General features: G+C 40.1%; 2 protein-coding genes across 2 annotated transcripts; one reads left to right on the top strand and one right to left on the bottom strand.

Moving 5' to 3' along the window:
* Positions 1-317: 317 nt before the first annotated feature.
* On the bottom strand, positions 318-108,400 carry syt7b (synaptotagmin VIIb). The gene is made up of 12 exons (XM_073463844.1): positions 108,367-108,400; positions 108,140-108,280; positions 55,480-55,583; positions 46,257-46,336; positions 44,453-44,593; positions 26,874-26,996; positions 8,824-8,947; positions 3,452-3,719; positions 3,181-3,350; positions 2,760-2,874; positions 2,371-2,570; positions 318-422 (listed from the first exon to the last, which is right to left on the bottom strand). Exons 1-12 carry the CDS (start codon positions 108,398-108,400, stop codon positions 318-320), a joined length of 1,605 nt encoding a protein of 534 aa, XP_073319945.1.
* A 7,288-nt stretch (positions 108,401-115,688) lies between these two features.
* Positions 115,689-120,506, top strand: LOC140994276 (uncharacterized). Its single transcript, XM_073463843.1, has 8 exons — positions 115,689-115,757; positions 115,956-116,054; positions 116,198-116,336; positions 116,636-116,797; positions 117,421-117,428; positions 119,318-119,416; positions 119,552-119,690; positions 120,031-120,506. The coding sequence occupies exons 2-8, from the start codon at positions 115,967-115,969 to the stop codon at positions 120,146-120,148; spliced, it is 753 nt and encodes a 250-aa protein (XP_073319944.1). The 5' UTR covers positions 115,689-115,757; positions 115,956-115,966; the 3' UTR covers positions 120,149-120,506.
* Positions 120,507-121,871: the final 1,365 nt, after the last annotated feature.

The following is a 121,871-nucleotide window of genomic DNA, read 5'->3' as shown; positions in this document are numbered from 1 at the left end:
GATTGAGGGGTATCTTGAAAAAAAAAGGAGGGCACAAGAAGGAAGTAGGTAAAGACATCAAAGACATTTTTAAGTTCAGACAAAAGGGATGAGAGGGGGTCATGTGGGAATGAGAACTTGACAAGGGTGAAATTTAAGGATGGTGTCACGAGGACTGAGGGCAGAGGATATCAAAGAGGCCTGAGAACAAAGAGATGACACACATTATCTGCAGCCCGAGACCCCGGTTATAGCGGGTAGGGGATATGTGGGGGTGAGAGGCTGATGCTGAATTCTGAGGAGAGAAAACACCGTGGGCAGGTCGGCCACTGGCTTCCTCAGGCCTTGAGAGCATGCCACTGGGACACGGCAGTGCGGGGACGACCCATCATGTCTTTCCAGTGTTTTACTTCCGCAGGGCCACTCTTCCATGAAAGATAAATCTGTGTGAGAGAGAGAGAGTCAGTGTAACACATGTAATGCCGCACAGAGATTGATGTTATATTTACAAAAAACAAAAAAACAGTGGGGTATTAAGTAAAGAAAAAAAAACTGACTGCGAGTCTTAACGCTAGCCCTGCTTTCAACACTAAGCCTGCCACTCTAATCGGAATTTAACTGAAATCCAGAGCGGAAAAAGAGCCTTTAGAGGAGGAGATTTCACTCTGAGAAAGGCTAATGCTGACGCTAATGAAGATCAGGCACTGAGTCTTAAAGTAATTCTCATGTAGAGAGAAACTCGTGAAATACTGTACAAGATTTCACTGTCCTCTGACCAGCTTCAAGTTATTTCTGGATGGGGGTATAATAGGCGACATATTATTACTGCTGTGTGTAGGCAGATAATATTATGGTTCAGAGTAGCACCTGTAATTATTCTCGATGTGAATGAATGACAAGGAGCATAATAGCTCATCCATGTAGCGCACAGATTATTCTTAGAGTGTCTGAAGGAAAATGGACAGAAATGATGAAATTATAAATTGTTAGAGTTCTATTCTCCATTGTACCTTATCTGTGCTTATAGAGACGTGGTTTGAAATAAACAAATCATGCACAAAGAATTGGGTCAGCTGTGGTTATAGTCAAGGTGAGTACTGATACATGAACCACTAATGGGATAAAATTGATGTGTATGAAATAATGAAATAGCGGAAACTGAGGCGATGTTTTATTTTACGGGTCTGCAAGTTCCTAATCATTTCCTCTGAAGTTTCCCGAAACGAACAAATTAATTTGGCAACAATAATAGCTGAAGCGGAGACATGTTGAGTTGGTAGACTTCTAAAAAATTAATTCTAATTAATTGTTGAGCTAGCTTAGCCGCAACTCTTCCAGTCTGTGCACAGAAGGTCAACAGAACATGCAAAAATGGGACAGTGTACAGGAAACCACACAGTTGAACATATTGGAATGATTAATTAATAAAATTCATTATTAATAAAAGAATAATGAATGAAATAGAGAAACTCTATGCTGACCGCAGCTAACTAAACTCTAATTAATTAAAACAGCTCTCAGAACTTGACTCTGTTCCCCATTATAAGAACCAAATGAGTCTTTCTCTTCAGGAAAATGAAATAACAGACTTTTAACTAACCAATACAAAAACACACAGCCCAGTTGGCAGGATATAATGTTAGCGGTTAATGTTTGTAAACCACAGATATGTCCAAGGTTGACAGTTGTACCAAAGGTGGCATATCACGTTCACATTATGTGCTTATTAGCCACCATTCATATTCAAGAAGACCTGGGGACATACCAGCCTTCTTTGTGGCAACAAAACTGGATGTTTTTCACAGGAAGTTGGACCAACTCCATCTGTGATTATGGCAGAAATTTACTTAGCAAACGTTTAACAGTGACCAGCAAGTTAAATATTAAGGTTAATTTGCCTCGGTTCATTTGGACTTGCCAATCTTCTCCAAGGGGGAATAGATGTGTTTTTCTTAGAGACAACCATGTAAATAACAGCTGAATCATTACTGAAATGTTCAGGCAGCAAATGAACAATAATATAATGTGCCCAATATCAAAATCCAAAAGGCATATTCCAGTTGGGGGGGTTTTGGACCGGACTTGCTACATTTAGTAAAAACAGAAAATGTACACTATATATGAGAGCATGCACCTGCATTTGCTTTTGTAATTAGTCATTGGTGTAGTCTGAAGAAATTCAATTTGTTTGATCTCAAAATTAAGTGTTTTCAATTCTCCTCATTTGTATTTATTCATAGACAATGCAGAAGATTGGTCTGTGTGTTCCAGCAGGGGTCAGTAGAGACTGGCTCAGTGATCAGTTGCTGATGGTCTGTCACAGGGTCAGAAGAAGAAGAAGAAGAAGAAGGAGGAGGAGGAGGAAGTAGAGAAGAAGAGGGAAGGGGATACCTTTCCAATGACATCATTGCGACTGAGCCTGTCCTTGTCCATGACGGTGATAATTATGGTGGTCTCCCTCAGCACGTGGGCAGGCACGTCGAAGGGGAAGGACTCGTTGAAAACAGGGTTGAGGCAGCGCTTCATCACCACCGTCTTCTTCTTCTCCACACGCTTGTCCTTGTGCATCAACCACACTTTTACATAGGGGTCTGAGGAGAGGGAAATGTGGCAGTTTGCATGCTGTTTGCAATATCTTATTCCTGTTCAATGCATGTGTGCTATCATGGATTTTATGTCATTTGCTAGCGGTTGGAAAAAAAACAAACAGTTTTCTCATTTTCATTTTGAAGCAGAAGGGCAGCAATGAAAGGACATGCAAGATGAAGGAGCATCTATACCAGAAGTGCCTCCGATGTCCATGGCTTTGAGGTTGCGGGCTTTGATGATGCTCACAGTGATGGTGTTGGCTGTGGGGTTGTAGCACAGAGACACCAGCAGATCCCCTCGACTCCCCTAGAGAAATTACACACAACAACAGCTGAATTTATTTATTTTTTATCCCCTCTTTCACATTTCTCTCTGTTCTATTGCTTACTGTGTGTTTTTGGCTGCCTCTGTTCTCCCCGTCTACCTGTCAGCCTCTCCATATTCCCTTCTATCTCTTCTCCCACCAGCATGCTGCCACATCTCCCCCGGGAGCATCAAGGCAGCCAGGAATGACATCACCCATTACATTCTGTCCCAGCTTCTCTTTCCCCTCCTCCCTCTCCTCCCTGTTCATCTTCTTTCCTTCCTTCCCCGCCCCCCTGCCTTACTCACGCTGCCATCGCTGCATGGTTTCAGCTCCTTCCAGAAAGTCTGCATGTTGGCCAGGTCCAGTTTGTTGAGGGGGATGGACACCTCTCCTATGGGGTCGTTCCTGCTGAAGCGGTCGTAGTCGAGAACCTGCAGGTAGAGAGTCCTCTGGACCACCTTCTCATAGGGGAAGCCTAAGGAAGAAATTGACAAAAAAAAACTGTGATAAGTCACAGTGATTAAAATACATAAAGGTGTGGTGCCTGCATGTTTTAAAACAGCCCCTCTGTCGAACCTTCAAACAGGAAGGTCTCATTCCAGTGGGGGTTCAGATTCTTCCTCTTGACCTTGGTCTCCAGTTTGTGCTTCTTGTCTGGCAGCAGGTAGAGTTTGACAAACGGATCAGAGGTGCCGGAAAAGTCCTTAGCAGGCAAATCCTGGCCCTTGAGAATTTTGACAGTGAGGGTGGAGTCCTGAAAACTGTATCCAACACTGAACTGAATACGACCCAGCTTCTCACACACTGGACCCTCATGATCGTCTTCCTCCGAGCCTGGAGACAGCTAAAAGATACAGGAGGAAGAGGAGATACATGTTATTTATTTTTTTGTTGTATTATTGATTTGTTATGGGTTTATTACTCATTTTGAAACAAGATAAGATATACAGCTGGGGGTGATGTAGTGTAGTGATATGCAAACCAGGTTTTGAAGAGCACCTTGAAGGAGAATAAGAGTTCTTGTTACAATGACTTAGAAACAGAAGGTAAGAGCAAACCACATTTCACTTGAGTTTAGTGCACTCTTACATGGGGCACTATGTAGTTTTGGAGAAGAAACTCAGAATGTTAATATTTACATTATTAATGAGGTTATAACACAAACTCATAAATATTTGTCTTTTCCATAACTGTATACACAAGCTGTTCTCAGAGGAAAATAGGGTCCACAGAACACTGTTTGAAGCTAGAAAGGTGGCAGGGTCCGCCAAATATAAACAAAATAAAACAGTATGAAATTGTGTTGTCCTTTAAGGTCAGTTTCTTTATTGGGTTTATTCAGTCATTAAAACAAAGGGAGTGTGTTTATTTAGTTTGTTTACACATTTAAAAAAATCAGTCAGTGAAGATCTTTTTTCTTCTGATTAAAATGTCTTGCTCCTTTAGGATGACAAAAAAAGAGATGTCAGTATACTAAGAGGGGTTTCCAATATTTAGTCTACTTTCTATGATACATCTAAATGAGGTGGACAAAACATTAATAACACCTCAGTAAAAACACCTGAACAAGTAAGACTGAACAATCAACAGCACCGAAAGCTGCAGCAAAATAATCACAACTCAAGATCAGCTTACTAATTTGTTCTAGAGCAGGGGTGCCAAAACTGAAACTTAATGATGGGCCACGAGCTGAAAGAAAGCACCTACTGTATTGTATTGTTAAGTTATAAAATGATACTTCCTGCGCACAGTGTCACTCTGCCAGCCAAGCTCAGATTATGAAACATAATTAATAATAAAGGACCCTAAATTACTAAAGAGCACTTTTATCACACAAAAGTAAAACAGCATAAATTATTATACATTTCGCAAGTTAATTTTTCATTATTTTACATCTGGCAGGCCAAACTGAGCCTTATGTGGCCCCACCTTTGGCATGCCTGTTTTAGAGCCTTTGACCACATCACACGCTCCTCATCAGCTGACTGAGTTTGGTCAGTTTCAGTAGAACGGCAGACGTTCAACCTGTCCATGATTCTCAGCACCTCCAGGACTCATCCGTGTGGATTTACTGTAAAAGTTGAGCTTGATAGCCACAATGATGCCATTTAATCTGAGTGTCCATATTCTTAGTGTTAAATGTGTGCACTGTATCCGTCATATACATCTTTATATATATATATATATATATATATATATATATAAATATATATATATATATATATATATATATATATATATATATATATATATATATATATATATATATATATATATATACATATATATATATATAGAGATACTGGGAGCAATTTGGGGTTCAGTATCTTGCCCAAGGACACTTTGATATGTAGACTGCAGGGGCTGGGGATTGAACCACCGATCCTCCGATTGGTGGACAAGGCTACAGTCTTACAATGCCATGTATGGCTTGTTATAAATGCAATAAAATGCAGTTATGCAAGATTACATCTGTCAGTGATGAGGCAAAATGACGGCGATTCCTTAGTTTCTACAATCTCAATATATTGCTATATTGCTCACTAGAGAGTGTCTAGCAGTTAATGAGGAAGGGATTTCAGACACAGCACTAGAGTTGTTAAGAATCATGGACAGTTTGATCGACTACGGTTAAAAAAAGACAAACTCAATACCTTGATGAGGACCATGTGATACAGTCGAGAGCTCCAGAGCAATACAAGTGAGTGGACAATGAGTTGAGATAGTTTGGTCCGCTGCTGTTTCCAAGGTCAAGAATACACTGATACAGTCTCAACAAAAACTGACCATTATAACTTTCATGAAGGTAGGTTTTATTCAGGATTGTTGTATTAACTACAGTTTACTAGTTTACCTAATGAGCTGGGGTGTATAAAGGTATACAAAAGCTCCATATTGACAGCATGTCCACACACTTATTAAACACTTCCAACAGAGCTGACAGGTCGCATCACACTAAATAGAAATCTTGGACTCCAGTCCACAGGGGGCACTAATTCTGCATTTCAACATTGAAAAACCCTGCTCCTTACTGGCAAGCTAGCATAATGTTATATCACATGGCCGCTGTCTGCTGCAGGATAGAGGCAGAAAGCATCCATGGCTGTGTGCAGATGAGAGTCAGATAATCTGTTGGTAGACAGATCCTCTGACTGATGGTGACGTGGCCTGGAGGGAGTGAGAGAAATCCAGTTTAAAAAGTGCTATCTGATGGTGGAGGAGCCAGAGGCATTACTCAAGGAGCAGTTCCAGAAATTTAATATCCAATTCCATATTCTCTCACATATTTCTGACGGTGCTGCTCAGCCTCATTCTCCATGCTGAATATGATCACTTTTCATTATGCCGTCCTCCAACTAACAACTGGCCTAAATTGCTTTTCCCTATTTTCTGCATTGGCCGCTTTCTCTTTATTTCCCACCAAGAGTTCTCCTTTCTCATTCGATTCCTAAATTCTGCTCTCTAATTTCTTTTTCTGAAACCAAAACAACTCACGTGCACTAGATGCAAATTCTCTAGGAGCACAAAAGACTGGCAGAATACATCTGAGGAATCAACTTTAAAGTATAGAGTCAGATATGTCTTATCCCTTCGTGCTATTGATAAACATTGTTGTCCAGAAAACTCAAAAATTAACCACGTGGCTGACATATTCTTTCATTACAATAAAATATGAGCACTTTGAGTCAATCCCACATACACCATCCTGCTGCTGTAATTATTCAATAACCAACAAAATGTGTATTCATCCACAGCTGAAAGTAGTCCCCCGCAAATTCACTACTTACTCTTGTTTGAGCGATGTTTGCCGAAGGCTACAGGTCCCTGCTGTTGAAGGGAATTATTTAGCCTTTTTTGAAAAATGAAAATATATTTTACAACTAGTTTTTAAAGATTTAGAGATGGGAACAAACGGCCTTGGCTGGTTGGCTGATTTTGTTTTTTTTCTATTTGGTGATAGTGACAAACGGAATACCCTCCACCTTATCAAACAAAGAAAGCACACATAAGCTCTGCAAATGTGTGGATGTGTTAAGCAAAGACACACTCACACCACTATTCATGGCTCTGTGAGCATCACAAAAAAAATGAAAGCGGTGTCAGAGTACATCCTGATAAGAACCATGTGATGCTGACAAGACCCGCTCCTCCCCCAGTCGCTATCACCTGAGACGCTTCAGAGGGTTGGATGTATATATACTCTGATGCTCAGCATCCTTTTTTCTCATTATCGTGTGTGAAATAAAGTCTGCCATTGCTTTTTACAGCAGCACGAGTGGCACAAAAGTACTGTATGGGTATTTTCAGCATGAAAGGAGGGTTGTGTAATATATAGACGCCTTTGGCAAAACTGTCCAGAATGAGTATTATCATTAGGCACCACCACTGTGAATTCCACAGACACACCACGAGACCCACATAATTACACACTGCTCATACCCATCGCTGCCATATTCTCGCACAGCACCCACAGCACTGCTTGTTCTCTCACAGCTAATTACAGAACCTCGCCAAAATAAGGCGCACAGCCCCTCCCATCCCAGTGTCTCACTTCAGGGTGATGATTACTGTATGTTTCAGATACTGTATGGCAATAACTAGCTGTGATGGTCCACAGGTGGGTGAGCGGAGCTGAGTGGGATGAAGACAGTACTTTGTGAGGAGGAAACACTTCTCTTCGGACTTCGCTCAATTGAACTGATGTGTGTAGGCTCTCTTTTCTCACTGTCTTCTACAGAACCAACACAACAGTGTATAATTAACAGTAGGTGGTAGACATATACATGTAGATGCAAAGGATAAGTCTGGTTATCACAACTTTGATCTTATTTTTGTAGCCAGTGAATGCAGTCTCAACTTGTTAGTGTGACACCACTTGATTGTTTTAAGGAGACCTCGGGACACCCATGTTTGTGGTGATGAAAACAGGTAATTTAAGCCAAAACACAATCTTTTCCTAACCCCAAGCACAGAGTTGTCACAAGATCAAATTGAAAATTAAACCTAAAGAAACATAAAGTTGCAAAATATCCGTGGATTGCAGAAATGTACACTGCACACTACAGTTACTCTGGTGATTGGGTTGCAGGCTCATGATGGAAAATCTACAGTTCAGACTTGTCAAGGCACTAACCATTAAAAAATGGTAAAACAGATTTGGCTGAAAAGTCTCGGCTCTTTGAATGGGCTCTTAAAGAATATGATCATAAATCACCATTAGCAAAATGAACGACCTGGGGTGGAGGAGAGAGCTGCGGCAAACAATGTTGGCACGAGTGTATCAGCAGTGTAGCAGTGATAAGTGTAAGGTCATAATGGCTGCGCTGTACACCTGCACGAACACGGCTGGATGTTACTTGCCACAGAGCTGTGAATGAGACAGTCATTGTGAGGCATGTATGAAACTGATTTCCCATTATAGTACTGTGACTTTAGTGCTTGGCCTGAGCTAAAGCTTCATTTTCTATGAATATTGGGCGAACCCCATCTGCTGAAACAGGATTAGGATTAGGTGCTGTAAGTCAAAAACTACGAAACAAATACATAAAGAACATAAGCAGCAATATGTACTGCTAAATGTCATTGAGGCTAATACAATCTGCTTTTATACCAATGTTTATGATGGTGATTAATTGAAAGTAAAGTCCTATTTTGAGGTTTTTTAGATTATTTCATCAATCCGTTTGACTCATCTTCGACATCTTTGTATCAAGGCCTGCATGTAACTTTCATCTTGGATTAGAAAAGATGATCTGGAAGCACCATTCAAGTCTTTTAGCCATCTCATTTATTATGATTTAAAAGGCTTCGCTGACAGCAGTGCTCCTGCTCTTAATATAGATGAGTTCAGCAATGCGGGAAAGAGACAGAGCAGGATGAGTTAGTGGTGTGTCAATAAAATAAGTCTCGTGGAGCTGCAGATATACTGTGTTGATATTGTGTGTTACCATGAGCATGTCACTGGTGACTGAGTTGGCCAAGTCAGAAACAGAGGAGTTGGCATCGTGGCGGCGTCCGGTCTCGTCTGGGGTTTGACCTCTGGGGCTGCTGCCTGGTTTGTTACCTGGAGTCCTGTTAAAACACACACACACAAATACACACACATTCACATAAACATGGCGATATATGCTGAAAATGACCCTGTGAGCAAGGAGAGGTCTTTAAAGAAATGTTTTCCCCAAGTTTGTTTTGGAAGAGGTCAACAACACATATTGGATGAACTGGAACACCGATTGTGATTACAGGCCTCCAACATCAGTACCTGACATCTCTAGTAGTCTCGTGGCTGAATGGGAGCAATATGTTCCAAAACGTTGTGGAAGAGTTCATTTTAAAATCGTGGCTGTCTTGATGGATTGCTGCAGCCTGCATGGCGAGGACTGTTTGACAGAAGGAGGCATATAAGTCGCCTACTTTTCAGTAACCATCCCTAGCCAGGCTGTTCGTTCTCTAAGAATGTAGAAACAGGGTCAAACTTTCTACAACAACGAGAAAAAGGCTGGTTGTGTTCTTTAAGCTCTGCAGTATTAGTTTTGATAAAGCAGTACTTTATTTCTGTGATTCACTGTAGTCATAATAATACCTGTAATTTTTGGGAAGTACACTTATTTTTTTGCCAAGAGTTGAATGATACTATGGTTGCCACTTTCATGTCTGTAGGCTAAATATGTCGCTGGAGCCAGCAGCCGGTTAGCTTAGCTTAGCATGAAGGCTGGAAACAGAGGAAAGTCAAGTCCCCATGAACAGTGCCAGGAGTAGATGCCAATTTGACATAGTAGCCAAGCTGTGTAATTACAACATCACGTGACGCACACCAGCTCAAAAAGACTTTTTCCCACAAGCTCACATTATGAAAGAAGCGGCAGTAATAAAGTAAGTAAGTGAATCTTTTAGAGCATCACAACTACTGTGAAATGACTCGTTTCACTTTTAGAATTTGGTCCATTCGGTCCAATAACATTTGGAAAGTCTAGAAGAGCAGCAACATTCAATTGTTGTATTCCCATTCAAGTTAGCAGAGGGCTAAACCAGAAGTTAGCTGCTCGACCAGCAGGGGTCTCTTGTGTTCTAATCAGCTAGCCAGGCCTGCCCTGTCTCTTAATACCACTTTGACCTGGGGCTTTAGTCTGATAGATTAGTTCAGGCCATCCCAGGGCTCCAAACTCCCAGTCCGAGCAAGAACAGAACTGCGAACTGCATAGCTAACTAAGCTATCTGGCTAACAGCAGTTAGCAGTAACTTTGGTGATATGCTGCCCCCTATGTCTTTGGAGTATGCGTTTGACAGGAGGCAAAGTCTTACATATTGCACCTTTAATAATACATTTCCCAAAATGGTGAAATATCACTTTAATGATTTGGGATCAAGTTGTTCAAATGTCCACATACTTCTGGCAGTGCCAAGCAACAGAGGCTGTAATGAACCCTGCTGCTGGACTGCAACACTAATAAACATGCAAACCATCATCTCGAAACAATTTATTATAATTTAAACTGTCCATTTACAAAACTATCAGCTAAAACCAAATTTACACCATGAGGCCTTTGGAAAGAAACAATAATACCTGCGACTGATGATCCATGAAACAAAAACATTAAAAAAGGAAAAGACTACATTTAGTAAAGGGTAAAAATTGCTCATGGTTCATATTATGTAACAATTTGGTGAACAGGGAAAATACAAAGATCTAATGCCAGTCTAGGCATATTGACAAATAAGACTAATGAGCACTTATTGCTCTGAGAGAGACAGGACCAGGAGAAAAAACAGAAAGAGTCAGAGAGACAGAAACAGTGAGCGAGGGAGCAGGTGAGCTGTGAAACACAAAGGTAAAAGCAGAGGTGAGATTAGATGACGGTATTGTGGGAAAGATGATCCGAGAAGCAAAGATAAATTTGAAGACTTATCAGTGCACAGAGGTTGAGAAAAAGTGAAGGAGAGGATTTGTCTTTGTTAAGACTCAGAGGATTAAAAGAATGAACAAAGTGAGGTTACTGACTCAAATTAATGTGAGACTGAGACATCGCCAGACAACCACAATAACACACACAAGCGTTATCTGAAAGAGAACTGAGGAGAGTAGGGAGATAAAAGCCTGGAAACGAAACAGAACAGATTTGGTTCTGGGGTAAAGAGTCAGATGCTTTAAAGCAGAGAGGAGAGGAAGCAAACTGACACATTGCATGAGCAAACTAAATAGAAGGAGGCTGGAGAAGGGGGGAAGAGAGATGGACAGGGTTTGTACAGCAAAGAGACAAGCGAGAGTGAGCAGAGAAACAGAGAGGAGGAGAAAAGGATATGGTGTGGAAGAGAAAAGAATTGATTCGTCACTCTGCGTTTATTTCCTGTGATCTGCAGGTCAGAGCAGCAACAATGCAGTGCGGACTTAATTTTAAAATGTAATGGTTTCTGTTTCAGAGGTTTGACGAATGCAGCTCGCTGTTTTATGTATCTGCTGATAACGACATCTGAAACATTATTTCTCTGACAGGTCAAAGTGACGTATGCAGAGGAAGCTATAAATGTTCAGCTTCTAATATCAACTGCTAACAAAGCAGGGAACGATGTGTTATACTTGAAAATAATTACATAACACATGGCAGTCACGCACATAACACCTGGCGGTCTCGCTGTGACTTGACTCCCACCTGAACTGTGGTATTCTGTGTATGAGGACCTACTGTTTTACCTAATTTAGCTCTTTTGCTAAAAAACACGTACACTCTGTATTATACCTGATCACTTAACCAAGCATGGCAGGGCAGTTTACATGTGCCTTTCTTGCAGGCAGCCTTCAAGAACCAAAATATTAATTTATAACTTATATCTAATGATTATTTACAATGATTTACAACAATTTGAAAGCTCCTTGCACTACAGCAGACGGCAAACTTGAAGAGCAATATATTTTAGGTCAAAGCAGCCACATCAACTACAGTCAACAACAGCAAGGAGATGAAGAGGGAGATAAATTCCCCAGTTTCCCTGATAAAATCGCACATTTTTGTGAATTGTTGAGTTAGGACAAAATTGATAAGCTTTGTATAACATTCAAATGTGAAAAATCCTTAATTATTTGGGCCTTCTTCTAAAATCGGCATATGTTACACAATAAATTCTTTCTTTCTTTGTGCAAAGAGTATCTTGGAAGTAAGGTACGATCAAAGTGGTCACTCGAGATGCTGGAGACAACTATCGTAGCGGGAACAACCACAGAAGCAGTTTTCAGTATTTTCCCAGGTGTGTATATTTCTGTCTGCGGATGGATTTTTGTCGGTGTGACAACGTCACATCTGTGCAAGATGCAGTCATTAAAGGGAGGGAGCAAGGGAGCCAGAAGCAGGAGTGTTACCCTCAACTTTTATGTCCTAGCCCCGACTGACCTACCAAAGACACTGTTTTTTTTAAAAATGATTATGTCTTTGGCCTTTTTTCATGGCTTTATTTTGATAGTTTAGCTGAAAAGAGACAGGAAACGGGATGAGAGAGGGGGTGACATGTAGCAAAATCTAGTTTACTATCATCATCACCTTTCATTAATTACGGTGTTCTATCCCTGTTTTTATATTCATTTTATTTCTTTTTTTATGTAAGGCACTTGGTTATTATCATTATTATTATTTGTTGTTGCTGTTGCTGTTAGTTATGTCTGTAAATTATTCTGTTTTTGCAGGGATACTAACTGAAGGCTGACTGAATCAGTAATTCTGAAGGTCAAAGCGTTCAACCTTACTGGTGTCCTCAAGGATGAGATTATGCCCCAGTGCAGCCCTGTATTTTAAATTCATTTTCTCCAAAATGAAAATCAGTATGCAAACACTTAAAACATGCTTGTAATCCACCAGTATTTTGGCAACTTTATGCTTTCAAACATATGTCTTCCATGTGTGGGAATAAATGATTCACATAATCCTTTTCACAATGGTTATGCCTGGTTGGTTGTTTATCTTCCAGGTAGATTTATGGTACAGCAGCCACCACCTGAAGTTAAAAACTTTTTTGTCCAGATAAGAATAAATGTGTTTCTAGCCCCTCCAAACAGCAGCTCAGCTACATGGAGGACTCTTTAGAGGCATTCCCCACTTTGACTATAGCGAACATAATATATGCCTGTCAGCTGGGTTTCTATCCAAAGAGTCTATAAACACTTACTTGTAGGAGGTGTTGGCTCAGTGACAGCCCATTGAACCCTAGTAAATCAACAGCCAACACACAAGACAGAGACCACATGAATCTTGAAAAATCAACCTTACACAGACACAGCCGGGAATTTTCTCCATTATTTACAATGGAGATCTCAGTTCATTCTACTGAGCTACTGTGAATATTTCACTATAAATCATCTCAGTCATGCAATACCTTCACACATTGCATAAGAAAACTGTTGTAATTAATGCCGGCCTGCGTGTTCAGGTATTGTGCATCTTTCTTCCTACCTGTAAACATATTCATGCCTCCGTCTGCTAACCAGAAAGTATATTTTTTAATTAAATATTAGCTAAAATTTGTGACGACTGTCAGTAAAAGTAACCACATGAAAGCTAGAGAGATTGTTTGAGTCCAGAAAGATAAATCAGCTTAATAAAACAGTTATTTCAACACCCTCCATTCCTAAATGATATGTTTTAGACAAGTAGAGTTGTTGTGTCTGTTTGTCATAGTCACCACAAATTCATGCATGGTCAAATGAAAAGCAAACAAGCCTGGAGGTTATGAGACCACCCAAGTAGGGTGTGGTAGTGAGATGAATTCATCCATGCATGCAAATATGCATATTTATGCACCAATGTGGCAATAGAGAGAAGAAAATACATATAAAGGCCACATTATACAATACTGATTCCCGTGTTTTGGTTAATTCCGCCTCTTTCTAGGTTATGGCAGCAATGGAAGCAAAACAAAAAAAACTAGAAATATCATTAAAACACTAACTGTAAGGGGGAACAGGTTTATGCAGAAAGGGAGAATGTACCTTTAATAAATACAAAATTACTAGAGTGTGTCTTTAAATTATGCAGTGTGGGGGAATAGCAAAGACATCTTAAATCGGAAACTTTTTCAATGGAGTTTGGTACGTTTTACTTCAGGGTGCTATTGAACCAAATTGTCTTTTACATTTGTTGTGAAAGCCAGTGATGCAGTCTATGGGTGTTAGTGTCCACCTGCTCACATGCACAACTGACACGTAGAAGCTGTGGTTGCAAATCTACCTCAAAAGCACTGTTACTGTGCACTTCATGCTTTGGGCAAAAAGGCAGCTCTTATTGAAAATGTGGGAATGAATTGTATCTTGTACGCATGCAATAGTATGTCGATTGCACAATATGGTAAAACGTGGCCTCGATATGTTGTTTGTTTCTCTCTATGGCCACTCCAGGCCTCCATACATATTTACTCACTGCACACACACGCACAAACAAACACACACTAGGGCTGCAGCAGGGCGCTGGTGCTGCGTAATATCTCAAACAGACATGATAACGTCTTTCAAATTAGCTTTTTGTTCAGAGATATAAAGAAAACGTGTTGCAGAAATATTCCTGTGAGGGATTATTCTTTTTCCACTCGATAAATTCCCACTGAATTATTCTCACTGCATTAATTCAATGACAAAATAGGACATAAACTAAACATTTAAGCCATAATCAGAAAGTAAAAAATAGTGCAGATGTGTCATGGTGCATTGATAAACTTTATAATATTCCCAAACAGAAGGAGAAAATATCTGTAGCTGTGAGTTGCCCCTTTTCTGCCTGCTAGTGACTATCTCGTCTAAAACACAACACCAGTTACATAATTCATTCTTTAGAGGTTGTTGTAACCATGACTACTGAAATGTGTGCTCCCACTTCAGGTTGTACTCACTACCATCATGTATTTTACTCGGGGGTTGCAGTAACCATGGTAACAGGAGCCTTCAAAAGAGGACAGTAAAATCCAAGGAAGTTCCACAGAGAGGGGCATATATTGAAAATAGCAAAAAGCCCACAGGGCGAAGGGACCAAACATTGAGAAAGCCTTTGAAACACACTCCTGGAACACACTTTTTTTTTTACTTTTCTCATATACCTACACTTCTCGAACCTCAGGTGACCCTGCAAACACACCACAGCACATACCACTGGGTACGTGTGAGCTCAGGCAGAAAATGGCTGATTCATAAATGCCAAAAAAAAAAAAAAAAAAGGGCAGAAAGACCTCCAGCCACGATACTCACAGCGAGCAACTGCAGAAATGAGCAGTTCACATTCTTTCCTCTGTATATCTGGATTATCAGACTGACACAAGAGGTCGATGGTGTATGGACAATGCTAATGACAAGTCTGTAAAAGAAGACAAATGATCACACACACACGTGCAATCCTCCTCGAGGTCGAGGGCAACGTCCCTGGAGAACATTTCGATCTGATGTATTGAAACTCAAAACTCTGAATTTTGACCTCGTGGCCTCAATCTGGGAAAAAAGCAGTCGTTACATCCCAGGGGAAAACGCAGAATCTTATCTCCTCCTATGTCACGCGCAAGATGTCTTTTGGAAAGTCTGTTCAGCACTGATTAAGAAGACTATATGCTTTACTCATCCATTTGATATCATGTAAGTAATTACAGGAGAAGAGATTAGTGTCAAAACCAAATCTTAACTCTCTGGACCATATTGTCCTTATGCGTGCCTCTGCATAGCGCCGACACTTGCAACTATGGGATGCCTGTTGTGCACCCACATCTAGCTGCCATCTGTTTGCTTAGAGATGCTTAGAGAAAGTATCTGGATGCACACTTTAGGAAGCAGACGTGGAGTTTATATTTTCTAACTGGTCTGAAGTGTAAGAAATACCAAACGCTTAGCAATACAACATTCAGCAGAATAATTATCTGTCTTTAATTATCATTCATATCATTATCATTTATTCATCTGAATAGAATATTAAAGTTGTTTCAATTACTTGTAAAATGAATAAATCAGATGCTTTTTAGTTATTTGACAAATGTTTGCACTGTGCAATGAGACCCTGTCTCTTATAACCGTTCCTGTTCTGTGTCCCTGCATCAGTCCTGTTCCTCGTGTTCCTCATGCTTCTTTGGTTTGAACCCTTTTAGTTTTGTAATTCTTTGACTTTGACTTTGGATTATTAGCTTATTATTAAAGCTTGCTTTATGTTTCAACTTGCCTGCCTTTTTGTGTCTTGTGTTTGGGTTCCTTTTGTTCAACCATGACACCCTGTTTGTTTGAGAATTGATTTTAAGATCTTATTGGTTGGCTGGCCTGGTTTCAGATTGTATTTCAGACCTTTAAACTTTGTTATGAACCTGTACGCACTTTGAGTTTTAGCTATCAGGGCCCCAGGGCTCTGGATTTACCTGCCTGAGGAAATAAAGGTCAGAGTCAGTGTCGTCTTTTAAGTCTCTTCTAAAAGCTTACTTTTATTGGAAAGCATATCTTGATTTTATCTTATTTGCCTGCATATTTTTATTGGTTTGTTTGTTGCTTATTATTTTAGATTCTACTTTTGTCCTTTTATATTTTATCACTTTATTTTATTTTATCTATGTAAAGCACTTTGTACTTTGGTTTGATAAGTGCTCTACAAGTAATGTTTATTATTATTATATTATTTATTACATGGCAATATGCATTTAAAATAGCCAACGTGTTGCGACTGACATGTTGGTCACAACATTTTTAACTCATTTTTGACCCATGCAATGAACCCTTCACAAGCTTGAATAAGCAGTGCCACCTGGGTTACATTACATACATACAGTACTAACTATCAGCATGAGGAGGAAAAGGTAATAAACATCATTCCTACAACTCATTTCATGGCTTTGTCAAGGGAACTAATCACTTGGTGAAGATCATGGTTTTGGTGTATTACAAAAAATCAACAGTAACTTGAAGTATGAGACAGAATGTGTTATTATTAACTTTTAACTGAGACCACAATCTTGTTCTAACTCTACCCAATGTGCTTTTGTTGCCTGAAGACTCCATGTGCAACACAAAGAAATCAGAGTCTACACTGCACTGTTATTTCATGACAATACGTTTTTTGTGTTGTTACACTCGTCCCTGAATTGTCATTGGAAAATGTTCTTGTAACTGTTGAATTCTTCCAGAAGACAAACATTGTCTGCTGGAGTGAACAGAGATAAGTGGTTTGACTTGGTGCTCGTTCAAAAACAATCTATGTTTACCCCGAATTCACAGCAACTTTGCCCTACTTTAGAATGTCAAGAGCTAATCTATCTAAAAATCAATGCGTTTCATCTAAGCTGTAAAAAGTCTGTCTTTGTGAAACCGACCCCAAAGTCCTGTCTTTCCAACAACCATCATCCACCCCAAATACCTCCTTACGACTTACTTTCGGTATAAACACAAAAAACGTTGCCAGTGAACACAAACCGAGCAGCAAAAACATTTCTTGTCAAAACAAATCATGCTGATACATGCTTGCGGTTCAGCTGTCCACTGTGTACGAGCTGACTAAATACTGATCACCCACAGAAAACTCAGCTTGTAATATAAGTGTATGAGAGTGCGGGAGCTATTATTGTTGGTATATTACCCTCTATCAGTCTCAGTTATCATTCTCTAAAGCCATGCCAAAATAATTAAGTTAACCTGCCTTAGGATATGAGATAAGTTTTAAAGTGACAAAGATTTATTGCATTTATTTTCATAGCCAGCTTTATATGAGGAAAACAATATGAAATAATATTGACTTTATCATTTTGGTGAATTAAACAAGCAAGAAACAGAGCCGAGACTGGGTGAGTATTAAACTGTGATGTGTTTCTAAAAGCTTGATACTCGCAGCTAGTACAGACTTCTAAACTTAAACCTACTGACTGATGTACCCGCTGATCCCAAAGGTAAACTTTTTGTCATATCTCACAGGTGCTTTGTTTTATCTGTCCAATTTTTCATGACTTTGTCAGTCAGTTTGTTCCTGGCGACTTAATTTTATTGTTTTATGTTTCTGTTTTTAATTGGTGCTTTTGAAAATACCAATGTATCAGGGTCCTGGGGGACGCCAGTCAAAAGCACCCTATTCCATCTACGTAGTTTAAACAGATGGAGCCAATTATTGAGTTCATGTTTGCCACTGGTCCCAATTTAAATATCACACAAAAATGTCAAAATGACCCCGGTTGGTTTTACCATATGATTATAACACGAATAACATTTACTTGAAGTTACTGAAAACTAAATCATACCAGAGCAGTATGGGATGGTATGTAAATAAGCTTTAAAATACACAATATGTAACTTCTGCCGTCAGGGGGCGCTCTATCGAAACAAAATGAAAGGTGTTTGTTGTGTGTGTGGAGGGCAGAGAGTCAGGTGTAGAGCCAGAGCTTCTGGAGGAATAAAAATGGAAGTCAAATCAGATCTGCTCTGAGTGGAACGGCTTACTGACGAGAGAAGAGCCTGGAGATTTGGGGTCGACCGACATGGCTCTTTCAGGGCCAATACTGACAGGATTTTTAGAAATCAAGGAGACTGAAAACCGATATATGGGACTGATATAAAATTGCAGTAAAAATGAAACTCTGTCAAAATTTCTGCTACTTTATATTTCCTTTCCACTTTATTTGACACATTCAGTTACTAGTTACCTTGCCGATTCAGATTATTCTGTGTATAGGCTATTAATTAATTAGTGTTACGCATCAGATATTGTTGTGGACGGGACATTGTGTAAGAGGATAATGCATTGACGCCAAAGTAGCACATTTTCAAATTAGTTTATTTCATCTGCATTCTGACAGAAAAATCACTGATACCCGTAATCGGAAAATGTAACCCTGTTAATCGGTCTACCCCCACTAGAGATCACATTTTTAACTTTTGGGATTAAAAAGTGGATTTATCTTCCTTCCAGTCTATCAACCTGACTGCAGCAGCAATCCGCGGAGATGACCTCCATTGTCGGGTGTTTATTTACTGTAATGTTGACTGCTGACTGGAGCTGGTGGAAAAATGTCCTTTGCTCATGAATGTAATGTTACAGAAAGGAAAGTGTAGAAGAGAGAGAACCAGAGTCTCTGGTGAGTGCTGAGATCAGTGAGAGTTGACCTGAATTCAAACACACAGACACACATACACCCTCAATGTGTGCTGTTGCTCGCCAACGTTAGCTTACGGCTAATGTACAGTAAAGTAATCTGGCTATTTGGGGCAGATAAAAACTGTGCGAGTAATGTGAATAAACACAAATGATCCCGCGGACAAACTGGCTTCCTGGTGGGGAAACACACCATTAAACAGCCACCAGTGCTGATGAAAATCTATCTACTGTCTCAAGCGTAATGCCCATGAACAAGATAATGTCCTAAAGTTTAATACATGTTTCATTTAGTCTTGGTGCTGACTTTCCTACCCCAGGGGCTGCGACGGACAAGCAAATGAGACGCACCATAAACTTTTTAAACGTACATTATTTTTGGAACAATCCTTTTTGACATTGCAATGCATAAGTCCCACATATTACATCTTTCAGTAATCATGTTGATCTGGAATGTATATATTTTATTTTGTAAGGAAATTAACTGTCACTCTCATAAAATAATAATAATAATCATTTTTCTTTTTCTGATGACACTATCATAAAACAAATAATGTTTTGAGAGGAAATAAGTCAACATTTTGCTGCGATTGTTGTTTCTTACAGCAGTCCTTGGGTCCCCAGGGACCCCTAGTTGTCTTTCTACATAATGTGTTGGTAGTATGAGGGGTTAAAGCTCATATAGGGATGTCACAGAAAGCTCACTGGTGTGTGAGCAAATTAATATACCAATGCATGAAAACTGTCCACATCTTGGCCGAGCTGACAGTCATCTATGCTGACAGAGGAGCGCTGACATCATCCCATCGCCACGCCAGTCAACAACCTCAGGGAATGGTGGATTAGGTGAATATGGAAATCATTGAATGAAAAAGAAGAAAGAAGAGGAGACAAACTGGCATAAAAAAGATCAAAATGAGAAAAAAAGGTTTAACAGATGCAATTAAGTAAAGCGTTGGAGGAGATGAGAGAGGTGGAGAGGGAATGAAGCAGAGATGGGGAGACAAAGTCTTATTGAGAAACAAAATGAGAGCTCCAGAGGGTAGAGGGGAAATTGATGAGAGGATGCGGAGAGGAATGGGAAGCGGCGGGCGAGGGAGGGAAAGTGGATGGACGGATGAGAACATGAGGGATGAGGGTTAGCAGCAGGGTCTGGATAGGAAGTGTGTCTCCATAAACATACTGTATCTGGGTCTTGCTGATCATACAATAGCCCGAGGAGACGGTGAAACACAATATAGGTCCCGTGTCCCATGATGGATGAGGGGCCAGGCTCCAGTGTCAGCCCACTCAGCGCTCCCCACCAACAGGGACAAATCACTGGGCCACCTCCCCCATCAACACGTTGGTTAATACAACTAATGGAGCCATCTACAGTGTTCGACTGGCTCGATGCTCCTTGAATAGACTTCTACTTGTTCTGGAGATTTATCCACTGGGAGTTGCTGTTTTTGTAAATCACACTCCGTGTATAAATAACGCGTGGTGATGTCATATCCTTTACAAAAATAGAGATAAAAGTCAATAGAATTTGTTAAATGACTTGAAAAAACACCGTTTTTTCTTTCTTCCACCAATCACTGTCACCTTTGCTGTGACGTCCTCCTCACTTTCCTTTCATGGGCTCTCTCAAATCAGCTCCCTGCTCGTAGCCACAAGCAGCAACCAGGGAAATGGTGAATGAGCTCCAGACTTAGATCTGACAGGTTTTTTTTAAAAAAGATGCCTCGTTTGTGCTGACCTACATTGCTTTTTCCTTCCAATCATCTTTCCCCCCGGGCCACTGCCTGCTCCAGGGGCTGCCATGGGGACCAGGGGCCGGCCTGGAGAGTCATTAAGAAGTTTGACTCACTGTGATTGCTGGCTCGGACACACAATCGAAAAAGTCAGATATGCCAGATGATGAAGGGTGGCAACAGCTTCCTGCTTGATTAATACTGTACACTGTGGCGCTGTGCAACTCAGCGAGTGCAGTATAACGTTACCACTGCCAAGATTAGAGCTCTGACTCCCACCAAGGCCACCAGCAATGTGCATTTCCACCAGGTGCAACAACATCGCACTTGGTTGTTGCGATGTCATTTGATGCACATTTTTATCTGCTACATAATTAACAACTAGTCTCGCATAGCCAGACCTATCTGGCTGTGTCACTCCTGGAGAAAGGTCTAGCAACACCAATGCTCATTCTGGCATTGGTGGGAAAAACATCATTTATCAATCACAATCCCTTGGGGAGCGTTTTACCCAGGATACAGCGATGGTGCACGTGCTGTTATGACAATGTAATTGTGGGTTAAAAAATCCCAAACACGAAACATACTACTGAAGAAGAAAGCAGATAACATTGCTGGGAGAGAGAAAACAGAAAGGCGAGCAAGCCCCTGTCTCATTGAGTCTCATTCTCAGGCAGTGAAATACTGACGACTGTGGAGGGGCAGAGAAAAAGACTAAACCAAAACAAATAATAAACAATGATCATTTCAATAAATACCTAGAAACAACAAGATAGCACAGCAAAGGGGATGAATTCTCAAAGAAAGGCGACACACAGTAAACAGCATCATATGCAGTGATAATGCCTGACAAACGTTGTTTTATTATAGTTTTAAAAACATTATAATTTATAACTGATGATAGTACGTCAGCGCTTATTTTTGATATTTTTAGTTGTCACATATTCTCCATACATGCATGTGTTTCTGCTGTGCAAAGCTTACTTTTCATTGACTGTTTCGACTTCTGCAATTTATTTCTCTCTTATTCCTCGTGACATTTCTGAAACATGATGTCTGTGAGGTTTGTCTCTTTCCTTCCCACCGGAGCGTTCAGTTTCTCAAGCGTACATTTTTTGTGGCAACGTGGTGCACGTTTCTCATTTAAAGGTTACGAATGGTCAACCACACTGAAGAGCAAATGTACCAGTCGGGCTTTATATTTACACTTTTCCCCAGTGTTGACAATATAATATATACACCAATATATACAGTGTGGAAGACCTCAGTATCGGTGAATTATCAACTTTGTGCTATTTGAACATCCCATTATTGACAGCCTGTGTGAGCTCAGTGTATTCTTGGTTTGTATTGAATGGAAGCGGGCTTTGACATGCTCCATTTCAGAAACCGCTGCACGTTTTTACAGCTTTTAAAAACTCTGTGCCGAGTGGAGGTTGTCCGTGTCCAGTAAGCTCTTTTGGGTTTATTCATATTTATTTCCCTGTTGCGTCTCTGTGTGTGGCGAATCTCTGAGCTCATTAAGATGCAGCCCCTACATGCGACAGCAGCTTTCTGAGATGATAATAACACAAACAGCTTCAGCGCTTCCATCATAGTTATCTGCAGGTGGGTGATTATGTCCGGTCCACCGCAGGGCTTTGGCCGGACTACCACAGTGACCCAAACTGACTTACATAACAAGAAGCTCCACAGAAGAGATTAGAGGGCCTTTGACTTACAACACTGAGTGAAAAAACACTGGCTTTGTCTGGAGATAACAGATCAGCGAGAAACAAAAATGTGTCCTCTGACAATAATATAATTAACTGTAATCACAGCTGCATTGGTGTCTTATGAGATTTTATCTCTAAGATGTAATTAGTACAAGACAGGTTTTATAGGCTCCAAATCACAGATTAACATTAAACTTCTTTCACAACACACGGCTGATAATGAACTAATATTAAATAGTAAATTTGTTCCGGGATGATTTTACTGTCACATCACCCTCAGCTCATATGCGTTCAGCTGTCATTGACTAAAACCGGCTCTTCTGCAAGTATTCAGTTTTTAGGTTTTAGATGAGTGACAGGCGGTAAAAATAGATCATATCTCGATGCTGCTTTGCAAGCTTTGATGAGCAGTTCTTAGCGTCTGAGTGCGCACCACAACAGTATCTGCCTGTATATCACAGACCTGCAGTAAGAAAAGACAACTCATACATCTCTTTTTTATTTAAACAGATTCTCCTTTGAACAAGGGAAACAACACCACTGTTTTATGAGATAATTATGATTCAAGTGAAAGAATACACGTTCCCGAACAGCTGTGATATAGATTAGTGACAAATGATTTCATCCAAGAGTGATGAACTGACAAAGAATTATCACCAGCTCTGCAGTTCCCCTCGGCTCTATGGAGCTTTCTAGCCTCTCTTCACTCATTGTTTCAATTCAAACCAATTGCCAGAATAAATGTTTGCGATGTATGTTTCTGCAAACCATTGATATGTTGTGACAACACTGTGTTTATGATCTAGTTAGGTTTAGGCACAAAAACATCTTGTTAGGGTTAGGAAAAATTCAGGATTGGGCATAAAATACCTGTTTTTGTTGCCACAAACACGGCTGGAAATAGTCCCGTGGGCTCCTTAAAAATATTTTATCACATTAAAGTAGAGAAGGTGGACCCACGTTCACGAGAGGGCAGGGAGTGCAGCAGATTCAATTTTATTCATGGTCACAGCAACACAAGGAACAGGCAAACACGAAGAAACATCAGGGAAACACAAGGCTCAGGGATACTCAACCGCAGGAACGGGAAACAGCGACAGCAGGATCACAGAAACTCAGCAGATGACTTGACAATGACTGAACAAAAGACCGGACTTAAATACAAACTAAATTAATGAAGGGGATGAGGTGCAGGTGGAGGGAGGCGAAGAAACACAGGTGAGCGTAATGAGAATAAACAGTAGAAACAGGAAAGGGGCTGATATGCTGGCAAAAAAACTGAAGAGGGAAGGGCTAATGAAAGAGATGCAGATTAAGCAAGGCAGGAAGACACACATCTGAACAGCACAATGCATCCGGTCAATTTTCAAAATAAAACACTCTGTGCAGACTTGGGATCTACCGTGCAACAAAGTTGAAAATATTAACAATAAACATACTTAAAAAACACTGTTGCTAGAGATGAAGGTAGAGCATCCTAGTTTTAAAACTTAGGGCCACTGACCAAGTTGGTGTGTTGGATAAGTTGGGAGTGAGAACATGTTGGTATCTTCTCAGCCAGTTAGGGACAAGCTGGTCAACACCTAAAAATAGCTAAATATATTGCTGAGGAGTTGGTGGTGACATTCATCAGGTGTTGTTCTGTGACAGATGGTTGTGAACATGTTCACCATAACAACGTTAATGTTTTGTTTACAGTTTGTTCTGCAGCCCCGAGGTGGACAAAAACACGTATCAGCTTTAATTATAAATGTCTAAATATCTAAAAGCTGTTGCATAAGGCCAATGTGCAGCACGGTCTGCTTGTTTACTGTCCATATTTAGAAGGATTGGCTGAACAAATATAGATTTGACCCAACACTCAGCGTACACAGCTTTTGCTTTCATTCTATTATTTCTCTATTATCAGATTTGGTGTTTGTAGATATTTGTGCTCCGAGCTGTATTTGATTTCATTAATAAACCAACAGATTCTCAAACCTCTACGGGCGTTATCTATTTTTATCTCGTAGCATATTTCTCTAGAAAGCGGAGTGCAAAGGCTTCCCACTCTTTCTGTCTCCCTTTCACTGTCTGACAGCGTCTTGTCTTGTCACATATATTCTTGGCCGGATCATCCTGTTCCATCGTTTTCAGTCCGCTGGGCTCCATGAAAACGGCCGGGAGCAGGCCAGCAGACGGGCCCAGGGATCTTAGGGTGTAACCACAGAGACAGAGAGATGAGAGAGACGGACAGAGATGATGATGGAGAGCTGTTATTAGTTGTGGAAGGACACTAGACGACTTGGCCCACGTGACCCCTCAGGGTAGAGGCTCACTGGCTCGCTGTGATTAGAGTTAGGTGCCTGACAGACCTCCAGACAGTGAGCGGGAGAGAGGATGATTGGGGGGGACAAGAGGTAAGCAGGTCCCCTCATCCCCTGACTGACCCTTTAAATTCAATTTTAAAGGCATAAAAAAGGTCATAATTGATGCAATAACATCAAAAACAAGACAAATGTGTCTCTCTAATGATATGTTCTTTTCCTCCAAGACATACTATTTTTCATCAACCGCAAATTCACAGATGACCTAGTTAGAGCAGCACACTTGAATGCACTGCAGAGAACTTTGTACATTTCAAGACATTTAAAGCTATTTTCTGAAAAAGGCAGAACCCTCAACAAAAATGCAACTAAAGCCATATTAGTGATCAGCCTACCAGTAATAAAACATAAGGTTAAGCACTCCAAATCCCTTAAACACTGCAATGTGATGAGAGGGAAGCCACTTCAGTCCTTTTGTTCACCAACGGAGAGATCGTGTTAGTCGCTGACAGCCGCTCGGAGATCACTGCTAGATGAGAGGTTAGCATATTTTTAGACGAGCGTTTCATGTGAGGAACCTTTCGTCTAAGTAATGAGGGTGCCCTTCTCCTGTGCCTACGACTCCCAGATCAAACAGTGAAGAGCTGCAGACAAGCAGACTTACAAAGGTCTGGAAGGAGAACACAGAGGACATGAAAAAAAAAGGGTCAAGAGGACCCAAAACGTGAAGTTGGATAGAAAATGTGGTGAAATGCAAAATAACAATTTGAGGAAACATAAAGCAAAACAAACAGAAGGAAAAGGACCGAGCAAGAGTTCTAGTTTGGTGCTGGAAGTCACTGAACAACATAATGGTCACATATGGACATATAAAGCAGGGCTATAGCTGCCACAGAGAACACCAAGGTCATGTTTTTTGTTTTGTTCACAGGAATGTGGAGGATTGAATGAACTGCGGAGGAGTTTACATATAATTTCATCAACGGTACATGACACGTGGTTGGTTTTCAAAGACTGAATGTGATTTTTTTTAAAAACTTAATCTAAGAAATGGAAAAAATCCTCCACCAGAATATAATTCCATTTAAAGAGTCCCCCTCCAGTCAAATGTTTTTCCTCCTGTTCCTGCAGTTGAATGTTTCAGCGTCACTGTGTAGAGTGATGTATATGCAGAGTTTGACACTACAATGGTGTTTTCACATTTGTCGCTTAAAGTTTAAATTTTCTCTGTACTCATTGAAAATCTGATTTAAAGAGGCCGGCCTATCAATATTCAGAGTAGAACAGTTTGATGTGGAAACCTGAAACCTTCACTGAGAATGGACTTTGTTTTAGTAAAGTAGGCGTCATCTCCTCTGAAATAGTAAGACTTCTGAAATGACACATACTTACATAATCATAGATTCAGGATTTTTTATTGAGGTAGAAGGAGTACATGTAATTGTAAGGATTTTAATAAGATTATGGAACGTTTTGTGGAAAAGCCTTATCAGAAACACATTATCATTCAAAGTACAGTGTAGACCTTGTGGGTTGCTCTGGGAAAATTTGGACTGATGATGTGAATGAAATATTTGAGTATATTTTAACTTCTTTACTGATTATTTTCAAATATCTGTGAAAAGTGACAAAAATTAAAGAGCACAGGCAAACAGTGTTCAAGATTCATCGTCATATGCTCCTGTCTCTTTAAGGCTCCCCTCCCAAATACCCAGTCTGCTCTGATTGGTCAGCTCACACATGCCTGAGCCAGCACCGCTTACATCAACAGCTGTGCTAAATCAGTTCTTAAAGTAAACTAGTCAGAGGCATCAATGTGTGGCTCTGAGACGTGGAGTGATGTCAAAAAGTCACAGATTTAAAGGCGGAACTACTGGCGAGGCAGACTTTGACCTTTTTAACTTTCGAGTTCCTGGTCTGTGTTGCTTTTAATAATGATCCTTTGAGTAGAATAAATGAGATTTTAAGCAGCTAAGATTTATTAAGTTTTTTAAGGGGGGGGGCATTACATTTACTTCACCCTCTCAGACTACGAACTATTGATCTTACAGGTCATCCTACAGTGTAAATCAGAAAATCAACACAACAGAGATAAATGATCCTGCAACACTTTACGTCATTATCTATGTCAAAGTTTCTAACACCATCCTTCTCCCTCTTTCTCTCTTTACCTCTTTTCTGGAGTGGTATCGTTCTCTTTGCTCGCCGGTGCTTCCTGTAGATCTGGGAGGTTTGCAAAGTCGTCCTGTTCAGCGAGCCCGATTGCTAGAGACAGAACAACCATCTTCCCCTCACTGGACACACAGACAAACAAGACATCACAAGAGCACACAGGTATGACGACAAATAGGCACGGTGACACAAGATACGCAACAAAACACACACAGGCAGTGACAGAGACGCAAACAGCACGCATTCAATTCGTGTACAAAGAGAGAGTGGGAGAGAGGTCTCAGTCAACACTTCACATTACAGCGCATCTTCACCTGTGTGCTACTGGGGGAGTTGAGAATACAATACAGACTTTATCAATCTAACACTGTAGTAACACCTTACTGCATGCATTTTGGAGTTTTAGTATTTCAATTGTTAAAGGGGAATTCCTGCATTTATAAACATGGGTCCTACATTTACATGTTTTGGTGTGTAACTGATTAATACTTACAAAAAGTTTTGCAGTCAGTCCAGTAGATTACCTCGGTTGGCAGCCGCGACATGGCTGCTATGTAATCCTTTGGGGCAACTGTGACTGTCAAGTTACGTCAACTAAAACTGCTGTTTTTGCCACTGGCAGGCTGTGGTTGTTACTCTAAGTGTCTGACAATATTACAGAAGCAATTTCAGCAAAGATAGACCTTTTTCTTTATTGTTTTGTAATCAGAACCAGTCCCACTGGAGAATTCTCGCTCTGAAATCTTGCAGGTTGTTGCAAGAAGACAACCGTGGAAAAGTGAGTCAGAGTTGGAGAGAAGAGTGTTTGCTGTTGCCACTGACAGGCTGAGGTTGTTATTCCTGTCAACATTACGGAAATGATCACTGCGGAAGTGTACGACCTTTTTGTAGCCAGAAACACAAGTCTTGTCAAGGAGAAGTCTCGCTCTGAAATTTTGCGAGGGGAGCGGTTACAGTCGCTGCCTCATCTAGATTGTCAAAATCAGTCAAGCAGTCAGCCATTACTTTGGAAATACATTTTTGATGGCAATTTCTGTCGGTAAACTCCAAACTCTTCTCTCCAACTCTGACTCTGACTCACATTTCCACGGTCATCCTCCCGCAGCAACTCACTGCTTGCGAGATCTCAGAGCGAGACTTGTGTTTCTGGTTACAAAAAGGATCTTATTATGTAACAACAAGGTCTCTCTGTGTAGGAATCATTTCCATGTTGTCAGACACTTAGAATAACAACCTCAGCTTGTCAGCGGCAAACACAACCACTTTTTAGTGGATGTTACTTTGACAGTCGTAGTTGTCCCAAAGGATTGCATTGCAGCAGTGTTGCAGCTGCCAGCCGAGGCGATCTACTGGACTGATGCCAAACCCTTTGGTAAATTCGATTATTTACACACAAAAATGTGTAAATATGGCGTTCAGATTGAAAAACACCAGAATTCCACTTTAATATAATTGAAAATTACCACTTACAAAACCTGTCAATCATTGGATTTTGTGCACAACAAACCATAATACCAAACAGTAACTTACAAAGGCAGCTTACAGTATACGGATTTGAATTTGACTTTACAACAGATGTTCATGGGGATTTTGCTTTATATATACAGTATATACACAATTTGATGTGCATATTTTAACACCTACATTATGTAAATATATGAAAGGCAACTAGCAAGTATGAAAATAAACTTTTACATGGTGAGTATGGTTTCACTTTATGGCTGGTAAATTCATATATTGTCATTGTCATTGTCATCATCAGTGCTGTCCTTTACACAATAATCACTGCAGCACCCTCAGCTGTCTGCCTCATTTCTTGTAAAAGCAAAATTCACTTCATTAGAGGTCAGAAGAAAAATAGATCTGTTGTGGAGATCTAAAAGACAGGTTTTTTTATCTTTACCATTCTTGTAACAGACTGTGAGGTTCAGAGTGTGCTATTAAAAGCCGTCCAGCCTTTGAATTACTACAAAGTCTAATTCTCACATTTTGGATAATGTGTTGTGCCTATGATTACTTAATGTACCGTATGCTGTCACATTAGCATGAGCAGTTTGTACTGGAGGAACAGGTGATTTTGGTGCCAGTTTATTTCTCACACCCAGGGTTGATTCTTCCTTTAGATATTTAAAGCTGACCTGATGTTATATGGATAAAATTACAGTTACTCAGGCACTTACAATATCAATTGTTTTATAGGATAAAGGATCTAATGAAAACACATAATCATTGGCTGCAGCAACGTTTTACATACAACCTCTTCAAAACACACTCATTGTTACAATATATGAGGTTATATAATGCATCAGGGAACAGTGTGTATCCCAAGCTCAGGGATGCATTCAATATCTTATGAGTGTTTTCTTTTATAATTCACTGTTAGTAGGCATAGAAATGTGTTTGTCTGAAATTAGTATCATTAGCAGAGAGGCTGAGAACCACTGATGCCTCCATGGCTTTATCATCTCCTGTTATCTGCTTCCTAGAAAAAAATGTTTAAAAATAGAAAAGCAAAGAGCCTGAAAGAAGAGCTTGGATTGTTTCCGAGAGAGAAAATAGGAGCAATTGAAAATGACATGCAGAAAAATAAACTTGCAAAAACAAAAATGCAAAAGAAATCCATGAAAATTGAGGTGACCTTAACAAAAACCTGCAACAAAGACACATTTCACGTTGATTTTCTGCTGTTATTCTCCCTCTTAATGTGCCCGAAGTCATTTAAATAATGTCTCACTGCTGCACCGTGAATTCAACAGGCCGTGCTAACACTGACCTTAACTAATGAACATTTGCCCACATGACCTTCCAACTCACAGTCACAAATGACAGCCCACATGAAGGCACATACTGAACACTGCCCTGACTTCTCTGCCTCTACAATGCTCTTTCACAGCCTCTAACCTAGTGTGCTCATTCAAGGACAACCCTCGTGTGTTTTCTTTAATTCCTCAAGGCAATTCTGACACATTTTTTTTTCTCTTTTCTTGCCTCCCTTAAAGGATAAGTTCACCCAAAAATGAAAATTCAGTCATTACACTCAGCTTCACAGCAAAACAGAGCTGCAGCATTCTCCTAAACAAATAAAGTAGATTTTAGGGAGGGGACATTTTACGGGTTTTGCGCTAATGCTTTTAGCGTCGTAGCCACAGTAATGATTTTGACTTAAAAAAGGGTGTAAATAATGTCTTTTCAAATCAATCAGGGATCTTGGGACTTCCTGACACTTGGATAATGCCAGACAAGCTGTATGGAGCCATTTTATGGTTTTTGGTTTTGTTTTGTTCAGTTGTTTAGGAGAATATTTCAACGCTGTTTTGCTGTGAAGCTCCAGAAATGTTTTGTGGACCATGAAACTTCCCCTGACTTTCCATCGGCATGAGTAGATAATGATATAATTTTTGGGTGATATGTTGACTTTACCAGGTTATGTCAGTGAAATTCAAACGTTCTGAGGCACACCAAAGAGCAAGCCAAATTCTCAACAGAGAGAAAAAAAGGATTTTTTTGGGTATGGAATTAGCCTCTGTGTTAGAAAACGAATGGATACAAACTATGAAGTAAATTAAAAACTCATTAATTACTTGTTGCAATAAATCAAATGATTAATTTGTATTATCTAAAATATCTGTATGTAAAAGCTTGATATGAAAAGGTGATCAAAACCTCATTCAACACGTAGGTTGTAAGAATGTAAAAATGTTTAAATCCTGCAGAGTTAAGCTCGACGCTATAGCAGGAACTGAATACAAATGTGGACCTGTGCACACAGCAAACAACAATCAGCAGAATCAAAAGATTAAAAGAATGTTATGTCGTCCTTGTTTGCCTGTATGTTCGTTTCTTATCGGTTTCATCTGTTTCTCCTCAGTTTTCTTCCTCTCATCTCTCCATATCTCACTCTGATTTATTTTACCAGCCTGCGAGCTCTTTCTGCAGTGCATTCCCTCTCTAACAAGAGGCTGTTTGTTGGAGCAATATCGACAACAAGATGGAACACATTAGCACTTGAGAGACAGCGGACCACTGGGGATGTGTAAACAGTAGCAACATGATGCTCATCGATAAGGTGAATGGATCTGTATAGATGACCAAAAAAGACACGCGCACTCCAACAGGAGGGCCCTGTAATCATGACAACCTACGCTGGCTCTATTGATCTGAAATGTAAGCGGGGAGACTCAGTTTCCACACTGTGTGACAGCCGTGGAAGGTGAAACTGCTGCATTTGGTTGTTCACACCCCACTGATAACAAACACATGATATTCCCACTCCCCACAGTGTGTTTCCTCCCGCCTCAGGGCTAACGGCTGACGTATCTGGTCCGCTGAGATTCATGAGGACAGGAGACGATGGCCGATACCACCTCCGTATATACTACGAGCCTGGCCTTATTTGAATGATGATTCACATAGGCAGGGAGGTCACTGGCCTGGAGACACTGTTAATGGGGAGACACGCAAAAAGTACAGGAGTGTAGAGCTGCGTGTGTGGATGTGTGTGAATGTCTATGGAGGGGAGGGGTGGCGTTTACGTGAGGCTGCTTTGTGGAGCACATCATCTGTAATCTATCATTCAAGTCAAGCGGAGGAGGAGAGCTCTTCGTGCTTGGTATCTCAAACAATCGGTCGCCTTCGCACACTAGCAGCCGTCCTACTGAGTAGTGAATGAATTGGAAAATCATTGGCATATTTAAAACTGTTGACATCTTTGTTAGCTATGACAGAATATTTCTTTTGACCATGTTCGGTTTTGGGTCAAGGTTATTTTAATAAAGGTTACTGTTAATTTTTCTGTTATCAGTCTGGAGAGAGATCAAGTCTGTAGACTATATTAAAAAATGTTTTTGTTTTACTCAACAAACTAAATCTCTTTTTAGGAATTAGTATTCTAATAACTTTCCAATAAAGTGCAGATATTTAAAAGTACAGTATGTGATTTTGGAGAGAGATAGTGTTGAGTCTCATTCCCAGCTAGTCAAATACAGATGCTTTAAGAGATTTAATGATTGATGTTGTTCAGGCTAAACAACACTAAACAAAAAAACGTACACCAAACCTGTATTTGATGACCTGGTAATGAGACTCAACAATCATCTATCTTTCTTTCTCATCTAACCTTTAAGCTATTTTATACCTCTCCCATGGTGATGATAATAATAAATCACTACTGTATTGATGTACATAAATCTAGATACAAAAAAACAACATTAACAGGAATAACCTGACAACAGTCTCTCCATGTTACTGCGGCTATGATGATGCATATACCGCAGAGAAATTCCTCTTGCAAAGCTTGGTTATATGAAATCTTTTTAAATCCAGTTTAATAAATCCATTAATACGTAAGCATATTGTCAAAAACAAGTCTGTTTTTCTCTGACTTTACATTCCATTCCATACATTACAATATAAACAATACACATATAAATGATAATATTCAGAGGTTATACCTACACCTCTGCATTCAGCAGTGCTGGAATCTGTTTTAATCACATGTTTCGCAAACAAATTCACAGACACTTATATACAGTGACACACATAGAAATGTAAATAAGGACTAGAAGGCTTTCCAAAAATCACTATGCAGCGTACTCACAGAGGTTATAGTGTGCGTGAGAGAGGACAATATGACCCTCTGACGATGAACACAAGCTATACCCTGAAAATGATCTGAGTTTACCTGAATCAGTATCTCTGGCACAGCCTCAACAATATTTAGAGTTTTGCAAAGGTCGTGTTTATTGCAGGGCTGCTATACAGGATCACATCCACTTTACATATAGGCGCACATATTGTGCTGTTAATTAGATACAACTAGGCGAAACTCCAGCAGACTTAATCATCAAGCCTCCAATAAATCCTACCTTCATGAAGATTGACATTTCAGAGAGACTATTTATCTACTATAATTTTAGTCTAAGCTGCTAATGACTTTGTAAAATAAGATTCTGTTCTATTCTAAGCATAAAATGCGGTGCATTGTTATAGATCAAACTACCAAAGTGCATATTAAGTCGTATAAATGAGCTCCAACTTGACCAACGACACCATTAAGATGCTATTTAATGGTCCAGTGTCCAGGATTTAGGAGTGTCTATTGGAAGAAATGGAATATAATGTTCCTAATTACGTTTTCATTTGTCCTTAAACACCTGACACTAAGAATTGTTGCAGTTTTTTTGGGGGAATGAGCCTTTTATATTTACAGTGGGAGCAGGTCCTCTTCTCAGAGGTATTTCTACAGTAGCCCAGAGCGGACAAACCGAACACTGGCTCGAGAGTGGGCCTTTCACATTTTTTAGCAGCCACAGTAGCGGAGGGTGAAACGAGGGTGGTTCAGTTGGTTACAACCTGCAACTACGGCGCTAGATGCCACTAAATCCTCTCACACTGGACCTTTAAACTAGGGGCTATTTTTCTGCATAATGCTTTTATTTTTTTTGAGCTACTTTTACTTAAGTAAAGCATCTGAATACTCCTTCCAACACTGTCACAAACTACAGTGCAGCTTCCAAAATGGCAATAAAGTTCAATCACCACCTCCATGAACAGAAGGTAGGATTTATTGCAGGACTGTTGAATTAGACTGCAAAACATTTGTGTTCCTAATAAACTGGCAGGTGAGTCACGTTAAAATAACCGGAAAACCTGAAAATTAGGTCAGCAGTGCAGGATATATATAATCAGGGTGTTATGCATGCTGTGCCACTGATAATAAGGGCAGCATTCATTCAACAGGTTCATATTCAACAGTCTGATGTAACAGAGTAGAAAACTTACAAGAACGACTTGACATCCAGCCCTCTGTGGCGGATCTGCTCCACCATGTGATCCCAGCTGCCAGGATTTGACCTTGATCGGCCTGCCCCTCCTCCTCTGTACCTGGAGGCTCCAGCCGGACTCCCCCGGACCCCACGCGGGCCCCCACGATGGCCCCCGCCGCCTGGGCCCGTGTGCAGCTGGCCCAAGCTTTGTGAGGTGACCGGGGGGTCGTTAGGACCTGGCGGGGGCTGGTGAGTGAGGGGCTGCTGGAGGCTCTGCTGCCGGACCAGGGGCCGGGGGCGCGCCACAGCCGAGGACGGGATGTGCTCCAGGGTGGATGCAGTCGAGAGGGAAGCATCCCCAAAACTGAGCAGACACATGGGAGCGTCGAGGAAAGAGATGGATGAAACAAGGAAGACATCGGAGTTAGAGGTGACACGAGGGATACAGGAGAGGACGGGGCAGGTCGGAAGGATCAAGAAAATATGAAAGTGTGAAAAAAATTTGGGAACACATGATCATGTAAATATCAAATGGAAAGCGTTGCGGATAAAAATGGCAAAAATACAGCACAGATTGAAATGTGGGAACAGAGTGTTCGCAGTGAATATCAAAGGAAGAGAGGCTCAAGAAAGAACAAACAACCAAGAAGATCAGTGAAAGAGGGAGAGAGGAGGGAGAGAAAGAAGAACAGAGTTTTCAAAAAGATTCAGATTACAGTAAAACATCTGCATGAAAACAACTGTGTAGAGTTTCGAGCTGATGCTGCATGACAGTGTATGAGTGTTTGCTGGCATGCAGCATGTAAACATTCAATTATTCTTCTCCAAACTGGTGTAAAAACAAACCTCTGCTTAAGTGGGATTAGATTCAAGCTGAAGTCAAAGTATCATAGTCACTAACTTGAATTTGTGCTCGCGATCTGCGGCGCTAAATTGTTTCTGTACGTTACCTCTCTCCCTAATTAGCCATGACCTACTTCTACCTTCTCGCCTTGATGCCTTTCGCTTCCACCAGTCGATCTCTAAGGTCCTTTCGGCTCCTGCTCTGTTTTCCCTCCCCGCTCTTCCCCTTTACCTTCATGCTTCTGAGCTCAACTGCTCTCCATCTCCTGAGTCCATTCATCTTTTCTACACCCTCAGCCCTCACATCAATCTTTCTCCACACCATCTCCAATCGCTGTTCTTTAAGTCTGCAGTCTAATTACCGGTCTGCTACTCTTACAATCATGTAATAGTGCTTCACCCCTTATCCTCCCTTCAATCACTGCCCTGCCTGATAACTGTAAGCTTGTGCTAAACAGCTCTGTCTGAAAGCTAATGCTGTGAGGGAGGATTTACTGCCTGGACTTGAGTTGTGTTCGAGGCGCTCTTAAGCATTAACTCGGCTCTAACTCTGCTGGAGAGCCAGGAGACAAACTCCCCTGTGGTTTGTCTCAGCCATGCTGGATCAAGTAAATACAAGACAGAGCTCATATACATGCACTCATGCAGGCACGCTTTCTCTCATACACACTCACATATTGCACGCCATTAGGTATTTCCTGAGGATAGGCTTTGATCAGAATGTTTATTTACTTGTGCATAAAAATGAAACTGAATTAATGAATTAACGTATAAAAGTTAAAAGCTGGATTTCCGTTGAACAGAAGAGTTTTGAAGTGGGAGGAGGGCATTCTGGGGCATTTAGGGTTTCAGAAGTAAAATTCTCATCATATGTTTTTGCATAGATAACATTAGGCAACTGTTAGTTGGCGCACCTCCAAGGCTTGGATGGAGCTCCAATATGGATCATGAGAACAAAAGATGAGCAACTGCATTCAAAAAACATCTGGTTCTTTGATAAAATGCCAGCGGTACAAGCCTGTGTACATAAAAAACCTGACTGGAGAAGTTAACTATGAGGTGCATTTCAATAAAAAAATACCCAGGAGCTTAAAACTTTTAGGTGAGCTGCTAACTGAAAGTGCAAACTGAGGTCTCCACTTCACTTTAAAAGTTTGACAAATTAATTTTCAGCACAAAACAGTTCAACTTTGGGTTCCTTGGAAATTTTGGACGACTTGGGCAATTTTGACACAATGTTTTGTTTCCAAAAGCAACAAATAAGTGTTGCTGTTTCGCACTTCTTCGCCATAGAAACTGTACCCGAGGCTGTTGGGTTTTGTAGTAGAGCCACTCAACATCACAAACTCACAAAGACACAATTTCTCAGAAACATTTCAGTTCAGTGAAATAATTAATTTTCATTAACCTACACCTTTGTGAATCATCCAGGAGACTCTGTTGAGAAGCATTGAGGACATCATTAGAAGAAAACTGACAAAAAGTCACAGTGGGGGGAAAAAACTTCACAACCGAAAGCTCCTCACTCTGTATGAAAGATGTCATTGCTTTCTGTTATTGGTGGTTTTGTGCAGTATTCATCTTCATGCTCACAGAGCTATATATCTTCAGGGGTGTAACGATACATCTATTTAATGATCAAAAATCTATTACCGTTGATGCAAAATGAAAAACATTGACCCATATTGTTCCCTGGCACACAACAACAGCTTTATTGTCTAAGTGCACCTTCTTCCTAAACATTTAAATAGTGCTAGCGCCACACAGGTAATGGCAAGCAGCCAAAAAAAGACAAAGAGGATATTTACTCTCCTCTCAGCAGTGTGGAAATACTCTGGATTTTGAAGAAAAGACGAGTCAACAGAATAATGGGGCATCTCACTCAGCAGTCTCACTTCACTTACTTGTTGCTCTCGCTACGACAACATCAGCTGACCTGTTTCAACAATGCTAGGCCGAAAAAATGTGCCTGCAGGCTGAAACTGTGCTGTTTTGTCGTAAGATTCAGAGACTTCAACCAGTGGGGAGTAAGAAAAAGTTGAAATAAATAAAACATGTAATTTATAAGCTATGAGCAGAGAATTTGTTACAGTAATATGTGATATTTGTTTACATTTTGACAAGATCTCTTGTGAAAGGGCCTTTTCCCCTCCTTATGATGATATATCGTTCCTCTAGTGAAATCACGATACTGGTCAGGGCGGGTGGACAGAGGTGAAATGAAAAATAAGAGGAAATGCATAAAAGCGTGACATCACATTTAAAAGCAACTATTGTTCTTTGAACATGTGAGCATAGACACCGAACACTGCAGCTTCGGTACAGCCAAGTGTCCATATGAAGAATAAATCAAAAGGTCCAGTGACACACGTAGAAATCTGGATTCATGGTGGCTTTAGCCAGACATCTGGGAGCCAGTCCATGTGCTAAGTTCAGTGTCTTTTTAAATGTATTCATGAATGAATTTATTCAGAAAATCCAAGACGCCACAACACAGAGTCCGTTCCTCACTGTGATTTCCTTGATTCTTGTATCTTATTGTACATCTTTATTGTCTTCTGCATCTGTCTGTACAGTACCAGCAGCAGTCATTCATATGCCCGGAGCATGAGCGCTCTTTATCGGCTGTATCCTATTACTGACTTAGAGGGTTAATTTCACATTTCTTCGTGCTTGAAAGTCAATTAAGATGACTATAAACCTTGAATGATTTTGTAATTAAGGAAAATTGAGGAGGGTGAAAAACAAGGAGACAGAGTGAGAGAGAGAAAAAAAATTACCAACAGTGAAGAGTGAATGAGAGAGAGAGGGAGAGAGAGAGAGAGTGGAGGGGAGAGGTTAATGCCCAAAAATAGAAACCAATTCCAGAGGAGAAATGGAAATACAGGTAGATCTGAAAGGAGGGGTAGAAAGGCAGCAAAACAGAAGAGTGACAGAAGAGAATAATACGAGAGGAGAAGTGAAATTAAAATTCTATTTCACGTCTAATTGTCATATTGCTTAAAAGCCACGCACTGTATCATTATAAGATTTATTTAAAGCTTTATGAATATCAGTCAAACATGCCCAATGATTCATTCATTGTGTGTGGAGGTGGTGTATAATGTCACTTCAAAGGAAAAATATTAGTTCTGAAGGCAGAGTTTTGCTCCTTTGTTTCTCATGTGTCTTCAGTATCATGGACAGAATTATCAACACAAAACTGCCTGACAATTAACGGATGAGTGAATGAATGAATGGAAGGATGACTTTAACGGCTCTACTGTGCATCCACACTCAACTTTGTTCTAGATTTACTCATTGGACTGTTTACGCAACAGTTTGATTATCTGGGCTACGATTTACATATTGAGATCTTATATTTATTATTCAGTGGTGCTGCGGCTGCTGATATTTTCTAAAAGCACCAAGCTCTCCACATCCAACTCATACATATGGGACAGATTATTATTTGAGTTCAGAGCGTTTAGACAGTTTTGTTTGCAGCAGCTCGGCTCTGATCTCATCACTGCTTGAGAGAGGACGTTTAAAGCTCAGCACAGCTGGAGATCAGGAAGCGATGAGAGCAAACCTTTGGGTTATTTTGTCTTGCTGAATGTTTGTCTGCAGCCACTTGTTTACTTGTGCGATTTGAAGGTGGTGTTACTATAGGACTGTGTGAACTATCTGATATCAGTTGGGGTAAACCACATGGACTGAAGCCAAGGTTCCCAACAAAGGTGTCCCAAAACCAATTTGGGTGGTTCTGATGTGGTTAAAAACAATTTTTTTGTTAGATTTTTCTAGGCCAGTCGCCTGGATATAATGTTAGCAGTTAACGTTTCTGCAAACCACAGATGCATCCAAGGATGACATTTGTACCGAATTTGGTATATCATGTTCACATTATGTGCTTAAAGCCACCATTCACATCAGGGGGTGGAGGGGTTGGTAAGTGGCATTATTACAAGCCATAAAGGCTGCCAAACGGCTGACTGCAATTCTATTCACACCACTGGATATTTTTAAGGACACCATCCATTTTTGTGACTACCAAAACTGGCTACTTTTCACAGGAAGTCAGATCTTTTTATCCGTGATTGGATATAATAGAACATTCAGCCTGAACATATGTAAACTTGCAACAATGGGAAACATTCAGTTTGAACGTATATGTGGTTTTGAAGAAATGTACTTTTACTTGTACATTTATTGTGGAGATGGGGTTGACTTTTCCATGGTTTCAGAATTTTTATGTCCAGTGTTACTTTTCATTGAAACATGGGACTCTTACTTCTCTTTTGGCCATGATTTTGGCATGATGGACAGATCTAAATCCTACAGTGGTTAAATTCTACCTCAAAGTTCCTATGTACACAGGCTTGTACCTTCAACTTTTCATCAAGGAACCAGATACCAAAGAACCAGAGCAAAGAACAGCACTGAGGATATTTAGTTTCATGCTGATCCAAATGCTCAAACTTTGAATTACATAACATCATTTGTTGGAAAAATTATTGGGACTTTTATTTTAGGAATCAAGGGTCGCAAAACAGCTCAGAATAATTTGCAACTCAGTTACCATTCCTTGTCGTTTAGTATATGTTTTACCTTGTCAGCAGGCAGCTGGATTCGCAAGGTCACAAGATCAAGTGTGAATCCACCTTGCCAGGCTTCAAAATATGTGCTTGCAGTGGTTCGAACCGGTCAGCGTCCTTTGAGGAAGTAGTGGAAGCTTAGGTTTAGGTGAGGCGACTGTGAGAGGCAACCGTTCGTTCAAAAACCAGACTGGCGGCTCCTAAAGAGGTTAGCTTAGATGCTTCTATAGCATCAGTTAAATCAGTACTCATTAAAAGTTAGCCAGTGATAGACGGTGACAGACAGATGGTCATCCAATCATCTGCTATCAAGTAGTTTTTGAAAGTGCCTGCCCTTTTCCAAACAGCTTCCAAGGACGACTTGAGGATTCTGTTTAATAAACCATCTGGTGTGTCAGGATAAACAATCGGCTGATTATATTGAATATCAGCTGGCTCTAGTGATAACCAGCAGAGAATCTTTGTGATTGCTACTATCAATTTGACTGGCTGTTGTTTAAACATAATTGCATAAACAACGCACCTTCTCGGCTATTTGCAGAGGTTGGTACACTGTGAACTTTGGTTAAAATGAAGCTGCACGGTTTTGCACTGGCCTAATAAAACTGCTCTCCTGCTGTTTATGAAACCACCCACACTGATTTTAAGAAGCTGCTACTTCAGATGAGCAAGCACGCCATTTTTGAAGATTTTCTGTGAGCATCTGTTTCGTTTGAAATCCTCAAAAGTGTCACAGCCTTCAGTAAATTGGAGCCTGCAGTGGAACAGTATGACCGTGTGGATTCACTTTGTCTGAGAATGGCCTGACATCAGCTGGTGGAAGGTTGGCAGCTGACATAAAAATTGTTTTGTTGTGTGAGTGACGAAGCTCCCTGTAGCCGAGAGACTTCAACCAGCCGTTACTCATGCATCACAGGTACATTCCGCAAAGCAGCTGCTTTCTCTTGCAGACCTGCCTTGTGTTGTTTTCATCTGCATGGTGTCAAAAATAGCTTCTGTTGATGTCCATCTTTAACTGTACATGCAACAATGCCATTCATGGTGTTTTTACAAACTCCTCTTTGATATCCACACCATGCTGTCATCGTGCCCCTCATGCGTGCCCCCTGTCACCATGCGCCACTCACTTGCCAAACCGTAGGCCTCCGGCATGCATGTGGCTCTGGACCGTCTGCCAGCGCCCGGCCTTGCTGCCCCCCGTCACCATGCTCCGAACGCTGTCACTGCGACTGGGCCCTGCCCCAGTCCCAGAGCAAGCACCACCCCCGCCGTCACTGGCCCCCGGCGAGGGTCCAGCACCGCCCTGCCCACCCTTATCCACGGCCCCACTGGGGAGGAACAGTGGGGTGGATCGGAGACAAAGAAACACCGACAGACAGAAAGGAGAGGATACAAAGAAGAGAGAGAGAGACGTACAGACGAGAGACAGACGCACAGACGTACAGAGCCGGAGAGCAAAAATTCATCAGTAAAGTTAGTCACACCGGTGAGTAAGACACTTTGTGAGCTCTCGATCCAGCCACAAGTGTCCTGTATACAACAAAAACCAGGAGCAGCCACTGCTGGTCAGCCAGACAGTCACTGAAACAGCAGTGAAGAGGTCTGTGCTGGGATTTACTGTGAAGCCGTGTGAGTAAATTGGACAGCACAGTTGCTTTTTCTGAGGACACTTGGCTGAGAGAAAAACATAGCTTCCAAAGTACAAATGTTCTGTTCAAAGCTGCAAACAGTTGATGGCCAACAGATTACTTTCCTCAATGTATTGTAAAGCCCAATACACTCGTAGTGCAAAATATTAGCAAAGCAAAGAGGTAGAATACATTTGTCCTAGAGGGAACTTCTTCTTATTGCAGCTGCTTAGTCCGTTAAAAACAATTTTGTAAACATCTGAGGCGAGAAAATAGGCCACAGAGTATTGGGAGTTTGGATATGCAGCAGGTCTGGCTTACCACTCCACACGGGACAGCAATGACCAATCTGCTGTCTCTGTGAATTGGGCATAATAGCTGAGTAATGATGCAGATGCATCATCTTCAGATTCTAACCTGCAGATGCAGGTGATGATAACAGAGCACTAATGTCTCTGTAATCTCACAGCAACTCACCTGCAGCTCATGATGAAAACTCATTATCTAATGACTTTGTGTAAACAATTTTCCACAGTAAAGTCCCATGAATTATTTGTCATAATGCATCCTAACCCACCCCAGCAGACCTCGATTGAGAAGTCACAGAGACGAGTGCAAACACGACGTCGACTCCAACACAGGGACCTTCTACTGAGTGAGGACAAACCATACAACACACAGGTGCACACTGGAACAATGTCTTCAACAACATTCAGACATTTAGTGTAGGCTGACGGTAAAATGAATGACTTCTCACTGAACAATGAGATATTTTCCGGCTACCTTGCTACTACTACCACTCGCACATTTGTTTAATTTTATTCATCTCTTCTAATTCTTTGTTCATTTGAATTTTCTTTTGAGTTTTTAATGTCCTAATGCATTTTCTTTGGATTGCCTCTGATGTGTGTGTTTGAAATGTGATAAGCAAAGAAACTTGTCTTGCCCATATCTCCCATCCGCCCATATCTCGATAGTACGGAGAAAGAAATAATTGAATCACTGATTTGCTATTACACATCTCGGAATTGCCGTTATTATCATCATTAAATATCAGTCAACTATAAATCATTTTTCGATACCATGATGCAATGTAACCACACAACTCGCTGCTGATTCTAAATAGTTTTAACATCACTGCACAGATAAAGAATAAATGATAACCCTGTGGTTTTGAAAGAGTCAAGTCAGTTGTGTTTAGAGTGATGGACGTTAATATGAAACTGACGTTTTACCATCCAAACACTTAATTGCTGTACTGCACATGATGGACAAATTGGCATTATTAATGGGAAAGGGCTCATTAGACCAGACTCAGGACAGCCTTAAAGCACTTACAGTACTATGGGAACAGTGACAACAAATAAGCAGAAAACACAGAGCGAGTTGGGAAAAGGTGAAAGGAGCAAATACACGTAACGACTTCACACTCACCAAAAAACACAACACAACACTGAGAAAAGTAGAACAGAGACCGCCCCATTAAAAGAGCAGTTGAACATTTTGGGAAATACGCTTATTAGCTTTCTGGTGTAGAGTTAGATGAGAAGACTGATACCACTTTTACATCAGTCTGTTAAATATGAAGCTACAGCCAGTTACTGTTAAGCTTAGCGTAGCATAAAGACTGGAAAAATAACGAAACAGCTCTTTAAATGTAACAAAATTCTATTAATCCCTCTTAAACTAACTTGTTTGTTTAGTTGGTACAAAAATAACAGAGTTAAAAAAATAAATAATTCACTGTGAAAACTGTCACAGCTTTGCAACAATATGATTCGGTATGATACGATATGATACAATACGGCGCAATACCATACAATACAGTACGGTACAATCGATACGATACGTAACGATACGTAACGATACGTAACGATATGATACGTAACAATACCTAACGATACGTAACGATACGATGCATAACGATACGTTACGATATGATGCAATGCGATAGGATACGGCAGGATACGATAGGATATGATACTATAAGCTGTGCAACAATACGATTTGGTATGCTACAAAACGATACGATACAATATGGCACAAACCATACGATACAGTATGGTACGATCGATACAACATAATACAATACAATTCAATACAATATGATTTGAAATGGTACCATACAATACAATGTGATATGGTACAATATGATACGATATTGTACAATATGACACAATATGGTATGATATCATAGGATAGGGGATGATGCATTACGGTACGTGTTGTACAGTACAATGTGATACATTACAATACGATACGTTATGTTACATTACATTACGATACGATGCAATAAAATACGATACAACTTTATTGTCAGTTTACACTGGCATTCATTTTGCATTCATTGACAGTTCCATTACACATGGGTGACACATATGACACTTTTCACTGACTTTTATTTTGGGTCAGCTACAGACTGATACAAGCTACAAAAAGATTCTTCAGCCTGTTGTGTTTAAATGGAGGGATTTTAAATTGGCAAAAGTTTGTATTCTCTGTTTAAAACATTGAAAGGAGTCAGGAGAGATCCTGTTAGCAACTAGCCCAGGTTCAGGGTTCACACCAGAGCATCCCACCAGAAGTATGGATTAAATAAACAAAATTATCATCAAATTAAATTAGTTTATCCCTGTCCCCCAAGTCTTAAAGCTAAACTAAGAAGCTGCTGGCTGTAACTTTGTATTCAACAAAACAAAGTGAGAAACAGAAAATTGGTATTGATCTTCTCATTTTACTCTCTGCCAAAAAGAAAATGACTAAATTCACCCCAAAATGTCAAACAGTTCTTTTAAACTAACCTATTCAATTAAAAATCAACAGCAGTCAACCCTCTGTGGAAACCCTGATGTCTTAGGTAAGTCTACGTTTGAGTCAAGTCTGCCTCAGTGTCAGGAGAGAGCAGGAGATTTGAATGCTCTGAGTTGAAAGGCTGGCTCGTATAAAAAGGTTCACGTGAAACAGTGAGATCTGCTCTCTGAGGGTTGTCCATCTCCATGGTAACATTCCATGGGCTGCAGGTGAGAGGTAAAAAAGGGTCTGATGAGGCTAGCAGGGCTGTAGGGAATGGGGCTATCAAACCTTTAACACCGAGCAAAAGCGAAATAAAATGTTATTTCCCAGATTGTATGTTTTTGTGTTTGGAGTTTCGTCTTAAAGAAACATCTCTCTAGAATCCTCTTCTAATGGTTAAATGAATGTTTTTTGTTTTCTGATTTACAGTATCCGTTCATTTCATCTCACAGTTGTCAGACAAACACTGTCTTTCTGTCTTCCAATCATTTGGAAAATGGGTGTAATTTCTGTCAATGTTAGGGTAGTCCTATGTTTCGCAGTAATATTCAGGGATGGTGCTGCACATCTCCATCAGGTGCTGCATGGCCAGCAGTGCATACTAAATACCAACTCACTGTGGATATGCCTGAAAGCAAAAACATGAGGATTACCAGGGATGAGAGGAGACTTCTGTTTAAAGATATGTGGCCAGGCAGTGTTACAAAATGAGGCTTTCTGCCCCCCTTTAGGCTATTAAATACAACTTTTTCCCTGCTCAGGGTGATACAGTATATTGATCCACCTTTTCCTGTGATGAAGTATTTTCTGTGTTATTTGTCAGGATACTTATGTGCTCAAAAAGCCGAATTTAGTGTTTTAATTATCTAAAGATCTAAGATTTGTGGGAGTTTTCCAAGGTGTACACGAGCCCCTGTTCATTACAGCCCTGCCCAGATAGAGGGGTCCCTTACCAGCCATGACTGAGACTCACTTGGGCGTGAGGCGAGGGTCTCCGTAGGGTGCGTAGGGAGACATGTTTAAGAGGAACTCCTTGGGCGGGTAGGAGCTCCACCTCTGTTGCACGTTGCTGCTGTCATTGTTATTCCAAAAGTCTCTGTCTAGATCACTATGACCAGGGAGAGAGAGAGAGACAGAGCGGTGAGAGCAGGGAACAATCAGTAAAACAGAAGAATAACAATGCAGACGAGGTAATGATAAGTCAGGAAAAAAAACATCATAAAAAGAGCAAAGTTAGAATACTGTCTCATTAATCTAAAGGTCAGGGAGAGAGTGTTAACAGTTATGAAAGATGTGATAGTGTCAATGCCTGTGAAGTTATATTCTGCACAGTGAGCTGTTCTTTGAACATAGATACCGAATACATCTGTTCATTTAATACAAGGTGAGTGAAACATTACATTCAACACACGCTTCCACGGGATAAAAGTAGGGTTTAAAGATAAGTCCATTGTAATTTGTATGTCCAAAAACCTGATAGCAATGAAATGTTGGTGCGTGATAAAACACCGAGAATGGAGAGGAAAGAAGTGACCTGCACGTTTTATCGCTCTGTCAGGGATGACAAATAAAACAGAGGAGGTAAAAAAAAAAAGTCAGTTTAGAGCAAAAACAACAGGTTATTGAAGAAGCACACATTGAATATAAATTGAGAGAATAACATTTGGGAAACAGCAAGTTAAATACCAATAAAGAGTGAAATATATGACACATCATTAGCTGCACACCCTTCAGAACCACTAATCTATAATAATGTTAATAACAACATAAAATCAAGGTTCACCCCAGTCGCCAGGATAAAATGTTGGCAGTGAACTACTCATACCTTAACATTTGCACGTGTCATAGGCTACATATCATCTTGCCTTTTTTCTACAAAACATGTCATGTCAATGTGACATGACATGTTTATGATCTACCTTTCACATCTAAAAGAGGAGGGGATGGTAGTGGAGTTACATTTGTAAGTGGGAAACCACTGGATATTTTTAAAGAGACCTTGGGACAATTTTAGCCTTGTTTCAAGGCAACAAAAAACAAATATTTCTGACTGGAAGTTGGAACATCTCAAGCCATGTTTTTTGGTGACAAAATTGTGTGTTTTTAAGGAGACCTTAAGCAAAAACATGATCTTTTCCTAACCCTAACCAAGTGTTTTTTTAATTTAATCTAACCAGACCATAAGCACAGTGTTGTCACATGAAAAAATTGAAAACTGAACCTAAAGAACCTGTCAAGTTTCAACATATCCGTGTTTTTCATGTCTGATGTTTATTCTGGCGATTGGGTTGAAATATTACTGTCTAAAATCAAAGCACGACACCAATCGAAGACAGCAGCACAATTCAAGTACACAGGCATTTCAGAAAGTCAGTTATAGTTTTGAATGTTCTGAATTCACCAATCTGAACATACAGTATTCAACATATATTTATATATAACAGTTATGTTTTGTGTGTGACCACTGTGTTCAACTGTTGGAGTCATGCCTGGATATACATTTAATTTTGAGCTAAAGCTTATTTATCCATAATCCAACCTTTGATTTATACAAACAGAATATACTTTCCCCCGCTGTGTGTAAAATTCAGCCTCTCTAATAAATGAAAACTATATAACACTGTCTCAGGGCATCATGTCATGGTGGAAATTTCAGGCCACGTAGGGGGTGCTACAAGATTAGCTTTCAAATCAGAAACGGCTGTTAAAATGCAATACTATCACCACATCATAGATCATTTCCATATGCCTCCGTCTAAACCGTCCCTGACACCTACTTGATGGCTTTATTTTCCCCTCGACCTCTCACAGAATCTGGAGAGCTGGCAGCCTCCACCCCGGGCTTATTCCTCTTCCCCTGCAAAGACACGAGAGAGAGAGAGAGAGAGAGAGAGAGAGAGAGAGAGAGAGAGTGACAGATTTTAGAGCAATGTCTTGATCGTTGTGTACAAAAGCATTTTTGCAAGTGAAGTGCTCATTATAGAGGCTTGAGAACAGCATCAGGTTCCAAACATGTTGTAAAATAAGATAAATGAGGGAAGAGCAACAGCTGGTTGGATGCCAGGACCACAGCCTGCTGCTGAGGATCAAAACCTGACAAGGGACCACTTCACTACAATGAGATGCAAAAACACACTCTCACATGCACCAACATGTCACACACGAACAAAGGAAATGCACATGCTTAGACAATTCACTGAGCAAACTGGACATCAGACACACGATGAAATCAGGCACATTAAGACATATCTACACATAATTTGTATAAAAATATGATTTAAATATGAAAGACATGTAAAACTAAACATTTAGGAGACTGAAGTATATATGTAGCTGATGTGCTCCTCCTGGAAAATGTAACTTCATGTCAGGGCTGCTGCAGCTACAGATACCACTCAAGGCCACAAGAATATTTTGCAGTGAGCATGAAAGTTTCTAATGCCGGTGGTGATTGAAAAGACAACATAAAGAAGTCTCAGTAGTCTCTTTCCATTTAGAAACACACATCTATCAAAGCATCATCTTCAGCTCACCACAGCCGTTGTTGATGAAAAAAAAAAAAAGAATGTAAACAATATTCATGTCAAGATTCACTTTATTGTCCCACATTGCAGGAGGATTTGGATTGTGCTTCCCCCTTGCTGCAGCCATAAAAAAATATTCCAGATAGATATAAGACACACATAAGAGACAGGGTAAGACAGCTACCCTGAACAACAACGCAATTAAAACATACAGTATAAGTGAGTAAAGAGACAGAGAAAAAGCATATGAAACATACGATATCTGACATATGGCCTGACTCATATCAGGAGGTCGAGAGGACGGTGGTTGAGTTATAGGTGAGACGGCTGCCAAACGAGTAACCACAGTTCAAGACAGCATTTCAACATTTGTAAGTGTGACACCACTGGATATATTTAAGGAGACCATGGGACATTTTCCATTACTGAAGCAGGTCTTTTTAGCCAAAACATGAACTTTTCCTAACCCATACCAAGTGGTTTTTGTGCCAGTTGTCACAACATAAAATGGAAAACTGAAACTTAAGAAATGTAGTTCTGTAGTTTGAACATGGTTCAACCTGGTTTGCTGGAATGTACATTGCCAACATTTATACTGTGGTTAGGTTGCTGATATTCGATATCTTAGGGCCCATGTCCAAATAACATTTTTTTCTGAGTGCTATCTTTTTTCAGTTGTTCCCAATGAGGAGAGAGCGTATGTGGCACTGCGCCGATGCATGTTTTTTCAGAGCACTCCGCCTTGTTTGTGCGGCCGCTCCAAGTGCCTCTAATTGAAAATCTCTGAACTTTTCAGAAAGGCATTGGGGATGTCACTGTTGCTCTTTTTCAGCCAGCCAATCGTATAATAGATCAGGTGGGACTTGTCATCCGTCACCCTGTTAATCAAGAAAATGGAGGAGAAGCTTGTTCTGGTCGTGTCTGTTTATCATTAGCTTTATCAGACAGAAACTATCAAAACACAAACAGAAAAGGCCATTTTTGGGAGCAGATCTTCTGGACACTGAATGTTGCTGGTGATCCACTGTAAGCTGTGTAGTCAGCCGTCTGTTACCATAGCTTTAGCTAACGTCAATCAAAACCAATATGTACCACACAATTGCTTCAACCTAGTGCTCCCAATTGCACTGTCAGAGCTTTTCTACTTAAAAGAAACGTTATGTGGACAAGGGCCCTCACAGAAAAAAGTACAGATAGGCGCTACAACTAAAAAATCACCAATAAATAAGTCAATCGCCAATAAACTGGACTCAGACTAGACTGAATAACTATACCCCACCAACTATAATGAAAATGTTGTGGGTACGGTATCAATAACAGGACTGCCATTAAACCCTCATGTCAAGTAAAAATCCAGCTTAAGGAAACTGAAGAAATGACCCCAGACAAAAAGAAAAAAGGACACTTTTATGAATCAGAAATCCAAATACATTCTTCTCAAAGCAGACAAGAGACACTCCAGAGCTCATCTGGGGAGGAACAAGAAAATTCTAAACAAACCTACATTTCTTTTGAAATATACTATACAGCTTATTTTACCTACTCTCTGCAAACGTTTACCACTTAATGGATGGTGCTTTCAGCAGAGCAGTATACAGTCGTTAGTTATTGACCTCTACGTTTTTATTGAACTCTATATTTACAGAACTCTAGAGGGTGACAACACTGAGCTGAGTCACACGGATCCTCTACTCTTACATAATGTTTTTTTTTTCCATGGTAAACCCACAACAAGGACGTGAAGAGCACATAGGCCATATGTATAAGACCTCTCTTCATTTCTCAACCACACGAAGTGGAGTTTTATTCATAATCAAGGAATCAACATTCTGGACTTGATCCCGTTTGGACATCTCCGCTATATCACCATCTGTTGCTGCGGGTAATTATCAACCTCATCAACTTGACTGAGTTTTAATCACATATGTCATATTTTGACTAAATATGCAGCACTTTGCATATGACTCCTCCACATCAGCTATGAATGAGAAATATTACATCCTCTCAGACAGATTCAAATCTGAAAAACGGTGTGCCTGGACGACAGGAAACTGTTTTGGTCACATTTTGATGAGTTTTATATAATATCAATTTCAAATCTTGCGTAAGAGCTGTGTGATGAAAGGAGAATTATTTACTTTTTCTATTATGTAAGCCATTATTGGTTTCTTTCTTTTTATAGCACTGAGTAGCGTTGTTTCTACACCCTGAGAGTCCGGCTATAGTCTCGACTCTTTCAGGAGCTGCTGAAGGTGTGTCCTGGTTCCCTCCTACACTCTGTCACACACACAGTGGTATACTAACTCATTACTTCACTCTTTGAAGTGTCATTTTAACTCCTTCCCTCTTCGTCGAAACTGAGATTCTTCAGCTAGAAATTAGTTGCAAATAGCTTTCAACAAGGAATGATTATGCTCAATTAAAGCGAAGCCTTTGAATGTTAATTATCATCACAAGAAGGAGGAGAAAATTTGTCCTTTATCAGTGCTTTATACAAGGCTTCTGTTCTGCTGTCTGCTATCAGCATCTGATGGTGAATACAAGTCATGAGGGTCCGTTTTATAGTGGACTCACTTTAAAAATCCCCCTATTTTCACAAAACAGAGTAATGTGCACATCCTGTTATACAACTCGTGCTTTTCTTGCAGTTTAAGGTGTTAAGCCCCTGCCTCAGGGACACTAAGTAGACCTCGGTGTGCAGTCACATCTTCTCCCGAATATCTCTTTCATGCCATGCTGTAAGTGTTTCATATTCACAGGCTATTTTTAGCTCCCAGTCCACCATGACCTGCATGTCTTCGGACTAGACTGAAGAGAACAATACACACACACACGGAGAACATACAGATTTGAAAATCCCCCAGCTGAGCAGGGGGTTCAAACCAAGGACCATCCTGCTGTAAGGGCTAACGTCCATGTCATCATGCAGCCATGTGGGAGACAACATAAAGCCTGAGAACGAGGACAGTCTGACATCATGATTTGCCGAGCTGACTGGATTTGTGTTCCTTTAATTATTTACAGCATGAAGAGTCACAGAGGAGTGACTGTCTCTGAGCACAGATTTGCTAATAAAAAGTATAAACCCAATCATCAGATTATGACACCTTATAGGAAAAAGTGATTTTATGAATGACCTTTATGGAACCCTTAACAAAAGCTGTTAAAACAATAGAGAAAAAAACATTAAAAATTACACCTGAAGCAGCTTCTAAGGGGCACGAGAGGTTTAAAGACTCTTGGTGGAATCAGGCACTTCACATATGGAGGTCTATAATGCAACCTTATAAATATTTAAGAGCTGTATGAACAGCCTCGGCACAGATGGTTCCAGATGTACACGAAGAACACTAACAGCTTCTCGTTTCCTCACACCTAGACAGACAAAATAGGTCACTCGTCACTGTTGTCCACAATGACCCACATGACCAAAAACAACTCTGGCACATGTTTCTGATCGAACACCTCGATGGTAAAGGTTTAAAAATGTCAAGTGTCGTTGATGTGCACCACCCGCATTTTTGTGAATGTCAGGCTGCCTCTGCTTTTGCTGGAGGACAGTAAATAGTTGCAACAGCAGCAAGACAGTCAGGAAAACATAATGATACAGTCAGTTGTCTTTGGTGATTCAACAAACTACCAACGCTGTATATCTTCTTCTGGGGGCCATATCTCTATTTTATATGACCTCTAACATGAATCAGAAATACTTTATGATCCCCCTGGGGAAAATTGCGTATGTTACAGTTTCTCCCTCTAGAATAGAAAATGTGACACTATAGATATATAAAATAAGATTTAAATAGAGTAAGATGATAAAGTAAGAATAAAATATGTACTTAAAACTGATATATTGACAACTTTGTTTATATGTTTATCTATAGATATATTCATGTCAGCTTGCTGTTAGAGAGAAGAGAGAGTGAGAAAGCACAGCTGGTACCTGAGCATGGATACTGCAGAAAATGAGGATTGAAGCTATTTAAAATGTTCAGAATGAATATGTGTTGAGAACTTATTTTTATTACAACACTTATGTGCACAAGACCCATACTGCTGATTAGTTTTCTTTTCTTGCCCAGTGAATTTTAACAATATGTTATTGGGAGTTGTTGTTGTGCAATTAGGGGGAAACATTTTCAAACATCAGCAACAGCAAATGAGTATATCGGCATGTTGGATATAAAACAAAAGATTGTGCATCCCAATTAAAAATACTTGCATCGTTCAAAAGGGAAAACAAATGTTTTTTGCTAATGCAAACCTTTATCTGAATGGCTTTCCTATCAGAGGGCTTCTTTTCTTTTCTTGTTTGAAAGATTTGCTGCTCAATTTTAAACTCGATGATGAATGCAAGTTCTTGTTCTCATTAAAGGGTTTTAAGCAGCGTGCAACCCTGGAGGCTTTCAGACACAGCAGCAGCACTGTGCTGAATCTTTATGTGAATACAGCTTTCAGTGCTGACAGGTGGCCTCTTTATGAATCCTACTGTATCTGTCTCTAATGCATCCACAGTACTCTCTATTATTTATCATGTCACATCTATCACGTGACCAAATGTGTACCTACACAACATCCAGCCAACACCCTGCAAACACACACACGCACACACACGCACACACACACACACACACACACTGTACAGTGCATACACACAGGTAAGAATAATATTAGACTCAAGGACTCAGAGAAGGATAGGTTTCTAGCAGTGGAGAATATGCTATCAAGTGCAGCTCATCTATCATTAAACAGAATCATAAAATCTTGAGGAGGCTGGAGAGGAGAGGGTGGAGAAGGTACAATGTTGAGAGAGTGTGGGAGGATGTGAGAAACAGAAGGGAAGATCGAGAGGAGGGGGAGAAACAGGAGTACGACGACAGAGTAGGGCAAGTGAGAAAACAGAGAGAGAACAGGATAGAGGAGGGCTGAAACAGAATCAGGAATAATGAAGACGCCAAAGCTGAGCAGAGGAATGTGAATATGCCAAATGAGACGGACTGGAGATGTGAGAGGGAGAGACACATCATGTTTGCCTGACACCTGGATGTTCAACGGCGACCACCATCACCTTCTCCTCCCGCCTGTCTGTTAGCCCCTGTGGATGTTTCTGCTTCTGGCTCTCACCTCCCTCCTCCTCCTGCTCTGCTCCCTCTTCCACTCCCATAAAACAACCAATGGAATGAGACCAGTTCCAGACAGCTTCATCCCTCCTGCAGCAATGAATCGTTTGTCTTTTACAGCCAGAAATGTATCATTCATATTTATGTGAGTCATCAAAGCCAAAAAGTGATTTATCTCTTAAATTACACACACAAATACGGCTTTACCAACACAATCTTTGGAAATTATGTTGATATATGACTCATTTGTTTCCCCTGTTGCTTTTTGTAGAAAACATAATTGCTTCCTCGATTATGCTCTCTGGAAACATCAAGGCAACAAAAGTACTTTGGTTAAAGGGTAAGTTCACCTAAATATTACAGTCCAGTCACTATCTTTTCACCCCAATGCTGATGGAAAGTCAGGTGAAGTCCACAAAACATTTCTGGAGAAAACAACATAGCAGCATTCTCCTAAACAACTGAAGTAGATGGAGACTTGTTTTAAATCATAAAATGGCTCCATACAGCTCATCCAGTGTAATCCAAGTCTCTGGAAGCCACCGGATCCAAAATTGATTTGAAAAGACATTATTGTAAATTACATTTAGGATTTCCATTTTGTTCAATTACATATGTTCTACGTAAAGTATAGTATTTAATGCATAAGTAATAAGAAATAATTAAGTATTTCCATCATGTTGTTTGTTTAAATTAAGTTAATGCAATTTTTCAAGTATTCTGCATAAAAGTATTGCATAACGCATTACTTTTAAGTACAATTCTTGAAAAATTGCATTTTTAAATTCAATTGCTAACTTAATAGCTAAAGTTAGGCTATAAAGCTACATCACAGCTGCATTACTTCAATGTAACCACCACAACTCTTCCTATACTATAAATTGATCTGCAGGTTGTAAAGTTAAAGTTAGAATAGTTTGCAACTAAACTCTGCCTCTACAGACGGAATAGTGAGTAGATGAGACTCTTGTTTTTGGCATTATGTCCCCGACAGCCACTTCTTAGCAACAGCCTTTTTTATGACATGTTAAAACTAAATCTCTTAAGCTTGTGTGACCAACAGACCTTATCTCAGCTATCCAACTAAAAACCCATTCTTTGAGACGGGGGACCCGGAAGTGCAAAAATTCGAGATTATTTCTCGGTTTGGGACGCTTTTCTGTGTCTTACATGATGGGTCAATTAGAAATATTTACATGTAGCAATATCAAAATGCTTCTTCTGTGTGAGTTCATTAATATGTCTTAACTGTTTTCTGACATTTCAGATCCTAAAACAATTCCTCCGCACATGAACAGATGATGGAAATGATAAATAGTTGCGACCTCACTCCTGATCTTTTCATATTCTCACTTCTGGCACTTGCTTCTTTATTTTCTTTTTACCTGTAGGTGTTTATTTATTCAACCTTTAGGAGTGTAACACACAAAACAAACATAAGATAACAATATGGAAGTTGAAAGAAGGAGAGACAAGGACTACAAAGGGGAAACTACAGTTGCAGCAGAGATGAGAGAAGAGGAAAGGGACGATCCTGGGAAGAAAACTCAGTGACATTCTAACAAGGACATGGAGATAAAGTGACAAAGAGACGAATACAAACCAGACCATTCGGTATAAAAGGAGAAGGAGTGTGACACAAAGACAAAGACAGAGACTTAGATAACACAAGGGTAAACAAAGATAAGGGTTCGGTCGTCAGGTTTGGTGGGTTTTGTTACTCCAGAGCCAATGATAGCAATTTTGATTTTAAGGAGCATTAACAAATACATCTAGGGAGCGATTATAAATATTACAATAGAAAATAAGTCATTTGGTTCAGCTTGGCTCGGCTTTTTTCCTCTGAATAGCCCACTTCACGCTCAACTTGTGTGCGTTTGATCAACTGCTGTTGTGCAGTCACTCCTCAAACACAGAGAAAATAGAGATGAAAAAAGAGGAAAGAGGAAGGAAATCTGGACAGTGTGCAGGAAATGCCAGCAGATCAAAATGTATAGGAGGAATTACAGTTGCTCCAGCAGCAGCCAATGGCTCAGAGTGACGCTCATTAGCATATGAATCATTAGCATGGCACTGGAGGCCGGAGGCAAGCGGCCATGATGCACAAAGCTGCGAGCGCACAAAGCCGTGTTTACAGAGAGCACTAAGGTCTGTGATCATGTTTAACTGTCATGGCCAAACATGCAGCCTCTCTCTGGCTGCTGCGCCAGAGAGCACAGCAAGTAAAAAAAAGAAAAGAAAACGCTATTCAACAGCAGCACTACAGAGCAGGCAATCACTGTAGTTCATGGTCACAGGACCATAAACCCTGACTGTCAACACAACTGCAGTCCATCTTCAATGCAATGGTGTTCAGACACATGTTAGAAAAGAACATGGTGGACTATGAAATGTAAAGTTGTGAAGAAAGATGTGGTTTTAAGAGCCATTTTCCTTCAGTCAAAGAGATGTTGTTGATGTGTTTGAACCTCAGTATGTTTTTTTGGTGTCTGTAGCACTCAGTGTCAAAAACTTTAAAGTACCGAAAACTCACAGTGAATGTTTTGTTATTCTTTGATCATATACATCCTGATTTAAAACACCATTTTTCTATAGTTGACTATATTTTATGTATGCAAAGTTTTGTTTATGTTCTGTTTAGACATCATTCAATGTTTTGAGTCTTTTGATGAATGAACATAATGTTTATTCTTTTTTAAGTCAGGTATCAAATGAGCAGTGTTTTGGTATAGGAAGCAACTTAATGTTATACTACTTACGATGGGCAATATCTGGATTATTCAGTCAAGCATTAAATTAGTTAATAGTGGAAAATAGGTGCTAACTCTGATTTTAAAATGACTGAACAAGCTTGTTGTCGAACCCTCACTGGACAGGCAGAATTCTCTACATTGGTGTTCTTCAATCCCTGTCCTGCATGTTTTAGATGTTTACCTGTGCTAACACACCTGATTCATATGAATGGGTCGTTGTCGAGCTTCAACAGAGCTTGAAGATGAGCTGCTCATTTGAATCAGGTCTGTTGGGGTTGGGAAACATTTGATGCAGGGCAGGGGGACCAGGATTGAAGAACAACTGCTTTACATGATCATCTGTACCAAAGTCAGATCTAAAAGAATTGTATCACCATCTGCATTTATCACTATTCATGATGGTAAGTTTCTTCTCTTTATTCCACGCAGCTGTTTTGCAGGAAATGTTCCTGTGCGCGTCCGTCCCCCAAAACTAGATTTGAATAGAAAACAACCAAAGGTTTTGTGGCTCACAGAGGACTCCAGCTCCCCAGACATTTCAAATAACATGTCATATGTAAGTAGAAATTTATAAACACATTAATAATAAACACTGTAACTTACCAGCTTACGTTGACACCATGTGCAGACGCCACACAGAGCGACCAGCCAGACGGCACAAACCACAGATGCAACAGACACCAGGAACACACTGAGAGACACTGAGCCTGAGGGAGGGAGACAGAAACACATCGAGAGGACAGTATTAGTGCAGTTCCTGAGGTTTAAAGTTCACTTTTTGAACTCCACAAGTGTGTGCTTGAGTTGAAGTATAAACTGTGACAAAACTCTTAACATCAGGAGTAAATGCCCTGTGATGTGCTCTCCTTCCTTCTTCCCTTCTTCTCTCCATTCATGCTCATCATCTGGCATCTGTCATCAGTAAGCCACAGAGAGAAATGTACCAGGAGTGAGGGGGAAATGACATAAAGGCTCTGAAGCTGCTTCATGCTCATGTTCCCTGCATGTATCAATAGGAGATGTGCACATGTCAGGAAGAGATAATATCATGGGGCCAGAAGCCATGCAATTACCAGCTTCCGTTTTTCTCTCTTCTATCTCGTAAATCCTTCAGCAACTTTGTTCCCGTCTTGACAGATGAAAACTTCCTCCACTGCCTTCTATTCCTCCTCGTCTCTATTTCTTTCAATTACTGCCTCCCAATGATGCCGTTCATTCAGTTGTCTGCCACCTCTTCTGCCAAGTCATTTAAAATGCAATGGCACGCTTGCAAAACAATGTCGGCAAACAATGAGCTCATAACTGCTACATCCTCCCTCTCAGCACTGCAGTCGATCTTTTCTGAATCTCTCTACCTGAAAAATGCGTCTGACTTCCCTTTCATCCCACCATTTCACTTTTCATTCCTGCCTGAGCACGTTCTCAACGTTCACACATTTTGCGGGCCAATAACAGAGGAATTAGCTAAGCCAACTTACACATCCTTCTCCACCCTGTTCCTTCACATTTCATCAACTTCCTCTCTTTGTCTCCTTCAGGTGTGTGTATGTACCTTTTAAACAAAGTTCAATATTCTCTGGTAACATTGCTTTTTTTCTACATGTCTTCATTCACACAAAATAACAATTAACATCCCCCAAAAAATGCAAGCGTGATGCCAAAGGATTTTTTTAAGGGGAAGAATTAAGGAGACAATTTTGACAGGTAGTCTGGACATCTCCAACTCTGTTCTCCAATGATGTTTTTTCCCAAATCATAACCAAGTGGTTTTTGTGCTTAAACCTAACCAGAGCATAAGCACATCACTGCCACAAGATACAATTGAAATTGAACCTAAAGAAGCACAAAGTTGCAACTTAAAGAAATACAAAGTCTTAACTCTGTATTTTTGGTTTTGTTGAAGCATACTTTGTCAACATTTATTATTGTTAATGTGCTGTTGAAATTATTGAATAATTGTTTTCCGACTGGAAAAATTCACACCAATGAACGCAAACAACTCTGAGAGTCTGTGAAAATTTTAGTACAAGAGTTTCCGAGTCGACGTCATATGATTCTGAAACATGGCGGACAAAAATGAACTTGATAGTAAGAAACTTTTTCCAAAGTCATGTATTATATAATCCGTGTATCATTTCCTTAGCTCTTCCTTGTCACTCAAATACTGAAAACAGCTGTCAACATGTTGTTTAAGCGCTCTGGGCGATAAAATGCAAAACAACTTCTTTTTGGCGTCCATGTTGCTCCCATATTCTGACATGATGCACATAAACACACCAGAGTTGAAAGAATGACATCAAAACTCGGGATATGGGACCATCTGAGCACGTGAATGCAGCATTTTCTCTCTCTCGCTTCACTTTTCCTGTTAGCTCTCCCTCCTGTCAACTTTGTAATCAGGCAGAAAATGTTTGTTTTTTTTAAATTAAGAACACCGTGTGTAATGATCGCCACTCGGGCACTCTCAATCAAGAACAAAAGACGGAGTTTGATGATGAAAAAATCTATCTACGTGACTTAGACTTGTATGTTCACTTAAGAGGTAATGTTTTAAAGTTTGATTCACATTCATTTTAGTCACGTAAGCTGATTTCCTTCCTCACTCTCCGACTCCAGAAGTTTTCAGGACAGATGACCGAATGAAATGCACCATTACGTCCAGTTGAAGTAGGTATTTCTTATGGTTTGAACATTTTTGGAAACATTTGGACTAACTTAAGTGCATAGCTCAGCAAAATATAGAACAAACATCTATTTGTTTTGAACATTTTTATGCAGTATTATCCCTTTTAACTGAAAAATAAACAGTGGTAACTGATGAAAAAAGAGAAAGCAAGAAAAGGGAAAACAGTGTTAGTTGAAGAGAAGTTTTAAATGCGCTGCTCGAGGCACATGGCATCCAATAACTTTCATAAGGTTTTTAAACATCATGATAGATTTAAAAAGGGGCTTAAAAAGTTTGCTCTCTAGCATCCTTTCTCAAAGAACAAATAACAGCGAGGCTGCCTGCTGCATCTTTATATTGATCTATCCTTGTACCTGTGCCAGAGGCTCATCCACTTTGCATTTATGCAGAGGTTTATATCTCTGCTTTTAGCTGTTTGAATTCCTCCAAATATTAAAGTGTCAGCTTTTTTTTATCCACCAGCCACACGAATAAAGCCTATTTGATAAGGTATCTGATTTTGAATCGTGAAATATATGCATGGCAGAGTACTGTGGCAATTAAGATCACAGGGTCGAGTTCTGAGCCTTTCAGCCAGGGAGCAGAGGCTCTGTTGTGGTGACATCGCCTTCAAAAGCGTTTCAATGCTGAACAGATAAGTGGTCTCAATCTTACTGGTGTTCTTGCCAATACATGCAGGAAAACAGAAAGCTAGCTCTGTTGAAACAGCCACAGAAGCTGAAATACTCTCCAGCTGGAGGGAATACAACCAGCTGGAAAGAAGAATGGCTCCTTTCAGACCTTTTAGAACTGCCAGACCTCCATGTGTGGACACACAAGTCTGACAGTTTTTCACTTGGTGGGGTGTTATCAGCAGGGGGACTTTCTGGATTTCTGGCACCAACCCACAGTCCTTTTTTTTTTTTTTCATACCAGTCAAGACATGATATAATCACCAACCCAGTACGAATACTCCATGTGATACCCAACGTTAAGATGGCAAATCATGATTGATAACTACTCATAGTACATGCAAAACAAAATCATGTGTTTTTGTTATTTTGCATTCTGTAATGGCCTCTAAATATAATAGTTTTTACTGAGGCTTTCAGCACAGAATTCAAATTGCGTACTCAAGTTCAAGGGGATCATTTACTTGATGAGATCCACAACATGAAAAAAGACAGCACATGCACACACTTCACCAGGGATCGTCTCAGTGCACACTTTTGTTTTGATGCACTTATACGTGAGTTGTTTGCTTGTTTATTGGATTTCTGACAGAGTTGCTGCTCAAGGCGTGTTTGCTGTTCTGATTGGTCGATACATTCAAAAGTAACTCTAGGAACTCTAGTTTCCTGAAAGTAACCTGTATCTGATGCTAGCGAAGTTAGCTGTTCTTTGGACCGCTGCAAGGAGGAGGATTTAGACGCAGAGCAACAGAAGCGGGCTCGGCAGCTTCTACGGACATTATGACAGAGGCTTAGAGGCCGAAGACGATGTTGATGGAGGAAGCTAAGAAGAGAAAAACAAGCTAGAGGCAAGAAATGAGAGTCTCAGACAGGCTTTATTTGTCTTTGGCGACAACTTTGCTAAATAAAAGGCTGAAGACGGACGCCAAGCTGGACTTGTGGCTGTTGAATAGTGATTAATATTAGCTGGTTTGCTAAGTTATTTGTCTTGTTCTGTTGAAGTTTGGCTGTGTTAGCAAAGTCAACTCGCTGATCATAAGAGTTGTTAGCATGTTACAGCCATAGCATTGTAATGTTACCATGCCGAGTTTTGACTGTGGTTAGCACGTCATGCTACGTCACATCTGACAGATTGTTACAGGAGCCTGGGATTTGTATTTACAACAGTTGTGTTGCATTCAGAAACAGTGGGGGCCAAAAATACAAATGACTACATAACGCTGCTTTAAGATTATAGCTTTATACTAAAAACTGGCAAATCTGCTATCATGAATCAGCCCAACCTTCTTCTTCTTCTTCCTCTCTGAACCATTAAGCTTTGAAAAGTGATTTTGGCTGCAGGTAATTCAAACCTAAGTTCATCCGTTGGGTGCTTTAATAACTGGAGGAATTCAAACTGCTAAAAGCAAGGATACGAACCTCTGCATCAGTTTTTAACTGAATGAGCCTCTGGGAGAAATACAAGGATAGATTCAATATTAGGTTGCACCAGCCTTGCAGTTAGTTTTCAGTTTTTATGAAGGAATGTCAAAGAACAACAAGAGATCACTCCCGAAGCCTCTCTGCAAATGATTTTTATTAAAGGCCTTGAGTCATGCTTTTCAAACTTTTCCTCAATTTATAATGTTTTGAGAATTTTCTTTCTTCTTTCTCAACAAGTCGATCAGTAATTCTTCCTCTCCGTGTTATCTCACGCTGTATAAAACAATCCCCTTCTGCATCAAAGGAAAAATAATGCTGTAACAAATCTTCCCATGGACGAGGGACTCGCCAGTTCGTCGACAAGTTCACCAGCTCTGCCCAGCGCATTTGCAAATTGAGATCTCATCACAGTGTGGACTGGAATAATGAGAACACTTTTTAATACCAGGTGTAAATGCAAAGACAGATGTCAATGTCCAGATAACATATATTATTTATAACCCTGTCGGACTACAGTTCAGCACCATGGACAGCATCCATCCCCACTGGCACTCCAACTGAAGTGAAATCTGCGTACAGACAGGGCTGAGTCCTGCTTCATTATTCAGGTTTTATAGCAAAAATGTCAAATAAACATCAAGTGACTGTAAAAAAAAAAAACATTTGGCAGTTGGTAGCTTTAAGGCCGATGAAGCATGTTGAATCCGCGGTGGCTCATCTGTGAGAGAACTCACTCTAACTGGTAACACAGGTAGGCAGCGGATCAGTACACGAAAAGTAGACGGAAGATGAAAGGGAAAACTCCTTGAGACCTGTCGCTGTAGTGTCCATGATTTCACCAAGATTTCACCTTATTTTTCTCCTCTGCCCCTTCGCCAGTGCCATTTGCAAGTTTATTTTCATTTTCTCCATTAGAAGCAGCTACATCGGCATGAGTGGTGTCAAAAATTACTGCTTTATCATAACAATGGTTTGTATATTGGTGGAGAGGTATCTCCTTTCACTCAGAAGTTACAAGATTGTTGGCCGTCAGCTGTCGTCTTTGCGGTGTGTTCAAGTGCAGCTTTTTGGCAGTTAAAAGACAGTTACAGTAAAGGAGAGAAGTCGAGTTCCCCGTTCAAACCTGTGTATTGTGTAGCTTTCAATGTGTACACTCAAACGGATTCTGAACTGATTGTTTTCAACTGCAAGGATGTCCGGATCCTGAAACTGTATCACCCAGAAATGCCTTTCATTGACTCTTGACACGAAAATGATTACAAAGACATCTTCATTTCTCATAGAGATAGGCCAACAAGCCGACATATGGAGGTATTTGTATTGGTATTCACAAACCTATGCATTCAGATTTGAGTACACACATACAGCCCAAGAGAAACCTCATTTACAGTCTCTTTTGTCTCTGATTACAGATGAGGGCTGAACACATGAGGCCTTTGTGGTTCAGCTCGCACTTTGCTGTGATTGTCGGATGCAACACTCGTATTACCTCAGCTGCTGCGCCCCACTGGCAATCTGTATAATCTCTTTCACCCTCACTTGAGAACAAGATCTTTGCCAAGGAGATGAGCTCATACCCTCCAAAATCCACTACCCCCTGTGACCTCTCTCTCTAAATGACCCCTTGAAAGATCTGTTGCAAGAACTGGCCTCATTAAAATGTACTAATCATTGCTGAAAAGCTTCTTTTATCTACTCTACCAGTAACAATGGATGACAATGGCAGTAAGGACCATTTCTGCCCTTGTTTCGCTCTTGATACCTGACAAAGAGTGACTTATATTTCAATTTATCAGTTAAACTACCTTTGACTGTGAGGTGTAGTTGTGTGAAAAAAATTGTTTTAAAATATTTTATGCTTTAAAAACCAATCATCTGAGCTACCGATCAAAGTCTAGGGCTGCAGCTAATGATTATTTTCATCGTAGATTGATCTGTTGATCATTTTCTCATGAATAGATAAGTTGTTTGGTCTATAAATTGTCAGAAAATGGTTCAGTTTTTCCCAAAGCCAAGGAAAATGCCTTGTTCAACTCAGTTAACTGTCACAGAGGAGTAAAGAAACCAGAACAAATTCACATTTCAAAAGCTGGAATCTGGACTTTTTTTAAGGTTATCTACTGTAAAAAGCTGTCACTGTATTTGAAGTGAGCTGGAAATGATAAAATATGCTTTGAAAAATGAAGTCAAAGCGAGCACCAAATGGACATTAAAATGTTAACACTTCATGACAGGGTGAGGAGACTCAGTGAACCAAGTGGACCTCTGTGTCGAGCAACTGCTCCAACACTGTGAGAGGAGCCAGCTGAGGCGGTTCGGCCTCATGTGGCAAGAAAAAACTCTACTTGGAGTTGAAGTGGCCACAACTGAGTGGAGGGAAACCACAGGAGAGGACATGATGGCCATCTCCCATCGGGCTGGGGGAAGCTGCTAACTGGCTAACCCAGTTAGTGATTTTAAGCTAATTACAATGTAATCTACATAAATTAAGCAGCTGATTGTTGACATTAGGTAATGTTAGCTTCTCCAGTGTTCATTCATTCTGGCTGTGGCCTTTGATTGATGCATTTTGGTGTAGATTTGACTGTTGTGTCGAGAGATTCTGTCTGATTTTCATTGTCATTATCACGTTCTGTATCATCTCTTACAGCAAGTACACCATCTACTGTACTATACTACAATAATCATTTCACACAACAACCCCCAACTCAAGGTCCACTCACTATCTTTTTCCAAAACATGAAGGTGGAGCAGCTGTCATGATTTTATCCTCAGAACTTTTAAGTTCTTTAAGTTAAGTTCTTTTTCTAACCCTTACCAAGTAGTTACTGCAGCTAAACCTAACCAGAAGTTAACAACATCGTTGTCATGACAAAAACATAAAGTTTCAACGTATCCATACATGTGTCATAGACATGTTGATATGATACAGTAGGTAGCGTAGGGCCGATAAAAGTTCTCAATCATGCCATTATTTGTGTTTTCTTAGCCCAGCTTCCTCAGTATAGCTAGCCAGTAAATGTTTTTAAGCTCCTGAGGCTTAAAAACACAGCTAAGTTACGGAAATGTGACGTGCGATGCTTAAATCCTGCACAGGGATGTATGTCGGTGGCGACAGGAGACAGTTTTCTCTGCTGGGTGAGTTCAGTTTGAGTGACAGTGGAAAATTGCGTTGACTACACTGGTGAGCTAATGAGCAACTCCTGTCTTACAGCAACATTGAGGGAACACACTGCTTCAAATTCAGAAATACACATCCATCACAATATTTCACTGTTGACATCATCATATGCCGGTTCGACAGACATTTCCCAACCCTAATGATAGGTATGAAATGTTGTTTTACAAATTTAAAATACCCATGGTTTACAGACACCACAGTTTACATTCATTCCGGTGCTTGGGTTGGTAAGGTCTGAGCTTAATTTCACTACTTGTCTCATTTTAAAAAAAGCCTGTTAAAACCAGTCCTTAATAAGTACATGCTCTGCTGATGTAATAATATAATGTCAGGTCATGGGTGGTTCAATAAATGTGGATTACTTCCAGATGCAGCACCTACTGTGCTGTGTTTGGTATCATACTGGGTACCTCCCATGGCTCCGAGTGTAAACAAGAGGCTTGCAGTACTGCTCCCATCGCTCAAACTCTCTCCCTCTTGTTCTCTCTATGTTATTTTGGAGTAACTGCATACATAATCTGAGATCATTTAGTTAATAATCACCAAGCATAATGCTAAGCCTGTTTCATAATTAATTACAAGCAGAAGTGTAGTTCCTTTCTCCATGTTCTTTTTATAATTGTTATTCTTGTCGACCATCTTCCTACTTGCAGTGTCTCTGCCAACACGCCGTTAGTTTCACTCACGTGGTAATTATATAATTTATAACAACTGATTATAAGTGCTCATCAGAGGAATAGCCTTCATAAAACTGTTGTCTCTCTCTCTCCACACATGCAGCCCACTCTCCTCCCCAATCCCACGCCTGTTATTCAAAATTTTACAGCAATTTACAACACAGGCTTGATAAGACTTAAGTGCTATTAGGTGACATTAAGGTATTTAGTTGGGGTTTATATTTAAAAGAGAGAATGATCTTGAAACTGAGACTGGTACTGCCTATATTTTTTTATTCTTAACACTAAACTAACTTGATGAAACTGGAAGGAAAGGGTATGGCCACAAGAGGCAAAGAGGTAGAAGCTGTCTGCCACACTTTTACTGTAAAGTATAAAACTTAAGCATGGCAGAAAAAGAGAGGACAGGGATGTTGTGATTATTTACCTACAGATGTGGTCTGTAGTGTCCTCTGCTGCTTCAGGCTCTCTCTCAAACACCTCCCCACACTGTCCTTCCTAATCCAGTCCATGCTCTCCTGTCTTGTGGGCACCAATATCTCCCTCTGTCAAAGTGCCCCTTACTCTCTCTGCGTCTCCTCTCTTCTACCTGCTGTGCTTATCTGTTTGTGCTCTGTTCACTCAGCTCCCAGTGTTAGCGCCTGGCACGACACAGAGAATAAGCTCTGTTATTCACTGGAGACCTCCGGAGGAGCATCTCTAGCCGTGGGTCACCACAACATGGAGAGGGCCGCCACCACGGGAGGTGGCCCTTGACTGGCACAACAGAGGCACTGCCAGAAGAGTGGCGACCAGTGGGAGGAACATGGACATCCAATTACACAGAAGACCAAAGGGAAGGAATGAGAAAAGCACCTCTTTTAAAAAGACTATCAAAGCTCAGCATGGATTCAAATGCTGAGACTGAATGGTTATAGTTCATTAACTGTGAAGATTACATTATTCACTCCTCGTGATTCAGTGTCAATGGCAGGAGTGAAGAAGAGGGAGGAAGCTGTGAGAAGGTTGGCAGGTGGAGTAGACAGCCGGCTCAATCTTGAAATCCCAGCAGGTGTTTGTTTGTCTCACCTGTAAGAACCTGACTGCCCAGTTGGCTGGAGATGAGTGTTGCTGCATCTTGCTGGCACAAGTACACGGTCGACTAGTCAGTAAGCTTTTATTTGTGCCAATTAATCTTGACAAACGTTGTGTATCTGTCAATTTACCTCTACAATAAGCTTTCTAATTACAATTGAGTAAATAAATTGATTCCTTCATTTTGATCAAACAGATCTATTTACTTCCATTTATACATCACTGAGTTTCCAGCAGCTCTCGCTCAACATCTTTGTCTAAAAAACACTGGCTGCCTGCGGCGGATCTCATTCTTCCCACTGCTTTCCCCTGAAGTGCAGCCTGAAGCACAACATTTTTACAGGTGATGGAGAAAAAAAATCCACTTCTCTTTGCACAATCAAAGGAAATGCTTTAGTCAAGATAACATATTGGAGATGGAGGTTAGTTTCTTGCAATTTCATCCAAGAATAACATAATTTCCAGACCTGAAGTGTACAATTATGTATTCTTGGGTTTGACACTTTAACCTTAAAACTAAGTGACAGGTGGCTGCTCGTCAACACAATGGTACTTCCGTGGCAAACTGTGGTCACGTACTGTGGTTCAGGCAAATTGCCGGCAGTGTTTCTGTTCCACGAAAACAGCAGCTCGCTGACCTTTACCACATGTCAGGGGGTCCAGCAAAATTGCAATAAGTAGTCGTCAACTCTTTGGTAAACCAGGTCACATGTAGCGTCATCTTTTTTCATGTTTTAGGGATCATAAACCAAAACTGAGCTACAAACTTGGCTCATTTATTCCTGCATAATCAGGGAGGGACCTCACAAAACAAAATACAGAATGGACTGAATAAATGAAATTAAGGGAAACAACAAACACTTCTAGGTTATGCAGGTCTGGCGTTAATACAAAGGGTGACTTTACACCAAACGTGGTTGGTGCAGTTCAAACAAACTGTGGTGCAGCTCGTCTGTGGTGTGAAAACAAAGTGGGCCAACAACAGGAATTTGTGATAAGTAAATATCAGCATAGTTTTAGGATCTAAACTACTCATTTTATCTGGGGATCATGAACTGTCAAGAAAGGACCGTGTGAGCGCTGTAGGCGAAAGGATAGGCACAACTTTTCAGTCCTTAAAGGATTTAGAGGATTTTTGTAATAAACAGGTTGTAACTTTGAAATATATATACTTATTCGCCTATGCTGAACTGCTGAAGCTTCAGTAACTTCATATTAACTCCGGAATGTGATTTTGCACCCTGGAAGTGCTTTCGGATGGGATCTCTTCAGCTGGGCTCACACCACAAGACTTTTAAGATCCTCACCGACTGTGAAATCGGGTTGCATCAAGCACATAAGACGAAAATTCTCAGATGTACTCTAATCTTTAACCTGCACACACTGCAAGACTTGAAAATAATGGCGCACCACACACTACAGAATATTATTTAGATTACTCCTATTCAATGAGAATAGGAGGTGAAATTTTAGCTGTCGGATTTATAATCTAAGAACAGTAGTATGCTGAGGTTTAAGACTGGATCTGTACACCCCTCACATTAACAGATAATCAGGGCCAACCTTCACGACAGACCAAGCTCTCCGCCAAGATTTCTCCTCCAGCTGTCAGGAGGGGCATATGGGTTAAATCAGCCCGATACTCCTGTGGTCTGAGCCCAGCCTTTATGTCGACTATGAGCAGTAAAATCTGTTTCAGTGTTTAATAAGACACCTGACTATTGTGCTGAGACACAAGATACAATTTGTAAACCTTAATAAAACTATAAGGTGTAATACAGTGCAGGATGCCTTGGTGTCAGTCACTGGAATTAGATTTTTTCAACACACATCAGAACGACTCAAAAAGTCTGAAAGATTTGTCAGCATCTCCCAAAACAACAAGACCGTTGCAGCGTAATAGCAACACACTTAACAGACCTTCGTCGTATGATTTGGTTTGGTTTGTCTGGTTTAGGCACCAAAACTCTCTGGTGAGGTTTAGGAAAACATTGTGGTTGGGTTAGAATCACTACATTAATTCAGTAACTTCCATTATAATGTGACGTGACCATATTAATTATGAGGAGATATTCACAACTCAACATACTACAGAGTTCAGCCAAAAACCTTTTAACTTTACCGTCTAATTTAAAGGACTTGCTGAATGTGCATTATGTCAGTTGATATGACTTCATGCTCCATCCTGTTGCTATAAACCAGCATGAACACAGAACCGACTCAAACTAAAAGGCATTAGATGTCTGAAAGTGACAACAGTGTGGGTTGGCTGTAAAATCTCTTACTGTGAACGTGTAGTGGGAGCACAGCTTACCTTAATACAGTCCGACATAGCTAGAGGGTGCCACACACTGTCGTTCCAGTCGAAAAGCAGGATTGCACTCAGCTATTTTTCACATGTTCGTGAATGAGACATGAATGAGACAAATCCCACTAGCTTTCGTTTTGTTCACTGCGAGTCCAATTTTCCATTCCACCTGCTGTTTGTTTACCCTCTCTCAGGAAACCATATATCCCTCTTTCACATCATTCCCTAACGCATGCCAGCTGACTTCATTACACTCCTGCCAAACCATCACTGTGACTAACCCTGCAACTCATTCAGCTGAAACGTCAAAAGCATCCGCTCTGTTGCCTTCTTCTTACCCAAGCCAAGCCCCACAGGGGATGGGCATCCACAACACTGGCGACTTTCCAGTTTAAATTTTATGTTATCTTTTAAATAAATAAAATGTGTCTATCAAGGAAGATGTATGACTACTGCTGGGATCAGGCAAAGTGGGAAACCTTCGCTCGCTAAAACAAACACTCAGAAGTTTTCCTGTTGATCGTTACAGTGACTAAACACAGAGCGCCATGTGTTTTGTTTCAGCACATGTGAAGTGCAGCAAACAGGCTGCTGTTTGCTGTCTCAGAGGGCCGTAATACCACAGACCCATGACAGACTCATAACCTAATACACTTGACTGGCAGGTGTGTTTATCCAGGCAAAACAGTCTGCAGGCAGAGCCTTCAAAGTGTGTTTCTGTAAGAGCTGCGATCTGTTGTCCGTAATGAGGAGGATCCAGAGTTGTGCTGTGTGCGACAAGTCAGGCTATGGGTGAATGGGCACAGCTGAGGAGTCATTCTGACTCACACAGAGATGCTGAAGAGTTGGAGACAAAGAGGGGCTCTCAGGGAGGGTTTTTAACTCCCATAAAGAGGTGGAGGACTGCATGAAAGACAGAAAGAAATGCCACAGAGTGGAAACAGATGCAGGATTGTGGCGAGGAAAACAAGTGAGTTTTACAATCGAACTCCATTATCAGACTGTTTCACTATTATTTCAGTCCCCAGGATATAATGTAAGCAGTTAACGTCTTTGCAAACCACAGATATGTACAGGACATTTGCACTATACCCTAACACCCTAACCTAGTGCTTTTTGTGCCTTAACCCAAGCAGATAATTAGCACAGCACCCCCCTATCACAATGTAACTTCAGTGAGAGGGTAGGATCACAGCGTTACATACATGTTTACTTCAGCATACAAGTTTTCAACACATAACGTTGTTATGATGTAATGAGTTTTGTTTGTAGTTAGCACCTACATGACGTCTGACAACCTGATACAGACCTGGGATTTGTATTTACAACAGTGGTGTTGCACTCAGAAACTATGGGGGATGACAAATCACACAGAATGCCAATTTCTACATAATATCGCTTTAAATTCAGTCATTTGATGATCACTTAAGTTAAGTCATCATTTTTGCTGTAGCAGTAACACTTTATATTAACGTCCTTGTAATAAGTGTTAGTTAATAGGTAATAAGCCCGAAATAATCCTAATGTGATGCTTATTTGCATTGATAAGACTGTATTTATAAGCATTAATAATAGCATTATTAAATGTTTATTGTTAGATTGTAAGACATAACATGAGAATGTTAATAAAAACCTTGCGATTTTCTTATAATTGTTTATAACAGCATTACAAACCCAAGTATTGAGTGAAACTAATTTACCAATTATGTCATTATTAAACCTTCACTTCAGCTTTGTTGTTGCATCATTAAGAGCAATACATACTTTATTATGTATTTATTAGCAGATAACTATGCAATTATAAACAGTTAACAGCTGGATATACAGAAACGATGCCTTACTAAGGTTATTTAATCCTTTATTATGCACTTATTAACAGTTTTTATAAAAGATGACAAGGCATGCAGCAGAGGCTACAGGCTGGAGGGATTCAGCCTTGGTACGTGGGGTGTGCTCTCTCCCAGATAAGAAAATCTTTATTATATTGTATATTCTTTGAACGTTTACATCTTCAGTAGGAATGTATGGACTTGGACTAATAGTGTAGGGACGGTGGAAAGTCTTACCACACTGAACTAGTGCAGAGGTTTTTGATCTTTTCATGCCAGCCTTAGCCGTTAATGGTTCTCAATAAATAGTTAATTTTGATATGTGGTGGTCCTGAAGATTCTCTCAATAATTTTGTTGCTGCCTCTGAATCCCAAATATCTCACCTTGCTTTTTATCGACAGCTGACACAGTGAGAAAACTTCAAGGGGAACTAAAACAAATACACTCACTACAGTTGTAATATAGTGATAATAGTAGACTGGATGAAATATTCTCAGCATTTACATTTATCAAATGGTTGTCGTCAGCATACCAATTACAATATATTCTTTTGGGTAAAGCACAGACAGTATTTTTGAACATGGGCAGCTCTTCCCTCAGGCAAAACGAAATTACATAACCGAGCTTCTCTGTGATATATACAGCTGGAATCAGCTGCATTTACAATAAATATGATTACCCCTGTAGATTCATAAGATGTGCATAATAACTACATCATCTCAACAGTTGTTATTTATTAAATTCACCCTGATCCCATGAAAATAATCCTGGATTCATCCTCCGTCATTTCAAAATTAATTCTTTATGCAGTGTGACACCATTAAATAGCAAATGCTAAAAGCCTGGTTTTGCATTTTGTCATCATTTTCACCTTCTATAAAGAACCATGTAAACCTATTTTCACCTCTTTTTAGAAACTAATAAATGGAATGGTAAATTTCAGCATCTTCACACCTGATTTCCACATTATCGTGCTCCTGTTAGTTGGGCCTGAACTTGTGGCACACTGGCTGCATCCAGTCCAAAATTAATGTTTCTGTGGTGCTTCTTGAATTGGTTCTTGTTTGTTCACTCTGGCCAGCTCTGCTGCAGTTGTGGTTCGTGTGAGTACAATTCCCTGTTGCACTATTTCCTGACAGAGACACTGCCTTCAGCGCTTCCAACCCTGAAAATGCAGACTTGTAAACTGGCATGTTGCAACCTACTTGGCTAGCTCGAGCTTGAGCTTATCATTTGTGATGAAGGAGAGCAGTCCCATGAGCCATTTTCACAGATGCAGTTTCACTCCAAAATCATACACACATTTTTTATGCTTTTAGTTGACGCTGGAGATGCAGCTGATTTACAGGATGATGATGACGATGATGATGATCTCCTTGCTTATTGCCAGGGGCTGTTTCAAGCTGCTGATTAACTCTTTGATTTAAACCCGAATTAACTAACACTTGGGGGCAGAGGAAACAAGTTGTGAACGCAATGTCGACATTGCATCACCTGTTAAGTTGACATGGTGAGCTTGTTAACAGTGAGCCTGTTTCGCTCACCTGCTGAAAGTCCAATATTTAAGTCATTTAGCTCTGTTTTTGGTTGTCCTCCTGTTTGTGCTGAACAAGGAACCTTGAAAAGAAGGAAGGGTCATTGTGTCTCCAGCCAGAATGTGGTGACAGCTGGATTGAAGTCTATGGGAGATGAATGGAGAAACACACTAAAAACATCTGTACGTCGTATGACTTCTGATGAAGAAATGCCTCTACAAAATGAAAATACACACTTCAGAGAGCAGCTTAATGACTGATTGTTTTAGCTACACATTGTTTGTTCCTCAATTTTATTTGGGAAAGGCTTCTGTCCGCAGCGTATGTCATATGACATAGTTATGTTGGGTTTTAGTGTGTTTCTTCATGCATCTCCCATAGACTTCAATACAGCTGTCACCATAGTCTCGCACCAACACAAGATTCAGTGAAGTAATGACTTTTTCTTTTTTAGGTTTCTTGGTGCTAAACAGGTAATGTCCAGTGGGTCCAACACAGAAAACAGCTGCCCGCTGTGGCTGAATATGACTATGAGAGCGGTGAGAGTGACCCAAAACACCAAAGTTGCATGTGATTTAAAGGCCGTTACAACTAGCAGTAACTCAGGAAGCGTTTAAGCACAAAGCACTGCCCCTTTTAATAGACTCCTGGTGCTCTCGACCTCTGGTTGTCCCGTAAGTTGTTTAACAAACGTATTGCAGGTCTTCTAATGTGAGCAAATAAACGATCATTGTCAGAGTTGTAATGGAACTAACACCAAACAACACAAGATGTTTTGTGAAGAAATCACATTTGGCACCCGAGGTTCAGGACACATCAAATATTTAAATTCTTCTTAAGATACTTCCTTTTTAATGCTAGTGCTAAAAAACAGTCTGAGTGTGAGTCTTTTTCATAAATTTCCCTTAAACTGGACAGACTCTGAAACAAAGGAACCAGGATAAGATTAATAACACACATTAACGTCAAAGCATCGCCTCTTCCCTATCCTTCTTCTGCTTCCAATTCACACTCTTATTAGTCTCTTGCTGTGTCCCAGTTCAGGAGCTGGATCTTCTGAAGTCTCCATTTGGAGACAGAATGTGTCCAGCGTGTCTGAGTTCAGGGACTCCAAATCCAAATGCTACTTGATACATCAGTTTCCCACAATCCCTTCTGTAGCAGCCATTGTTCATTAAACAATTAAACAATCCTTGTCAGCTTGTAAAACCAGGAAAGGCCATGTTATGTATGTCATATTTGCAAGGCATGAGTTTGACTCAGCTGTCTAGGATTCTGGTGTCATGTAAGAAGTAATATTTTTGCACTGTAAATAACAGCTGTTGTAACAATGACATGATAATGTAGCAGTTTCTGCACTGAAACGGGTCAAATAAAATGAGTGTGGAAATGTCCAGATGTGTGAAGTAGAAAGCCATTACCAAGATTTCAAATAAAAACATCACCATGTACCATACTACAATGGGACCTGACAGTGATACTGCAGGGGATGCAAATAGAGAAAAACATCCAAACAAATCTGAATTTATGGACGAACAAATGAATGAAGTCAGTTAGTGGCAAACATGTGCACCGCCTCTACCGTCCTATAAGCACACCTGTGCACAAATACATCAAAGCCAAATATGTAAGGTGACCCTGAAACTCAGAAATTCAATTTTGAGTTTTTACTACACAAATCCATTTGCAGCCGGTGTGGAGAGAGTGCCAGGAGATAGAGCTGAATACATTTCACTGCAACAGCGTGCAGAAAGCCAAGTTTGAATCTCTGGTGAGGAGAAAATTTGCCTAACAGGATGGCTCGGCTTCGCCTTCAGGCCACCCGCACATTTTATCTGGAGGCGCCTACTGTTGTTGTTGAGTGAACAAATATTCTCTGTGATGAGGATCCACATGTCATTCCACATGTTCCCCCAACAAACATCTTGACTCTATTCAGAGAGTGGTCACAGCTCAGGGCCACACTTGCACTGGTGAACTAAAGAAAGTCAGACTTTTGTACCGTGACTTTGTGAAAAACATCTCTTTCTTGCAAGCACTATATCTCATTCCTTTTAAATTACTACATCATTTCATTGCACTTCGACTTCACAGAGCACGTTATGTCAAGACATTAAGTCTTATGTAAAGCACATTGTATTACCTTTTAGTGAATGATGCCATACATATAAAGATGCATTGCCTACATAAATACAGTATATATATACATGGCTGTATAGTTTCCTCAAAATTAATTAGATTGTCTTTTATTTTCATTGGTACTTTTACTGTAGTGTTTTTCTTATTCTACCTTGGTCTGTTTCTGTTTTATACGGTGGCCATGAAGGTCAAAACAAGGTTCAAGGTAAAGCTTTATTGCCATTATACAAGACAGGATTGTACAATGAAATGGAGTTGTATCCCCGTCCATGCCTCACACACAGAAACTTTATAGATACGACAGAGAAATTAAATTAGAAATAAATCTAAAAATAAAACGAAGGTGGCCCTGAAGGTCAAAACAACAACATACCAGAAAAAGCAACATTTCACAAAACACAACCTTTTCAGACGATGTTTTCAGTAATGTTGTGGCGATTTGTGAAATGTTGTGTTTTGTCAAATCTTGTGCTTCGTGAAATGCTATTGTGTTTTATGAAATGTTGTAACCTTCAGGGCCACCTTAGTTTTATTTTTTTTTTTTTCAATTCTACTTAAATTTCTCTGTCTTATTTATACAATGTCTGTGTGTGTAGACTTGGACGGGGCTACAACTCCATTTCACTGTAATCCTGTCTTGTCCCGTGATGGCAATAAAGCTTTACCTTGAGCTTTTGATGAAAAAAACACTGATGTTTCTTAATTATTCTTGCTACAATTACATATTCTCTACTGTATAATGTTATAGGAAATTAAACTATATTAAACTGGCAACAGATACTTTTTTGTTTGTTTTTTTGTTTGTTTGCACATATCAATTTGAAGTAAATGTTAATTGCACAATGTAATAGCTAGTGAATGATGACAACATCTGGCAGCCTGGCACAATTTCTATCTGCTTTAATGTCTTCAATGGAGACTAAATGAACGAATAAACTCATGTTTTGTTTGTAGTTGTTTCTCTGAGGAAAACAAAAAAGATGCAGTTGTCTCTGCAACAGCAGCGGCAACAATGGTACCACTTGGAAACATCAACACCAATCTACCTGATTCCACATAAAAAGTTTCATTATTTTGTGTCACAGAACAAAAACTCCCACACACTGCCCACCTCACCTGCAAGTATCTTATAAAATATTATTATTTATATATTAAATATTAACAAATACTAAAGAAGCTATGTTATGCTCACTTTCAGGTTCGTAATTTTATTTTGGGTTACTACTAGAATAGGTTTACATGCTTTAATGCTCAAAAAACAGATCAGCTCTCTCATACTGTTCATTGCTGCAGCACTGTATTCTCCCTCTGTCTGAAATGCTCTGTTTTAGCTCCTCTCTCTTGAAGGCCCCCCCTCCTGAATACACAGCCTGTTCTGATTGGTCAGCTCAGACATGCCTGACCCAGCACCGCTATCAATAACATAGCAGCTGTGCTAAATTGATTCATACGTGCCAAACTAGCTGCTCGGCATAAATTATGCAAACGTGTGACATGGTGACGTAGTGTGATAAAAAGTTCTGGAATTAAAGGCGACACTACTGACGAGGTGTTTCAGAAGACTGTTTACATGCACAGGAACCTATAAAAAAATTAAAGGAAAAGAAACAACAAGCATAAAAGGTCCCCTTAAAAGATTTATTCCTGATTGCATGTGAGGTGGACCGTGTGCGTGAGTTTTTTTGTTCTGATTTTGTCGACCCTTGCTCTTCTCCTACGCACCTGTCGATCCACAGGTGTGGAGAAGTTTGGCTCTGTAATTATTTTGTTTCACAAAATCATGTGGTACCTGCACAATAATGAAACTGTCATGTCGCTTTAAGGGTTTGCACTAAGTAGATTGAATGTTAAACGGCTATGCGGGGCATAAAAATGGTGAAATATTATTACTTCCATTAATGAATGTCTTGAACTTGATTCTTTGAAAAGTGCTTTGAAAATTTAGTTTCAGACCTGCTGATTATCTAGTGTGGCCAACTTTTATGTCTGTGGGTTAAAATGTCCCAAAATCTAACAATATCATACTTCAGAGACTGAAAATTGACTGAGGTGACAGAAGTTTAATGTGGGAACAGATGAGGCAAAGAAATGAAAAAGATGGAGAGAGCGTTTACACTGGGTTCAACCGGCCAGGCTGCCTGCAGTGCTCACAGCCTCTGAATATAAAACCCTAGATTCTTTATTGCTTTGAAATAAATATCATTTCTTGTTTTTTTTGGAGAATCTCAGAATCATCCCTCAGAGCTGCTTGACTGCTAGAAATCCAGTGTGCTGCTTACATATACGCTTCTTTATGTTCCTTAAAAGGCAGATTATATTTCAACAGAGCCACTCACGATCAGCCACTTCCATACAACACTGCAAACAATGTGTAGCATCATTACCCTGATAAAACACCTATTTAAAATGTCTGAGATTAAACATATCTCCTTGTGCTCTTTTCCCGCCACACTATATCATATAATTTACTTTCACTAATATAATGTCTGTGCCCTTAATTTCAGAGTAGTGGATTTCTGCCAGGATTCAAATTCTAATCTTCTCAGTGTAACATCACAGCAGCGATAAGATCTGTCTTCCATCTCAGCTCTTCCGCTGTCTGTCCAGTTCCTATCTGATCTGTCTATTCTGTATCTTGCCTTCTTTCTCTTCTTTTTCAAAGACACAAAGACAGACACACACACGAGCCTGCACACACACTTTCCCCATTACACAATACAATGTATGTTGAAGATATGACTCCAGGGAGTGTCCATTAGGAAGCTCATGTCAGATGTAAACTGAATAATATTAAAGAAATCAGACATCCACATCCTCAGATAACTAAATAATCCAGTGGAAATGTTACGGAGGTGGATGTGGAGTTGTTATTAGGTTATGAAGCAGCACCTCCCTCCACACCCTCACTTATTACCAAAAACAGCTACAGACGTCCGGTAGTTTGAGACCATTACGAGCCCTCAAAATGAAGCAACATGTGGTCAACAATTTCTCTCTGTTGAGTTATTTTGTTTAGTTAACTATTTTCACAGAAACAACTGGACTGAAACACAGTAGAGCATATATCTCCGCCCTTTTGTACTCATTCACAGATACAGCCACCTAAATGTGCCTGTTTTCTTTCATATGCACCCATCATTCCCTGAAAAAATACCGAAAAAATGTAAAACTCCCTATCTTGCAATGTTAGAGAAAGTGAGAATAAAATCCTGGATCCCTCCCTTTATCCAGATCCACACCAAAAGTTACCGAGGTCTATTCTGAGCTGAAACTCATCCCATGTCCAAGTTTCATGGAAATCATTTCAGTAGTTTTTGTGCAATCCTGCTGACAAACCAACCAACCAACTGACAAAAAATTTAGACACGGGTGAAAACATAACCTCCTTGGCGGAGGTAAAAATGGCATTCTGGCAAGAGTCTGCAGCCATGCCAACAGCAAAGGACCGAGCAAAATGTTCTTGTCCTACTTTTTTTTTTAGAATCAGTAATCAAGTCAGATTCATCCTGTGGGAACCATAGCTACAAAATGTTATGGCAATCCCTCCAATAATTGTTGAGGTATTTCAGACGAAAAACAGACTGACCAGCATCCCTGGAGCTTCGGCTAAAAAAAGCTAATGATTAACTGAAGAATAGTCAACAGTCAACCTGATCCTTCAAACATCATTCAGTAATTCCCAAACTGACTGCAAGCCTAAAGAACCTGTCAAGCTGAATGCATTCAGGCTGAAAAAGGCTTTAAGAAAACATCGCACCTCTTGAAGTTTAACTCTGTCAACTTCTTGTCACCCACCCACAGTTTCTGTTTTTTTTATTTATTTTTTTTAGCGGTAACATAGCAACAACTGCTCAGTAGCATACTTACTTGCTCGTGCCCTGGAGCAGTGTGACTGGCATTTTTAAACCGTGCTCTCTGACTGTCACCTTAATCACATAAACACAAGAGGAAGGTAGGAACAGAGTCGAGCAGAGCAGACTCAAACACAATCCCCGCTGGCAGCTAGTGTACATACTGTATACTTTATCACAGCCTAAACCAGCTAAAGCTCATTATGCAGGACATAGTATATCTATTATACATGCTTTGCTTTGTCACATTGGTTTGAAGAATGTAAAGCTGAGTGAGGATTAATGTCAGACGGAAGATGTAGGCAAGCTGGTGTGAAGGGTTTTAGGATCTTCACCATATGCATGTATACAGTAGAGCCTGACCAATACTGTTTGTTTGACACTGATACCAATATTTGACATGCATTTGAGAGTTTAAAAATATGCTGTGACAATAGTTAATAAGTATACCACTTTCTAATAAACACTATAAAAGGATTTTAAAGTCTGCAGTTGTAAATTATAATAATATTATTATAAATAGATTTTAGTCGAGATATAATTCCACCATTTTTCTAAAAGGTCAGTTGTCGAATGGTTTATTAGGGCTTTTGTCCTGACTGACAAAAGCTTTAGCTAAAAGACTGAGCAAGTATGATGCTGGGCAACAAAAAAGTGGTTCTTAATAACAGCTGAGCTGATCGATAAAGAATTAATAGTTACTTGAACTTCAATTTCTATACTAACGTTAGCTGCTGTTGCTCTCTGAGACACTGAGACGAGGCACTTGAGAAAGTGCAGAAAGTCTCATCCTTTGGACTGTCAGGGAAAATCCGACCCGAGTCGCTCACAGAGAAATCTGTATCTGTCCAACAGAGGCAAAAATTGTCTGCAAGAATCTTTAAAAATTAAAAATAAAATATATTACGACCTATGAACCCTTTATAAATGTTGAATTGAGCCTCATCTCCACCAAGCAGTTTGTTACACGTTAAAACAGTTATTTTTGCATTTTCATTGTCAAAAGTTGTGGATGATAACAAAAGATCTGTTCCCTACTGTCCTCTTTTTTCCTCACCCTTCTGTTGAGGTACCTAGCACACTGATCCGATACTAAAAGGCGGAGTTAAAAGACTGCAGCCCACTACTTGGTCTGTCCAAACAGCCGGGGTCGTCACATCATCTGCGCTCCGATGAAGAATTCCCCAAACCCCTGTTTTATTAGCAGTCTTCTGCCTCACTGCCTGCAGCCTTTTTTCAATCACAGCTAGTTTCTTTGTTGTTGTAGTAAACAACCACACGTGTGCTGTGCGTAGAGAGTCTGTGGTGGAGCAAAGAAGATGGTGAATGCAAGCGGCGTAGAGGGAAAAAGGTTATCAGTATATGTTGTCACTCTGGCAGTAATGTAGAGTACAGGTCACAGTGTGTTAAGAGTTAAGACCAGTCTCCCCTGTTGTTTGCTGGAAGCTCGCCCAGCAACAACCTCATGTACAGTACTGTCGGCAGTGGAAACAAAGCACATCTGCTGTTTAGGTGCAGGTGCAGTTACCAAGGGTTTTGTAGGGTTCAAAGGGTACTACACTGAAAGTACTCCTGTGGAAACGCAGCTTTATTAGAATGTGGGATCTTTAAATAAATCTTTATAAGGATACATCAAATGTATCAAATAGCATCCACCCACCTGGACATTACAAAGTCATACACATCAAGGGGCATTCAACCTATTTTGAAAAGAGCAGAAAAGGTTGCCAGACCTTAATAAACCATTCGGTTAAGCCAACAAGCAACATAAGCTGATAATATTGGCAACAACATGAAGATTCAACTCGACTGTTTCATCTGCCACATGCATCAGTTTAATGAGAATGTGCTGGCACATGTTGCCAAAAAAAGCAGACAGGTTGAGCCACCTCCTGTAGACATGATGCAGACATGAGGCCTTATCACCTCAGTCTTACAGTAATCAGCAGCTGGTTGTGGCAGTCGCTGTTTCTGGCAGTGTCGTCACTTCTGGATCACTGTGTGCAGCGTTTTATGACTTCATTACCGGCACTTAGACCCGAGTACAGTGTTAACCCTGCCCCACAGCACTATGATGGACTGCCCAGCTGAGTGGCTTTGACAGGGAAGTCCATATGGACCAAACCTCCTTGAGCCCCTCTGTCCAACTGTCTCTCTGGGGGGGTGGGGGCAGACTAGGTGGCTCTGTCACTGCTCCTCCATACCTGTGTTACTTCAAGTCCACTGTTGGATCTAATGCAGCGACCTTTTCAGTGACCCCTGCAACTCGCTGAGTAAGGGCATACAGAAAGATCTACAAAGTCACTCATGCTTGAAGACAAAACAGACACACATACACCTGGATGAAGTGAGCTGGAGACATCAGTGCAGAAGACAGAGCGATCGGGAGCACTGAGTCTGTGTGTGTTTGTGGATGTCACAGTGTGCCGGTTGGACTCTAAACTGCCTCGGGACCAGTCAGATCATCAGTCAAGACATCTGTTTGACAAGAGAAAGTCTTGCTCATTGAGGAGCTGTACTGTCATCCTACGCTCTATAGTTTGCACCCATGCAACGAGCACACAGGACGCTTTCATCACCCATCACATCAGTGCGTTTAATGATGCCAATGATTAGAGATGGCACAGCCTCAAGGTCAGAATCAGAGACAGGAACTGGATCACGCCATTGTTGTGATATGCTTATTAGACATCAACAGCATCTTAAAAAATTCTAAATAGGATGAAAAGACGTTGCTGTTCCTGAGGTTACATTTTTTCCCCCATTTACGAGTATTTTGGAGGTATTTTTCTTATCAGACTCAAGGGTGTAATGATAGAGTATGCTGTTCAGATTGTAAAGCCCCCTGAGGCACATTGTGATTTGTGATACTGAGCTATATAAATAAAAAACTGACTTGAAAAGGATGTGGAAGCCCCTGACAGTTTTCCCTGTTTGTACAGGTCATGAGAAGAAGTGTCTTTTGTGTTATTTTGAGATAGAAAAAAAAGGAGTCTTGAACTCTATGAGGAGCTTTATCAGGTGGGCATCTCCCGTTACAGATGTTCTGTTGAATGAGGACCAAAACTCCCAAAGGCTCTATAAAGAGTGGTGTTGTACCAGAATTTTTAGCCCCAGTTAGCACAAAGTAGACCCACAACTCAGCAACAGAATCTTATATCAAAGCCTATTAAGTCGATAACGTCTCAATAATTTCTGACCTTGCTATTTGTCTGAACGAGAATACTGTAGCTGTTGAATTGGCAATTCCTTCAGCCGACTCTGCATCAAGAGCTGAAATAAACCTCTTTCACACTGGATACAAAAACCTTTAAACAGCCACTGATATTTGTTTTTTGTCTGACATTGTTCAGTCAGCATTGAGTTTGAAAGAGATACTGAAGTAAAAGATATTTTTTAAAAAGTAGCCTCCGTGCTGCTTTTTATGCTGTTCTCTGTTTTCCAGCACATCTGTATGTCAAACAGGAAAAAAAACAGAAAGGCAAACATACACACTAATTTCACCTATAAATGATGATACATTAATAAAAGTTTATGGCACTGGAGCGACTGGATTGGCAAACGTTTGCAGCAATGTGAAGAGTCGTCAGTTAATACCTCAACAGAGATTCATGCATCTTAGTTGCTACTAAAATACAAAAAATATAAAGCTATTTCGACAAAACTGAAAGACAACCTCAGCTATAACGAGTGTATTTGGTATTAAATACAAAAAATAAACCTAACACCAAGACAAAATAAAACAATAGTGCCATCAGAACCCAAAGAAGCCATTTGGATGAATAATACAATGTTTTCAACAAACAAATCCTGGTTTCTGACTTTGTCTGCCATTTCCCTTTATGAAATGTCAGACATCATTATATCTACCAAAAGGGTATAAGGTATGAACAGCAATAACCCCGGTTGAAGTCCAACCAGCAACCTGTGTTGCATTTCATTCTCCACCTCTCTCTCCCCTCATTTCCTGTCATCTCTCTATTGTCAACAGTCTAAAGATAAAAAATACCTTTAAAAAATGTACGAATGGCGGATTAAGAAGAGATATATAGTGGTTGAAAAGCAACAGATGCAAGATTTCCTGAATTTCAGAACTTTCAGCAGCAGGGTTGTTAAGCAGGAGGTTCAGGGGGCGATGATTATGCAGTATGCAGGTATGCCAGGAAACTTGAACTTTGTTACATCCAAGATTCATTAATCCACTTCAAGAAATAATCAACACATATTTGATGCACTAAACTAACACACATGGATTGATAAATCAAGACTGCCACCCCATGTGAAGGTGGACAACGACTGAATGAACAGGTGTGCAGGACTTAAATAGGGGTGGAGCGTGAGAAACAAGAAAATAAGAGCCTTTACTACAATTGTGATGAGTGGTTAGCACTGTTACCTGGGTTTGAATCCCGCTGGTGCAGGGCCTTTCTGTGTGGAGTTTGCAGGTTATCCCCGTGTATATATCAAAAACATGTACATTAGGTTGATTCTCCAGTCAGTGCCCTTGACCAAGGCACTGGCTAAGATCTGGAGTTGGTCCACTACTCCCTCGGGATCGGTTAAGTGCAGAGTACAGTTTCACTATGTAGTACATTGTATGATATGTGACCTAAGTAAAAATACTCTTCTTCTTAACTACAACTGATTTTGCAAATCTTTCAAACGCCTCTAAAGGGTTTTCCTTAAAAATGTATCTAAGCCCTGTTAGACTCTCCAGAGCCTCAGAAGACATTACACAACTGTTGTCACAGGCTGACAGCTAACAATTTGTTGGAGTGTTCCTTTAAATCTCAAAAATAGATTCATTCATGCTTTTCAATAGTAATTGTTGTTGAAGTGAAAGCCATTCATTATATTTCTTTGCGCAGATTAATGCAGGTGAGTCAACATGATTTTTAATCAATGCACTGATGCAGTGAGTGAATCCTTATGCCAGCCAGGTTGTTTGTTATTTTCATGAGACGGGTTAATGTTGCAGGTTTTGGGAACATTTTATGAAACACATATTTTCACTGCCAGTCTGCCAGTGGAAGTGACACATCAGTATAGTTGGTGTTAATTGGTGTTTTGTCCAGTAATGGAGCTAATAACAACAGCTCATTTGTTTTCTCCTGTCAAGAGCCAAACACTGATCCACATGTTTGAACCACAACATTTTGGGATAATTAGATTTTTACCTTGAAATACAAAACGATTCCTAATTACAGACTCATATAAAGTCGGCTCAGTACTTGGATCTCACACAAATCAACAAACTCTTAGGATTTAATCTTCAAAGTAGAGAAGATTATTTCTGTGGCGAAGGTCTATGAGTTGTCTTTTAATAGACACCAGAGAGAGACAACCTTTTTTATGGTTGACTCACCTATTGGCATTTCATATTGGCTTTTGCATTTATATTGCATTCCCCTGCATGGAGATTTTCTCTGGTTAAAAGCCACTTGGAGGCACGCCAGCAGGCATTTAAGAGAATGTGTTGTTGCTTGTGATAGATGAACCCAGATGAGGACAAAAACATTTAGGCATGAGAGTGCCTTGTCGGTTTCAATTATTAATTATTTCTTCATCTTAACTGTGAGACTTGGTGCAATCTAAACTTAATTTAAAAACAAAACCTTGGGAATATTAAGTGGTTGCCTTTTATTCCACAATGAAAACAAGCACTACCAGGCATTGAGGAATTTTAATTACTATGCAAGAAACAATATTTCTAATTGCATCCATGACAGTGTGGCACACTCCATTAATTTGAACATTAGACTTCATGCTGGTTAAGGACAATCTTGTGATCTTTCATGCTTGTTTGTAGCAAAAGCTTTAACCTACATTTACAGTTTGGTGAGGGACAAGAATGACTCAATGATTCAATGTTTCAGTGGTAAATGTCTCCACAAGGCAAAGGCCATGTGTCATGTAGGACAGGTGCTCAAAGCAATTTATCAAACTTTGCAGGGAAATAGATGAAAAGGTATGAAACTGGAGACAGAAGACAGCCTAAAAATGTAAAATATGAAGAAAGGAATAACTAATGATATGCTGCCTCGTCACAACAACAATCAATAAAGACCTCAAATGTCATCTGCGTTCAGACAAGGCAACACTTTGACACATCCTCTCAGAACATGGTGTTTAAAGTGCCAAATCCAGGCTTTTAACTGTCAGCAGTAATTTCTATTGAACAGATATCAAACCTACAATGTGCATTCTTTTACATAAAAGCCAGCACAAACACGAGGCAGGCAAGTTAAGTCTAAAAAAAATGCCACCAAGGTTTAACTACTTGTGACCCAAGAGACTAAAGAGTCCTCGCTCGCATGACTTAGTAATGTGACAACACGGTGAGGCGGATGTTTACCCAGCAGACCTCGCATTTCACTGAGAATGTGCAGTCATCGGAGCTATGAATGGAAGAAGCTTTAAATCATTTGAAAGGGGCGTGGATACTGAACCACCGCTGGGCGATATGGCTTTAAAACAATATCGTAATATTTTCAGGCTATGTCACAATACATAATATATATCTTGATATTTTGAAATCTCTGCAAAAGCACTTCATAAATACTAGGACTGGGCAGCAGACAAATGTTACAATATTTCTGACATTAATGTAGAGATGACTATTGGTACTTACAAAATATTAGCAGAATGAGATTGTTGATAAATAATCATCAGTAATTTGGATATGATGACTAAGGGGGTAAAGGTAGGTAGAACAGTCTAATAAGATCATAAAATGATATCACTTTACTGTAATGCGGCTTTTAAAAACACTTCTGTTAAATTATACAATATCCAAAATCTAATATAGTCTCATATCACGATAATGATATAACAATATTATATTGATATATTGCCTAGCACTATAAGGTTTATTTAAAGTGAGGTAACAAAAACGACATCAAGTAGAATGCAGGAAACTAAAGAGGAATGAAAAAAACAAAGGGACAAACTATGAAGCCATGGGGAAGAAATCCAGAACATGAGGAATGAGGAACGGGGTACAGACACTGGAACACAGGAGACGCCTTACAAAAACAGACAAACTGAAGAAGAGTAAGTGAAAAACACTGGCTTAAATATAGAGGGAATAAGAAACTAATTAAAAAACAGATGTGCGGGAAAAGGACAAAAAGAGAAAGTGAAAAGCAAAACATGACACATGAAGGGAGAACAACAAAATAAAACAGGAAATACACCCAAATTTCAGACCATGACAGATTTGGACAAGGAAACACACACAAAGAGGAAGAGAGGAACAATATTAAGGGCACTAGAAATAGAAGAGGACACATTTTCGGCAAAAACAAACGTGCAACAAGTCTATAACTAAAGTCTAAAACCATGTTAACATCCCCTATAGATCCCACAATACTGTGTTGATCATATGAATAACATTCTGACCATTATGTCACTCTTAAAAGTTTTACCACTCATGGGTCTGTCAATGTGAAGTTTGTCCTTAGAGTGACACTAGAGGAAAGTCCATGGTTCCACTGAGACGAAAAGGATTGGTCCTGTCAGGAGTATAAATGTGCTCAGTGAATTTTAGAGCAATTTGCCCATGAGATTTTGACATTTGTCAAAAAATGGGAGTGATTTTGTTTTGATGGTAGTGCTACAGGTCACCTAAAACATTAGAATTACTCGTCTGTGGATGATTGACTGTCCTCAGGAACTATAAAAGAACCTATATTCATTAAGTTTCCATGCCGTGGACCGAGGAGTTGGCTGGGGATTTGACCTGATGGTGTCACTAAATGAAAGTTGGGGGAATCATCAAAATAACTGGGCGACATTCCCTTAAAATGATGAATATCTGCACCACACAAGTTAAATAGTGTCGTGCATATTTTGTTCTTTAAAAAAGCATGTGATGGACAGATGGACATCCCAACTAATTTAGCAACCAGAAGTTAACCTGAGGCCATGTTGCAAACATTCGAGCCATCAGTTCAACAGACTTTGTTTGCTGTGATTGTGAGATGGAACGTCAGTCAGACCACTTTCTCTGTTGTCGCACAGAGAGAAATGTTCTTGACTTGAAATTGAAATGGTTGGTTTTGGTGCTGCAACAGAAATACAAGAGTGTATGTGAAGTTCAGTTAAGGCAATTTCACCTTATCAGTTCTGAGGAGAGGTATAGCGTTTTTTGTTAGAAAGCATTAATGATGGATGGTGCTCACAACTGCAATACATAACCTTTGATATCAACACTCACCTTCGGCACATTTTTTTTTTTTGTCAGAAACGCGAGCCAGGTCTCTCTGTAGGCACTCAGCTTTTACAGAAAGAGTTTCATTAAATCCACTAAAACTTATGAATGCTTTGCCATGTTTTCAAAAAGCAACCCTTTTGAAGATCCGAAAGGGTTCAGGGTGAGATGTGCCTTAGCGCTGCAGCCAACCTCATGTATTTTTAGAAAGCAGTAGGTGTTTCCACTCCAGGATGGTGTACTGCAACTGTTAACAGTCTTGGAGACTTCACAGACTACACAAGACATCAGATGGAGTGCACTGGCTTCATGTTTGCAAATCTAATATCCGTGAAGATGCCTTTTTCATGCCCTCAGTCCACCCATCTTGCCCGCTTTCCTTCATTCCTCCCAGCCAGTTGGCTTTCATCACTCTTCTTAGTCGTATGCTGGGTATCTTGTTGCCTGAGACATGCCCTCTGAATGTAAGAGCCTTATTGAGTTATTTAATCTTGTCTAATCCCTAAAGAGGCTTGAACAGTTTAAGTGACATAAGTGTGACTTAGTGCTGTTTTCTTTTTTTGCTCTAAATAAGGATGAAAATCATGTTTGCTTGATCCCGAGTTGGAGGGTGCCCTTAAAGACTGGAGGTGATACTGTGTTATGTTTAATCCGTCAGTGCTGTATTATGTCGAATGGCCCAGACTTTTAAGTAGCTGTGGCCAAAGGCATTTGTACTGAGTGTTTTTTATCATACACCCACACTATCACACTGTAGCTACTGCGTCCAAGATCTTAAACTTTTCTTGTAAATTTGCTTATTGTACCCACTCCCGTTTTTCACATTAACAGTGTTTCTGCAAGTCACTGAGGCGATCTTTCAACAGTGGTCTATTACGTCTTGACTGATTGTTCGCTAAGCATAGTTTACAATGATAATGGCAACAGAACCATGAAAGATTTTTAATAATATATCTGAAATGGTTGGTGCTTCATTTCAGACGGAGGAGGATTCTCATTTCAAGCTGCGACTATCAATTTTGATGACTGAATGCAATAAAATGCAACTTCCTAGAGAAAGATAGTTCTGTTGTTGAGTCTCATCCCCAGATACTGACGCTTTGGGTTGGCAGCTTAGGTCGGACGCCAACCCAGAGTTTCAGTATTTAACAACCTGGGGATGAGATTTCACATTAAATTATCTTTCTACAGAAGCTGTAGTTTGTTGCTTTAGGGCTCATGTCCACATAGCATTTTCACATAGCATCGTCCCAAAAACACTGTTTGAAGCTTGAAAGGTGGCAGGGTCCGCCACCTATAAACAAAGCAAAACAGCATGAAATTGTGTTGTCCTTTAAGGTCAGTTTGTTTATTCAGTCATGAAAATGAAGTGAGTTTGTTTACGTAGTTTGTTTATACATAAAAATCAGTCAATGAAGATCTTTCTTGTTTGATTACATTTTCTTCCCCAAAACTACATAGTGCACCTTTAAGTATCTGTTTTTTTCTTTTTAACCTTGTCCACTGAAGCACATATTCATTTAAATCTCCAGATGCTTTTACAGGGACCTAATTAATTGAACACTGCAGTAAAATCGGTCACCAGGGTGGTTACCTCTAATTAATCAGGTCGACAGCATGTAATTTGTCCAACCAACCATTAGTAATACGTCTGCTCCAGGTTTTCCTTCTGAACTAACAGATATGTTTCCAGCGCACAACTATATTTGAATAATTAACTTCCTGTTGTTGATAAATATTATTATCTGTGAGGGATACACTCCACACTCAACAGGCAGTCCACAGGATCCTTTGCTGTGATAAACCTTGATGAGCTGCCCACTAAGACTGTGCAGGCCGACAGGTAATACAGCTCATCAGAGGTCATTATTCAAGCAACCCAGAATGAGTGTCATTCATTGTGTGATTCATCAGTATTATGAGGTGAACAGCTCAGAGGTATTTTCATGTTCCGCTCGAGTGCATTTCCTCCACATGCTATTACTATTATTGCCACAATTCAATTTGGAAATCTCACCCACCTGTGTCTGCACATAGCCATACCATTATCTTTTATCCGTATATTAAGGAGATGAAAGAGAAAGTTCTACCTGCCGACCTCACTTGGAGAATCGGAACCAATGCAAATTGCAAATACAGTAGTTGTGAATGTCCAAGATGTTTAACTGCCTTTTGTCCAGCGCATGATGGGACAGACTGAATTTTAAGGGTCTGCTTTGTCACCAGAATAGCCAGAATTTGAAGGTAGCTCCAAAAACATAGGGGGCAGCATATCACCTGCTCTTTGTTAGCAGTCCATGGCTGTAGCTAGCTACCGTAGCTAATTAGCTAATGGCCCAGTTAGTTAATAAGAGTTTGTCTGGACCGGGACCTTGGATCACAGGGGGTGTCACCACAGGCGACTGGGCCCAGCTCTACTGGATTTGATAGCCTCATATGAGACTGAACACAGTGTCCAAGAGTGACGGAAGTCACTTTGACATTGGGGGATTCAGTACGGAGGTGATTTACAGCAGCTCTGGCAAGGACTATGACATCAGAGACGACAAGAAATAGCAGGTTAGGGATGGGAGATGTGTAAAAAAAAGTGTTTAGAGCCGGAATATTTTCACATCTTACTTTGTGAAATGAGGATTTATTTCGACCAAACCGGAGGTGATGGTGGAAAGACATAAAGACTCTGTTGGTGAGTTTTATTTAACTTATGTTGAGTTTGAATGAAGTCTGTTTTATGATGAGTTAATGAGGCAATCGTTCTTAGTTTGGTAAAAGAGAGAGACTTGAATTCTGACACTGTACAGTTGTATTTTTGTGTATGGTAATGCAACAGGATGGCTATGCGGCAATGTGATTTAATATCGTTTTCTATGGAGAGAGTGAAGAGCATGGTACTGCAATTTTACAGCTCACTTCTCTGCACAAAGCTCAATTTGTTTCAACTTGGGACTTGTATGTTGGTGACTTTTCAATGCACAATGACATGATGGCTGCTTGCTACATAACCTTGAATACTTGAAGTAGGTTTCACACAGGCAAACATATCCCAAATCATCTTTTTCTCCAATGGAAGAAAATTGCTGTTAACTTAATCAAATGCACAAATCACATACAATCTTTGCTTGGCTCTTTGTTTTGTTTTTCAAATTTGCTTGAATTTTGCTGCAACCTGGGGCACTTAAATAACATCAGCCTATGCCATATGTTTTTCTGTGTGCTTTGCAACCCACGTTAGGGCCTGAAAACTCCAGTGGGAAGAAAGAGGTGATGCTTCTGGGAATAGGCTTGAACTTTGCTTTGCGACGCAGTGATCAACACTCTCAGTGTGCTGCTGCTGCTGCTGCTGTTGCAAAAAGACATTTCGGGCTGATAAACATTAACCACAATAAACAGCAGGACTACAGCTATATACTGACACTCCCTAAGGTAACATACATTTTAATGCGTTCTCATTATCCTGGTTGAGAATTGATCTCTGTCCTCCGTGAGGAACTGGAGGCAGCTGCAAATAAGCCCCAGACTCACTTAAAAAAATCATGGAGTTTTGTGGGTTGTGTAAGGGGGAAACTTTATAAACTTTGTGAAACAATGTCTGCGACAAATTCTTAATTATTCCCCCCACTTGTAAATTCAGCAAATGTATACATTCATTTATTTCTCTCTTCAACCAGAATTTCTGTCAGGTTGTCCTGGTTTGTTGCAGAACTGGTGTGGAGACTCTTTGACTAGATAAAATATATGTTTTGTTAACAGATCAGCATTCATCATTCATTTTCCACCTGCATCACTTACATTTTTCACTCAGTTCTGTTAAATAACACAACTTTTGGCACTTTCATGGCACAAAATCGACATTTAATCAGTAACTAGAGCCGTGTCTCTTTCAGCATCTCGCTTGCTCACTCTCTAAATTTGCACAACAGCCTATATTTACTTGGCTAAAAACAAATATCTGTATCAGTGTTATGATGCCGACAGATGCCATCCTGTTGTAGGGATTGTGTTTACACTTGCCTGAGGTCCGAACACAATGCAAGCCAGACTGCCTGCAAATGAGCTCAGGCAGATCTGACCATTAACACGCATTTTCCTTATCCGGATACAGATTGCGACAACACAGATCTACACAAATCATAAGAGTGCCATATCTTTAATTCAAGATGGATCATACAGCCGATTATGTGACAAAGGGGCTTAGGTGTAGTCCATTGTGACACCTAGCTGTGATAGCATTGCAGTATAGTGTATCATAAAGTGCTGTACTGTGTGGTGTGGAAAGAACACCATGAACAGGCAGAGCAAACGTGATTATTTTTTGGCCAAAGCCATCTTTAAACACTAGCTCGTGTTAGCAACTGAGCCAAACATAATCTATTGTGTGCGGCATGGTATTTGCCTTCAACGTGCACTGTTTCTAGAAATAGTGTTTAATTTTAAAATGCCACATTGTGAGCTGTCATACAGATACACGAACACAGCATCATCGCAATAACACATTTACTTGCAGCTCTGTTTGCGTCCATGATTTAGACCTGCTGTTTTCTTGTCTCTCTCAATCATTACACTACCATAAACTATGAGAGACTACAATTTTCTTTCAGTCGTGGGAACTGAATATGATGATACATTTCACACTTAGAAGCCAGGAACTCATTATGACTGAAAGTACAAACATTGTAGCAGGTTATTCTGGACAAAAATGAGAATAACTGCTGTGCATCCTGTGTGTGCAGACAGACAGCAGCCTGATTGACTGGGTTGGCGATTGGTTCATTGTCTGGAGGTGTGGAGTCGAGCGACACTGATCTCATTTGTTGCAGAAGTGTAATTTTAAAATGTTGGATGTGTCATACTGATGGCAGAGGAATAGTGGGGGTGGGCTGCCACTGAAGTGATCTTTAGTCTTTCCTCTTTTTAAGGAGGTAAGTGATTGTAAATTGTTTTCTTTGATGTTGTGGGTAATTAATTTGCTGCATTATACTCCCTTTTATGTTGCAAACTCTTAAGCCTCCTCTGAACCAAGCTGATACAGAATATATATGACACTAAGAGACTGTGAGGAATAAGAGGATATTTCCAACCTTAAAGTTACTTAAAAAAAAGGTGGTTTAGTGGCTCTATAACATAATGCCTTGTGAAAAATTCTATAAATTTAAGCCTGGTAAAGAGGCAGAGGAGGGTTTCATCCTGACTGACTCATCAGGATTTGGTTCTGTAAAATTGTGGCCCTGTAGCACCCTGTAAATAATTAGTCATTATTAAAGGTAGGCCGTTTTAATATTGGAATCGAGCTGGAATCCCTTGTCATAATTAATTCAATGCACTCTCTAATATGTCATATCTAATTCATAAGAGAAGTCAAGCTCTTCCAACTGAGCTCTACTTCGCAACACCCGGGGGGCACGACAATGGTAACCTAATGCACCTTGCCATTAAGTGCATGAAGCTGCTGGATATTAACTATGATTTTCTGTGTTTTTTCAGCGCTGTGGGTCTGTGGACGTCCGTGACGGTTCAGGCACAAGATTAGCTCCACTGAGACAAACAATGGCACTGATATTGGAGATACTGGAGCATAAAAGTACATAATGTCATTATTCTGCCATGCTAATACTGAAACAACACAGCACCTAAAGAGATCATAAATAAAAGCTGTCCAGTTTTTGCAAACCACCGATACTTTGACATTTGTACGTACCATGTTGACATGTTGACATTTCTATACATGTCATGTCACGTTCACATCACGTGTTCATGACCTGACATTCATGTTGGGAGGTGGAGGGAATGGTGATGGAGTTACAGGCAAGAAGGCTGTTAAACCAGTGACCACAGTTGTCGAGACTGCATTTCAACATTTATAAGTGAGGAACCAGTAAATATTTTTGAGGAGGAACCACAGTGTTTCAACTTTTTTGGGTGAGAATTCAATGGATGGTTTTAAGGGGACTACAGCGACAATTTCCAGGCGAGTTTGTGGCAACAAGAACAGACAAACAAACCCTAACCAAGTGGTTTTTGTGCCTAAATCTGACCAGACCATCCATGGGAAAACTGAACCTAAAGAAACGTTAAGTTGCAACATAAGGATATGACAAGTTTTTAACATTCAGCCACTAAATGTGGCATCCCATACCCTCCCTTCCATTTGTTCATGTTACAACACCGCTGTTATTCAAATAAGATGCTGTGCTGTGATTTGGCATCTTATAGGCCTTCAAAGTCATGTATCTCCTCAAACCTCAATGGATCATATTTTATGATCTCACCAACACAGCCTACCCAGTTTTAACTGCAGGGTTGCTTTCAGTCTGAACGCCTCCTAAGTCATATTACACACTCATACATCAAGACTCAAATAGACGGCTCTCCATCACAGTAATTCAACTTTTATTTACTTATTTGAATATTTTCCCCATCACTATGAATAAATATATCTTGTATAATACGTTTGTTTATGTCTGCATTGTTGTGCATGTGTGTGCCTGTGGGTGTGTATAATTACTCAGACATGCAAGGTGACTCAGCAAAGAGCCGCGAGAGATAGCGAGCGATAAAGAGAAAGCGAATAAAGGGAAGAGACAGCAGGACGGGGAGACGGGCCGGAGAAAGATTTGAGGGGAGGGGAAAATAAATGATGACCTAGAAGTCGTGGCAAAAATGAGAATGTGAACGAACCTGACAAATCGTATTGTTTTGTTATTGCACGTTATTAAATGGCAACATTTTTATACTCTTGGTACCTTATTACGTTGTATGTAGAGCGGCTTATACCGACACTGACTGATAAACCTCTAAAAGAAGTCAAACTAAGCTAATGCTAATAGCATATAACTTGATATGATAAAGCTACTTTGTGAAAAACATAAAATTAACTATTTGCATTGTAATGTCGGCGACTGTTAATGAACAAGTAAAAAGGACCATACTGGGGCTTCTCCACTGACACTTAACGCTTTTCCATTACCAGTTCAAGCGCACAGAGTTAAGCCGAGTCACGCCCGGGATGACTCTCTCCGGAGTGGGCCCAAAGCGCACATGCCCCCCATCCAAGCTGGCTGTGGTGCTGTTTTGCGATCAACCCGTGACGACCGCCCTGTCTCCCCCTCAAACAAGTTTGTGTTTCCATTGCCATCAAGACTTTTGTGTGCAAGAGACGTTTTCATAAGTCTCTGTGTGTTCAGCTCGCCGTACTTATGTAACTTCTACCTGAATGTCTTCTCTCCTGTGTCATGTGTAGTCACACATCTGCTTACTACTTATTGCTGATGAAACCCGACATTTCCCAATTTTGCCGCTTCATAATAAAAGCGTTTTTGTGAACAATTTATAGTAAATGAAATTTGTTTAACACAGAATTAGTGAAGCTTTGTTGGCGGCTTTTCTTCGACAACACTGTGGGGAGGAAGAGTATTTACAGCCACTGTGTTGACAACTACACAAGACAAGCCCATCATTAGTTAAAGATGTACAAGCATAGAGGCCTGTTGTTTTGGAAAAGCAAATCCCTGCCGCGTTGGGCTGATGGGACAAGTCAAACCAAGTTCAGCCGTGGCAGCACGCGCATATGGAAAAGCCCCATATGTCTGAAAGATTTGTTCCCTGTGACTTTTCTGATCACTGCAAATCACAAATAATTTACATTACTACAGTTTATTTCCCCTTTGGACCATTTTTTCATTTGGCAATTTGGGTTGATGTAATCAGGTGATCAAACCAGGAACACAAACAATAAGCAAATATTTACATGATGCAAAGATTGATGTTGATTTTGCAGCTTCTTGCATGGAACCGTTTCATTTCAGCCATTAGAGCTCGGCTGAAGGCATCACCACAGTTTTATTTATATAAATATGAAATTATATTATTATTATTATTATTATTATATTTTTGCAAGGAGATTAGAGAGTAAATGCAAAATCAATATTTGATGAAAATATGTTTTGAGGTTTGTTTTTTATTCCTTTCTTGACTTTGGGATAGACAATGTTTGTCCCCCAAGTGTCCGTTCAGTCTGACACCCTACTGGATAAGGTTATACTGTACTTACATATCCCAGCAGAGAGGGCATATATAACCAAGCCTTGATGAAACACTTCTCACTTATTAACTAATGTACAGTGAGCTGTGAGCAAACTAAGGCAATGTCTCAAGTGTCTGAGAGTGTTGAAACCAAGCTATGTGATAAATGAACATGAACATGAAACACAAGTGATTCAAAGGTTTTATCAAGCGAATCTGGATGGATGATGTAACAAGTTGTAACTTGGTTTTCGGGGGAAGAGTGGACCCCCGAAACAAAGGCTACACGAGTCTCATTTAAACACCAACTCTCATACTAGATTTATCTACACCGACTCAGACGTGGTTACATTGTTTTTTGTTTTAACTCCACGTGTGTTTTCATTTGTCAGGTGGCCTGATGGAAGAATATCTGCGTCACTCTGCAACAGACCTTCATGCTGTCTTCTACGCACCTGTCAGCTGTGCAACTAAAGGAAAAGACAACAAACAGCAGCTCATTTTGCCTCTTCACCTTTTGTCTATCTGTCAGTTTATCCTCTATAGTGTTTCCATATGCTTCTTTCCCCCCGTCTACCATATTATGCAGCGCACATCTGCTCCTCTCACACACAGTTTCTCTGTCGCACAGTTGCTCACTCCTTCTCTTCTGCTATTTCTTGCTATTTATTTCTGCCTCTGATTTGTGCTCCTGTGATCCATGTAGCACGCCATTGTTTTATGATTCTGGGCCCCGGTGCCACAACAATCTAGGACAACATCACAAGGAGCAGACAGTGGAATTACAGTGGCATATGTAGATAGAGAGACACAAAGAGATGAGACAGGGGTGAAAAGTGATGTATAGGGAGATTACAACATGAGGGATTTTTCTGGCACAGTTTTAAGAAGATAGGGGACAAACTGTAGTCTGGTGATGCTATCTGAGGTAATCTTCATAATATCTATCTGCTTTCTGTCAGGGAAATTGACTGAGCATTTTTTCCTCTGAGACCCAATAAAGCTTCTCTTCCTCAGGTGCACTTTTTTGGGGACATTATAAACCTGAGAGTAAATTCAGGATTTATATCCGACTGCTTATCCAATTCGTGAGTAGCCCACGTGGTCTCTCGATGGTTCCTCTAAATTATTCAAAGCATTTATTTATAAATAAACACTGACTGGGCCTGTACCCAGCTGTCTGGTTTCCTCTTCTGTTACTCTATAACCTCCAGCAACCAGTCCATCCAAGCAAGTAAACAACCAGAAAACCCACCAATCAGCCCCAGAACTTCCCTCTTTATGTCCTGTTCTCTGTAGCTCTCCATAAATCTGATGCTCTCGCCGTCCTTGTTCAATAGCTCTCTCATACATTTTTTAATAACACTTGCAGCTCGGTAATGTTGGTCGGTCGGTCAGTATGACAGCTGGTCCACCACTTTGCCCTTGAAATATTTGAACAACTACTGGCTGAATTGCCTTGACATTTTGTACATTCATGCTCCCAAGAGGATGAATTCTGATGACTTTCCCTCTGGGGCCACTATGACATTAACATGTATGGCCTGTGGTCTTGAGTCAAAATAACCACTGGATTGCAATTAATGACTTTACTGACTTTTTTGTGGCTTATTTTGTGTTGATTTGGTCGTAGACGTCCTCTCACATTCCTGGATTTCTTGACAATGCAAGGCGGCGTAGTACGTGTGACTATACTTCATGTCCACGTTGTGAACCCGTGCTTGTACTCGTGCAAGCGCAACCGTGCCGTGCCAAAGCAGACCTTTTCCAACCGTGCCAGGGCCAAGAAAGTGTACCGTGCTTGAGCGCGGTACGGAGCGCTCAAACTAGTCAAACAAACTGGACTTGGGGGTCAAACATGCTTGGGCACGGTACAGATTGCACAGTGTGAGTGCGACCTTATTGTTCCCGTCATTATCGCCCCCTGCTGGTACTGCACTTTCGACATTTATTTTCATGCCTAGGTGAGCAACGCCCTTCACCCACGCTGTCGTCTGTTGGATAGCTTTGCCATGAGGCTTGGCGGCAGCATGTGAGCATGTTATCATGAGCATGTTGCACAGGTGGTATAGTTGTAGCCTGTTGGTCTTCTTCTGTATTTCATTTCACTCACAGTCTGCTTCACCATATACTGTAGATTACAGAACACAACATGTTCACAAACAAACCCCACCTTTCATGTTGGATGATGGATGTGAAATGAGCAGACTAGATGGGGGCAAAGAACGCCACTTGGAGACGGATGCCTGAGAGGACTTCCCAAAGTGTATTACTGTGCATACATTGTACCCTGGCATAAAGTATAGTTTTAGTAATCCCATGAACCCCAAAGCAATCATTTCTTCATGCAGAAGCCGAGCAGTGTCAGACCCCTGTTAAACCCTGATCAGGAGAATGGTCACACATCAGTACATGTTGATTCACATGTTGATTGCATGTGCTGCTTCAGACGGACCTCTAACACAGTTTTATCCTCTCTCACTGTGTCTGTCTGAGAGAGGTAAAAATGTCTGGGCTCGGCAGTGCATGACAGCAGAACTATTGCATATTTAGGGTCTCAGCTGGCCCAGCCTTGGGCTTGTTTTCTATATTTTCATACTCTAGATGAATGCAGATATATTGACTCCTCTGTTTCTTCAATCCATCTGTTCTTACTCTCCAAATAACCTCCTCTTTTTTCTCCTCTCCAAAATCCTCAATGGAGTGCCATTGTAGCTCTCCATCCTCCCCCTTTCCCGCCCCTCTCCAACCGTGGCCACTTTCCATCACTATAATTTAAGCATTTTGAATGTATGATGGCTTTAGACATACAGGGAAAATACAAACAATCCATTAAAAGCAGAGGCAGAGGAAATGGAAGGAGAAGGGCCCAGAAGTGAGGCTGGAGCACAAGAACATCAGCTTGACGTTGATACAGAAATTGATGCGGACGTTGTCACACATCATTGCAGACAGAGATGCACGCATATGCATGAGCAAACACCCCCATTTACACAGCGATGGGACCCGCCATTATGCTAACCTGTAAACAACACACATACTCATATTTCACTCATCTCATTCCCCTGCGGAGGGAACACTGTATAGATAGCTGATAACAAGAATATGGCAATTACATTCATCAGTGGCAGCGAGCAGGTGGTGGGTGTTTAGTTGTAATGGAAAATATGGATAGCTTGTATTGGGAGGTTGTGCAGGTCCTACCAGGCTTTTAAAAGCACTTTATATTCTATATGTGTATTTATACTTAACCTTTCTTTCTTTTCTGTGTCTCCTCAAACACAAATCCACTGAATCCACTGTAAGAAAGACAGCACCATCTCACAGTGCTGGCCACACAGACAACAGACAGTAAGAGCTGCCGACCAAGAGTGAGCAGACTACTGATGAGAGACGGGAGGAGAGGATACATATTTGTAGTCAATAAAGGCAACCGAGGGAATACATGGGTCGTACACAAATACAGCATATATCAAAGGAAAAGAGTAATGTGCTGTAAAATCATGAAGGATATGTACCAGAAAACTGAAGCAATAGATGGGAAATTGGTGAGAAAAGTCAATTTCAATGCAACCATGCTGAGCATTGTCTTCAATTAATTCACTGCCTCTGCAACAGCCTGTCCAGTCTGTTCTTCAGGAGCGAGGCTGAGTCACCTCCATGCCCTCGGTGCCTCGGGAGAAGAACGCTGTAGCAAATCTTCAGCTGCTGTTCAGCGGCCCTGAGACGGAAGCAGCGGCCGCACAGTGACCAGGTGCCGAAGGCTTCAGCAGATATCGTCCTTAGGGGCTCCATCCAAGGCAAGCCACCTCATCCAGCAACTCAGACCACTGCTTTCAGCAATTGGGGGAGAAACAGAAGTTGGGATCGCCAGACCTCAGAGCAGAGTGAAACTGGCAGCTGAAGGTTGGCAGAGGGAGGAAGCTCAAACTCTCAGACACTACAGAGTGCTATTGTTTGGAAAAGCAGGGAAGGAAGGTTTTTCCTGACTGTTTCATGAAAGGATGAGGCAGGAAAGGCAAAGAGGAGGGAAGAGGACAAAATTGTAGCAACAGTAGAGTTGAAACAACGTTGCTTAATCAATTGTTGATTGACAGATATTTATCTGTAACAATTGTGAAGTACATGTTGATTGCACAATTATTGCAACAACTATAGAACAATGGCACCTTCAGCATTGAGATTGGTTCCCTATAAACTTTCAAGCTTTTCCTTTTGCCGCCAAGCATGAAATCTCCTGGAAAAATGAAGAGGGGGGTACAGATGGAAGCTTTTGCAAGTCTTTTATGATAACCCGCCCAATTAAATTCAAAGTAGCCAACGTGCCATCACAGCCAATAGACCAACTCTACAATTCCCAAAGTCCTGTCACTAACATCGCTTTAAAGGCCAAATATCCTCTGAATCCAAATTCTCCAGCTTCTCAAATTTGAGGATTTATATATTGCTGTAAATTAACAAACAAGCACACATTTTACAAACTAAACAATTCATCCATTCATCAAAAAATAAGCTATAAATTAGCTGATAGTTACAGCCCATGTGTGACAAATATACTGTACATTTAACATATTAGTCTGAAAGTACACTGACTGAGAAGTTATTGACCCCTGTAGCTGGAGGCCAGAACAAACAGCACATAATGATTTAGGTGATGACGTGACTCGGTCTGACTCTCTTGATAACTGGATTCTGCAGCTAATCAAGCAACTGCATGACCTGTACCTCAACCCAGATTTCACAGAAACTGATTCTGGTGAATAATGTAAGACAAACAATTTGACATTGTACCCAGAACAGCTGAACCTGAAGACCTTCAACAAGCCAGAGGTACATTTATCCAGACAGGTGTAGGAGAGGTTGATATTGAAGTTTCATCCGTGGAGAATACTTGTCAATCATTTACTGTGCACTCTGACATACCCTTTAAAAACAAATATATGCTGAGTGCCCTCAGAACGCAATAAGTGAAAGCTTGAAAAATAATTGAAACATGGGAATTTGTTGGGAGCAGGCCAGAGCGGGCAGTGTGGCAAATGTGTGTCCATCAAGGTGGACTGCAGCAGGTAAACACAGCAGGCCTCCCCACAGGGTCCGCACCTCCTGAGCGTGACAGGCCTCCAGGGCTTCCTGGACTCCACATGCTATCTGGACACAAACGCCTAGCTCTACCCCTGGCCAATGCTTAGGTTAGGATGTCTGATGTGCATCAAACAAAGTATAAACTTAATTAACTGTGAACTAAACATTTGTGCAACATTTAATAGTCTCTGAGAGCTTCTTTGCATCAGCTTATTTAATTATATTGCCTCTCTACTACCTGTAATGAATAATTTACCAGTCGAACGTAAATGTTTGTGCCGGGAACAGGAATCCAAAACTGGATCAAATGAAAGTGCAGTGTATCAGTCGGGCATCAGGGTTCGTTAAAATTCAAATGCATTACCATAACATTTCAAAGTGATACAATAAAGAAAACTGGAGGATGGATGGAGAGAGTTAGTGGAAGAAGATGAGGGTTGGTAAAGTAGCAGAGCATTGAAAAGGAGAGGAAACAGAACAAAGGAAGACAGAAGAAATGAGGGGTTGGGGGTGCGATAGTGACAGCAATGCAGCCTTTGAGATCATTGACGCTCCCTCATCAAGACTTACACGTCCAAGTCTGTGTTTGTATGTGCCTGTGCATGTACGTGCTGACACTATTCTCTGTCAGTCCTGTATTGGCAGGAAGATCCTGTCTGTGCGTAGCTCTGTCTCACCATCTGTTCCTGGCTAGACTGCTGATATCTGTTCTTATAATATCCTGTTCGCCTCTCTCAGTCGAGGTGTGGTGCACATGTCTTGTATCTGTATTATTTCCTATTCTTATTTTCCACTCTTTTTCATCCATCCATCCGTCCATCCATCCATCCATCCACTGGCCAGGATAAAATATTGGCTGTGTTTGTAGAGATAGAACTGGGTGTTTTTAAGGAGACTTTGGGACAGATGTGTCTGATGCAACCAAAACAGGTATTTTAAGCCAAACCATGATGTTTTCCTAACCATAACCAAGTGGTTTTTATGCCTAAACTGAACCAGAGCATGAGCACAGTGTTGTGACAAGAGAGACATAGAAAACTGAGCCTTGCAGAAACGTGCTTGGCTAATATTTATTCTGGCGGTTGGGTTTCCATCCATCCACTCATCTATCCATCCATCCTTGCAGCCGTACAGCTCAGTACACCACTTAAACTATTAATTTTTGTGTCCTGTTCAATAATATGGAGGGAGCCAAGTTGCACCCTTACTCTTGATGCGACACTGCTCCCTCTTTTAAGCAATCATTCTGGGCAGGAGTACAAACCACAAATAGCCCTCTGCCTTACTCATCCTGAGAGATTTTCAGAGTCACACAAGGCCACTGTGGGTTGAGACAGGAGTCCCAAAAATTTCTGTCTAACCTCTCCCACATATCTATCAAAATAATCACCATTTTTAGGTACTGACAGCAGGTTTCCTGGCAGGTTTTGTTCCGCCAGTAGCTCAGAGGTCAACTCTGAATGCCAATCAGATGGCCTGTAAGAAGCGTGCCCTGATCCAAGACGCCTTACTGTTCATTCAGCTGTTAGAAAAGCAGGATGGGTATCCGAGTGCCAGAGAGGCCAAAAAGAAATGTCTTCAACCCAAAGCTAGTCAACTGGCAGTGTTCGCTGGTAACGTCTTTGTAACCCACCGCCCAACTGGAAAGTTGATATTGGACATGTCTACTTAAACTGTACGGTAAAACATTTAACATTAAGCCTTATTACTTTTAATGATGGTTTTATTCACCCAGTGCCAATGTATTGGAAAGTTCTTACTTTCTACAAATAACATTTGCAGAGGTTTGGTTAGAGATGGCCAACATAAACATTTGGTTAAGGTTAGAAAAGCTTACAGTTACAGTTTAAGGGTAACTCCACCAATTTTACTCCCGAAAGCTCCTGTTAGTAAGATAGTTGTTTTCAAGTCTCATTCCCAACTCGTCAAATACTGATGCTTTCGGATGGCAGCCAACCTGATCAACAATCCCAAAGCGTCTGTATTTTATGACTTGGAAAACCCAAAGCGTCAGTATTACTATCCTACTAACAGGAGCTTTAAAGGCCAGAACAAACAGCACAAAATGGGGAGTGATTTAAGTTGATGACGTGACTCGGTCTGACTCTCTTGATAACTTGATTCAGCAGCTAATCAAGCAAGTTCTTGCAACTGCATGACCGGTACCTCACCCCAGATTTAAAAGAAACTGATTCTGGTGAATAATGTAAGACAAAATTTTGACATTGTACCCAGAACAGCTGAACCTGAAGAAGCAAGGACCTTCGACAGCCCAGCGAGTGGTGCATTTATCCAGACAGCTGTAAGACAGTTTGATGTTGAAGGTTCATCCATGGAGACTACTTGTCACTCATTTACTGTGCACTCTGAAATACCTTTTAAAGCATATACGCGCATATACTCACTGAGTGTCCTCAGACCTCAATAAGTGAAAGCTTGCAATAAAACTGAAACATGGGGATTTGTTGGGAGCGGGCCAGAGCCGGCAGTGTGGTGAGTGTGTTCCTGCAATGTCATTGACTGTCAGCACTGGATGTACATCATGAGGTACGGCACCATCCAATGCATGTAGTGGTTTGGATTTTTGGTTTATCATTTCCTGTTTTATTTTGTAGATTTTATCCTCATGTGTCATGTGTGTTCCTGCCCTTTATTCTGCTCACTGGGTTCCATTAGTTATCAGCCCCAGTGTTTTTAAGTCTGTGTTTTTCTACACTCTTCGTCTGTTTGCGTGCATCACCTGCATTTCTGTGTCAGGTCCCTGGTCCTTGTGTGTCCTCATGTTGTTCCCCATGGCTTTATGGTTTGTCCTCCATTTTTGTATTACTCTTTTGTTTTCTTGGATTCTTTTTGTTGCCTGCATATTTGATTTTTGACTTCAGCTTTTATATTAAACCTCACTTTATGTTTTTCTGTCTCTGTGTATCTTGGATGGGCCTCTGCATTACAACCTTGTGGCTGACAAAGGAAAAGAGGTGGTTTGTGCAGCCTCAGCCCTGCAGGGGCTTTATAGACATAATGACTTAGATGGAACATGGACATACTCATAAAAGTATATATAAATAGGAGGCATTTAGTTTTCTAGATTTAAAGCCAGTGCAATCAATAGAAACCTGAACCTTGTAAGTCGAGCGCAAGTATATTATATTTATATCTTTTTGTCTGTAATCTCTGGTGTATTGTCCTTGTGTTGTTTATTTGTGTTGTTTGTATTTGGTCTGATTCTTTTCTTTTTTCTTTGCAAAAATGGTTTTTTTTAAAAGAAGAAGTGGAAACTAGCAACAGGCAAGAAGCATAGAGAGAACTGGCAACTCCAAATTCAGGGGTAAATAAAAATAACCATAGAGCAAACAATCACAGGAACATCATTTTCACGTGCTTTGACAGTACACAGATGTCTCGTTATATGAAGTGAAGACAGAACATGTGAAGATTCAACATTGTCTTGTTGTTTGCGTCACGCTTGAGATGATGCTCAAGTAAATCTGTCATGTATGTTAATTCTACACATCCTTCTGTCTCTTATCGAGACATCAGCCTGTTCAGACTGGAAGAGATTATATTTAGTTGAACAAAGATATTCAGATGTACTGTTATTGTTATGAGCATTTTACTAAGAGAACATCTTCTTCAAATCCTTGAACATAAATCAGTATATAAAAAAAAGATCCAAAATGTTTCTTTCCTCTGTTTTTGCTCTTTACTGTCTCTATGTACAGTATCAGGAGACCAGTGTTGCTTTGATGAGTTCACTGATTAAAAGGCATAGTGTATGTCTCTTTCTCTCTTTTGCTTCCTCTTCAAAAGTACTCACTACTCAGAGGCATAACATAGATATTCGCTCAAAATCTAGACAGCTTCCCTCTCTTCCTCTCTGCCTCTATCTCCAATTATCTATTTCTGTCTTTCTCAACCAGCCCCCTATATCTGCCAGTAACATTTTCAGCCCACACTGCTGGTACAGCGGTAGGCTACTTTCTTGATGCAACCTCATCCAGATTCCAAAATCTTCTCCGTCGTCTCTGGTTGTCTGTTGTGCCTGTTCTCAGCTGCTTATCAATAATTGCGAGGCAAAAGTAAAAAGGAAAAACACAGACGTGATGGCACACAGGGTCAAGTAGGAGGAGAGGCAGAAGCAAAGCGCATGCAGAGAACAATTAGGGTGCTGTCTTTGGCATGGGCATGCTGCTGTGAAGAGTTATGTAAGAGCGCAGGGGAGTTTAACACGAAAAAACACCAAATGTAATACACACACGAACACAGCACACAAACACACACATACACTAAATCTTGGAATGTGTTTGTCTTTCCCAAAACAGATTTAGGTTGGGGATGTAAATAATAATACATGATTGAGAAATCATCAGAAAATGAACAGATATGAACAGAAAACTTTTGGATGAACTCAAGTTAGGGACGGTCTCAAAAATGTTTTAAAAATGGTCAAAAAGGTTTTCAGACAAAACAGCTTCAGTTTCATGGACGTCCATACAAGTCCTGCAAATTAAAGGACAAAATATGTTGTATTGTTACGACCCAGCTCTCTAGGGGAAGCAATATAAAACCAGAAGGATTTGTTAAAATAAAGTTCTTTATTTGTTGGACTGGTCAAGGTAAAGGTTAGATTTACAAATAACAAAAAAGGAAGCGAACCAGAAAGGACCAAAAGGACCCAAGGGTGCTACTTAAATCAAACAAATAAAAACAACTAATTGAGGACTCCTAACAAGGTCTGCCTGACTCTAAATAAAAGAAACAATGAATGTGTCAGGCCTGTCCAAAACCAAAAGCTTTTTCAACAGCTCTCTGCTCCTAGTGCTTCTAAACATATACATGTCTGAGTGTTCAGATTTAACTCATCGAATTCAGACAGATCTAGAGACATGGTGCTGAGTATCTCACATCAAAACACTGATAGCCAAGCAGCTATTTTGCAGAGAACATATTGCATCATCTTGAACGGAGAACTGGACTGGGTGCCTCTACAAAAAGAGACCTCAGGTTAGCAGCAGGGAAGTGAAATGGACGGCATCAGAACCAATCTAACATGATGACCACATATTCTACCTCACACATGCAAAACACTGGAAAGGATTGACACATGGATCGGGCACCAGCAGAGGTTGTAACGCCCCTCACCTTAACAGACAAACCGATCACAAATCATACAAACTGACAAATCTAAACTCAAGACAGGGCACCTGCAAACACATTTTCCAAACTTTGCACGGCCAAAGACCACCACATAAATCATCAAAGCCACATTTCTGGTCAGAAGGAGAAACACACCTACATTATGAAGAGACTTGGATATCAACAGGTTTTTTTTTTTTTACATTAAACAGAATATGCATGGCTGCATGTAAACAGGAATATTAATGAAATAGCCATTTTCATTTACCATGTAAACAGCGGAGTCGGAATGTTGTCTTTTTCGGAGTCAGGGCAAAAAAATCTGAATATTGTGTGCATGTGAACAGCCAGTGTAAGACGATAGCCGACAAAGGATTATATTTGTACGCACATATTTGAAGCAATCCATACCGTAAATGTCTAACAGTGTCTTCCAATACAAGTCCGTCAACTTCCGGTATGAATATAAACACGGATATTTCTGTGACATAAACAAACACAGATACAGATAACTCTGCGCACATTTTCCGGTGTGAAGCATTCATCAGAGAAAAAGCGTTTTGTTTTGTGATTCTCTCATCTCACATGGTTCGCCATGAGAGAAATCGATGTGACAGTTTTCTGAAACACTGAAGAATTTATTTGTCTAGCCCTGCTCACCACACACAAACCCATCTCTGTCCCTCTCCGTGACACATTGTGTCTTTGTATCGGCCCCCTCCTGTCTGACTTTTCTATTCAGTTATCATTTTGATGTGATCCTCTATCATACTCCTCCTTGGTTGTAAATATGTGCGCAGCTAAGTAGAACAGAGCAATATTTCCCCTTTCATGGCCCCACAGTCTTGTCCCATGAGTGTGTAAATCTAAGTGGCATGCTTCCCAACAGTGTGTCTCAGAGTTAAACTGTGAATGTACATACCTTTGTTTCAGACTCTGTTAATTACTCTTCGGTCTCTCTCTTCTCTCTCGCAGCTCGTCTCAAACCACTAATAAGATTCCAGCCCATTAGTTTTGAACCATAACATTAATTAAAGGTTTTCCTCTGAATCTGAATGCGACTAATATTACGCAATTATCTCTGACCGTTGATGTGCCAGATTAATAATGATTCTCTTTTGCACCTTGCATCGCGGCCTACTTGACACCTGACATTTACACCTGGCCTGCTCTGGAAAGATTACAACAACACTCCAATAAAGACCCAGACAAACCAACTACAGAATACCACAGCACTACCACATAAATCTCTGCTTATGATCCATGATGTAGTCATTCCTCTCACTCATCATAAATCTTTCTGGAGAAAGACTCTTTGCTCTTCTAAAGAAATACATAATAACATTGTGTCGATTTCAGTGTGTATTCTATTCTTACCGCACAGCCGAGAGCAGCCTGATAAATAGTTGTGAAGGCAATCTCCTTAGACACTACAGACTTGCAATGAATCGCCCATTCACTTTTGGATTTTAAACATTGAAAGTAAATCTGTCTCGGGATTGACACTTCTAGCATGAGAATAACAGAATGAGAAGCTGCCACGGCATCACATTTTTCATCCTGACAAAATTAAAGGCTACAGCATTCATATTGTTAATGATATTACAGTGTCATAACTGTCAAATATATAATTATAAAAATAAGCAGGAAGCAAAAGGAAGCAGAATAAAGTGTTATCAGGCTGTCATCCTTCCACAGAATTAACACATAAAGACAGGCAGCTATTTTCTTGTATTCACACCTGCTGGCAATTAAGAATCTACAATTAAACTCTCCTGCACCTACAAGATGCATGTTACAAGCCATTCCTACACCAGCTATTGTGTTATGTATACTACATTTTCTCAAAGCAGTGTTGGTACTCGGAATCGGCGGTTGCCCTGAGATTAGATATTAAAACTGATACCAGGAGGGATAAACTTGGCGTGATGCATCATCATTCTTGCTGCGGGGTACTAATGCTTTTCTCGGCACCATGTGCCGTTCATTATACAGCAAACAGCGACACCCAAGCGAAGTGATCCTGCTGCATGAGCCTCGGGCATTAAAGGAGCTACACGCAAGAATTCTAGTTTAAACATTCACAAATGATCTATTATTATCAACACAATGTGTCCTGTCTCGTAACAACACTTTGTAACTCAAGAGGCAATATTTATTCTAGTGTCTAGTCTGTCCTTCGTCTTTATATGACAGAATAAGAAAGTAGCGCTGTCCTGAGAGTAGAAGCAAAACAAAGTTTTGTGTTGCTGGGATGAAAGTGGTGAAATCTGATGCTGATCCCCCAGTGATTTTTCTAAACTAGTAGCTAAGCTTTGATTTTATTCCCCTAGCACGAAGGCCTGCCCTGCTCTGCCTCTGATTAGCTAGTGTTTATTGCCTTCAAAGGTTTGGTTGGTGTTGGTTAGCTCAGCCAATAAGAGGCAGAGTGGGGGCATGTCTTCATGGAATACACGTGGGATCAAAATGTCAAGGGAGCAAACAGCTGTTAATGCTAAAGTTGGCTATTCAGCGATCACTTACAAAGGTAGCTAATTATCTAACATTACTCATTATGTTAATGTGTTTGCTAGTCAGCATTTTGTTGAAAGAAAGACCTCTTGATTTCATTTTTATCTTAATGTTCAGGGTGGACACCCCAACTTTCTGAGTGAAAATGCTGCCCCAGTTTGTTTGGAGTATGAATTTGTCAGGTGGCCAATTCTTACACAGGCTATAGCACCTTTAAAGGAAAACTTGGTTTCAAAGCACATGATAACAAACACAATGCTGCTCAGGCATATTGATTACTCTTTATTCTCAATTTTGCACTTCACAGTAGATACATTTTGTACGAGAGTTAAATCTGCAGCTCATTTCTGCCAACAGGAACAAAAAAAAAACCAAGATGATTTAACTCACCAGCTTAAATGTAAATGAACACACGTATCTAACTATTCTCTGGGGTATCACATCGAGTTTGATTGACAGCATCCTGTTTAGCTTAGATCACGAGCTAACGATGGCTGAAATGGATTTACACTGGTGTGTTTATGCTCCTGCAGAGTCACATTTCCAAAGGCTGTGGGAAGGATCACTTTTGTTTTTCAACATAACTTAAAATCACTTTTGTTCTTCTAAAAATTAAGAAATAGATTTTCTCCTCAATATCTTCTCTTAGACTATCCAGGGTAACGCAACATGACAATTAAAGCTGGAGGCTGAGCTATAAATTTTGGGGTAACGAATCTGAGCTGTGGCTCTGATTCATTTTGACACAGTAGATAGCCGTGAAGCTTAAAACACCATCTGTTTCAGTGGAGGGTTTAAGTGTTAATACAGGCTATAGCCTTACAGAACTTCAGGCATCTTTAATATGTCACATACAGTAAGTTACACTGCTAGAAAAGCTGCGTCAGAGTGACACTCATCGTTTAAAGATGGATAAAAAGAGTCAGCTTGCTTCTTCTTCTTCTTCTTGGCCTAAAGTGTTTCACCACAGCTGTTTGTTTTTGTTTCATCAGTCCGAAGGAGGATCTTTACTTGATGATATGAACATACTTGCACGTGAGGTTTACCAGAGTCTTATAAACTAGCTGTTTAAATGTGAAATCATTTGTAAATCATAAAAATATCAACATCAGCACTTTTCAATATTATGCATTTTAAATATTTAGCCAGTCCTATATGTTTTATTGAAACAGTACGGTATGTTTTTCTCTTCTGCTGGGGTTGACTAAAGGTATTGAATTCAACTGAATAAACTTAATAAAGGTATATTTCCTTAAAGGGGCACTGGGGAGAAGAAATTCAAACCCAGAATTTTAGCATTTACAATATTAATGAGTTAATAATACAATCTCAGAAATATACATTTTTTTTCTTTTGCTGTTCTCAGAGAAAAATAAGGCCCCCGGAACACTGTTTGAAGCTAGAAAGGTGGCGGGGTCCGCCACATATAAACAAAGTAAAACAGTTTGAAATGATGTTGTCCTTTAAGGTCAGTTTGTTTATTCACTTTATTCAGTCATGAAAACAAAGAGAGTTTGTTTAGGCATAATAAAAAAAATCAGTCGATAAAGATCTTTCTCTTCTGATTAAAATGTCTTCCCCGAAGCTACAGTGCACCTTTAAATGTCTATTAGTAATCTAATTGCCTGCTGTAATACTCTCTGTGTATTTACTCTCATTATTATTATCAATAGTAGTAGCAATGTGGTCAAAATTGCTTCAGCTGCATTTATAGAAAACTTTTGCATTAGTATTTTTTTAAATAAAGCTTCTGTCCTTCAGCACGGCTGTTACATTTCACCTTTTCACTGATGCTTTTTGACTTGCACACCTCTCTCTCACACATTCCCTCTTACATTCACACACACTCTCTCTCTTTCTGTCTCTCTCTCTCTCTCTGACACACACACACACTCTCTCTCTGTCTATCTCCCTCTCTCCGAAACACACACACACACATGCCTGTCATGTAATCATGGAATCACTTCTAGTTGCAGATGGTGACTCATCTTTTGTCCCTGGTGAAACCATATCCGGCAACGAGGTCGTAAGATATTTTGGATGGGGGGCACCGCAGTGTGCCACTGTGCACGGCTCCACTCACCACATGGGGAACTCCTCGCTAAACAGCATGCTTTACAGCTGGTAAAAACAAAGATATTAACCGCCTATAAAGCTTGACAGCTGCCCATAAAAAAAATGAAAAGTTGTATTCCCTTGCCAGCAATATTACATCATTATCTGCAAGCTGCTAAGATTTGAAGAAAGGAGAGTTTACATAGAGATTTATAACACTTACAGTGTGGAATTCTGCTGATATCTCACTTATCTTACATTTGCATGTACAGTTGAAGAGGTTTTAAACATGACATGCGATAAACTGGTGAATCTCACACAAGTCTGCAGGTGAAACAGTGCAAATGATGGTCATGCTGCATGTCAGTCATTAAAATGATGCTTGACTTACTCCATGTGGGTGTGGTGGACACGAGACAAGTCCTATTGGTGTTTACTTAATGCATAATTAGACAGGAGCTGCGTCATGTCGACAGACATTCAGAGGCGAATCTCCTTCAGCATCAGGTGTTAGTCAGTGACCTCGACCTCGGTCCAAAGATTGGGAGTAAAAATACCCAGTATGGCTCTGTCTGGCAGAGGCATCATCATTACTTATCCTGATGGGAGGCTCGTGTCATTACACACCGTCTGCTCTCTAATTCTCCCCTCCGACCACAACGGAGGACACTCACACACACGCACACACACACACACACACATCCAGGGCGACTCAATCACAGACAACAATACAAACACACGCACCTCGCAGCTGCACAAACACGGCGGGCTGCTCGAGGATGGATGACCTTGTGCGTTTTATGCTCAGGTCACCTCGTGCGAGAGCGAGCGGATCGAGCACAACAAGTGCCCAAGTGTGTGTGTGTGTCTGTCTCACAGACAGTCACCACATTGCCACCTTGGGTGTACCATCCCTTCTCACTGCCGCCGAGCGAGGCAGACAAGAGGCACCACAGCAGCTTGTTGGAATGACCCCCAGCATCATTACTTGACATCAACGTGACAAACTCAAGGGCATCTGGCAACCAACGCGAGAGCTTTTGAACTATACACACAGTCTGGATTGAAAGCATCCACTGATGGCCGCTGAAATCTTTTGCTCACCTTTGCTGTTGTCTTCTTCTCTGTTCAGATGCATGACTCTTCTTACCGTGTACTCATTTAGGCTGTCTTGTTCTTGCAGCAAAAAAAAAGAAGAAAGAAGCTGTGCTCTTTTCCAAAGAGTTCTCAAGATAAACTCCACTTCCAATTACGGATCTGTGGTCCTTTCGCCCGCTTATTGTCTTGTTCGGCTGGCACGCATGGACGCGCCTGCACTTGTGCGTCCTCCTCCCCTTGTTGTGCCGGAGGAGCAGGTAGTCTAGGTGATGTTGGAAGTCTGCGTGTATTTTGGCTCTCTCACTTTCTCCCTCTGTCTCTCCCAGTCTCTCTTTTCTTTTTTTCCCTCCCCTCAGCCCAGAGTCGCTCAAAGGGATGGTGGTGGCGGAGGTTTTAGGGAGGAGACGGCAGGCAGACGGGCGGGGTGACGTGAAGTAAGTCGGTAGGAGGTCGTCTACTCAGCTGAGGCGAGGAATCCGTGCGCCCTCAGTGCTGTTGACCGTTTCATCAGAGGTTCCCGTGTCCAACAACACAACACAGCGAGGTTGTTTTTTTTTTTTATCCCACTTCCAAACTACACACTGATGAGCAGCTCATTATGATATTTGAAAGGGGGGGAGGGATGTATTTTTATTCATTATCGCTCATATTTGCAATGAGAAAAACGCCCATGTGACCATGAAACACAGCTTTCAGCCATATATTTTGATAATAGTGTTAATTATGACACACAGCCGATTCCATTCATGTACACACAGTGTAGTATAGAAGCCTGCCGCTGCTCTGTGACATGAAAATGAAAAAGCGCATGTGAAAACAGAAGTAAAGAGAAATTGCTGGTAATGTGACCAGCAATGCCATCTACTTAATGTTTCAACACTGAATCAAACATCACTGATCATCATTACCATGCTCGTTTCAATATGGAATCAATAATCAGTGGGATTCATCTGAAAACACCTCTGCGCACATTACGCACGACCTGCCCAACTTGTAGCGCACGTTTCCAACTGTCGCTCACGTGTTGAGCCTCTCGTTAAGCTTTTCATCAGTGTCAATGTCATGAGCAGCCAGTGTGCTTTCATTACGACCATCATGCCATTACAGCCAATAGGCCCATACAGTCGATAAGGCGCATTTACTCACCATTCACGTCCGCCCGGAGCCACGCGTGCAGCACGGCTCACTGGCGGTCTCTAGTGTTGCACATCCATCAGTGGCAGTCATCAGGAGGCTGCTGGGGAGATCATTGCTCTCATAAGATATAACAAGCGGGTGATGTATATAAGATACACCATGAAGGGTCAAAGTTAGGGGTCATTGTGAACAGGCCTACTTTTCAAAACTGTTCAAAGGAGGAGTTTATCACATTTGACCAACATTACTGATCTTGAAATGTATGTAGTGGAAGGAAAATGGCATCATGTCATCAAAAAAAATGAACAACAAACTCTAAATATATAAATGATGACGAGTATAGAAGCTTTTATCTCAGGAGATCTGAGAATGACAAGGAAGTACTTTAAAAATTCATTGCTTGATTTTTTTTGTATTTACAGGAAAAGTTCACCCAAAAAGGAAAATTCAGTCATTAGTGTTGCACACACTTCACAGTGCTAACGCTTTCAGCTTAGCTGCTACGGGGAAGATGTTAGCTTGAAAAGGTGTGTAAGAAACTTGGACGAGCTCTATGGAGACATTCTATGTTTTGTTTTGTTTTTTTCTGTTGTTTATTTACATTTTAAAATAAGTCCCCAGCTACTTCAGTTGTTAAGGAGAATGCCATAATACTGATTTGCTGTGAAGCTCCAGAAATGTTTTGTGGACTTGACTTTCCATCAGCGTGGGTTTGAGTAAATAATGATTGAATTTTCATTTTTGGGTGAACTTATCCTTTAAACCAAAGTTTTCTTCAGGATAGCATCATATATTGTTTGGCATCTAGCTCTTGTGTGCAGTTGAACAAGAACAAAAGTACAGAACTAAAGAACTAAATCCTTGAAGAGAGATCTAATAATGATATTTCTGTGGTTTCTGCATTTTTTTTTGCAAAGGGTCTATAAATAGAAGGTGTCACATGTGGTGACGGTGTAAACTGTTTCAAGGCAAAACAAAGAAAAAATACTAAATAAGATCTGGAATCTGACACAAAGCTTAAATCTTATCACCTGTTCTCACCTGTGTCCGTTTGTTGGTCAGTTGGTTTGTCAGCAGGATTAAACAAAAACTACTGAATGGATTTCCACTAAACTTGGATGTAGGATGGGTCTCAGAATAGACCCAGATCAACATTTTCATTAATTTCTCAGGGAATAATGTATGGATCTTGGAAAATTCAGGTATATTGAGGTTGCTGGCATCTATGAGGGAGTACAATTTGATGCAGATCCATCTCCCGGATTCATAAAAAAATGTTTTGCTTGATATTGGATTAGGCTTGATTGAATTAAAGGGTACTGCTGGACCTTGACGTAGGTATGCACTCTACTTAGTGCCATTCTTGGATCTTGCTGCAGTTTGCCGTAGGCTCTGATTAATCATCCATGCACATTATTTTATGGGAAAACCCAAAATAAATCTTTATCTGAGGAAATGACTGACAAAAAGTAAAAGGCGATTTCAGGGAAAGAACATTTTTCAATTTGTCATATCCTTATCTTGGATTACTGTATTTTATAGCTCAGTACCAATTCAATGCTCTGCTATGGTGAGTCTTACATACACCTCTGTTCCTTCTGGCTGACACCTCTCTTGTGATCGCACCTTTGACATCTTGTGTGTTGTTGGTGCACATGTATAGGGCAGATAGCGTTCTGGTGCAGCCCTGTGCTGATTCTACTTTATGGCAAGTGAGGAATCTGTTAATCTCTTTCATACAAAGTGCATTCATTCCAGAAAAAATATGCTTTCTCTGTGTATCAGACATTCGACAAAAACAGCTTTTCCTCTTCCAAACCTCACATTGCATCAGCCCTCTTCCTCAGCCTCGCACCCTCCCTCTTCCCCACACTATCTTTGCGATGAATATTTATTAGCCTGTCACAGTGTCGTCTCTGAACTCAAAACAACACATTCATCAACACATAACTCGAGCCGCGCTTTAATCCTCCAGGGGGTTTCGGTGACGTCGTATAATTTCTTCACTAAGATTTGCTCGGTGTGTGGGAAGTTATTTTATTTGAAATCGTGGGCACTCACCGATTTCAGGTAATTTTAGAGCCATTATAACACAGTCAACGCCATTATTGTTAAAAGCATTAAAGATACCCAGCTGAGCTTGGTGCACAGCAGTTTTGGGAATAAAGTGCTGTATTGTTACAGCATATTTGTAGGCCTCCGATCTGCACAAGTTGAATGACACAAGTTTGAGCTACACAGCAAACAGGTGGGCCAACAAATATGACAGCGTACTTTATACACATCATGTTAAGCTTAAAACGGTGTTACTCATTGTGATCTTCTGACCAGATGAAGATATTTAAAGTCCCCTAATGCCTACAGGTGTTTTTCCTGTCTTTCCTGAGGGTCTTCTGCATGTGTTTACACCTTTGCGTTCATTTCATCAATGAAATGCACGCTGTCAGAGATATTTCAAGAGCAAAAGCATCAGGGAAGTGTTTTTTCCAATACGGTTGATGTTTTCTCATTGAAATCTGATAATAGCCTGCAATACAATCCAATGTATACCCAAACAGAAAGGCTTTATTTCTGTCCATATTCCTGATGAATGAGGAAGAAATGACTGTTCACAGACTGGCGCAAATCCAGTACAATCAACATGCAGTGGTAAGAAAATATGAGCATGATTTTGAATTGAACACAATCAGCACAACAATAGAAGAAAGATTTCCCTTCTCCTGTTGTTGAAGAATGCGAATTACCTAAGTGAGAGCTCTGGTTCAGTGAAAGGCCACCCTTTGAGTGAAGTGTTTGGAGCTTTGAAGTGCCGTGAGTTATTCACGATCGCATCCGAAATATTTATCCACCTACTTTTGCAAGTCTTTTTGGAGTCTCATGTTTCGTATATGGGACATGTATATTAATCGGAAATCTGTCTAATTGGTGAGAAAATCTACATTTACGTGCACTGTTCCACTGCAGAGCTGCACTTTACAATACTAATATGCTAAAGTATGGTAGTATCTGCAAATACGAATCCAACCAATGTTTAACATCTCTCCTCTAACATGAAATATTTAGCATTTAGCATTCTAGATAATCTGGATCACCGTGGTTTGTCATTTGAGAATTTGTGGGATCTGTAATTGACCATAATATGAGACCTGCAATGAACTATAGTGAAATAAAAATCATGCAAAAGCAAAAGTAAAATAAAGTAAAAAAAGTAAAAAGAAATTGTTCTCTGATGAAAAGAAAATCACTGTAAAAAGCTCAGAGAGCTGGTACAACATCACAGCTGCACAAAGAGCAGTTTCAGTGAGGGTGTGATAAGAGGCTTAGAGAGTACAGACAGGTCAGTGCTGTCAGTCAAGCTGCAGTTTCAGTGCGTCATTGAATTCTCATGGTGGATATTAATGTGAGCTCTGCTATGACACATGTTATTTTAGATTTGATAGATTAAACATACATGAAATTAAGCACCAAAGGACACAAACCACTTACCCTCCTTAACAAGAAAAGAAGGTACATGTAATGATATGATAAATATACTAATAGGTAATAATTATATTATAGTGTTTAACAAACTAAATTCCAACAGCTCCAGGATTTGAAACTTGACAATAAAAGAAGTACCAGAGGGTGCAGGTGTTTCTATGCTTCACACACTGCATATTTGTTTTTCTACAGAAATAATCTTCCTCCCAGATAATAATTTATCTTCTGCTTATATAAAGTACAACAGTTGTGTTCTTGAAATATGCTTGTTATAAGTTAATTAATTAAAAGTTGCTAATTACATTATATATCAAGATTATATTTAGTTCACATGACCAACTGGGAATTATAGTGTGGTCATTCCACTTAAAACTGAATTTTTGTGGCGATATCATTATGGTGATATGTGACGGTGATGTGATATACATTATTGTGTGCCATTATGGTTTGAACATGTTTCTTCTTACACAACATCAACCAAAGGTTCAACCAAACTGGGTTTTGAGGGTCACAATTGGCCGAAAGTGTGTCTAGTTTTAAAAGAAACAAGTGTTCCTCCAAACTCATTTTTATTCCTTCAAATTTTTGAGTCTAATAAAAGAAGAGCGACATAATAACAAACCTCAGTTGCTGGAGAAGTTCTGAAATGTGGAGAAGCTGTTAAGGGGAAGTGAGTTTTTTTGTGGTAATCCACTTTTTTAACTTGCGATGTGGCAGAAACAAACGGATTGCCAGGAACATTTTTTTAAGTTCATTCATTTTTTTTTTCCATCTGTGAAAACATGTGGGGACAAATGTTGAAAAAAAGATTTTTCAGTGGAAAAAATGTTAATCCTTGATCTGACTTGCTGATAATACACAGTGTTCCACCCGTGACGCTGCCAAGTATGACACATTCCTCATCAAAAGAAAGACATGACAGTAATGTTACATAAACTGCTAACACATAATAGATGTATCTTGTGTTTAGAGTGCAGAGAGAAATTAAAACTCACCTGGAAGAACACGGATGTTTTTCGTTCTATTTACAACAAGGGGTAGTCATGCACTACAGCCTCTTGTGGTCAAAATGAGAATTACAAAAACAAACTTTTCAGTCTTAGAAAATGGATCAACAGAAAAAAAGAATGAAGGAATACGCAGATCGTAGAAGACTGAAGGACAAATCCCCTAGTAACAGAGAGAGTGTGTATGGGCAGAAGGGTTGTTAACTTGAGCATGTAGTCTAGTCTGCCTGACTGATTGATCCTTTATCTGACTGAGGTTTGTGTGAGTTAGACTCCATGGCTCTGAAATATCAGTAGCCTAACTGTGTTGTGTGTTGATGAATCCATTTAGTTGTCAACAGCACTAACATTAACACAGCTCCTTCTACTGATACAACATATAATTAAAAGTTGTTGAGAGCTCCTGAGAAAAACAGTTCTGTAACACAAAGAAAAACATCAACTACACATTTCATGTTGATTAACTCAAATGCATGTTTTCAAATTTTAAGCAAAATGTTGGTGGTTAAAAACTTGAAATTAAGGTATTGTGACTGATTCAGTCCTGTGTAAGAAATAAGGAAACTATTCAAAATAATCCTAAAACATTATATATTCCCTTGCTAACATTACTGTATTATCATCTAAACAATATCATTGTGCAAATGTGCTAGAATGGAACATATTATATAACAACATTTTGCATACACAAATCCTTTCTGTCATGGTGAACTGATCAATTCTGCTTGTTTTTGTTCTTCTAAAGCTCTACATCCTGTTATTTTTCTGATTTTGGCTGTAGCTGCACCAGCACTTCTTTCCAGGACCTGTAACACTCACAAGAACATCCAGCTGGAGTCACATTCAGGTCATTCATCACTGCTTACTACTGTCACCTATTGCTTTAGAGCCACAGTACGGCAAAATGAAACTAAAAGTAAAGCTTGCTGTTTCACCTGGCTTTGATTATTCGTGCAGTTGTTCAGTGTAGTTTTCTAACATTCCAGAGCCTCCAGCCTCCAGCTATCCTCAAATGAACTGCAACTATAAATATAAATATAAGGAGAGTCTGATCAGTAGAGTCTTAATGGATAAGATACTTTACAATCTAAGTCTTACTCTCACAACAACGATGTATATGTTGCCTATATGTTCACTGTTTGAAGTGCTGAAGATATTTAACCAGGGCTGCACGATATTGGAATATTGCAATATTTTTGGTTTTCTGCAATATATATTGTAGAAAGAAAAAAATGCAGAAATGTTCACTAAATAACTTGAACAGCTCTATTTTGGAATAATCAATGTAGAATGATGGGAGTGATTTTGTACCGGAGTGCATTTAATCAAACAACCAAAGCAGGCTCTGTTTTGTTTGATAAATTGATAAAGAATGATCAATGAATCTCCTATGTATCCAAGAATCCAGTCTGACTAACTTGTATAATATTAGGCAGACTTTTCTTGTAGATTAGTCATGGGACATGAGAACCTTTCTGGCTGCAGCTACACTAGCACCTCCTTTCAGGGCCAGATGTAGAACACGGCAAAAATAGCCTGAGGAAGCTAAAACTATTAAATCAAAATGAAAGCTAAGTCTGTCACTGTCTTTGTTGATATGTGCAGTTACACAACTTGGGAGTTTCCAAATGTTTGGTGCCATTGCAGATTCCATCATCTGGGCATCATAAAATCTGCATTGTTTCAGGACAAAATATAAGGAGACTCAAATCAGTCGAGTCCTGACAAAGATACTCCACGAAGACTTAGTCTAAACTCTGCAAGAACAGCAAAGTAAGTCTGAAATTTAATTTGGTAATAGGACCTGAAAATTATGAACGCAAGTTTGTATAATTTTGAGCTTTTTAATGATGAACTATGTAATTGTTTCTTGTTCCTTTCCTTTCTTTTCCTTTCTGTTCCTTTCCTTTCCTTTCCTTTCCTTTCCTTTCCTTTCCTTTCCTTTCCTTTCCTTTGTTATGTTCCTTTCAGACATCTTCAACATGAAGTTGCTTCTAGCAGGAATTGTTCTGTTTCTAATTGTGGAAGCCAATGCACAGTGGTACAAGTTTCCTGGTCAAGCTGTTCAAGGTTAGAAACATTTTTGCACTAACAATGTTATAAGTTATATATCCAGGATTAAGTGTTAACTTGACAATTACATGTTTCATTTCGTTTTTACTTTTTAATTTTCTCATCCGTTTTATTAAACAATATCTGCTCCTTCCCATCAGGAAGTCGTGATATGTGGCGAGCATACAGGGATATGAAGAAGGAGAATGTTATAGGCGCAGACAAGTTCTTCCATGCCAGAGGAAACTATGATGCTGCCCAGAGAGGAGCAGGGGGCAGATTCGCAGCTAGAGTTATCAGGTGAGGAGCAAGGAGCAGGGAAGCATTAGTGTGATCTGCAAGAAATAATTCTTGTTGATAAAGCTGCAGATGGACATAAGAGACATTTGGACTGGTTTTATCTTTCTCAAAAGAAAGCACTTGTTTTACTTCTCAACAGAAAATTGTTTATTTTCCCATTTCAGTGATGGCAGAGAGTTGGCGCAGAAAGTATTTTCGACGTGGTCATGGGGATAATCCATTACACCACTTTAAATTAAGCTTTGAAAAGTGTTATTTTCTGCTTGTACTGATATTCATTGTCTATTTTCCCATTTCAGTGATGGCAGAGCGGCATACCATTGGATAAAGGATCGTGATCTTGAGGAAATCGCAAGAGATCAGGAGGCCAACCGGTGGGGGCGGAACGGAGGAGATCCCAGACGCTCCTGGCGCTACTGGGTAAACGGACTTCCACATCCAATCTCAGAAGAGGATGACTAGTGAAAAAAAGTGATGAATGACATTTCTAGTGTTAAAGTTATTCACCATACAGTTGGAAGGAAATTCCTGTTATAACTATATGTTTTTCAAATATTATCATGCTTTTGCGAGAATAGATGTGTCTTTTATAACCACCATGATATTTCTGTTTAAGTTGTTGGGAAACTAAAAACAAGTAAACTCATTATAAAAGAGTTTAGCCTGGAAGAGCGTTGAAACCTCTTGCTGTGTTTATGTCTTCTGAGAATGTTGATAATAAACTGCATATGTACAACAATGGGATATATGTGTGGGGGAGTTTAAGGAGGAGGTGCAGGTGGATGTCAAATCATGTGCATCCTGTTGTTGGTTATGTGTGTTAGTGTGTGTTATCTCAAAGTAGTATATGAAGTGAGAAGAGGCTGCCTCTCCTTATTCATATCTGTGTACTGCTGATAACAACTCTTGCTTTCAAGCATTGAAGATTTATCGAAAAGTCCAATATTGTCTTTGTTTAATTAATTCATTTTCTTTAATGATGTTTTTTAAATTGTGCACTCCAGCAAAACCAATGAAACTGGCATTGGGTTGTAAAGATATCTCTTTATTTTCTTCTCCTAAATCATGTTTTTTCATTGTGCAGTCAAAAGAGTATCAATCAAACTGTTGTGTGTTTGTTCAGAATGGCTTCTGTTTTTGCAAATGAACTCTTAGTTTGTTGTTACCCACACCTGTGATCTCCTGCCTCCTAAACACCAGCCATCATAACTGCGAATGTGTTCAGAGATAACTTCAGTGATCAAACACGTTTTTTTTAAATTTGCCCATATCAGCTCGAACTTGAAAGAAACGGAAACATTTCCTTGAATGATATCTCTTTTCAGAGCAAAAGAGCTCCCCCTGGAGAGCAATAAGATGTCATCAATAACAGAATAAATCATAAGATATAATGACTCCAACATGGGTTCTTCTCAATGTTCCAACTCCCAGACAAAAAGTTAATAAAATGAACATGTGTAATGCAGCAGTGAGAGCTGGATTCAACACTGGACAGAAACAGTATTTTTATTCATAGCAACCCTTTGGTTATAGATATGTTATAGGTATGGACATAATGGCTTCGCTATGTTATCAGATGAGATGCTCAGCTCTCCTTCTCCTACATTCTTGTGGCAAGTTTATTAGAAAATATACAGACCTAGTTCTCTGTTGGTGAAAAAATGTTGCCTTACAGAGAGAGTAAGTCTGGCTCTCTGTGGCATTAGTGGATTTACTGTGTCAGATTTCAGTCCTATCTGTCTGTGACTGTATTCTTAGTGCTTCATTCAGCTTTAATGTTCATACGTGGCCACTCAGTGGCAGTGCTGGACACCACAACCATTAGTCATGGAAAATGAGAACCATGCAGGTTTTCCTTTTGTAACAACCAGGACATAAGTTGTTGCATGACATGTTTGATGTGGCCATCGTGCGACGTGACTATTGTGCATGGCACAATGTGATGTCATTGCTGAAACAATATATTTTGCAGCCCTACATTTCACGCTGGGGCAAATAAAGGTTTTCAGTAAGATCAAATATGCAGGATTAGCAATGTTAATTTTAAATTTATGTTATCAATACCAATTGTAACGGCTTTGCTGTCACCCAATCACCTTTTCTCACTTCAGTGTAAAATATGTCATAAAATGTTTTCATGACAATGTCCTGAAAATACAGTTCCACATTTGTACCATAACAAGAATGATTAGCTATTGATGAATTCACCAATGAATGATCTTCCTTTTTGCAAATGTTTTGAAAAATGTTGATGGTTAAAGACATGATATTGAGGTCTTATGTCATTCTTTCCTGTGAAAGACATAAGAGAAATATGCAAAATAATGTGAGGCATCATATTTTTCATGCAAACATTATTGTCATCATCTGAACAATCACACTGTGCAAATACAAACATAACAGAACAAACACATGGTATCACAAACACAAGTCCTCTCATCATGTTGTAGGACTTTCTCTCAAATGTTTTGCACAGTTTTTCTCTTTTTACTTTCTAAGATATTACTGCAGTTTGCTTTTGTTTTGTCATAAACTCCTCTACAATTCTTTCCAGGACCAGGTCCACAGGCAGACCATAGCACAAACTGTGAGTACACAAAAAAAGAGAAACTAAAACTAAAGCTATTAAATCAAAATGAAAGCTAAGTTTGTCAGTACCTTTGCTCACATGTGCAGTTGCACAACTCGGGAATATCCTCAGTATGTTTTGATGACATTTCAGATCTCACATGGGAATTTCCATCATTTAAAAAAATCATAACACCTGTATTGTTTCAGGACAGAATATAAGGAGACTCAGATCAGAAGAGTCCTCACAAACAAGATACTCTACGTTCGATCTGTTAAGACTCTAAACTCTGCAGGAACAGTAAAGTAAGCTTGAAATTCAATTTGGTAATATGACCTGAAAAGTATAAATGCATGTCTGTATCATTTTGGTCTTTTTAATGATGAAATATGTGATTATTTTTTCCTTTCAGACATCTTCAACATGAAGTTGCTTCTTGCAGGAATTGTTCTGTTTCTAATTGTGGAAACCAATGCACAGTGGTACAATTTTCCCGGTGAAGCTGTTCGAGGTTAGAAACATCTTCACAAGAACAATGTGTATAATTATAATGTTATATATCCAGGATTATGTGGAGAATTGCCTGTTTTTTCCCCGAAATTTCTCATCCATTTAACAAAATAATGTCTGCTGTGCTTCTCATCAGGAAGTCGTGATATGTGGCGAGCATACAGGGACATGAAGGATGCCAACTGGAAAAACTCAGACAAGTACTTCCATGCCAGAGGAAACTATGATGCTGCCCAGAGAGGAGCAGGGGGCAGGTGGGCTGCTAAGGTTATCAGGTGAGGAGCAAAAATTGGTTTTATTCTTATTTCTCACAAACGCCCGTTTGTTTTCCGTAGCTCAGTGTGAAGTACTTCTGGGATCATTTTTCAGCTCTTTAGTAATTTTCATTTACATGCTTCCACTAACCTTTATCTGTTGTTACTTCTATGCTGATGACAATTAGAGCTTTGTAGCATTTGATCACAATAGGGTCTCATGATCAAGGAATCTGCAGTTCTACCTTGATGAGTGAAATTAGTGAAATATATATATTTTATCTTATATCCTAACTTATGAATTAGGTTATGAAACTTGTTTTGACTTGTAATGAGAAAATTGTTTATGTTCCCATTTCAGTGATGTCAGAGAGAGGGGTGCAGGGGACTCTGCTGCTGATCAGGAAGCTAACGAGTGGGGGCGCAATGGAGGTGATCCCAACCACTACAGACCACCGGGACTGCCTTCAAAATACTAGTATAAAAGCCATCGACTGGTGGAAAAAAACTGATGAAAGGCATTTCTAATGTTGGAGTTATTGGCCATACAGTTTGAGGGGAATTACTGTTAGAATCGTGTGTTCATGCTTTTGATAGAATAGATGTTTATTTTATAGCCGCCATGATATTTCTGCTTAAGTTGTTAGGAAACTAAATACAAGTGAACTCATTATAAAAGAGTCTAGCTCGGAATGGGGTTCATATCATGAATCATGTGTATCCTGTTGTTGGCTACAGTTAATGTGCCTAATCCCAAATTGCTATAAGAAGTGAGAAGAGTCTGTCTTTCTATAATCATATCTGTATACTGATGATGATTACTTTTGCCTTGAAGCAATAAAGATTTATCAAAAATTAAATGTTGTGTTGTTTGGTTTTTAAGTACCAAAACTCATCTGCAGACAAGAACTGATATTTCAATTTCCACAACATTGAGTTATTGACAACACAGTGACAGTATGCAGTATTTTACACAACACACATTTACAAGAGTTGTTTTGTTTTGTCTGTTCGGTTCATTTGCAAAAAAAAAATTGCAGAAGATTTGACTCTGGACAGTGACAAAACAAGAATCATTTAATAATTATTGGAACATATTCTTTTTCATCGATATGTAGGTATGGACAAAATGGCTTCACTATGTTGTCAGATGGTGGACTGTGTAATAAAATCTGCAGCTGGCTTTCTTTTAATGTGAACCTTTCTGCAATTAAAACAACCCAGTTCACTGTTGGTGGAAAGACATCGCCTGACAAAAGGATTAAGTCTACTTCTGTGGCATTTGTGGATTTAATGTGTCATATTTCAGTCCTATCCATCTGTGATTGTGCGCTTAGTGCATCATTCAGTTGCAATGTGGATACATGGCCACTCAGTGGCAGTGCTGGACCCCACGTCACATCTGAGGCTGAAGCACTTCAGAGGGAGTCTTCCATCAGCTCACTATTGATAACATAATAAAGTCATTGTGATCCATTCTGGGTGATACAGCTGGAAACAGAGTTGATGAATGTGATTAACCTCAAGAATGAAACAAAATAGTGGCATGCCTGTCACTGTACTCAGTGTGAAAGAAAACCATCATATAGCTTATGAGGTAAAATAATAAAAAATACCATCAGTCGTTGAGGTATGTGACTTTTGAGAACGGTTGCTCATTCTTTAACCTGCATCAGTTGTGTCAGTGAGCACACATTTCTTCCGAAAGTCTTCGATATTTAAAATGAAGATTTAACAATTATAATATTCAACCTATTTATTTATATAAGTAACAGTAGTTGGTTGTGTAAATAAAGACAAAAAATGCAATAAACATTGGTTCTGTTGAATATAACGACACAGTCATGAAATGTGCCTTTCACGCCCAGAATACAGTAGCCAACCGATAAAACTTGTTGAAAAAGGGTTAGTTTTCAGCCCTGGCAGCTCTCCATAATCAGTCATACGAGCACATCTCCAGGGGGAAACGATACTCGATGCAACACCAGCTTGGAAAGTACCAATGTGATTAGCCGGATTTTAAATCTTAAATATTTAGAGTTTGCGAGCAGTGCCGAACAGCATGTTCTGAACGGGCACTGCGGCAGTTTTATAAAACCACCAAAGCAGGCCCTACTTTGATTGATACATTGATCAAGAATGATCAATGAATGTTCACTGGACTTGCAGGAGCCTGCATGTAACTCACAAGTAACAAACTCC

This window comes from Pagrus major, chromosome 4 (genome assembly GCF_040436345.1).
Source record: "Pagrus major chromosome 4, Pma_NU_1.0".
In the NCBI taxonomy this organism is placed as follows: domain Eukaryota; kingdom Metazoa; phylum Chordata; class Actinopteri; order Spariformes; family Sparidae; genus Pagrus; species Pagrus major.
This window is presented reverse-complemented; position numbering and strand designations above follow the sequence as displayed.

Bases quoted from the DNA above. Each gene is read 5' to 3' on its own strand.
- syt7b (XM_073463844.1), bottom strand. From the start codon at position 108,400: ATGCATCTGAACAGAGAAGAAGACAACAGCAAAG. The intron at 26,997-44,452 runs GTGAGTCTCAGT...CTGTGTGTCCAG, and splicing joins GACCCTCGCCTCACGCCCAA to TGAGGGGAAGATGGTTGTTC. The intron at 3,720-8,823 runs GTAACACACAAT...TGTATCTTTTAG, and splicing joins TCACCAGTGACATGCTCATG to CTGTCTCCAGGCTCGGAGGA.
- LOC140994276 (XM_073463843.1), top strand. From the start codon at position 115,967: ATGAAGTTGCTTCTAGCAGGAATTGTTCTGTTTCTAATTGTGGAAGCC. The intron at 116,055-116,197 runs GTTAGAAACATT...CCTTCCCATCAG, and splicing joins TCCTGGTCAAGCTGTTCAAG to GAAGTCGTGATATGTGGCGA. The intron at 119,417-119,551 runs GTTAGAAACATC...GCTTCTCATCAG, and splicing joins TCCCGGTGAAGCTGTTCGAG to GAAGTCGTGATATGTGGCGA.